At 38.2% G+C, this 144179-nt stretch overlaps 2 protein-coding genes across 3 annotated transcripts; both read right to left on the bottom strand.

Moving 5' to 3' along the window:
- Nucleotides 1-42899: 42899 nt before the first annotated feature.
- LOC122040108 (mediator of RNA polymerase II transcription subunit 21-like) lies at nt 42900-44097 on the bottom strand. 2 transcript variants are annotated; one of them, XM_042599468.1, is made up of 4 exons: nt 43897-44097; nt 43609-43794; nt 43251-43322; nt 42900-43097 (listed from the first exon to the last, which is right to left on the bottom strand). In XM_042599468.1, exons 2-4 carry the CDS (start codon nt 43771-43773, stop codon nt 42987-42989), a joined length of 348 nt encoding a protein of 115 aa, XP_042455402.1. In that variant the 5' UTR covers nt 43774-43794; nt 43897-44097; the 3' UTR covers nt 42900-42986. The 2 variants fall into 2 exon arrangements, with proteins under 2 accessions (XP_042455402.1, XP_042455401.1); XM_042599467.1 differs by having other exon boundaries at nt 43609-43826; nt 44001-44097.
- A 1567-nt stretch (nt 44098-45664) lies between these two features.
- LOC122042506 (probable DNA gyrase subunit A, chloroplastic/mitochondrial) lies at nt 45665-98870 on the bottom strand. The gene is made up of 27 exons (XM_042602655.1): nt 98304-98870; nt 97708-97777; nt 97472-97537; nt 96823-96924; nt 87733-87777; nt 87548-87646; nt 87349-87435; nt 85237-85307; nt 85042-85150; nt 84898-84960; nt 81519-81584; nt 81332-81420; nt 79889-79937; nt 66601-66687; nt 66433-66526; nt 63546-63616; nt 63374-63463; nt 61787-61912; nt 61526-61683; nt 60482-60563; nt 60210-60374; nt 60036-60137; nt 55756-55889; nt 55208-55328; nt 48817-48871; nt 48620-48728; nt 45665-45982 (listed from the first exon to the last, which is right to left on the bottom strand). Exons 1-27 carry the CDS (start codon nt 98720-98722, stop codon nt 45889-45891), a joined length of 2823 nt encoding a protein of 940 aa, XP_042458589.1. The 5' UTR covers nt 98723-98870; the 3' UTR covers nt 45665-45888.
- Between the last annotated feature and the right edge of the window lie 45309 nt (nt 98871-144179).

The following is a 144179-nucleotide window of genomic DNA, read 5'->3' as shown; positions in this document are numbered from 1 at the left end:
GTCATATGACCGGGGATCAGGTTCATGTTTACCCGGGATCAAGTCCGCAGACTCTCCCAAAAACATGAATCTTTCAGGCTACCTCACAACCCTCCCACTACGATGAGGCACTATCTGTGGTTGTGTATCATGTGTGACACGTGTTGCAGTCTCTTGTGGTACTTCATCTTGTACTATTGGTACTGATGTAGACGTGTCCTCTCTAAGTTCTTCTAAAACAACTTTGCTACTGGGCTTGTGATCCATTATATAGTCTTCTTATAAAAACTGGGCATTGGTGCTAACAATGACCTTCTGGTCTTTAGGACTATAAAATAAACCACCTTTCGTTCCTTTGGGATATCCTACAAACACGCGAAATTCTATACGGGATTCTAACTTATCAGTATCTGGTTTCAGCACATGTGCTGGAATACCCCAAATCCGAATATGTCTTAGACTGGGTTTTCGCCCATTCAACAATTCTATGGGAGTAGAAGAAACTGATTTAGAAGGTACTAAGTTCAGAACGTATACTGCTGTTTCCAGAGCATATCCCCAAAACGAATTTGGTAATTCTGAATAATTCATCATCGATCTAACCATTTCCATAAGAGTCCTATTCCTTCGTTCTGCTACACCATTCTGTTGAGGTGTTCCAGGTGCAGACAATTGGGATTGAATCCCAGCCTCTGATAAGTAATTCCTAAACTCTCCTAAGAGGTATTCGCCACCACGATCTGACCGTAGTGTCTTGATACTTTTACCTAGTCGTTTCTCCACATCAGCCTTGTATTCTTTGAACTTATCAAAGCACTCAGACTTGCGGCGCATTAGGTAAATGTATCCATATCTTGAATAATCGTCTATGAAAGAGACAAAATATTCAAAACCTCCTCTTTCCTGGACAGACATAGGACCACACAAATCAGAGTGAACCAACTCTAACACTTCTTTGGCTCTATACCCCTTGGCCTTGAACGGCCTCTTGGTCATTTTACCTTCCAAGCAGGATTCACAAGTTGGAAAATTTTCCAACTCTAATGAACCCAAAAGTCCATCGGCTATAAGCCTCTGAATCCTACTTAAGTTAATATGACCAAGCCTTAGATGCCAAAGATATGCTTGGTTCATTTCCGAAGGTTCTTTTCTCTTATTAGAATTAGAAGATGAGTTATAAATTTCCATGTTTTGCTTTGTGGAAGAAATTGGATTTAAAGTATATAAATTGTCAACTAATGCACCAGAACAGATAATCACTTTATTTCTTTTAATAACTACATCGTTACTAAAAGAAACTGAATATCCATCTAAAAACAGTTTAGAAACTGAAATTAAATTCTTTTTAAAACTGGGTACATAAAGACAATTTCTTAAAACCAAATTCCTATTTCTACTAAAAGATAAGTAGACGTCTCCCACTGCAACAGCTGTCACCTTAGTAGCATTGCCCATGTAGACGGTAATTTCTCCTTCAGATAGTCGTCGGGTTTCCTGGAACCCCTGCAAGGAATTGCAGACATGATCAGTGGCTCCCGTATCTACACACCAGGTGCTGGTAGATAACACCGCTAAACATGTTTTAACAACTAGAGTATGAGATATACCTTTGTTTTGGTTCCTACGAGGACAGTCCGCCTTCCAATGTCCTGCCTGCTGATGAAGCACTTCGGCTTCTTCATTCCAGCTTTAAATCCCGTACTCTGAGATTTATTCACTTTCTTTGCTGAACCAGCTTGTTTCTTCTTCTTCTTTCCTTTCGGTTTAGAAGTAGAACCATTTTCAGCATAGTGAATTTGAGCATTGTGACGAAATAATCCTTCTGCTGCTTGAAGTTCTGTCAGTAGTATATTATAGTTCAGGCGGAACCGCTCAAAACTTCTAGGTAGCGTTTGGAGGATCATATCGATCTGGGTTTCCCCATCAATTTCTCCTCCAAGGATTTGTATCTCGTTCAGATAAGCCATTATCTTTAGGATATGATCCCTTACAGGAGTACCCTCTTGCATGGTGGCTGTCATTATCTTTCTCATGGCTTCTTGCCTAGAAGCCCTATCTTGATGACCAAAGAGTTCCTTGAGATTGTTCATAATATCATAGGCTGTTGGTAAATCTTGATGCTGATGTTGCAATACATTTGACATTGAAGCCAAAATGTAACACCGCGCCATCTCATCTGCTTTTACCCATTTCCTATGATATTCAATCTCCTCTTGGGTAGATTCACCAGTAGGTGCATCAGGGCACTGCTCAGTCAGTACAAATTTATAGCTTTCAGCAGTAAGAACAATGTCCAGGTTTCTTTTCCAATCTATGTAGTTTGGTCCAGTAAGTCTATTCTGTTGAAGTATGATGGACAGTGGGTTGAAAGACATCCTAAGAATCACAAATAACTTTTGGTCAGAACTCTAAATTTAGAATAATATTGATTCCTCAAACAATACTATTTTAAATTAACCAACACCTCATAACACCGTGAATTTTGTATGCCACGTTAGTGTGGACGTATACAAATTCAACATTTGTAAAAGGAGGGTTTTAACCCATTAATTTTATTATCTTGTCAACCTAACTTTTTGACAAATAAAATTAATAGTTGGTATCATTTGGTCACACAAATAATAGCAGTGACTCCGTTAGGGAGGATACTATTAGATGTGTCTAAGTGTATACCATTACTTGACACTAAGTCCATTAATAAGATTATGCCCCTTCCGTTGGGGAAGATCACACGCCTTTAATATTCGTCATCCAAAAAGGAAGTGAGGGAGATGATCATCATGATGGAAGGCCACTCCAAGAAACGCAAGCTTGTTTGCATCACTTACAAACCAGTAATGGAGACCATGGGATTTATTTAAAAATCTCTCTCCCACTTAGTTATTTATAAATGAGGAATTTTAACTATGCTAGCCTACTTAAACTTGTAAACTAACATACACACACAGCACAATATAAAAGCAATAAATAGAAAATTTAATTTTCAACTATTATGGCTTTTATCTCTAATTATCCTCCGTGTGTTGTCATCCCAAGCTGCTGCCATATTTGGCCACCGCCACCGGGTCTAGCTGTCGCATCCATCTTGCTCCTAGTTCCGCTGCGCCTCTGGTCCTTAGAAGGTTCCACGCTTTGCAAGATTCGATCCGCGACATAAATAGAATTTTACATTTTGATCCTATATTCCATAAAAGGAATGTACATGTATCTAGATCAAAAATAAAATCCTAATAAAACTAAATACAGCTCCTGCTGTATTTTAATACAATCATGCACACACATATAAATTGCCCTTGACATGTCCAAGGGTCCAATCACACATAATTAACTAAAAGCCATAATAGTTGGATCCTGCATCCACAAAGTTAGCACATCCTACTATTATCCTGCCTAAATTATGTATGACATGTGCATAATTAAACTAAATACCAAATACACAGAGGCAAAACCCTAGCTCTGATACCAATTGTTGGTTGCTACTCGGAAAACCTAGAGGTTCCACTGTACAAAAATTTTGTACAAAGGTCTGAACCTTTTTCCTAGCTACCATGTGTTCTTTTAAATTAAATTTTGGATCGCCTGCGGAACTTAACACGTTTGATCCAAAACTTAATCTATTTGTTCTTTTAGGTTTTAACTTGGATCTCCTGCGGAACTTAACACGTTCGACCCAAGTCTCCTTAAGTTATTAATTCCATTAAATACTAATTTCCATAAAAGGTTCCCAGTACTGACGTGGCGAGGCACATGGCCTTCTTGGATATGGGAGCAACCACCACCGACTAGACAAAACCTTTAATAGAAAGCTAATATTTAATTTCCTAAAATAACTTTAGGTTAACCAAAGAGAACAATCAAATCACAAGGAAAAGAAAGAAAACAAAAGAACACAACATCGAAAAACATATTCGAAATACTAGATCATAAGCCTCTTGTATTTGGTATTATTTCCATAAATAACTAGCATGATGCGGAAATAAAAATTACTAATTATACCTTGTAGAAAAACCTCTTGATCTTCTACCGTATTCCTCTTCTAACCTCGGACGTTGTGTGGGCAACGATCTACCAAGATGAGAAACCACCAACCACCTTCTTCTCCTCCAAGCAAGGTTCGGCCACAAAGGAAGAACTTTACCAAAGAAGAAAATCAAAATACTAACCAAGCTCCAAGAGATGCTAACTTTCTCTCCTTCTTCTTCTTCTTCTCCAAGCAGTATCCGGCCACCACAAGAACTCCAAGAGAGATGAAGTATTTGGCCACCACAAGAGGAAGAGAGGGAGAGGGTAATGGCCGGCCATAACACCAAGGAAAAAGGGAGAGAAAACAATAGAGGTTGTCTCCCATGAAGGCACCATCACCCCTTCTTTTATATTCCTTGGCCTAGGCAAATTAGGAAATTTAATTACAATAAATTTTCCTTAATTTCCTTGACTTGATTTAATTGAGAGAAATAAAATAAAATTTCCCAAATCAATTTCAAGTGGCCGGCCACATCATTGGAAAACAAAAGAGGACAAGTTTTAATCAACAATTAAAACTTCCTAATTTGTTTCCGGAAATTTTAAAAAATAAAATTTCTATTTAAAATCTCTTCATGGTTAATAAAAGGAAATATCTATAATTTTAATTTTATTAACATGTGAATAATTTTAAAGATAAAATAAAACACCTCTACAATCGACAAATAAGGAAAGAGATCTAATCTCTTTCTTTAATCTTTGTAAATCTTTTACAAGAGAGATATTTTAATTCTAATTCCCTTTAAATTATATCTTCCACATTATAATAAAAATTAAAATTAAATTTCTTTTTAATTTATTTTGGCCGGCCCTACTAGCTTGGGTTCAAGCTAGGGCCGACCACCCAATTTTATACCTAGGCCGGCCCTAGCTTGTTCCCAAGCTAGCTTGGCCGGCCCCTATTGGGTGGGTATAGAAGGTGGGTATAGGTGGGTATAGAACTCTATAAATAAGAGGCTACGATAGGGACCGAGAGGAGGAATTGGTTTTGGTCTCCTGATAAAATTAAACATCCCGTGTTCGCCCCGAACACACAACTTAATTTTATCAATGATAATTCATTCCACTAGAGAACTATCATTGAACTACCGCACCAATCCCAAATTACATTTTTGGGCTCCTTCTTATTATGAGTGTGTTAGTCTCCCTGTGTTTAAGATATCGAATGTCCACTAATTAAGTGAGTTACTGACAACTCATTTAATTAATATCTAAGTCCAAGAGTAGTACCACTCAACCTTATTGTCATGTCGGACTAAGTTCACCTGCAGGGTTTAATATGACAATCTTTATGAGCTCCTCTTGAGGACATTATCAACCTAGTATCTCTAGGACACAGTTTCCTTCTATAATCAACAACACACACTATAAGTAATACCATTTCCCAACTTATCGGGTTTATTGATTCAACGAACTAAATCTCACCCATTGATAAATTAAAGAAATAAATATCAAATATATGTGCTTGTTATTATATTAGGATTAAGAGCACACACTTCCATAATAACTGAGGTCTTTGTTCCTTTATAAAGTCAGTATAAAAGAAACGACCTCAAATGGTCCTACTCAATACACTCTGAGTGTACTAGTGTAATTATATAGTCAAGATAAACTAATACCTAATTACAATACGACCTTCTAATGGTTTGTTCCTTTTCCATTTTGGTCGTGAGCTACTGTTTATAATTTATAAGGTACTGATAACATCATCTTCTGTATGTGACACCACATACTATGTTATCTACAATATAAATTAAATGAACAACTACAAACAAATGTAGACAATTAGACCAAATGTGATTCTTTATTCATAATAAATGTTTACAAAGCTTAGGCTTTCAGTATACATTCCAACATGTCACAAGGGAAGAAATCCCTAGAGTTGACCTAGAAAATGTGACCAAGGCTTCTAAGAAGCCTAACAAGATCACTAGAAAGGTATCTAGAGAAGTTATCCCTAGTGAATACCTAGAGCATCCAAGGAGCACCAATAGGTTTTGGGTTCCTAGGAGCATTTTCTCTACCCTTTAGATGGGTTAGGGAGTGTCAACTCAAATTAAAGGGGTAGTTAACCCAATCATGATAAAGTTGGCACTCTAAAAGCATTTTCAAGGTTATTGTTAACCTTTGAAAATGATAAGGATTAAAGGCTTACTCGTGGAAAGAGTAAGATGTGCCAAAATTTGAGTATTTGGATATAATTTTAATTGTCACAAGAAATAAGTCATAAGAATTACCAAGTTGGGGTTGTGGTATGTTATTAGGAAAGTAAAGACAATTTAAGCTTTAACTTGAATTGGTTGCTCTTGTGGAAGAATGAAATATGCCGAAATTTGAGGAATGTGCTTAATTTTTAATTGGCATAAATACATCAAGAGATTAGAGAAATGTGAAAATTGGATTTTGACATTTTCTTGGAAAATAGTGGATAATCTAGGGTTAAATTTTAATTTAGCTAAGGATTAAGGATACTTAGAGAGTTATTCTAGGTAGTTTACTTATGCTAATTTGCCATGCTTTGCTTGCCCATCATATGTCATGACATCATGTTTATTTTTTCATTCATGTTTTATTATGAAAAACACAAAAATACCATGCCATGTCATACATACATCATATAGTTATAGGAAATTTTCTTTTGAAAATTATTTCTTTTTGATGTAAGCCATAACATATCATGCATTATTTTAATTCCTTACAATTTAAGGACAAATGGAATTTATTAACAAATAACATCCTTGGTGGATGTTCATAACCTTAAAATACCTAGGTAGATATGCATGATCCCTAGATTAGGGCAAAACCAAAAGTTTACATCTCACTAAGAACTATAAGGTGAATTGTATGTGTTTTAGTGCACATTAGATACAAGTGAGATGTTAGAATTATGAACAAAATTCAAGATGTTGATTTAGTGCATTCTTGTGAGTTTTAAGTTCATCAAAACACATAGTTATGTGTTTTCCAATCATTGGGAAAGCTAATGTACAAGTCATGTGCATTGAGCCCAAAGAACATGATTGGAAATTGGTTTTGAAAATGATTTCAAACATGTTTTGGAAAACCTTGGTGAAGACTATCTTTTGATAGTACTCATCATTGAAAAGTTAGAGACAAACTAGAAGAAAACACTAAAGTTTTTACAAGTTTTCTAGTTTGTGTCAATCTTGGAAAATATGAAGTATTTTCTTAGAAAACTATTTTTCCTTGAGAGTATATGCCCTAAGGAATGTCTACATGAATTTTTATAAATTTTTTGAATTTTATAGAATTTTCTAGGGATTTCTGAAATTCACTGAAATTGAATTTCAATTTTTCAGTGCTTCAATCGATCACCTGATCTATTGAAGTGCCTCAATCGATTGGGCGATCGATTGAGAGGAGTTTTCTCGCGAGCAGAAGCTCACTGGATCGATCAGCCGATTGATCCACGTAGTCTGAATCGATCAGTGGATCGATTCAGAAGGATTCAATCGATTATGACCCAACTCCAATCGATTGGGGATGCTGATTTTGGTTGGGAAAGCCTGATTTCGGCATCTTGAACCACCTTTAGTCTAGGTAACCATTCCTAGCCCCTCAAAACACATTTGTATACATTTAGGGGGAGTTTTCATGATGAAAACAAGGATGGATTGGTTAAGGAAGACTAAGTAGAAGTTTAGGTTGAGGTTTGATTTCAATATTGAATTTTTGGACCTCAAAACTTCTAAATTTGGATTTCCTAAAGGTTTAGGGATTCCAAGTCATTGTTGGTGCAATGACAAAAGTTACGTGCATGTCTTTAAGGGGAGTTACTCTTTAAGGACATGAAAATCTATTTTTCATACACCTTGGAAGGTGGTTAACCTTCCTTAGCGTAAATGTTCAAGGTTGAGCATTTTGAATATAATGAGGAGTGGATATCTTACAAGATATGCAATGAAAATCCAGATGGATCAAGTTTGATCAGACATCTGGTGTTGGGAAGCCCAAGTAGGTCAAAGGGATTGGCCGGACACTTGGCACGAGGAGAAAAGTCCAAGTGGGTCAAAGGGATTGACCGGACACTTGGTGAGGGAGTTCTAGCAGGTCAAGGGTGACCGGATGCTAGGCATGATGTACCAATAGGTCATGGTTGACCGGATGTTGGTTTAGGAGCTTTGGACTTATTTTTGGGCAAAAACAAGGGCTGGATCGATCAGCCGATCGATTGGCTCATGCCCAATAGATCGGCCGATCGATTGGGAGAGTCCCCGCGACAAGACTCCTCCCAATCGATCGGTGGATCGATTGGGGAGAAGTGTCGCACGAACATAAAGCCTCCCAATCGATTAGTCGATCGATTGGGAGCCTCCGATCGATCAGCCGATCGATTGGGAGGTGTAATTTGCACGATAAGCCCTGGATTGATCAGCCGATCGATCCAAGCAATTCCCGAGAGCACAGAGGCGCTCTGGATCGATCGACCGATCGATCCAAAGTCTCCCCGATTGATTAGGAGCAATCCAATCGATCGGGATTTGACCGTTGGCGCAGGATATAGCTGTTGGCAAGCGTCTCTCTCGGCAGAACTTCCACAACTTCGATTCTCTTCTACACAGCAGTTCTCCACAGCCTTCTTCTCCACTCTCACGCCAATTCTTGAAGGATCTTGGAGGCACGTCCAAGTCAAGAGGCAAGTTACAGTAAGAAGAAAAAGCTAGGGTTAGGGTTTTCATTACATATCTTGTAAGATATTTCTTATATTTATCTTCCCTTGCTTTCTTCTTGTATTGAGAGTGTTGTAAGGCTTCTCCACCTTCGGTAGTTACCGAAAAAGAGCATTTTCATAGTGGAGGGTGCGTGAGTGTGTGAATCCTTGGAGTAGTCACCTCTTCTTGAGGTGGATACCAAGTAAATCCCTAGTGTTAGCGTTGTGTTTGTTTCTTTGTATTTTCCGCTGCACATCATCACAAGAAATAACCAACGACGAGCATGAGATCGCGCCGAGCTATTCACTCTCCCCCTCTAGCTACATATTTGGTCCCAACAATATATTCCTAAAAAAATTCTTGATTAATCCAGTATAAAGGAATCTATTTTAGGTTCTAAAATCATATTTAGACTAATTTTTTACTTAGGACTTTCAGAGAGAAAATTAAATATTTAATTTATTTAGAATGTTTTATCTAGAACGTGATTATTGTTCCAATAACTAAGAAGGTTTAGTGTCTCACCACAGCCTAAAAGTTAATTATTAAAATAAGTATTTAATTAACTATCTGTTAAACAATTAGTTGCTATAAAAATACTTTTAAAAAAATTATGTCAGAAATTATTTAGAAATTAATTTTTTCATGAAAAATAATTTTATTTGTAAGAAAATTTTTAAATATTAAATTTTATTGAATGTTGAATTTTTAATTCCTTTTATGATAATGTCAATTTTATATGAAATTATCTGACTTATAGATGTTAATTTTTTATTGATAAATCTAAACTTAAACTTTAATATTTTTTTCCCTTTGACTTTGTATTTATTTTTTTTAGAAGTTTTAATGTACCCTATTTTTTATTATCAAAAGGAAAAGTAGTAAATATTAAATTTAGGAGAAGGGTAGTACAATTTTTGTAGTATAACTTTTAAGTTTTTGTACTTACAAAAATTTAAATTTTTTTTTGTACTTACAAAATTTGAAATGTTATTTTATAACTGTTAATTTTGTGATTTACCCTAACTTAACTTGGGGTTTGCTCATATCAAAAAGGGAGAGATTGTAACTACCCCAAGGTAGTTTTGATGTGATCAACCATGTCAGGTTAGGTCCTATTGTTATTTAACCCCTGTATTTAAGTGTGTAGGAACTTATGAGCACAGAAAGTCGAGTGAAAGACACAACTAGCGAGAAGGACGGCACGGGAGAGAGCCGACGAGCTCGATGCGTCCGAGGTATGAGGTGCTGTGGAAGAGTATGCGGGCGGGCGAGAAGGAGGCGCGCGGCGTTTCCGAGAGACGAGAAGCCGGAGCGGAAGATCCAGACCAATGCGAGCGGGACCAGAGCGAAAGACCCGGACCAAAATGTCAACTAGAAGTTGACTTTTTGGTTCGAGCGCCCGGACTCCGAGTGCCTGGAACTCTTCTGGGCGCCCAGAACCAAAAATTATCCAGAAAGAGGCGTGGAGAGTCCCGTTACGATGGGAATAAAATTTTATCCCCTTCCAGGTGCCTGGATCCCTTCTAGGTGTCCCGATCAAGGCTATAAATACAGCCCTCGTCCAGGATCTTAGACAGAACACTTGTAAACTATTTCTTTTGTCTAGCTTTGCATTTTGAGTGTTTTAACTTTTGTAAGAGGCTTCTCCGCCTGAAGGAGACATTAGTGAGCTTTCATCTTCATTGGATTAACAACCTCCCCGGTTGTAACCAAGTAAACCCTTTGTGCCTCTTCCTTTCTTCATTTAGTTTCTTGTTTTCTTACGCAAGTGTTTGATTTAATAAAGCTATAAACGATCGAGGAAGGTTTTTTTTTGTTTTTATTGTGTAGGTTATTCACCCTCTCTAGCCGGTCGACAAAGGGCCCAACAATAATAACCCAATGAACTATAGTTGATGTATTGACAAACTGATTAACTGCATAGACGAGTCATGGTGAGATAAACCAAGCTCCTAACAATAATTCGGTATAAACTACGATCCGACAATGGTGAACTATCATATGGAGAATAAAGTACATCAGTCTCAATCGGAGTATCAACGACTCTATTATTAGTGAGACGTGCATGCTCAAGCAGATCAGATATATAATTTAACTGGGATAAAAGATAATATTTTGGGGAATATGCAACTTCAATGCCAAGAAAGTAGCATAATATACCCAAATCTTTCATAGCAAAACAATGAGCAAACTCATACTTCAAGGAAGCAATTCCATCATAATCATCCCCGGTAATAATCATGTCATCAACATATAATGATAAAAAAAAATACGACCTGCACTCATACATTTGACAAACAATGTGTTAGTCTCAGTGCAACATGCAAGAGGAGTGTGAATTACCTACAAGTTAAACTAAATACTTCTTTTGCTTTCTATTTAGCAAAGACAAACATACATTAATTAATCAAAAATAATAATATAAAAAGTAAGAGAAGACTCCGAGTTTATTTGGCTTGCAACTAGAAAGGTTACTAATCTAAGGCAGTTAAAGCTCCAGTAGAAAGTTCTCCTTTATTAAAGGTCGAAAAGCCTCTTACAGCGTTGAGTATAAAAGTTTGAAACAAGAAAGATTACATAGTGTGTTCTTGCAAATGAAGAAGACCACGGCCTTATTTATAGCCTCTTGGTCGAAACTAGTCGTTTGCTGACAAGGCATCTATGGGCACCTGGACCCTCTCCGGGCGCCCCAGTAAGGAAAACTTTATCTCCACACAAATGGCTTCGCAATGGCTTGGAGATCAAATTTTTCCATATCCAAGCACTCGGACCGTTGCTAACATGGGCCCAAAGGTGATCCACAGCAACAACACTGTAACGAGGCACCTATTAGGTGCCTTGGTGGTCCGGGCACCTAGACCATCTAGTCCGAGCGCCCGGGCGGTCCAGGCACCAAAGTTGGTCTGGGCACTCGGATCAATCAGCTACCTGCTGACCATCTGGTGCCTTCTCTTGTCGCTTGCTTCTTCTTTGTCGCTTGGGTGATCCTCCACCCTTCCAGAGTTAAGCTCACTCGAACCCAACTCCGACCTTTTTCTCGAACAGTCTTCTGCTCCCGCTTCTCATCCCTCGGAAGCGACACACACATCCTTCTTGCTCCACCGGCATACTCTTCCGTAGTTTCTTGTCCCTCGGATACACTGAGCCCATCGACTCAATTTTCGTGTCATCCTTCTTGTCCCTCACGTCTTCCACTCGACTTCTTGAAGAACTCCTTGCACACTCAAACGCAAATGCATCAAATACGTAGAGTCTAACTTAACTTAGTTGATCACATCAAAACCAACATGGGGTACTTACACAATGCTAAATCATGATTATTAGGATGAAAATCCAACGAAGTTATCACTGTAGAGAACTTCTCAAACTAAGCATGAGATACTTGTTTGAGACCCTAAAGCGCTTTATGAAGCATACAAACTTCACTAGATTGGTGTGAAACGCCACGAGGAGATGACATATAAACTTTTTCATGAAAATTACCATTTAGAAATGTATTATTGACATTCATCTGAGATATTCTCCATCGACAAATAGAAGTAACAATAATCAAAGTACGAATAGTTGTTATTTTTATAACAGGGGCAAATATTTCCTTATAATCCATGTCATACTCCTGAAAATAATCCTTAGGAACAAGATGAGCTTTGTATCGTTTGATAGATTCATTAGATTTAGTTTCAATCTTATATATTCAACGAGAACCAATGGTGTGTTTTTCTAATGGCAACGATACCAATCTCATGTATAAGTCTAATACAGAGTAGTTAGTTCCTCAGCCATAGCATTCTACTAAAGTGAGTTACGAACATCTTCTTTATAGAATGCATGCTCAGGAAAATAATAAACAGATGCAAAAAATGAAACAAAAACAAATAAGAATAACAAAAGTAAGTAAAATTTAGTAGTTTAGTAGACTTATGAACACGAGTGAACTAACAATGGTGGAGAGAAGAATCATCCGCAATTTCAGAAGATAATTAGTTAATGACAGATGGAGGAGTACGTGGAGCGGGTATATCGAGAACCAAAGTACCATATTCGATTGAACTAATAGTAAGAGATGGGTGAAACTTCCTTAGTGTCGATTTTGAAAGGATCAATACAAAACATATCTGACTTTGTCATATTATGCAAACTAGATGGAATAGAAAAAAATAAAATATGTTCAAGAAACACAACATGACGAGAGACATAATTTTTTACTAACAAGATCAAAACAACGATATCTTTTTTACCAACACCATAGCCAAAAAGATACATAGAGCAGACCAACGGGCTAACTTATTACGCTCGACATGTGGACGAAGGACGAAGCAAGTATAACCAAAAACATGTAAAAAAGAATAGGCATGAGCATGCCCATACAATTTTTTAAAATGTGACAAATCTAAATTGTATAAGGTTGAAATTCTAATAATCACATGAGCAGTAGTAAGGATTGTTTCTCCCCAAAAGACACTAAGAACACTGACAGTAATAAAAATGAATGGGTTGTTTCAACAAGATGTCGATGTTTTTGTTCAGCCACACCATTCTGTTCAGGAATATCTGTACACGAAATTTGATGAATAGTACCATTAAAAGTAAGTAAATATGAAAAATCATTCGAAGTGTATTAACTCCCTAGGACTGTAAACGAACTGAGCTGAGCCGAACAGTAAGAGGCTCGAGCTCGGGCTCGATTCGTTATCCCTAAGCTCGAGCTCGGCTTGAGTTTGATTCGAGCTTTAGTTCTTAAGCTTGAGCTCAACTCATAATAAAATTAAATAGCTTGAGTTCGGCTTGAGTTCAGCTTGAGCTCGACTAAAAAAAAGCTTGTTTAAAAATTTAAAGAGCTTAGTTTAAGCTCATTTAAAATACTTAGCTATAATAATTAATAATATACTATTATATTTATGTGATATTTGATTATATATATAAAATAAGATAAACGAGTCTTTATGTTCACGAGCCTCTTAATGAACACGTTCGCAAGCCTCTAAACAAACTTGTTCACAAGCTTACGAACTAAATACGGTTAAGCTCGAGCTCGGCTCGATAATGTTTTCAAGCTCAATCTGTGCTTGTTAACTTAATTGAACGAACTTGAACGAACTTTTTTTCAAGATGAGATCCAAATAATTCATGAGCGGCTTGGCTCGTTTACACCCCTAACTCCCTCCTCCCAAATCACAACAAAAGCACTTTATTACACCAGAATGTTGAGTTTTCACAAGAGCTCTAAAGTTATTGGAAATGATAAGATAATCAGACATGTATTTTATAAGATAGACCTAAAAGTAATGAGTGACATCATCAATAAATGAAATATAATACCTATAGGACAGTAAAGTGCTAGAGAGGGTGAATAGCATGAGTCACTTGTTCACATTTTTGAAAATCACGAGAATGAACAGCGGAAAAAGGAAAGAAAAAAATCAAACACTAACACAAGTTTGTTTTACTTGGTTCAGAACCTTCGATGACTCCTACTTCAAGGCTCGCACTCATTAAGTATTTTCGTTGGGCAATCACTATGAGCTAGAATATGTTTACAAAGTTTAAGTGCAAGAATAATTAACTAATGATACTGACAATAGGAAGAATAATTACTTGAGCATGTTGATTGTTGGAGTAGCCTTTCAGTGTCGTAGAAGTCTTATCGAAGCCACGCGTGAGTACGAAAGTCGGAGTGAATGATGCGTTGAAGCTTCTGGTCAGAGTCCTTTTTATAGGCCTTTTCCAAACACTCGGACCACCACCGTGCGCCTCCAATGAGGCTTGAGACTTCGTTGACTTATCTGTTAGGGTCGAAATGTAGCTAGAGGGGGTGAATAGCTCATCGCGATCATCGTGCTCGTCGTTGCTCACTTCTTGGGATGATGTGCTGTAACGACCCAATTTTCCCTATTTCGAGTTTTAAAAGTCCATAAAAATATTTAAAAATACTTTTAAAATATTCTAGAGATTTTTAGGAATTTTTAGAGTATTTTTACGTAATTTTTGGAGGTCGTTTAGTATATTTACAAAAGAAAAGAAATTTTGACAAAAATCGTTGAAGGTAAGGCTCGAACCCGTGACCTCCGGCCGAACCCGACCTAACTAGACGCGGCCAACCAACTGAGCTGCGTTCGTTTTGTTAACCAAGTACGAAGCGAGATGTATATAAGTTGTAGTTAATAACAGAAATGCCCTAAGTATTATAAGATGGGTTATTTCCTTCTCCCGAACCCTAACCTCTCGATCCCTCTCCTCCTCTCTCGCGAATGGCGGCGGCGACTTCACAGCTCGGGAGGAAAATAGAGATGAGGGTAGGGCATCATCTCCGGTGGCCGGTGAGGGTGTTCTCCGAGGGATTCTTCACGCTGTGGTGATCCTCTTGTCGAGGAGAGATTGTGGGCACGAGGAAGAGCCGAAATCCAAGCTATCCGAACCCTAGAAGTCTCCTTCCTCTCTCGGTTGTAAGTCCAAGCAATCAAGGGTAAGTACTACTCACCTGTGGTAGGAGTTGCTCCGATCTTTCGGTTTTTGTTTCCTTGTTTTTTCTGAGTTTCTTGAATCCGAAACATGCTATAAAGATTTTGGCTTTGGGTGTTCTGCCGTGGGTTTCCTTTGTGTTATTTTCGGTTGTAACATGCCTAAAGGTTTCTGTGATTCTGTGAAGGTATGGTTTTGAATAAGTTACGTGGGTTTTGTTTGTAACATTTCAGCAAGAAGAATTATGCTAGGAAAGGGGCACGATCAACCTTGTTACTTGGTTTCAGTAGTAGATTCTATGTTATTTGTAAAGCTTATACATTGCTATGTGTTTATTGAGTTCTTTAGATTTGGATTTCTTAAGTTTCAATTCAGCAAGTTGGATTCTTGCTTTTGGGTGGCTGCTGTGAGTTGATAAAAGGGAGAAGAAGGGATTTGAATGGTTTTAAGTCTGTTCTAGTTTAAAGCATGTGGTGTTAGCTTTAGATACTTGCTGTTTTAGATTTCTTTTGAATTTAGTTCATTCCTGTGGACTGAACAGTAGCAATTCTTCAGCTTTCTTCTGGCTGCCGTGAGTTTTATAGGAAGTTGAGAAGAGGTTTTAGGTAAATGGAGTAGTTTCCATTAGAAATTAGTTGGGCAGGTGTAATTTCCCCTTGCTGCCATGAAACTTAATTTAAACTGTGTAGTATTGAACAGCTTATTTGTAGCTTAGTTTTACCTTGTTATATTAAGCACAAACAACATACATTTAGAGCACCTTGTAGTTCAGTTTTCCTGGCCAAAACAAGGTACGAACAGCTATATATAAAGTGTGTTTTGTAGCATGATTAATAAGATCAAATTAGTCTTCCCTTGCCCTATTTCACAGCATGTTTAGTAAGCTCAAAGTTGCATTCTTTTGCCTATTTTACAGCATGTTTAGAAAGTCCAAGTTAACTTTCTTTTGCTCTATTTTACGACATGTTTAGAAAGTCCAAGTTAGCTTTCTTTTGCTCTATTTTACAGCATGATTAGTAAGTTCAGATTTGCTTTCCTTTGCTTTATTTTATATCATGCTTAGAGAGTTCAGGTTTGCTTTCCTTTGTGTTATTTTCATGTAACATGCTTGGTTAGTTGTAATCCTATACTTGTTAGATATATCTATAGGATTCTAATAGGCTCTAATAAAGGATTATAAGAAGCATGAGTAAAGAAAAAGACTAAAGTCTAGTTAAAAAGAGATAACAAGTAAATTAAAGTAAGAGGCTAGTACCCGACTTCCGAGGTTGTCGTTAAACAAATCCAGGTGACCAATTCCGAGGTCTTGGCCCTGGTAAGACCGAGGTCTTTATCCTCATAGGGCTAGAGGCTCGCTACCCCAGTCACTATTAGAGAGCGCGCAAAACAAAGATGGTACTAAGCCTGGGCCCAAAGAAGAAAAGAAAAGAAGAACAAGAAGAAGGAAGTGAAAGAGAAATTAAAAGATTAATTTCTGGTATAAGAAAAGTAAGAAGAAAAAGAAGAAGAAAGTAAAAGAGAAATTAAAAGATTAATTTCTAGTATAAGGATATAAGAAGATGAAACAAGTTTTATGCTTAGAGTCAATAAAAGTTTAGTTCTTTAATTCTAAGCTTACAGTAGTTGTTTCATTACTTTCCTGTCAGTTAGTGAGCATGTTTAGTATTCAGTTTTATTTCTGTATACCATGAGTACATGCAGTTTTGCTTTTAGCATTTCAGTTTTAGTATTGTTGCATTCTTTTTATGCACTTCGATGTTTTTGTGAGATAGATTAGTACTTACTAAGCGTTTTCGCTTATAGATCTTTTGTTTTTTTCCTCCTACCGCAGATAAAGGAAAAGCTAAGATATGAAAGGAAAGCGACAGGATGGTGGTGGTGATGAAGGTGTGTGATGTCTGGACTGTGGAGAGATCCAGAAGTAGCTGGCAAAATTGTCTAGACTTTCTTTTAGTCCTCTGTTAATGTTGTATTACATTTGGGATTGTAGTTGAGTTTATTTCCGCATGTCTAACTGGTCTCTTTTATTATTTGTGGAGTGCTGTAGTCATTGCTATTGCTAGAGTAGTTTCTTTGTTTTTATTGTGATTTTTATTACTGGGTCGATGTGGAAAATATGTTCCAGCCGTCTGTGGCTGCGTATACTATGTTTGTATTATAGATTTGGTCACCGGTACAGGGGAGACTCTGCCGAAAATTTTTCGGTAGGAATTCCTCTGAACCGTGATAAATCTAAGTATTGCTAATAATAGCGTCAGTGACACTAGATAGAGAGTTGTAGTTAGGTAACATTCGCCCTTAGAGAGTAGAAGTAAGAAGGGTGGGTTGTTACATGTGCAGCGGAAATACAAGAAACACAAACAACAACGCTAACTCTAGGGATTTACTTGATATCCACCTCAAGAAGAGATGACTAGTCGAAGGATCCACACACTCACACACCCTCCACTATAAAAACACTCCTTCTCAGTAACTACCGAAGGCGGAGAAGCCTTACAATCTCACAATACAACAATGAGAAAGAAAGAAGCAAAATGCAAATGAATCTTACAAGATTACAATGAAAATCCTAGCTTCTTCTTCTTCTTGTTGCAACTCGCCTCTTGACTTGGATGAGCCTCCGAGAACCTTCAAGAACTGGCGGTGAGGAAGAAAAGATCGTTGTGTAGAGCTGCTGTGATCGCCCATAGAGAAGAGATGAAGAAGTGCCGAAGGAATCGCATGCCAACGGCTAAAACTTGTGCCAATGGTCGAATCTCAATCAATTGGATTGCTCCCAATCGATTGGGGAGGCTTTGGATCGATCGATCTATCCAGAGCGCATCTGTGCTCTCGAAAAACACTTGAATCGATTGCCAAATCGATTCAACGTGTCTCGCGTGATTTTCCAGCCTCCCAATTGATTGCCCGATCGATTGGAGGTTTCAATCGATCAACGGATCGATTCAGAAGCTCACTGTTCACTCAAAAACTCTCCCAATCAATTGACCAATCGATTGGGGAAGTTTCAATCGATTACCCAATCGATTCAGCCCATTTCTGCATAAATTTACGTCAACCAATCGATTGACCAATCGATTGAACCCCCCCCCCCCCAATCGATTGGAAAGTAGAAAACTGGATAGATCTTTAAATTAGCTTTGTTTCGCATCCAAGATCACCTCATTCCGATATTCGAGTCAAAAGTTATGGCCTTCGGAAGTTTACTACGTCCGAACTTCCTAGTTCCATGCCAACTCCCTATTGGACTTACGACCGCTAAGAATTCGGTCAACTTTTGACCCATCTGGACTTTCTCTTTACGCCAAGTGTCCGGTCAACCTTAACCCACTTATACTTACCATCTCATGCCAAGTGTCCGGTCCTCCATGACCCACTTGGACTTCCAAATACCAAGTGTCCGGTCAACCTTGACCCACCTAGATTTCCACATGCCTGGCTTCACTCACTAGGTCTTTCCATCTACTTAGCTTCACTCACTAGTGTTGATACAGTCTGACCTGGCTGTTGTTTTGATGTTGACACTGATTTAAGTTTGTATCAGATATTAATTAAACTCAGAATGACTACTGATCGAGGTTGATCAGTTGGGAGGGAAAGTCCTGGTGAGTGAAGCAAGGCAAGGGAAATCCAGATGGGTCAAGGTTGACCAGACATCTGGTGAAAAGTCCAAGCAGGGAGCTTGGCACGGGAAAAGTCCAAGTATGGTGACTTGGCACGGAATGGTCAGAGAGGGCTCGGTAGCTCGTTCTCTGGATCGGACGAAGTCGGAGAGAGCTCGGTAGCTCGTTCTCCGGACTAGGTCAGAGAGGGCTCGGTAGCTCGTTCTCTGGACCGGACGAAGTCAGAGAGGGCTCGGTAGCTCATTCTCAGGACCAATCCTAGTATCACATAGGCGTTGGATCAGTCAACAGACCGATCCAGTGAGATTTTGATTGCCTGATCGGTGCACAGACCGGTCTGATGAAACTAGGTTTGCTGATCGGTCTGGTGACCGATCAGGAAACACTCAGTAGCAAACTGAGTGTAATCTGATCGGTCTGTAGACCGATTAGGAAACACTCGAGCCTCGAGTGTAATCTGATCGATCAGACCGATCGGAGATGATGTCGCGAGAAGGAAAGCGGGGATCGGTGCGTGGACCGATCCATATGCACTCGATCGGTCTGTAGGACAAGAACGCTATCTGATCGGTCTTGGGACCGATCGGTGACGATCTTAGGAGTGCGAGGAACCGCACTCATTAAGTCCTGATCGGTCTGCAGACCATCAGGATGGTCTTCACGACCGATCGGACATCAATTCAAAGGTGTGGATCGGTCCGCCGACCGATCCACCACACCGCCCGCACACACCGCCGTTCTTGGTTTCGATTCGCTTGAACTAATCAACTTCTGCTGTGAGCTTTATGTGGTGCAGGTTGCAGGTTCCATTCCAGTGCTTAATTTCAAATTAAGCCTCATCAAAGGAATAAGACAGAGCTTACTTTCTTCTGTGTATCACTGCGATGAGGGAAGATTGAGCATCAACGGATACTGATGCTAACAGACTGCAATCTCTGTTCGCGATCAGCTTGACTCCTGTGGGTTGGTTGGAGCTCAGAAGACACCAGTAAGACCAAGGATGGTATTGGTGTGAGTTCAGAGAACTAGCTGAGGAGGAAGAGTGATTGGCGATGCTTGTGTTTACAGCAGAGATTCGACGCAGAGTTTCTGCAGCAAAAGAGCATAGGCATAAGAAGAGAGACGAGGAAGCAAGGAATAGAGCTCTCGGTTGACTGTGTGAAACAAGCTGTGCTGTGCTTTGTGCTTGAAGAGAGGCTGTATTCTTGTGTTCCTGCTTCGCTGATTGTGGCTGTGAGCTTCCTTTGATCATTTCACTTGAGCCACTACTGTAAGTCTTGTGCTTAATTTCTTACTGCTGTTAAAGACTTTGTGGAGAGGTTACTCCACCGAGAAGGAGAATCCTTTAACCGGATAGCTTCCGGGGTGTGATCTACCGGAAGATCAAGGGATCGTCCACCTTACGAACACGCCGAGGAGTAGGGGCAAGTTATCCCCGAACCTCGTAAATCTCTGAGTTAGTGTGCTGTGTTCTCTCTTTGTTTTAGTTTTCTAATTCCGCTGTGCTAACAAAGTTCTTAAAGAAATTTGTGTTTAGTATTTTTCAAAGAGGCTATTCACCCCCCCTCTAGCCATCTAAGATCCCAACAAGTGGTATCAGAGCAAGGGGCTCTTTGATTCGGATTAACACCCAAAAGAGCAAACAAGGATGGCTATGAAGGAAGGCTTTAGCACAAATCGGCCACCCTACTTCGAAGGAGCAGATTTTCAATATTGGAAGGGCCGCATGGAGTATTACCTCAAGACCGACATTGCCATGTGGTTCTCAGTCAAGGAAGGTTTCACATCACCAAAGGATGAAGAAGGTAAGGAACTCGATTCGTCAAGGTGGTCTACCGAACAACTCCGCAAAGCACAAGCCGATGCCAAGGCTATGGTCACCTTGCAATGTGGAATCGCCAAGGACCAACTCGTCAAGGTAGGTCTGTTCTCGAGTGCAAGAGACCTATGGAACAAACTCATCGAGCTCCAAGAGGGAACTCGAGATTCTCGGATTGCCAAGAGGGACCTATTCTTGAATCAGCTCCAAAATCTAACCATGAAGGACAATGAAACGGTAAGTGAACTTCATGGGAGATTCAAGGAGATCATCAACGGTCTACACTCTGTGGACGAACGAGTGGAGAATCGCGATCTAGTAAGGTACGCTCTTAAATCTTTTCCTAGGAATGCTTTGTGGTCATCTATGGTAGATGCCTACAAGGTATCCAAGGATCTTTCCATTGTTAAACTAGATGAATTTTTCTGTGAGATGGAACTTCATGAGCTTGCTAACAAAGGTCAAAAAGAGAAGGGTATTGCTTTATTTGCAGGACCAAAGAGCAAGGATGGAAGAAGGAAGAAGGAAAAGAAGAAGGAAAGGGAGATTTCCTCATCCACCTCTTCCTCCGAATCCGATGATGAAAGTGGATCATCCTCAAGTGAGATGGCGAACTTCGTAAGAAGGATTATGAGAAGAAGCCGAAGATACAAAGGAAAAGGTAAAACTAATGATCAAAATTTTGATAAATCTAATGTTATATGTTATGAGTGTAGCAAGAAAGGACACATTCGGAGCGAGTGTCCGAAATTAAAGAGGAAGGAGGAACGAGCCAAAAAGAAGGAGGAAAGAGTCAAGAAGAAGAAGGCTCTCAAGGCCACTTGGGATGAGTCCTCATCAAGCTCATCGGAGGAAGAAGAGAAGATGGAAAAGAGCACACGACAATTAGCACTCATGGCAAGGGAGGTTTCGGACTCCGGAAGTGAGGGAGATTCGAGCGACGCTTCAACCGCGGCTTCATCATCGTCGGATGATGAAGAGGTGGTTCTCTTCTCATATAGAAAAGTGTTATAAGACTATCACTCACTTATCTACATTGCTTAAAAAGTCAAAAACAGAAAATAAATTGTTAAAAGAAGAAGTAAAAACCTTAAGGACCCTTAGGGAAGATGAGGTCGATGACCTACATCTAGAAGTCCTTGAGGATGAGAACAAGGCTTTAAAGGGTGAGGTTGAGAAACTCAAGAAAATGCTTGAGAAGTTCTCAACTAGCTCTAAGACTCTAGACATGATTCTAAATGCCCAAAGGGCAGTCTACAACAAGGCCGGGCTAGGGTATCAACCCAAGGAGTCGAGTTTTATTTCTCTAATGTCTAGAACTCAAAATAGTAGATCACATGTTTCTAGGGCTCATGGAACTAGGAAAGGTATGACCAAGGCATGGATTCCTAGGTCTTTCGTTGTAGAAGCATTAGGTCCCAAGATTTGGGTACCTAAAACCTCTATCTTCCGTGTCTTGTAGGCATTGGTCGAGGGGGAGCATCTATCAACTTGGTTTGTTGATAGTGGATGCTCCAAGCACATGACCGGGGACAAATCACTGTTTACAACCATTCAAAACAAAAGTAGAGGTAATGTGTCTTTTGGTAATAATGGTAGCCTTAAGGTTGTAGGAGTTGGAGACATTCATATATCCGAATGTCTCCATATCAAGAATGTCCTTCTAGTCAAGGGGATGACTTTTAATCTCCTAAGTGTCAGTCAATTGTGTGATACGGGTTACATAATTGAATTTCATTCAAGTCAATGTTTGGTTAAACACATTGACACACTTGGCACGGTACTAGTAGGCACAAGGGTTGATAATATTTATCAAGTATCGTTTAAAAGTGCTACTAATGCTTTGATTAAGTGTTTCATGTCGAAAGAAGAAGAGTCTTGGCTATGGCATAGAAGGTTGGCACATGTAAATATGAAGAACATCCGGAAGTTGGCCAACCAAGGATTAGTGCGAGACTTACCCAGCATCAAGTACCACAAGACCAAACTATGTGATGCATGTCAAAAGGGTAAGCAAACAAAAGTTGTTCATAAAGGTAAAAGCACTGTAAGTACATCTACTGCTTTAGATTTATTGCACATGGACCTATTTGATTGCAGTAGTGTAATATCATTGAATGGAAGTAGATATTGCTTGGTAATCGTTGATGATTTTACTAGATTCACATGGACTTTCTTCTTGAAACATAAGGACCAAACCATAGATATTTTTATTTCTTTTTGTAGAAGAACTGAAAATGAAAAATCAACAACGATTAAAACCATTAGAAGTGATCATGGTGGGGAATTTCAAAATCATAGGTTTCTAGAATTCTGTCAAGAAAAGGGATATAGGCATGAGTTCTCTACTCCAAGGACCCCACAGCAAAATGGGGTTGTGGAGAGAAAGAACCGAGTCTTACAAGAGGCTGCACGAAGCATGCTCAATGAGTACTCACTACCGAGTTACTTGTGGGCTGAAGCTGTAAATACAGCTTGCTATGTGCAAAACCGAGTCCTGATACATAGGTTTTTAGGAAAAACTCCTCATGAACTTTGGTTTGGGAAACCACCTACAATTAAACATCTTAGGGTGTTTGGTCGTAAGGTGTTTATTTTGAACACCAAGGACCATCTTGAAAAATTTTCGGCCAAGGCTGATGAAGGGATACTGGTCGGGTACTCGCTCACCAGCAAAGCCTATCGAGTCTACAACAATAGGACTAAATTGATTGAAGAGTCCTCTGATGTAGCTTTTGAAGAAATCCCTAACTTAAATGATCAATCAAGGGCTATAGGAGAAATTCAATTTGAACTTAGAAATCTAAGTTTGAATGATCAAAATGAAGAACGAGTCGAAGTTGACTCTGATATTGATGAGCAAAGGCAACAAAGAAATCAATCTGATCCTTTGCCTGATACTGAGTCTCTGCCTGTGCATAGTGAGACCATTCATGAGGCACCGCCAACACCAAGGCAGTCTAGGTTAGCCTCTAGTCATCCCCAAGACCAGATTGTGGGAGACATCCAACAAGGGGTTAGGACTAGATCATTCTTTAGGAATGAGTCCAATGAGGTTGCCTTAATCTCAGAAATTGAACCAAGACTAGTTGATGAAGCATTGCACGATCATGATTGGATCATAGCTATGCAAGACGAATTAGGTCAATTTGAAAGGAGCCAAGTATGGGATTTAGTTCCTAGACCTAAGAAGACCACCATTATTGGAACCAAATGGGTCTTCAAAAATAAATTAAATCAAAAGGGTGAAGTTGTAAGAAACAAGGCAAGACTTGTAGCCAAAGGCTATAGCCAAGTCGAAGGTCTTGATTATGATGAGACATATGCTCCTGTGGCCCGATTAGAGTCCATTCGCCTGATGCTAGCTTTTGCTGCACATAGAGGTTTCAAGCTCTATCAAATGGACGTTAAATCGGCTTTCTTGAACGGTCTCATCAAAGAAGAGGTCTATGTTGAGCAACCACCGGGGTTTGTGAGTACCGAAGCTCCAAACCACGTATACAAGCTCAAGAAAGCTCTTTATGGGCTTAAACAAGCACCTCGAGCTTGGTACGAAAGACTGTCAACTTATTTACTAGAGAAGGGATTTGTAAGAGGTCAAATAGACCCAACACTATTTCTACGTAGAGATGGTGAAAACATTTTTGTAGCCCAAGTATATGTCGATGACATAATTTGTGGCTCAAATAACAAGGGCTATTTGAATGAATTCATTTCTCACATGGAAAGTGAGTTTGAGATGAGTCTAGTAGGAGAGTTGACATTCTTCCTCGGACTTGAAATCAAACAAACTCGTGATGGAATTTATGTCCATCAGACAAAATACACTCAAGAGATGCTTAGAAAATTCAATATGAGTGACTCTAAGGAAGTGTCCACTCCAATGGCAACAAACACTCGCCTTGACAATGATGAGAGTGGAAAACCAATTGATCTAACGCAATATAGAAGCATGATTGGTAGTCTTCTATATCTCACAGCTAGTCGACCGGACATACTCTTTGCTGTGGGCATGTGCGCTAGGTATCAAGTTTGTGCCAAGGAATCTCACTTAATTGCAGTTAAGAGAATTCTGAGATACCTTAAAGGCACAATTAGAGTAGGTCTTTGGTACCCACGTACTGAGTCTTTTGACTTGATAGGTTATACCGACTCCGATTATGGTGGGTGCATATTGGATCGGAAAAGTACTAGTGGGGGCTGCCAATTTTTAGGTTCATCTTTAGTTAGTTGGTCAAGTCGGAAGCAACATTGTGTTGCTCTCTCCACGACCGAGGCCGAATATATTTCCATGGGAGAGAGTGTATCACAGTTGTTGTGGATGATACACACCCTAGAGGATTATGGACTTTCTTATAAGGGTGTACAAGTGCTATGTGACAACATTAGCACGATCAACCTAACTAAAAATCCAGTCCATCATTCGAAGACCAAACACATTGAAGTGCGTCATCACTTCATAAGAGATCACGTAGCTAGGGGAGACATTGCACTCACATATGTTGAGTCAAAGTCAAACCTAGCTGATATTTTCACCAAACCCCTTCCGGAGAATGAATTTAGTCATTTAAGGAGGGAGTTGGGAATGTGTTTGGCTCCTTAGGTCCTTAGGACTTCATCATGATCAATAAGGACAATTAAAATGACAAGAGAAATTGGGAATGATTTTGGGCAACTTGGGAACCTCTCACACAAACTATAAGGTTGAACAAAACGTTTTTGCTTGCTAGAAATGGGGTGAGATGCTAGGATCAACCAAATTGTTCAAAATGTATCATGCATCCCTTGAATAATGAGGTTGACGAGATATAAATTGAGTATGGGGAAGACCATTACATAATTTATGTGTATTTGGTTCCTAGATCTTACTCATATATTCCAACCAAGGAATCTTGGTTGGACATTTGTCTAATAAAAAAAAAACATCTAACATGGTTGATGTGGTTGATTGATACCTTTGCTTGGTACATTTCGTGACCTTGATTGAAAATAGGACAAGTTGGTGAAGAAATATCAGCAATTTAGACATATTTTGATAAACTTGAAACTATTCATAGAAAGGACGAATTTTGAACCAGGTTATAGATAGTCTAAGTTAGTTTTGGTACCTTGGTTCACTATAGATTATAGTTTCAGCAAATAAATAACACAAACTTCTCAGGTCTTGAAAGTTCTCTGGTTTTGAGACTTTCAGATTCAAGAAGAAGTTTAAGTATCTGAAATTTTCGAGCCCTGGATGATTCCAAACCAGGAGAACAAATCCTTAGAAAATATTCATTGGTATCACTGAATATAGTCTGTGGGCTCTCCAAATCCTAGGTTCTGACCTTAGAAGTTGTTGAACAAAGTTTCAGAGTCTTTGATATGAATTACAGAGATTGAAATCACTGGATCTCAGTAACTGATCGGTCCAGGGACCGATCAGGATGTTCTCTGATCGATCTCTACGACCGATCAGGAGAGTTTCAACCTCTCCATTCGACATCTGATCGGTCTGCAGACCGATCAGAGGTTCTGGCACGCTTCAACCTCTCTGTTCGACCTCTGATCGGTCCGGGGACCAATCAGGCGATACTGGATCGGTCTATCGACAGATCCAGAACGAATCCATAACTCTCTGTTCACTAACTGATCGGTCCAAGGACCGATCAGCTCTCCATGGTTCGCAGGAAGGCCCCCTGATCGGTCCGAGCACCGATCAGAGGGTTTCCTGATCGGTCCGGGGGACCGATCAGACCCCTTTGTGCATTAAAATCGATCCTGATCGGACAGCCGTCCGATCAGATCACACTGTGCACTATCCCCTCATTAAATCCTCCCGACCTCCTCTCTTCCCGATCTTCTTCCTTCTCAAACCCTAGTCGACCGACTCATAACCTAGCCGACGCCCCTCTCTTCCTCCCGTCTTCTCGACCCATCGTCTTCTAAAAGCCGAAGGTCACAATGGCACCGAGGTAATCTCTCAATCTCTACTGTTTATTGTCTTTGGCAGGTCATGTTATCATGTTCTTACTATCACTGTGGTTTGTGCTCGGTGGTTTGCCCATGGCCGGTGCTCTTTCCTTGTTCCCATTGTCCTAATTGTTAGAAAGAAACCCACTGGTGGTGAGGGAACCTCTAAGGAACCGACCAAGAAATCCAAATCCAAAGCTCCTGCTCCCTCTCGACCCCAACCAGCTAGTTCCAGTAGATTTTCTAACCAACAGTTTGAACAAGCGTTTAAACAGAGGACATTCAAGCTACTCCCTTGTCGATCTGTTGATAAGAAGTTCATGCAGGAATTTTATCCCTCTATTTTAGAAACCATTGCCTATTACAAGCTCGATTCTTTGGTTTTTCTAGAAAGGGACATCAACTTTGACCTAGTATCTGAATTCTACAACAATCTTCATCAGCCCGGTGATGGTATCTATAGAACTAGAGTCGCTAAGAGATCTATCGATTTCTCCATTGCAGAATTCTTTGAGTATCTAGATTGCCGAAGGAGTTCAGGAAATCCTTTTTCTATTTATCCTGATTTACCAGTCCCATTACTTCCCCCACTTGATGTATCATCTGACACCATCCATGAGTATTTCTTTGGACATCCTAGACCGGATGGGCTAGATGAGTTAGATTCTGAGTTCCCTACTTTTGCAGCTTTGAAACTTTCTGCCTCCGATTATATTCTTTTTAAGATTGTCACAAACTGTCTCCTACCAATCACATCCAAACCCCTGGCTAAGATCCGATCATTTCATTGTCTGATGCTCTATGGATTGCGTCGGCGTCTCGATTTTGATATCATGTCGAGCATTTACACTTCGATCATCTCATATAGTTAGCCTAGCAGCTTCACTGTTTATATGCCTTATGGGCATATAATTACAGATTGGCTCACGTCCCTTCAGGTAGATGTGTCCAAGGGTAGGATAGTGAAGATGGTAAGACAGGATTGCCGACTTGGGAAACGGACATTTTCCAAGTCTGGTATCATAGGCCAGAATGGGGCAGTACGGTGGAAGGATGGGAGAGCACTTGGTGAGCTACCACGGGCGCTTCCACGACAGGCTGCTGTTGCTGAGTACGGAGAGGTGGATCCGGATCTGCGCTGACAGATTGCAGAGCTGGAGAGCCGCTTTGATCAGCACGATGAGATGATATCTGCTGAGCTGGATAGCCTGCGTATTCGGATAGACCAGCGCTTCGATGATCTGCGCAGTCAGCAGGTGGTGACACAGCAGTTGCTACTCGGATGGATGGCGCGCTACCCGCCTCCGCAGTCTTACCCAGGCTATCCATCCTCCAGCGTGCCGCCTCAGGATTTCACCCCTCCTGCCGATGATGGTGATGTTCCTCAGTGTGAGGATATTGATTGATACAGTTTGTTTGTTGACTGTCTGTATTTTGGATGCTATTTGTTAGTTTTTATGTCTGACCTGGATGTTTGCACTTCTGATGCTACTCATGTATTTATGCTACTTAGTTTTATATTTGCTTGCTCTTTATTATGCTTCATTTTCTATCGGCTATTAATATGCTGTTCACTTGCATGTCTTGTTTGTCCTTTATTTCTTTATTACTATCTTATAATACACTTAGAGGGAATTCTAAGTGCTTTAAGAAACAGACAGTAAGGCTTAAGGGGGAGTTCTTTAAGTTATCTTACCTTTTTCGCACATTTTCAGTGTTTGACAAAGGGGGAGAAGATAACTAAGTTTAGATGAATGCAAATTTGATTTTAGAAGACCCTCACACAGTGTTGTATCCGTCTTAGGGGGAGGATCTTGATTCCCCTAAAATTATGAAAATTTGAACAATTCTGATCTAAACTTAAATCGTGTTGTCAAACAACAAAAAGGGGGAGATTGATGATACAGTCTGACCTGGCTGTTGTTTTGATGTTGACACTGATTTAAGTTTGTATCAGATATTAATTAAACTCAGAATGACTACTGATCGAGGTTGATCAGTTGGGAGGGAAAGTCCTGGTGAGTGAAGCCAGGCAAGGGAAATCCAGATGGGTCAAGGTTGACCAGACATCTGGTGAAAAGTCCAAGCAGGGAGCTTGGCACGGGAAAAGTCCAAGTATGGTGACTTGGCACGGAATGGTCAGAGAGGGCTCGGTAGCTCATTCTCTGGACCGGACGAAGTCGGAGAGGGCTCGGTAGCTCGTTCTCCGGACTAGGTCAGAGAGGGCTCGGTAGCTCGTTCTCTGGACCGGACGAAGTCAAAGAGGGCTCGGTAGCTCATTCTCGGGACCAATCCTAGTATCACATAGGCGTTGGATCGATCAACAGACCGATCCAGTGAGATTTTGATTGCCTGATCGGTACACAGACCGATCTGATGAAACTAGGTTTGCTGATCGGTGCGAGACCGATCGAAACACTCGATGCACATGTAATCTGATCGGCCAGACCGATCAGAAATACTCGAGCCTCGGTGTAATCTGATCGATGCGTAGACCGATCGGGAGATGATGTCGCGAGAAGGAAAGGCGGGGATCGGTGTGTGGACCGATCCATATGCACTCGATCGGTCTGTAGGACCGCTATCTGATCGGTCTTGGGACCGATCAGTGACGATCTTAGGAGTGCGAGGAACCGCACTCATTAAGCCTGATCGGTCCGCGGACCGATCAGGCATATCTGATCGGTCTTCACGACCGATCAGACATCAATCAGGTGTGGATCGGTCCGACCGATCCACCACCTGCACACACCGCCGGGTTCTGCTGGTTTCGATTCGTTTGAACTAATCAACTTCTGCTGTGAGCTTTATGTGGTGCAGGTTCCATTCCAGTGCTTAATTTCAAATTAAGCCTCATCAAAGGAATAAGACAGAGCTTACTTTCTTCTGTGTATCACTGCGATGAGGGAAGATTGAGCATCAACGGATACTGATGCTAACAGACTGCAATCTCTGTTCGTGATCAGCTTGACTCCTGTGGGTTGGTTGGAGCTCAGAAGACACCAGCAAGACCAAGGATGGTATTGGTGTGAGTTCAGAGAACTAGCTGAGGAGGAAGAGTGATTGGCGATGCTTGTGTTTACAGCAGAGATTCGACGTAGAGTTTCTGCAGCAAAAGAGTATAGGCATAAGAAGAGAGACGAGGAAGCAAGGAATAGAGCTCTCGGTTGATTGTGTGAAACAAGCTGTGCTGTGCTTTGTGCTTGAAGAGAGGCTGTATTCTTGTGTTCCTGCTTGTGCTTATTCTTCGCTGATTGTGGCTGTGAGCTTCCTTTGATCATTTCACTTGAGCCACTACTGTAAGTCTTGTGCTTAATTTCTTACTGCTGTTAAAGACTTTGTGGAGAGGTTACTCCACCGAGAAGGAGAATCCTTTAACCGGATAGCTTCCGGGGTGTGATCTACCGGAAGATCAAGGGATCGTCCACCTTATGGACACGCCGAGGAGTAGGGGCAAGTTATCCCCGAACCTCGTAAATCTCTGAGTTAGTGTGCTGTGTTCTCTCTTTGTTTTAGTTTTCTAATTCCGCTGTGCTAACAAAGTTCTTAAAGAAATTTGTGTTTAGTATTTTTCAAAGAGGCTATTCACCCCCCCTCTAGCCATCTAAGATCCCAACAACTAGGACTTCCCATCTGCCTGGCTTCACTCACCAGGACTTTCACCTAGCTTCAAGCACTAGGATTTTCACCTGGTTTCACTCACCAAGATTTTTCCACTGCCCGGCTTCACTCACCAGGACTTCCACCTAGCTTCACTCACTAGGATTTTCCAACTGCCTAGCTTCACTCACTAGGTCTTTCACCTGGCTTCACTCACCAGAATTTTTCTTCCTGCCTAACTTCACTCACTAGGACTTCCCAGTCAAGTATCCGGTCAATCTTGACCTACTTGACTCTTCTTCAAACTCGGACTAGTCAAACCCTAACCAGAGGGGAATTGCTCCAGCAATCTCCCCAATCAAATGATTATACCTGTAATTTCCACGTATTATCTGTATTGTCAAACATCGAAATCCAAACATAAAGACTCAAGCTTGAGCCAACTCAAGCTTAGTCAACCAGGTCATCCTTGACCTAGGGATATTGCACCAACAATCTCTCCCTTTTTGATGTTTGACAATACCTTTAAGTTAGGCTAATCTCATAGCCTCAACTTCCTTCATGCCAATGTATGAATGAGGGTTTCATTCATTCTCCCCCTTTTCCTAGAAGGCAAACTCCCTCTATAGGTAATGTAGGCCTAACTTAAACCACACATTCTCCCTCTATTGGCACACATCAAAAACTCTCCCCCTGAAGAATCGCTCACCATTGTTCACAACTTCACTTGTTGTGTTCAACACGATAATGAAAGTCTCATATCCTTCATTATCTTTTAATGCTCATCCTTGAGCACGAACACCCAAACAATGAAGATATCCACTCCTCATTATATTCAAAATGCTCAACCTTGAACATTTACGCTAAGGAAGGTTAACCACCTTCCAAGGTGTATGAAAAATAGATTTTCATGTCCTTAAAGAGTAACTCCCCCTAAAGACATGCACGCAACTTCTGTCATTGCACCAACAATAACTTGGAATCTCTAAACATATAGGAAACCCAAATTTAGAAGTTTTGAGTTTCAAAAATTCAATATTGAAACCAAACCTCAACCCAAACCTCTACTTAGTCTTCCTTAACCAATCCATCCTTGTTTTCATCATGAAAACTCCCCCTAAATGTATACAAATGTGTTTTGAGGGGTAAGGAGGGGTTATATAGACTAAAAAAAATGTTGAACTCTAGCTTACCCAGCCAAAATCAGCATTTCAATCGATTAGTGTTGGGTCCCAATCGATTGAACCCAGCTGAATCGATCCACTGATCGATTCAGACTGCGTGGATTGATCGGTGGATCGATCCAGCGAGATTCTGCTCACGAGAAATGCCTTCTCAATCGATCGCCCGATCGATTGAGGCACTCCAATCGATCGGGTGATCGATTGAAGCTATGAAAATGCTGAAATTCACTTTCGGCCAATTTCAGAAACTCTCCAAAAATTTAAAAAAAATCAAAAAAGCATGAAAATTTATGTAGACATTCCTTAGGGCATATACTATCAAGAAAAAATAGTTTTCTATGAAAATACTTTCTATTTTCCAAGATTGACATAAACTTAAAAACTTGTAAAAACTTTAGTGTTTTCTTCTAGTTTGTGTCTAACTTTTCAATGATGATTACTATAAAAAAAAATAGTCTTCATTAAGGCTTTCTAAAATAATTTTAAAATCTTTTTCAAAACCAATATCCAACCATGTTCTTTGGACTCAATGCACATGACTTGTACATTAGCTTTCCCAATGATTGGAAAACACATAACTAGTGTTGTTTTGATGAACTTAAAAACGCAAAAGAATGCACTTAATCAACACCTTGAGTTTTGTTCATCACCCTAACATCTCACTTGTATATAATGTGTACGAAACCATATACAAGTCACCTTATAATTCTTTAGTGAGATGTAAACTTTAGTTTTGCCCTAATCTAGGGATCATGCATATTTATCTAGGCATTTTGAGGTTAGGAACATCCACCAAGGATGTTACTTGTTAATGAATACCATTAGTCCTTAATTTTTTTTTAAAAAAAGCATGATGTGATATGGCATACATCAAAATAAATAATTAAAAAAAATCCTTTAACTACATGATGTATGCATGACATGACATGATATTTTTGTGTTTCTCATAATAAGGCATGAATGCAAAATATGATGTCATGGCATATGATGGGCAAACAAAGTATGGTAAATTAACATAAATAAAATATACCTAGATTATCTATCTAAGTATCCTAAAATCATAACTAACTTAACATAAATCCTAGATTGCCCAAATAATGTCAAAATCCCAATTTTGACATTTCTTTCTCAAGAAAATGCCAAAGCCCAACTGGACATTTGTTTAATCTCTTGATTTATTTATGCCAATTAAAATCAAGCACATCCCTCAAATTTTGGCATATTTATCCTTCCAAACGGAGTAATCACTTTAAATTTTAGGCCCGGATTTACTTTTAATTCCTTAAGAACATACCAAAATTCCAACTTGGTAGTTCTTTACACTTGATTTCTTGTGTCAATCAAAACTATATCAAATTTCTCAAATTATGACACATTTTACTCCTTCCAAGAGTAAATGAAACTCCACTTCATTTTCAAAGGTTAATAATAACCTTGAAAATTGCTCTCCGAGTGTCAACTTCATCATGATTGGGTTAACTACCCTTTCAATTAGAGTTGACACTCTCTAACCCATCTAAGGTGTAGAGAAAATGCTCCTAGGAACTCAAAACCTATTGGTACTCCTTGGATGCTCTAGGTACTCACTAGGGATAACCTCCCTAGATACCTTCCTAATGACCTTGGTAGGCTTCTTAGAAGCCTTGGTCACTTTTTCTAGGTCAACTCTAGGGATTGCTTCCCTTGTGACCTTCTTAGTGACTTTCTTAGACTTCTTAGAAGTCTTAGTCACATTTGTGGTTTCAAAAATACTTCTAGGGATAACTTCCCTTGTATCCTTGACTTGACCCTTAGACCTAGGGTTTGTTCCATAGCTATATGGAACCCTATGGTAAGAAATTACATCCTTCTTGGTTTTAGATTTATATCCTAACCCCTTACAACCATTGGATGACTTTTGTACTCCTAGACCTAGGTTATGATTTTTGGACCCTTGTGTTTCATTTGTGATTTTCCTAAGGATCCTTTCCATTTTATCAAGTCTTGACCTCAAGACTTGATTTTCCTTCCATAATTCCTCAACCTTAGATTTTTCACTAAAATTTTGATTTTTCCTTTTCTTAGGCATATGCTTAAAACCCTTAGAATTATTTCCTAGTTGGTTATTTACCTTCCTAACCTTAGGTTGAGTGGTTTTAGCATGAAAATCTATATGTTTTTCCTTAATGCTATCATGCTTCCTATTTTTGTGGTAAATAGCATTAAAATGATAAAAATTAGAACTAGCATGCTTTTTACCATAATTTAAAGAGGTAGACTCAATAAATGATACCTTGTGTTTTACCTTTGAAGCTCCCCCTTGATCCATGCTTCCTCCTTTAGCTTTGACCGCTTTCTTCCCCTTAGGACATTGACTCCAGTAATGTCCTTTTTTATGGCACGAGAAGCACACAATATGCTCCTTGCTATTGTTGGTGCAACATCCCTCAGGTCAAGGTTGACCTGGGTGACCAAGCTGAGTCTTGGTTTGAGTTTAGATGTTTGACAATAAGAAATTGATTGAAGAAGAGTCAAGTAGGTCAAGGTTGACCGGATACTTGACAGGGAAGTCCTGGTGAGTGAAACCAGGTAAAACCCTAGTGAGTGAAGCTAGGTGAAAGTCCTGGTGAGTGAAACCAGGTGAAAACCCTAGTGAGTGAAGCTAGGTGAAAGTCCTGGTGAGTGAAGCCAGGCAGAAGGAAAACCCTAGGGAGTGAAGCTAGGTGAAAGTCCTGGTGAGTGAAGCCAGGCAGAAGGAAAACCCTAGTGAGTGAAGCTAGGTGAAAGTCCTGGTGAGTGAAACCAGGTGAAAACCCTAGTGAGTGAAGCTAGGTGAAAGTCCTGGTGAGTGAAACCAGGTGAAAATCCTAGTGAGTGAAGCTAGGTGAAAGTCCTGGTGAGTGAAGCCAGGCAGAAGGAAAACCCTAGTGAGTGAAGCTAGGTGAAAGTCCTGGTGAGTGAAACCAGGTGAAAACCCTAGTGAGTGAAGCTAGGTGAAAGTCCTGGTGAGTGAAACCAGGTGAAAACCCTAGTGAGTGAAGCTAGGTGAAAGCCCTGATGAGTGAAGCCAGGCAGAAGGAAAACCCTAGTGAGTGAAGCTAGGTGAAAGTCCTGGTGAGTGAAGCCAGGTGAAAGCCCTAGTGAGTGAAGCTAGGCAGATGGAAAACCCTAGTGAGTGAAGCTAGGTGAAAGTCCTGGTGAGTGAAGCCAGGCAAGGGAAAATCCAGATGGATCAAGGATGATCGGACATCTGGTGTTGGGAAGTCCAAGTAGGTCAATGGATTGACTGGATACTTGGTATGAATAGAAAAGTCTAAGTGGGTCAAAGGGATTGACCAGACACTTGGTGGGAAGTCCTAGCAGGTCAAAGGAGTGACCAGATGCTAGGCATGATGTACCAACAGGTCAAGGTTGACCGGATGTTGGTTTGAGAGGCTTGGAACTTGGTTTTGGGCAAAAACCAAGTGTTGGATCGATCAGTGGATCGATCCAGGAGCTGGATCGATCAGTGGATCGATCCAGGCTTCTCCTAAGCGAACAGAGAGCCTCTGGATCGATCCGTGGATCGATCCAGATGTTCCAATCGATCAGTGGATCGATTGGGACGCCAGCGATAAGCGCTGGATCGATCCGTGGATCGATCCAGGTGCTTTTCCAGAGCACAGAGGCGCTCTGGATCGATCCGTGGATCGATCCAAAGCCTCCCCGATCGATTGGGAACATTCGAATCGATCGGGATCCGACCGTTGGCGTCGATAAAGGCCGCAGGCGTTCATTTCCTTCGGCATCTCTTCTCCGATTCACTCCAGATTTCTCGCCAGCTCCTCCACAGCACTCACAAAGCTCAGATCGCCAGTTCTTGAAGGATCTTGGAAGGTTTCCAAGTCAAGAGGCGGATCAAAGTCAAAGAAGAGAAGCTAGGGTTAGGGTTTGTACTCATTGTAAGCTTGTAAGCTTGTATTTCTTGTATCCTTTCCTTCTCTTCTTGTATTGAGTCTTGTAGGGCTTCTCCGCCCTTGGTAGTTACCATAAAGGAGAGTTTTATTTAGTGGAGGGTGTGTGTGTTGGTGTGGATCCTTGGATTAGTCACCTCTTGTGAGGTGGATACCAAGTAAACCAACCGTGTTAGCGTTGTGTGATTGTTTCTGTATTTTCCGCTGCACATCTTTGAAGAAACAAGCAACGCCAAGCACCGAGCGAACGCGACGAGCTATTCACCCCCCCCCCCCTCTAGCTACTTTTGGTCCTAACAGCTATTATTTGTAGCGGGGGTGGCCTCCTTAGGCTTCTCCTTGCCCTTTAGTGTCACTTGGCCCTTCTTCTTTATCAAGTTAGGGCACTTGCTTTTGTAGTGTCCGTGTTCCCTACACTCAAAACATATGATATGATTTTTATTTTTAATTGAAATACTTATACCTTCACATGTAGGGATGGCACTTGCTCCTCCTTTTGATGTTTCTTGATTTTTGGAAGATGCATTGTCTTCTTCTCCATTTGACCCGGATGTAGAAGTTTCTCCTTCTTCTTGATCCGATGTCAATAAGGGTCGCTCCCCCTCAATCCTAGAGGTGGAGACTTCTTCATCTTCATCTTGTACACGGAACAAGGAGTATGCTCCCTCTTTGTCCTTTTCATTGCATTCCTTTGAAGATGAAGCTTCTTGGACTTCTTCTTCAGAAATTGAGCATCTCTCAACTTCGGAGTCCTCTTGATTTTGATCCAATGAGTCACCCTCTTTGGATTCTTCTTGATCTGGTACAGTGGAGGGGATCTCATGAATCGTTGCTAATTTGCTCCAAAGCTCCTTGGCATCCTTGAATTCTCCAACTTGCTCCAAAATGTGGCTAGGCAATAGATTGACCAAAAGCTTGGTCACTTTATCATTGGCCTCGCTCCTTTGAATTTGTTCTTGACTCCACTTGCTCCTCTTGAGAGTTTTGCCCTTTGAACTTGTTGGAGCTTCGAAGTCTTCCATGAGAGCAAACCATTTCTCTATCTCCACCATCAAGAAATTTTCGATCCTTGATCTCCAAAGATCGAAGCTCATCATTGTGAATGGTGGAGGCACCCTTGTATCGAATCCAAGTCCATCTTGGAATTCCATCTTGAAGTTAAGTCTTTTGATGAAGTCTTTGATTTGTAGAATTTTGCTCCAACTTCTTCACCCTCTAGCCTTGTTGCCCCCTCCGGTGATGATTCCGGTGAAGAGCGACCTCGCTCTGATACCACTTGTTAGGGTCGAAATGTAGCTAAAGGGGGGGTGAATAGCTCGTCGCGATCATCGTGATCGTCGTTGCTTGCTTCTTGGGATGATGTGCAGCGGAAATACAAGAAACACAAACAGCAACGCTAGCTCTAGGTATTTACTTGGTATCCACCTCAAGAAGAGGTGACTAGTCCAAGGATCCACACACTCACGCACCCTCCACTATAAAAACACTCCTTCTCGGTAACTACCGAAGGTGGAGAAGCCTTACAACCTCACAATACAACAATGAGAAAGAAAGAAGCAAAATACAACTGAATCTTAAAAGATTACAATGAAAACCCTAGCTTCTTCTTCTTCTTGTTGCAACTCACCTCTTGACTTAGATGTGTTGGGACCGAAATGTAGCTAGAGGGGGGTGAATAGCTCGGCGCGATCTCGTGCTCGTCGTTGCTTGCCTCTTGCGATGATGTGCAGCGGAAATACAAGAAAACAAACACACAACGATAACTCTAGGGATTTACTTGGTATCCACCTCAAGAAGAGGTGACTAGTCCAAGGATCCACACACTCACGCACCCTCCACTATAAAAACACTCCTTTATGGTAACTACCAAAGGTGGAGAAGCCCTACAACACTCTCAGTACAATAAGAAAGAAAGGGTAGCAAGATACAAGCAACAGCTTATAAGATGTGCAATCAAAACCCTAACCCTAACTTCTTATTGTAGCTTTTGATCCGCCTCTTGACTTGGAAGAAACTCCAAGAATCTTCAAGAACTGGCGTGGAGAGCTCTGTGGAGTCGCTGGTGAAGATCTGAGATGAATCGTGAAGTTTTGCGAAAGCTCTTACGAAGGAATCGAGCGCCTGCAGCCTTTATCGACGCCAATGATCGGATCCCGATCAATTGGAATGCTCCTAATCGATCGGGGAGGCTTTGGATCGATCGTTGAATCGATCCAAAGCACCTCTGTGCTCTAGAAATTCGCCTGGATCAATCAGCTGATCGATCCAGGGCTTATCGCGACAAAACGCGCCGCCCCGATCGATCCACTGATCGATCGGGGTCTCTGGATCGATCATCTGATCGATCCAGAGGCATTCTGTGCTCGCGACATTTCTTCCCAATCGATCGGCTGATCGATTGGGAGGAGCTCTGTCGGAGGGACTCACCCGATCGATCGGCTGATCGATTGGGAAGCATCCAATCGATCAGCTGATCGATCCAAATGCTGGTTTTTGCCCAAAACCAAGTCCCAAAGCCCCTAAACCAACATCCAGTCAATCCTTGACCTGTTGAAACATCATGCCTAGCATCCGGTCACCCTTGACCTGCTAGGACTTGTTAGAGTGTATACTGAAAGCCTAAGCTTTTGTAAACATTTATTTTGAATAAAGAATCACATTTGGTCAAATTTTCTACATTTAGTTGTTCAATTAATTTATATTGTAGATAACATAGTATGTGGTGCCACATACAAAAGAGGATATTATTAGTACCTTATAAATTATAAACAGTAGCTCACGACCAAAACGGAAAGGAACAAACCATTGGAAGGTCGTAGTGTAATTAGGAATTAGTTTATCTTAACTATATAATTACACTAATACACTTAGAGTATATTGAGTAGGATCATTTGAGGTTGTTTCTTTTATACTGACTTTATAAAGGAACAAATACCTCAGTTATTATGGAAGTGTGTGCTCTTAATCCTAATATAATAACAAGCACATATATTTAATATTTATTTCTTTAATTTATCAATGGGTGAGATTTAGTTCGATGAATCAATAAGCCTGATAAGTTGGGAAATGATATCACTTATAGTGTGTGTTGTTGATTATAGAAGGAAACTGTGTCCTAGTAATCTAGGTTGATAATGTCCCCAAGATGAGCTCATAAAGATTGTCATGTTAAACCCTGCAGGTGGACTTAGTCCGACATAACGATAAGGTTGAGTGGTACTATTCTTGAATTAAGATATTAATTAAATGAGTTGCCAGTAACTCACTTAATTAGTGGACATTCAACATCTTAAACACAGAGAGACTAACACACTCATAATAAGAAGGAGCCCAAAAATATAATTTGGGATTGGTGCGGTAGTTCAATAATAGTTCACTAGTGGAATGAATTATTATTGATAAAATTAAGTTGTGTATTCGGGGCGAACACGGGATGCTTAATTTATCGGGAGACCAAAACCAATTCCTCCTCTCGGTCCCTATCGTAGCCTCTTATTTATAGAGTACTATACCCACCTATACCCACCTTCATACCCATGATAAGGGGGTCGGCCAAGCTAGCTTATGGTTCAAGCTAGGGCCGGCCAAGCCTTGGTTCATGGGTGGTCGGCCCTAGCTTGAACCCAAGCTTAGGTGGTCGGCCCCCATTAAATTTAAAAGATTTTAAATTTTAAAATTTTCTTATGTGGAAGATATAATTTACTGAAGAGAATTAAAATTAAAATATCTCTTCTACAAAAGATTAAGAAAAGAGATTAGATCTCTTTCCTTATTTGTAGATAGGAAAGATATTTTATTTTTTCTCTTTGAAAATTATTCACATGTTGAAAAATTAAAATTATAGAAATTTCTTTTTATCAACCGTGAAGGGATTTTAAAGGGAAATTTTATTTTTTAAAATTTCCGAAGACAAATAAAGAATTTTTAATTGTTGATTGAAAATTGTCTTGTTTGATCTCCATGAGGTGGCCGACCATTACAAGTTTAATTGAGAAATTTTATTTTATTTTTCTCAATTAATTCATGTCAAGGAAAGTTAAGGAAAGTTTATTATAATTAAATTTCCTTATTTACCAAAGCTAAGGAATATAAAAGAGAGGGTTGGGGTGTCTTCATGAGACACAACCTCTATTATTCTCTCCCTCTTTTCCTTGGTGTTATGGCCGGCCATCCTCTCTTCCTCTTTGTGGTGGCCGAAACCTTCTCTTGCTTGGAGCTCTTGTGGTGGCCGGATACTACTTGGAGAAGAAGAAGAAGAAGGAGAGAAAGCTTTCAGCCCTTGGAGTTTTGTTGGTGTTTTTTCTTCATCCTTGGTAAAGCTTTTGATTTGGCCGAACCTAGCAAGGAGGAGAAGAAGGTGCTTTGGTGGTCCTCATCTTAGAATATCGTTGCCCACACAACGTCCGTGGTTAGAAGAGGAATACGGTAGAAGATCAAGAGGTCTTTCTAGAAGGTATAACTAGTATTTTTCCTTTCCGCATCATACTAGTTATTTTTGGAAATAATACCAAATACAAGAGGCATACGATTTTAGTGTTTCGAATTTATTTTCGATGTAATGTTCTTTTGTTTTTCTTTTCCTTGTGATTTGATTGTTCTTTTCGGTTGACCTAAAGTTATTTTAGGAAATTAAATATTAGATTTCCTTAAAAGGTTTTGTCTAGTCGGTGGTGGTTGCTCCCATATCCAAGAAGGTCATGTGCCTCGTCACGTCAGTACTGGGAACTAATTATGGAAATTAATATTTAATGGAATTAATAACCTAGGTGATTTGGATCGAACGTGTTAAGTTCCACAGGAGATCCAAGTCAAAACCTAAAAGAACAAATAGATTAAATTTGGATCAAACGTGTTAAGTTCCGCAGGCGATCCAAGTTTAATTTAAAAGAACACATGGTAGCTAGGAAAAAGGTTCAGACCTTTGTACAAAATTTTTGTACAGTGGAACCATTAGGTTTTCCGAGTAGCAACCAACAGGACTCCCTCACCAAGTGTCCGGTCAATCCCTTTGACCCACTTGGACTTTTCTTCATCTTGCCAAGTATCTGGTCACTTCCTTGACTTATTTGGACTTTTCTTCATCTTGCCAAGTATCCGGTCACTCCCTTGACCTACTTGGACTTTTCTTCATCTTGCCAAGTATTCGGTCACTCCCTTGACCTACTTGGACTTTCGCCAGATGTCTGGTCAACCTTGACCTATCTGGATTTCCCCCGTACCTGGCTTCACTCACCAGGACTTCCATTCTGCCTAGCTTCACTCACTAGGATTTTCTCCTGCCTAGCTTCACTCACTAGGTCTTTCACCCGGCTTCACTCACCAGGATTTTCTCCTGCCTAGCTTCACTCACTAGGTCTTTCACCCGGCTTCACTCACCAGGATTTTCTCCTGCCTAGCTTCAGTCACTAGGTCTTTCACCTGGCTTCACTCACCAGGATTTCATTACTGCCTAACATCCCAGTTAGGACTTCCCAGTCAAGTATCCGGTCAACCTTGACCTACTTGACTCTTCTTCAACCAACCTGATCAGACCCTGATCAGAGGGGAATTGCATCAGACAATCTCCCCAAATGCACAACTGCATTATCAAACATCGAAACTCAAACCAAGACTCAAGCTTGGTCAACCAGGTCAGCCTTGACCTAAGGGATATTGCACCAACAAGATGAGTCTCCAAGAACCTTCAAGAACTGGAGGTGAGGAAGAAAAGATCGCTGTGTAGAGTTGTTATGATCGCCTGTAGAGAAGAGATGAAGAAGTGCCGAAGGAATCGCATGCCAACGGCTAAAACCTGCGCCAATGGTCAAATCCCAATCGATTGGATTGCTCCCAATCGATTGGGGAGGCTTTGGATCGATCGGTCGATCGATCCAGAGCACCTCTGTGCTCTCGGAAAACACTTGAATCGATTGCCCAATCGATTCAACGTGTCTCACGCGATTTCCAGAGCTATCGCGTGATTTTCCAGCCTCCCAATCGATTGTCCGATCGATTGGAGGTTTCAATCGATCAACAGATCGATTTAGAAGCTCACTGTTCGCTCAAAAACTCTCCCAATCGATTGACTAATCGATTGAAGATTGGGGAAGTTTCAATCGATTACCCAATCGATTCAGCCCATTTCTGCACGAATTCACGTCAACCAATCGATTGACCAATCGATTGAACCCCCCCCCCCCCAATCGATTGGCCAATCGATTGGAAAGTAGAAAACTGGATATATCTTGAAATTAGCTTCGTTTCGCATCCAAGATCACCTCATTCCGATATCCGAGTCAAAAGTTATGGCCTTCGGAAGTTTACTACGTCCGAACTTCCTATTTCCATGCCAACTCCCTATTGGACTTACGACCGCTAAGAATTCGGTCAACTTTTAACCCATCCGGACTTTCTCTTTGCGCCAAGTGTCCGGTCAACCTTAACCCACTTAGACTTACCATCTCATGCCAAGTGTTCGGTCCTCCATGACCCACTTGGACTTCCAAATACCAGGTGTCCGGTCAACCTTGACCCACCTAGATTTCCACATGCCTGGCTTCACTCATCAGGTCTTTCCATCTGCCTAGTTTCACTCACTAGGACTTCCCATCTGCCTGGCTTCACTCACCAGGACTTTCACCTAGCTTCAACCACTACGATTTTCACCTAACTTCACTCACCAGGATTTTTCCACTGCCCGGCTTCACTCACCATGACTTTCACCTAGCTTCACTCACTAGGATTTTCCAACTGCCTAGCTTCACTCACTAGGTCTTTCACCTAGCTTCATTCACCAGAATTTTTCTTTCTGCCTAGCTTCACTCACTAGGACTTCCCAGTCAAGTATCCGGTCAATCTTGACCTACTTGACTGTTCTTCAAACTCGGACTGGTCAAACCCTAACCAGAGGGGAATTGCTCCAGCAATCTCCCCAATCGGATGATTACACCTGTAATCTCCACGTATTATCTGTATTGTCAAATATCGAAACACAAACATAAAGACTCAAGCTTAGTCAACCAGGTCATCCTTGACCTAGGGATATTGCACCAACATTATCCACCTCCAGGTGCCTAGATCACCTTCGAGTGTCTGGATCGCTAACGTGATTGCACCTTGGCGAAACTTCATCTTTGAAAATTTATCCATCTCTGGGCACCCAAATCGGTTCAACCACCCAAACCGATCCAAGCGTTTGGACTCTGACATGTGCCAACTAATCCTAGTGTGCCACCACAGCTGGTCACTTGCCTGGGTTCGGGCTAATCCAGGAGCCTAAACCTAGTCTGGGTAACCGAAACTCCAAGCGCCAGAACACTTCCTGGGCGCTTGGAGCTCCTTTTTCCATCTAACTTTGAACTTTAATTCATACACCATAGGGTTTGCACAACAAGCAATAACATGGAAAGAAGAGTAGTAATATATGTTACAGTCTCCGGACTGCCAGTCCTGACTTTTAGTTTTACTGAAACCTTAGGTCGGACCGACGTCTATTGTTCCCTTAACTAGGAATGTCCCTCACTATATCTCTCCTCCAATTGCTTACATTAATTCTCAAGAGGATTAGAAGAAGAAGGGTGATAGCGCTGATAGTCTGATACCATGTAAAATAAGATGATCGGTGAAAAGTGACTCGTACCAATTTCTCAAACTTGAACGAAATTTGGTCCATATACCACAATGATGGAAAAAATTTATTGCATGTCTGTAGATCAAATAAACTATCATATCAACAATAATACAACATTAAAGTAGTCAGATTACAAACAAACAAGTAAATGGAGAATATCCACTCCAGTATGGTAGAAAAATAACATGCCTGCAGCCTCTAGTTGTTTTTCAAGCTCCAAACCTACTGCTTTATTCTCTTCCTGAAAATCAAGTGACAAACAAACATGTCAGAACTTTCAGCTCATTAAAAGTACTAACATAAAGTTGTGCCATTTTGCCATTTGAAGTTCCAGTTTTTCCTGTTCTATAGATCAATGAGAACTGAGAAGATTAGGACAAATGATTCATCTTACCTGGAGTTCTGCAATTCTTTTGAGCTGAGCTTCTTCCCCTGACAAGGGCAAGGCAGTAACAAGAACATCAAACTGTTAAAAAAACAGAGTCCTTGTATCAATGTAGAGAAACAAAATTGTGGATAAGGCTGCAGATCGGTACAAGAAAATACAAATTCAAACACAAGAATTATAATAAAAAGAATACAGCGAATTTCATCTGCTGACTTTCATCCACTCCTTTCCATCTATCCCATTCTCCACCCAAGTAAACAAGACATCTCTAACGCAATCACTACATTTTCCCTTGAAGGCATTTAAAATACCCAATTTCAGTCGAACTCTCTGCGACTCAGTAAGATCAGAAAAAAAAAGTTACCTTCTTTGCAGCTTCCACTAGAGCGGCACTCATTGTCTTTGGATACTCAGCGCCAATTGTCTCTTCTGAGGCATTAGCTGTTGGCTCAGGATAGTTAGGTGACAATCGTACAGCCGGAGCATCTCTCTGCAAAGTCCCAAAGGTGTTCATGGCCAGCAAGGCCATGGCGTTCACTTGCTCTTGTAGCTGAGAAACAATATCCATGATGCGCACACAATCTATCCCAGAAATAGAACACCCCCAGATGATAAGAAACACACAAGCGACAAAAAGGAGTTAGGAAAAGACCGATTCATGTTGATGATTAAGTCCGCACAAAACCCTCGCCGGCAGCCTCGAAGGATGGAATCATGTTAAGGACAACTAGAGAGAATGAAAGAAGAAGGAAATACCTGCGTCAAGAAACGGGAGGAGGAGGAGGAGGAGGGGGAAGGAAGATCGGTCGGGCCGGGAGAGAGCGTTTTTAAGGGTTTTAGGGAGACCGTGTTTTTCTTATATATCTTACGGCTCAAAAATATTTTTTAAAAAATACGGTATTAGATACAATTAATTAGAGCTAAACCAATTGATTGAAATAAATAAACTCATTTATAAAGATAATTATTTTTTATTTATAATACAATAAGGTATAGATTATCATCACTTTCTTAAATTGTTGTCTAGAACTTTTAATTTTGTTTTTTAAAAAACAAAATGTTGGAAAAAATAAAAAGATTGAGAAAGTATTTCATAATTTTTACTCACAATCGCTCATATATGTAAAGATGTACAGATGATTAACATATTATATATATATATATATATATATATATATATAGATATATATATATATTACTTTCAACTAAAAGTGTCAATTTGAATGGATTAGATAGGATTAAATTTTTTTAACTCAATCCAAAATTGATTCGGATCTGAATTCAATCCGAAATTCCTAAATTCGAACCTGACCTAAAAAACCTAATTCATAACGATTTTTTTAAAACTATTTTTCTTATAATTCTTCAATTTTATCACAATACTTCATCATTATCATAATATTAATATACATAAAAATATCTTAATTTTCAAAATAAAATTCGATTTAACTCCAAAAAATTAAATAAACCATATATTTGGGCCAACCCGAATCCGACCCAATTCAAAAATTTTCAACCCCAAAATCCTTCAACCTGAACCTGAAAATACCCAACCCGGACATGATTTTTTTCAAATCAACTCAAGTTGGGTCATTAGATCAGATTCATTTTTAACACCCCTACTTTTAACCGGTCCCGGTTGACATTTTTTTATAATTGATATCATACTATTTGACTAATCCTAAAAATAACCCATCCAACCCTATGAAATTTTTATATCAACCATCAAAATAAATTGAAAAGCGTAAATAAATCTTGACGAACAACTCAACATCATAAAATTTTCAAACTCCCCGTAAATCCATCCCACCTCTTACCATCAGACCATATCCCTATTAAAATTGATATGGTGTTTTACATGTCAAACATTATAGAATCATCATTTGTGCTATCGTTCTCAACATAAGAGTTTCATGCCAAAGTGTATCTTTGACTAAAGGCGAAAAAGCACAAGATGAATAACACGGCATTAAAAAATGAAGAAAATGGACAGTACACATGTGAAAGTGATATGATCACAAAGATTAAATTATATTGTCACACGACTTTCTTCAGTTGATGGATTTCTCATCCGTTGCAACGCTATTTCATCATCTCCTCATAATGATGAATAGAGAACTATTTCAAAAATTAATACTAGACACGCCTCTTCAATATACAATTTTCTTATACAGATACATGACCCTTAATATTACAAAGTATAGTATTATCTAACAAAATCCAGATTAATAATTTAACGGAAACAATAACATTGTAAATTAGTCAAGTACAATAAAAAGTTAACCATAGTGCAATCGTGAGTAAACTCACCGATGCTTTACAGCATACATATTAAAGATCAGTTCCAGATAATATTTCCAATTGCTTGCAAGAGGCGATTATAACCATCAAGCAGGCATACGGACAGTACGCTAAAACTATTAGCATAAATAATATTTTGATGCAAATCATTAATTCTCAAGGTGCATAGCAACTCTTCCATGAGTGGAATACATTACATACATCACAATCTTTTTGGAGAATATGTAGGTAAATCAAGATGAATACATTCAGCTGGTCACAAATCTCCAACTACAAAAATGGCTATTCGTGCCAGCAGAACACAATTTTGCTGCAGAGTCAAGCTGGTATGAAATTATTTACTTCAATCGTCATCGCCAACATTATCTGCAGATCCAGAGATCAAGGATGCAGACTGGATCTTTCCAGCATATTCCAATCTCATTAGGATAACTCCCCTAAGCACATTTATAATTTGGATTTAGTGGTATTGTTTAGATAACAGAAAGAAGAACAAACAACATCATGAAAACCAAATGAATATGGAAAATTTTATGAGACCAGAGCAATCACACTTTAGCACAGAGCACAACGGATTAAACTATTTAGCACAGAACATTCTCAAGCTGGCTAAGCTATTAAAGTTACACTTGATTACCTATTTTCTTGTAATAGCAAAGCATTAGAGTTAGGTTTGATTTCCTAGTTCATCTGAATATGTGATAGCAGGATCTATTTGAATGCACAAGTAGAAGACTAGTTAAATTTAACCATGAGAAACAGTCGACCCATCACAATTCTATGAATATCAGATGTCAGCTGAGTTGATCAATCAGGGTTTGGCTCATTATTGACAGTGCATCATTCACCTCATTACTTAGAGCAGCTATAACACTTCAAATCAGGTCATTCCTGATAAGGAGTTGACTAATTTAACTTATGTTTAATTTCTTTCAGGAAAAAAATAAAGAATTACCAAAATGAGAATAGAAGATATCTTCAGAAATGATGGGAATTGAACAAAAATAATTGTTTGGCATAAATAATAGATGTTAGGTATATTATTCGCATGTATTAGAAACTTATTGCATGCAATATGTCAATCATCAATTGGCATTTGCATTTGCATCCGCACAAATCATACACCGCTCCATACAACTATATCTCACATAAAACTATTCTTATTATGCACAATAATTGTCTAGAACTACATAAGAAACAACCAACTTGTCGCACTTGAATCATAAATAGCAATTTTTCAGTGTTGTCATAACAAAAACCAGATAGGAAGACCAAACCGCGCACGTGTGTGTTTTACATGAGATGGAATGTAGTACCCACTAATCAATACACTCAAATCACACTCAAGGTTGACATGAATAAAAAAACAGGAGAAAGGCAATTAGTTTCAATATAGCATAACCTCCATCGTGATGACATCATCTCTGTTGGTGCTGGAAGTACTAACTAATCAAACTTGTGTTTTGATATTGACAAAGGTTCAAAGTTAGTTGCGTTGTGATCTAACAAGTCTAACTAAGTGTGCAGGAAAGTCCCAAATGATCTTAGGAAAGGTAAAAGTCTTAGTTGAGACTAGATAAAAAAGTCCTAGTGGACACTAAGCAGGTGGATAGTCCTAGCTACAGCTAAGCAATGAAGTCCTAGTCCATGAGACTGGGCAAAGTCTTAACAAGTCAAGGACGTCGGGTAAAAATCCTAGGGTCGAGGACACTAGGTGAAAATCCTGGAGGTCGCGGACACCAGGTGGGAAATCCTAGAGTCGAGGACGCTAGGTGAAAGTCCTAAAGTCTCGGATGCTAAGCAAAAGCCCAAACAGTCTGGAGGACCGGTTTGGCAAAAGGTAAAGCTCTTATGAGAGGAGGAGGGCGCGTTCCCCGTTGAGGGAGCAGTAGGTGTCGAACTAAGGTTTCTGGGAAATCTAAAAGTCATAACTGGACAATCCAGAGACTGTCAAATTAATAAATACTATATTTGTATTATATGTTTTGCAGGGTATCTTTATGTATTTAGACTAACATATTTTGCAGGAGCTGAAAAACAAAAATTAGACTTAGGTGAACAATGCTCGAGGTGCCTCAAAGCTGCTTGGAGGCACCTCCGACCTGGTGGAAGGCGCCCTGGATGAGCCGGAGGCGCCCTGGATGAGGTAAACCTTGGGAATAAGGTTTTCACCACGGGGAGGTGCCCTAGAGAGCATGGAAGGCACCCTGGAGTAGGTACCTTGGAGTGCCTTGAAGACGCCTACGGAAGGATAAAATTCGTAGATTGCGGTGTTTATCACGACCGAGACATAGGGGATAAAATCTACAACTGGAGGCGCCTCAGACGGTGTTAGAGGCACCCTCAAAGTCTTATAAAAGACCTATTCGAGCAGCCCTTTCTACACAACTCATTTTTTACGATCTCTCTCTTACGCGCTACTTCAAAGACGACTCTGTGACACAACTCCGACTACCGAAAGCATGACTCTCTAAATCCTTAAGTCGTCGGTATAATTTTTTTAGCACTTTAAATTATAATCTTATTGTACTCATCTTTGTACTTGTAATTTACGAATTGATAGTGAATTATCCAATGAAAGCGATCATCGATCGCTGGCATTGGAGTAGGAGTCATCACAAGCTCCGAACCAAGTAAAAGAAAAGTGTTAACATTTGTTTTCGTTTACTACTATCTTTATTCCGCTGCGTTATTCTGATCGAGTTTTTACGAAAAATGTAAAAAGCCACGAGCACTATTCAAACCCTCCCTCCCTCTAGCGCTTTCAATCCAACAATCTCTGCTTCACTTCATCCAAAATATTTTTTAGCCACAAGATCACACCAATAGATATTAGTCAAATTAATCAGATGATACTGAAATGAAAAAAAATGCAAAGGCTGATTGGGTTTATTTTGATATGATATCTCAAATTGATTAATGGCAAATGCAGAAATTTGGATAACTAACAGGCTCAAACACCTCCATATGTTTGACACAGGCAACCAAACATTTGTATTTAAAAGGGAAGTCCTTATCAGTGTGTTGATAGAAATGATTTAGCAGGACTTAGAACAACTCATATTACCAATTACCTGCTAGCACGTGACTGTATGGATATATCTCGAACTTTGATTCTGTTTACTGTCCCACTTTGGCTAACTAGAACCAGTTGTCCATCACTTTCTCCATCTTCATTGGAAGCTTTAGTTGACATAACAAAAACCAGCTCACATGTCAGCTTCAAAATTAAAAATACCTTGTACTAGTCCAGCTAAAGTTAATAAATAACCTGACAATGAAAACCCAACCACATAGACTGCAGCAAGACGACAATCTGGTGGAAGCTGCAAAAATACAATACAAGTAAATTTCTGTAAGAATGTCAATCATGTACTTTTCTTGTGCACATAAACACTACATTGAAGTTTAAGTTATAAGAGCTTAGTAAACTTGAGAAATTACTATTGACCGGAGCAGTGACAGTTTGAAAATTTGAGATATATTTAGAATTTTTTTAAAAATTTTAGACTTAAGTCTTGTCTATTTCATTATCCTATTTTATGTTTTTCATCACTTCTGCTTTAACATTGTCCAGCATCTATAGAGCCATTTTAAAGTCTTCTGCCATTTTACTTACTATCTTCAACAGTGAATTTCAAACTGAGGGCTCTCCATGAGTGATTAGAGGTGAGCATTCGGTTAAAACCAAACAAACCTAATTTTTTTTCGACCAACTGAATCGACAAATTTTTACTATTAAAACCAAGCAAACCAAACTAATAAAAAAATCAATTAATTTAGTCAGTAATCGAATTATTCTGAACTTGACATACTACAATCCTATTAAAATTTTCTTCCCAGTCACAATAATCCCAATCATGCCAAACATAGTCCCCAAATAATCTTGTTGCAAAATAAAACTTGAAAATACTGTGTGTGGTCCCAACCATGTCAACCATACACCCCCAAATTAGGGCTCTAAGTAAACCAAACGTTCATGAACAAACTTGGTGTTGGGCTTGGTAAGAATTTGTTTATGTTCATTCAATATACACAAGATTAATTAAACAAACAAGTTTGAATAGTTCGTTAAACTAAACATACAAGCTTGAACACGTGTTCAGCTCGTTCGTAAACAATGTTCATGATCAATGTTCATAAACTATATTCATTAATAAAACTCTTTTCAATATACTAAATAAACAATAAAATAAAATAAATTTAAACTATCAAACTCAATAACCAATTAAACAACTAAAAGTTTCAAACAACAAAACAAGTTTGAATTGAGAGTTTGATAACATCTAAATGAACCAAGCTCGAACCAAGTTCAAGTCAAGCTCGAACCAATCTCAAGCCAAGCTTGAATTGAGAGCTCGATAGTCCCCAGGGCGTAGCACAGTTGTGGGTGCATGGTCTTGTGGATGAGAGGTACAGGTTCGATCCTTGTTGTGTCACGGCCTGGGGTTAACGTCTCTGCCATGCACTTTCAACTGTGTACTTGTATTTACCTCCCTCCATATCCTTGAGACCGGCTCTAGGGGGATCGTTGATGTGGCAGTTCCACATTTTTTTTGAATTGAGAGTTCGATAATATCTAAACAAACCAAGCTCAAGCTAAACTTTAAACAAGCTTAAGCTCATAAAAAATTAACCAAGCCAAGATTGAACAATCATTTCAAAAGTTTGGTTCATTTTAAGCTCGACTTGGCTCGGCTCGATTACCTTATCAAACAAGCTTGAACATCCCAAAGCTCGGCTCGATTTGTTTACAGCCTTATCCTATATAATCCTGTTGCAAAATAAACCTTGAAAATAGATGTTTGTATGATTTGGACTAAGACAGCTTCCCATTGTGTGGTTGGTTATGATTTAAGATAATATAAAAGGCTTAGGAACCACCAGGCAAATGGAGTTGTACAAGATTTGCACACAAATGCCTATAAAAGAGATGATGCGGTTTAAAACTAACAAAATTTAAATTTCAAAAGTTTTAATTTTTATAATTGTAGGATTTTAACAAACTCCTCACAAACTAGGTAGTTTAATTTTAGTATTAGGGCAATGAATTAATTTAGGAAGTCGGTTTGGTTATCTATTTACCAAGTAATTAAAGGAATGATTATTTCTTATCTAGTTTTTAAGAGAAGGCATTGGAAGAATGGAGAATGGATAATTTTTTCCCTTATATAGGAAGTCTGTTTGGTTATCTATTTACCAAGTAATTAAAGGATTGATTATTTCTTATCTAGTTTTTAAGAGAAGGCATTGGAAGAATGGAGAATGGATAATTTTTTCCCTTATATACAAAAAAATAATCGCTAATGTCAATCCTAAGCCCGGATAAAAAGGGTGAGGGTTACGTATTAGGTTGTCAGACAACATGAACTTTCAGGTAAATGTTCAATGAATAGATCCATTAAACTATTGTGTTAATGCTAGGATGTTCCCCGAAGGAACGCATTGCAGGTTGTGTCTATAACGTTTTAGTAAGGACTGATACCATGAGAACTTGGGTGTAATGTTAAATATGCAAGAATTCTCCCACCATAGGTTGAGAAAGAACAAATACTATAGGAAAACTAATTATCTAAGATTTGGTATGGGGTAGTAGATACGATCATTTGGAGAAAATTCATATTTTATGTGTAGAAGATATAAAATGGGTAGGAGAGAAGATAAAGATGATAGAAAATTCAGATTTTAAGTTATAGTACATAGGGAATAAAATAAGAAATAGAGTATGTATTGTTGTCAATAGTTCGCCAAAGGATGAAGTAGTAAAATAATTAGAAAGGAGGATAAGACTATAACTCTCAATATAGTAATGACAAGAGAAACTATTAATGTAATTAGCATATATGCACCTCAAGTAGGATTAGATGAATACATCAATCTAGATTTTAGGACGAGCTAGATGAGGTATTGCAAAACATTCTGTCAATTGAAATTATTTTAATAGAAGGAGATCTAAATGGACATGTAGAAGTGAAAAATAAGGAATATGATAGAGTGCATAAGGGTTATGGGTTTGAAACAAGAAATGAAGAAGGAAAAACTATATTATATTTTACAATAATACTAGCTAATACATTTTTTTAAGAAAAAAACTCTCAGTCACATTCAAAAGAAGAAATAATAAATGATAAATTGACTATCTTATGATTAGGGGGAAGGTTAAAAAGATTTGTAAAGATTGCAAGTCTCCATTAAATACAAGTGAAATGATTGAAATAGAGGAGAGCATCAGGTGTTCTTTGTGATCATAAAGTACCTCAAAGACTTGAAAAAAAGTTTTACAAAATAACGATTACACTTGTTATGTTATATGGAGCTAAATGTTGGCTATGACCCGAGCACATAAGCACAAGATGAGAGTTGTAGAGATGAGAATGTTAAGGTGGATATACGGGCATATAAGGATAGACAAGATCAGAAATAAAAATATTAGATAGTCAGAGTTGTAATTATTGAGAGAAAACTATAGGTGACATGTTTAAGATAGTATAATTATACTTAACGATCCATAAATGCTCCAATCAAGTGATGTGAATCTATAACAAATATATACATCAAAAGAGGAAGATCAAAAAAGACTTAATTAGTAATAATAAAATAAAATTTAGTTAAATATAAATGATGACATAGTAGAGCATAGAAGGATCCATGCAGCCGACCTCACCTAGTGAGATATGGCTTAGTTGTTATTATATATACAAGACATCAAACACTCATGTAAGGAATCTTCAATGCTTCCTCTTCATGAGTATTATTCTCCATGTGCGAATGTGTACTTCACATTGTGCCAGTAGATAATCATATTTGAATTCCTAATTAGATTTATTTGTGATTTCCTTTTAGACATTACTAATCCTCTTCTTCACATTCGTCTTTCCTTTCACCCATTGTAGTAGACAATTCTTGTAAATCCTTCAATTGTAAAACACCTTCCTCACTTCTCATTCTTGCATCTACCTTGTTGTCACCACTTGCCCCCCACCCCCAGCTAATGAGGCATCATAGATGCAGAGCTAGAGATCCACATTATCCCTTCCAACTTTTCCACCGTTGCCTCTTCTAGAATCTGACACTAGAAATTCCTCCTCCACGGGTTTGTTTCAGATCCACAACTACCACTCAGCTCCATTCTTTGTTATTTGTCTCCTCTCCTCATACCCACACTTTCCAATTTGCCTCCTTCACCAAGCCAATGGTCGAGCAACTTTGTGTTTCCTTCATTTGGATCATCCACATTCTGTCCTAGCACTTGGATCGTACCCTTGCACGGTAATTCCAACACAACAACCATGACACTCACCTTCATTGACCTACCCAACTGTCCTCCGTAGCCATTAGTTAGCTCACCCCACACCATCACCACATGCCCCCACTTGCAAGATCCTCTTCTCACCATTAATATCAAGAAGGCCAGCCCTAAGCTTCCTCTTCAGAGAGATTCTCTTCCCATCGCTAATGTCAGGAAGACAAGCCCTAAGCTCCTCTTCAGCCCACCTGCACCTGTTGCCTAACTTTGTGTATTTGACACACACCGCTTCATTGTTGCTGATTTGGCCGACTTGTTCAGCCAAATCTATTCTACAGCAAACTTTGCAGTCTAATTTAAATTAACTAATGTAGACCTCATCCGTTAAATGGTGGCACCGCACCTTATAGGAATTTGGTACAAGAGTCTGGACTTGGTTAAGTTCTGACCTTATATAAGAATTAGGATCTAATAGAAGATTGATTGAATCTAGTGCCTCATTGATTGCAAATGTCAGAAGAGAAAGTCACACCCAAATTCAATCACTCCAATTGACCAAGATAGGCAATGACAACTTCAACAGCAGACTAGGCTGCATCACTTTGACAACAAATTTTCATTTTTTTTTTTTGGAAAATTACTTTATTTAATTTTTTGGTATAATTAAATTTCTGCCATTTGATTTCTTTTTCTCATAAAACTTCAGCATACCATCATATTCTAGCAGCCACAAAATTTTATCATTATGCCCTTGTTTCACGTATTGCTTAATTTTATAAGCACGTTGCTGGTCAATATGCTTACATATTAAGGAAACACCGCTACTATTGTTGAATATATGGTCGATGCTAATCGTAACATAGAACCAATTTCTTTTATATGGAGAGCGTGCTTTAGATTCACAAGAATAGATTGAACCCTCTAAATAGCTTTAATAAATATTTTCCTTAAAATAGATATAAGGGATTCATGGAAATAAACATGCAACCTCCTCAGCAATCACATAATTTTATATTTAGAAAAGAATCACCATTTTCGGAAAATAATAGTCAATATAGGTCTAGGCATGTCAAAGAAGTTGCCCTTCTCTTTGACAACTGATTAGACTCGAATGCATATTTCTTAATTGAGTAACAAATGAGGACGAGTATTTGGCACCATATGATAAGACTGCTTTAGGAGCACAATTTGCCAAAATCAAACTTATAGGACCTATTAATAAATTTTGGCATAATATTCAGGCCAAATTTGACGAGCTTAGAATATAACTCATCACAAACTGACTCAAAATGAAAAGAAGGCCCACTGAAAATTACATTCCAGCATACTATAAGGAAGAATAGTAAATTGAGAAAATCCCAAACAATCAGTCGTAAATGGAAGAATATTAATCCTAATTTTAGATCTTACACCGACATTGTAATATCAAATCTTATACCGACATTGTAAAATATCGCTCCATGGTTTACAGATTCATGAGCAAACTTAGGCTCATTTTGAGTCAATGTCCCCGTGATTTAATTGTCTGTATTTTGTCGTGGGACCGGTGATACTGGCGATACTGGCCACTTAGAGTGAGTGATATCACCTTTGCTCCAATAAGTAGACTTAGGCTGCCCCAGGGTGTAGCTAAATTGGTACCCAAATGGTAGACTTGCATCAATGGGCAAGGGTTCAAGTCACAGCTGACAAATAACCCTCCCACTTAGGGGGCGCTCAATACCTAATTTACCTCCCTTCATCTCACTGTGGGGCTGGCGATGAGGGGTGCTTAGCGTGAGCATTATCACATTTTTTGCATTAATGAGCAGACTTAGGCTAAGTTGTTACTCAAGTAATAGTCTTGCATCAATGAGCAAGGGTTCGAGACACAACTGAGGCAAATAGCCCTCTCACTTGGGGGATTGCTCAGTACCTGATTTACCTCCCTTCATCTCTTTGTGGGGCCGAAGATGAGAGGCGTTTCGCATGAGCGTTATTATGTTTTGCATCAAGAGGAGACTTTGGCTAAAAATTTAGAAAGAAGGCAATTTCTTTTTGTCTACTTCAATAAGAAATCCTATCATAAAGTTGTATAGAAATGAATACTAAAGACAACTCCCAGAAACTCTACTCTTAAAACGACAAACTTTTAATTGAATCATGCGACTTAAATCCAATGGAAATGTATGATAATTATGATAAGACCACTAAACTAGTTATCCAACAAAGTGACTCTCTTCTAATAACAAAGAACATTGACTTTAACCACAGGACTAGAAATTAGAAATGCGCCTTGATGACTCAATTGCTTCAAAGAAGATCCAAGCAAGACAACCCCGACTATATTGTATAACTAAATATTTAACTTCATCTCACATTATTCACACCAGCCATTCATTAAAGATTAAGAGCACAAAATATAAGAAAAATGTACCTTGTAACCTAACAAGCCCACTCTGTTGAAGTTTGATAGCCTGAATGCGCTTAAAGGTACACGCTTCCCATGACCACTTTCAGATACAAAAAGCAGCCATGGAGGTCCAAGATCTTTACCTCTGCAAGAAGTTTGTGGAGGGATTAGAATTGTTGTTATTTTAACATGTGATAGGATGGTGGTAAATAGTTGATATCATTGTGGCAAGATATAGTATCACTGAAGTATCTGAGTACAGTAGCAGCAACCTAAAGGCAAAAAAGGATTAGCAATACAATTACCATAAAGAGTAAACATGAACTCATAGGAACTTGTTAATGCTTCTTTATCAGGTATGCATAGTTGGAAACTTGGTATCTGTGATTTTGGTGAGTATTGCAGATGTAGCATGGTAATTGCTTGCGAGCTTAAGCAAACAAGTTGCAAAAATGCAACATAGGATGAAACATGTTCTTATATGCCTGTCAATGCCTAATAATCTGAATAGTAAGACATAAGAATGTAGGTGAATTTATTCTCACTAAACTCTACATGAAGAACAAAACAACCTGCTGTAAATATTCTCTGACAATTTCTGCAAGTCTTTCTGTATAGACGCAGGTATGACATCCATTGAAGCCATTTTGTCTCCTTTTAATTTCATTGAAATCACACCTCTTGTCTTCCTCCCAAGTGCTCGAAGCTGAAGAGTAGAAAATATATGTATGACAAGTATTAGATGGTCAATTTATAAGGAATTAATAGAAAAGTAGACCCAAGAAAACTTTGCAAATGGAATAGACATGAGGAAATCTAGGATTAAGCCTTAGTAGTAGGATGGCAGTAAATCATTCTAATTTCTAGCTCGTTCTACCATAATTAAACTTGAAAAGTTGTGCAAGTGAAAATATTATTTTCAAGGATCATGGCCCGTAACTTTTCCTCAGGCCTAGAAAATTTTATTAAGCTGCCATAGGAATTTTACAAGAAATTGCTAACAAACAAACTAGGAAATTACAAGCATCTAAACTAGGAAATTACAAGCATGCTAGCTAGGAAATTATAAACATACAAACTCACTTACAAGTACAGACCGAGAAGAAATAGCTATGGAGGATGCTTCAAGTGTGGGCAATCATCGATGCTGAAGCACGCAGGCTTCAGGGGTTTTTATAGGAAGGAATGAACACGTGGGCTTTAGGAAAGGAAAAGCAATCCAACAAAGCTGAGTCATTAGATAAGAAGGAATCTTTTTTATGGAGAAGTGAGAAAAGGCACTTCTTTAGTGTCAGAAGATAAGGAGCATCTTCTTTAGTGTTGGCCATGTTAGATAATAAAGTAGTAGTGAGAGTTAGTACTTGCAAAAGTAAGTTTTAAATTTCCATCATATTAATTAGGTTGGCTTCTTACCACATGGAGGGGGGTAAAGTTGATGGTCATGTAGAAGGTGTTGGGCTGTATTTGTTTTTGTGCAACCATTCTTCATTTTTCTTGTGATAATATTGACGAAGGGTAGAGTGCTTAGTAGAGTATTTGATTGGGAAGAAAACAACTCCCTTTTGGCCAATATATTTTTTCAGTGTAGGTTTCTTTGGCTAATGTGAATTCGAATGGATCTTGATATTTGTTCCATAACCTAAAACTGCCTTGAACTGAGACTCTTCAATGTCTAAGCTGAGAACTGTCAAATGTACAGAGTACAAAATTTTCTTGTTCCTCTAGAGCATATTAGATGACAAGTCCCAATTTATAAGGAAATGTTGGTACTGAATCAAGGTCATGGATCCATAGTTGCTATAGAAGTCCGAAGTCCCTCAAAGTAAAGGGTGTAATGAGCCTTCCTCTGTAATAATTTTGTTTGAATTCTTCAAAATGAACATTGGCCTTTCGGAAAGAATAAGAAAGTTGGCACCTGCATACGAGTGTGTATCTGGAGAACATTGAGGAAAGGCTTTATCGCATTTTAGTTTATAGTATATTCTTCTGCATAGATAATATGAATACTAAGAGTAGGATTATTATGAACCCATTTTAAGGGCTTCGCATAATTCTAAGATGTCTGAAAAGTAGTAGATTATTCTGCCCATAAAACATTCTTTCTGAAGTTTTTCCAGCCTTAGCTCCCATGATCTCAAGTGATTGATAATCCAATGGCCTTTGTGGGACCTTTGTGGCTGGTGTAAGAAATAATTCATCAAAGTTTTCTGCCATTGGATTATAATTCCTGTTGGGAGAGTTGGTGAGTAGTTACCACAGGAGTGGTTGTCATGCAGTAAGTTCTTTCTGGCTGGATTTTTTCATCAGTTGTTAGTGATGTACTGATGAAGAAGTAAGGACCAAGTTTTGCCCTGGCAACTTCAAAGTCTTCATCTAAAAAGTCTTTAAGAAGGTTTCCACATTCTAGAATGGCTATTTTGACGGCTTCCTGTAGGGGAGAGTTTCTTTCTGGCTGGATTTTTTCATCAGTTATTAGTGAAGTACTGATGAAGAAGTTAGGACCAAGTTTTGCCCTGGCAACTTCAAAGGCTTCATCTAAAAAGTTAAAACCTCTATAAGAAGGTTTTCACATTCTAGAATGGCTGTTTTGACGACTTCCTAATCTAGAATGCCTCAAGACCTGAGAAAACAAAGTAACACGAAAATTCCTTTCCTGCAGTGGTTTAGTTAGAGAGTACATTAATAATTGAAATTTTATGGTTAGTAATTCCCGGAGCTGTAGGAATGTTCCAAACATTGTCTATCAGGCATATCTGATCAAAGATTAAATTGGAAAGTATCTTCTTTTTTAGTAAATTGCTGAAGTTCCTGATTGTCAAACCTCATAATTTTGTAACCATAAGTTCTTACTTTCTTTTGTCTATCCATTGTTGGTGGGTATGTAGTACCTATATACAAAGCATAGATAATTAGTGCAAAAGTCTAGAAAGTGTATCAGCTAGAGAATTATTGGCGTCTTTTATATGCTCCCAATTTATTTTTAATCCTCTATTGATGATTGTATTAGCAAACTTAATCCATCTTTTAGATCCTAATCCTTTTCTAGTTCCATTAGTTTGCTGACTGCATCCAACAATTGCTTCACAATCTGTTCTTATAGTAATTTCGGCCTTACTACAAATAAATAGTATAAAAGAGTAAATAACTGCCAATATTTCATAATCCAAGGAAGTGAGATGTCATTTTTCTTTGTATTTTCCCGATGCATGTGGCGGCTGTTAAAATTAGGTCTGCTTGCCTAGGACTCGATCTTGGTACCAATCCATAACCATCAAAGTCGAATCGTGAGCCTATTAATGATGTAAATTCAATGAAACAATAACTGGTACCATAAAGAAGCGGTCATAAACTGGAATCTACATAGGGATTCAGATGTTTTTGGATCATATTTAGAACTTTTTCTAAATAATGCTTCCCATCCTAATTCAATCATCTGTCTATGACTAAATAATCAGAATCAAGGGGTAAAGTAAGGAGTGGAAGTTGTTTTACCATAGTTTTGATCTGTTTTACTAGATCAATATCCTGTTGGTTGAAGTATCTTTGTTTGGTAGCCGAAGTTTTATTATTCAGCAGACACTTATTTTTCCAATGTTCTTAAGGTATGGTCTTGCATAATTCAAAAGTGCGAGAAAAGATCTAAGAGTCTTTATATTTCCATTTTATTTGGGAAGTCAAGTATTTTGGTGGAGATATGAGCTTGGAGGGAAATTTTTCCTTGTCCAATTTCAGTTCCAAGAAAGTTTATATAGTTAGCAGCTAGTTTCACCTTCCTTATGGAAACTATCAAACCATGTTTATAAAATAAGTTAAATATCATATGAAGATGTGCAAAGTGTTCTTCCTTGGTTTTGGAGAAGACTAGTACATCATCTATATAGATACAAGTGAAAGAGGAGACTCCTCTAAATATATCATTTATCTTTCTTTGAAAAATTTGAAGAGCTACCTTAAGCCCAAATGACATTACTAGTCATTCAAAGTGTCCTTTGAGACAAGAGAATACAATTCATTCTATAGAGTCTGGATGCATCCTAACTTGTCAAAATTCAGATTTCATATCAAATTTGGAATACCATTTTGAATTCTGAATTTTGTTAAGAAGTTGGTGTTTGTCTTGTATTTTATAATCATCTTTATGATAATTGTCATTGAGACGTTTATAATTACATATTATTCTAGATTGTCCTCTTTTCTGTTCAACTCCTTTATTTACAATAAAAGGAGGACTTCTATGTATAGATTTAGACATTTGTATTGCACCAAGAGTTATTAATGGGGCAATATGCATTCCTCTCTTTCCCGATTGGTATATTAGAGAGAGAGAGAGAGAGAGAGAGAGAGGGGGGGGGGGGGTTGAGATGTTGCGGACCTTATTATTCCGCACACCTCATGTACACCTTTTTTTTTTTTTTTGCTTAATACTATAACCCAACCCCTAAACCCTAAAGCAAAACCCTACATGGCATAGCTGCAAGCTAAAAAAAATTAAAAAATAAACAAAAAATGAAAAATTGCACAGGTTCGCAACTTAACATCTTTATATATATATATATATATATATAGGAAATCTTCTTAAGTTAGTGGTTATTCCTAGAATTGAAGTCAAGCTTCATTATTTGTCTAATAATTTAAAAGAAAAACATTTATGGCTCCAAAATGTAATATTCATATTTTCTACTGTTCTGTAAAAAATTAATCAAACCAGAATCATTTTATTATTGTTTATTGAATTCAGCAAAGTAATGCCCTTTGCTTCACTAAAACGTGTTCAGTGATGAACTGGCACCATCATGCACCTTACTAAAATAGTAAATGCAGCTTAAACATATGCCACTAGGTTTACACTGACCTTGCTACAAAAATTCACAATGACCATTCCTTTCTGGGAAGCTAAAGCAACAAGGTCAGCGTCTGCACAGAGACGAACCCATTTCAGCTCATCACCAGCGACCTGTAGCATATCAAAGCTATCATTCCATTTCATAACCAAGAAGAAAATGTCAGCACAGTTAACAGGACAAACCAACTGAATTGCAATGATTCCAGAAGGTCTGATTGCTGAAAAGGCCTTTAAAGAAACTTTCTTGATGTACCCATTCAGTGTTAACATTACTAGGTATTGATCATCAATAAATTCACTGACAGGAACAATTGAGGTTATTCTCTCCCCTTCAGACAAGGATAGCAGCTAGAAAAACCAAAGGAAAAGTAATATTAGAAAGAGATACAACAACTAATTTGCTAAAAATATCATATTAACCAAAAAAATATAAAACTATAAAGGACTTAATAAACCTGGACCAATGGAGTGCCAGTTGCAGTCCTAGAACATTCTGGTATTTTATAAGCTCGAGCAGAGTAAACTATGCCCTTGTCACTGCATCACACATTTGACTCATCAGAAACATGCAATGCATTTGTGATAGAAATACTAGTCTACCCATGACGTTGTGAACTAAGATTCCTAACACTTTAAATTTGATATTCAAGAGTAACACAAAAAAAATGTAATGATTCTTTGATATATTTACACATCATTGAAATATAGATAATCATGAACAACCATTATTAAAGGTTTGTTTACTTGCACAGTCCAGCATCCAATGCACTGCACAAATTTGCATTAGAGAGGATTCCCTTCAAGTTAAACCATAGATTGACCAACCAGACCACCACAGCCATGTTATCAGAATAAAGTATATCAATCCTGTCAGAGTTTAGAGTGGAAGGTGCAATAGAATTGAGACTCCTTTCATGTTGAACTTTAGATATTTTAACCAGGTTACCACATTTATGTTAATGTTTTATATTAATCAAATAATAGTAGATATGAAATTATTTTTTGTAACAATATCAATATATATAAATTGATCTCTTCCCTATTACTTTAACATGGTACCAGATAACAGGTTAGGAATTCAAACTTGACTTGAGTCAAATATATATACACACCTAGTCCTCGAAAAATCATCTTACTAAATACTGTGTCCTAGCATATTATCCACTAAGGTGGAACATCACCATATTTCTTTTTTATTAAGTTAGTGAGAAATTGACAAGAGTTAACTTTCTCACAAAGAAAAAGCACATACTCATCGCCTACAGATCTAATTTCCAATTTATGAAGGAAAAGCATCTAGCCTACTCTTCTTCAATCATCAAGACTCAGAACAACAATAGACACCTGAAAGAAAAGGAAACAATATTAACTGGTACATAGCTAAATGGGGACCCCAAAATGTGTAGCCATGGTAGTTAAAGAGACATATATTAACATGATGGGTTAGGTAAAAAGCATACTCTAATGAACATAGTCCACAAACTCCATCCTTTGCTTACCTGAAATAAAGAATGTGGTCATGTGTATGACAAACGATGAAGTCAGACATCAAGTCATTAACCCGCATCTTTCCAACAGATTTTCCAATGGTTCCTCTATGTTGCAGGGTAAAGGTGTTTGGCTTCATGCGCTTGAGATATCCTTTCTCACTAAGTGTCTTCACATAAAGAAAAGTTAGTCATTTTTAACCCAGAAAAAGTCAATTTTATAAAAAACAATGCAAATCTACATAGCAATAATCAACAACTCCATGCTCATACTAGAAGCATCTCCACATTCGGAATAACATCTATTTCCTCAAGTTGGCTACTCCCTGAATATTCTATAAATGAACGTCTTGGGCTTCCAAATTTATGCTTCAACTCAATTGCTTCTTTCTCTATAAGCTGAAATACAAAAACAAAAACACAATAATATGAACATTGGCCAAATATACAACCCTATAATGGGATCGACGACACTCAAGCCTGTTTTTTAGAAAAATATATTAACTTGGATCAAGCTATCTCAAAATATTTTCATTCAAGTTTGTATATTAAGAAACTTACTATGCTCGAGCTTTTGCCAAAGCATTTGCATACTTGTTTGTGTCAATCTTGTTCAAAAATAAAAAGCATAATATTGCAGACTGTCACAATTAGTTTTCAGCTTGAATTCAGAGGAGTGTGAAAAATCATGTAACATGTTTTTGGACATTTAAACTTTTCACAAAGCTGCCACCAACCTCAGTACAAAAGATCAACTTTTAAAATCTTAAATTGGCCTAATGTCAACTTCTATACTTAAGAAAAAACAAGAGCAACTTGTTGCATTAAACTCTCCATGAGCAGATATGCTGCACACTTATGTACATTAGAACCCCTCTTACAGCAGTATGGTGCTCATAGGAGTAAGGCATCAAGAATGATGAATCTAGAAAATTTGGCACACACCTTCAAAAACTTAAGTGATATGTTTGCATTGCCACAATATAATTCAAGGCTCTAGATCTCAACACTGTCAACAATCTTCTAGGATGCAATGGCTCTAGTCAAGAAGCCCGACAGTGAGACAAGACAGGCAATGGTGCACAAATAACTTCATAGGAGGAAAAACAAAGCAATGAATATAAATATTGTTAACCTGAGTGTTCACATCTTAAGCTTAATCAATTCCAAACTGAAGATACTCAAGGTTGATACAAGATCATAGAAGGCAAGTTTCCAAAACAACCAGCAATGTTCCGTGACTCAATTACTCTTGCCAAGAAGCTTTATTGTAATAGACAATGGTACTGAAATAAGTCCATAGGAAGGAAAAAAAACTCAAAAAGTAGTTAACCTAAGTCCACATCTTATAATTAATCAGGTCTGCATCACCCTATAAAAGATAGCTCGAGATTGGATTATACATGATGAAAATTTTATATCATGAATCAGGAATGTATTGGGGAGGGAACTTTTCCAAAGATATTGAATAACAGGCATTAATTGTATGGCTTGTAGAAAAGCTTTCAATATATTATTCAATGCAAATTTAATTTTGTTGTTGTAAAACATATGTCTAACATATTTCTAAATGCTTCATTTTTTTTCTTGAATTCAAATTACCCTCGTGTTATACACACAAAAAACTTCGTAGTTCATTCCAACAAACATTTTTATCGCTATTTTAATCATTTAAATATCAAAATTTAATGATTGAAAAATCTAAACAAAGCTAACAGCAACAAATTGCCACTATTCTTATAAAAAGATACAAGAGTTTTAATCTCTATGCAGTTAGTGGTAGAGAATTAGAATCCTTAACTAAGTAGTAAATGCCATTTAAAATTGTATGCATGAGAAATGTTGAAAAAGAACAATCACCTGGAAGATGAGCTTCTTACTAGACAAGAGTTCATTTAAATTAGAAATCTGATCTGATAATGATTCTGCTTCATCCACAAACTTCTTTCTCTACAAAATAGGGCAAAACATCATCAGAAATAAGAATGACTGGAATATATTACCAACTATCAATAGCAAATACAGTATAAACCTCAAGAAGGGTAAGTTTCCTCAAAGTAATGTCCAACAAAGCTTCAGCTTGCTTTTCAGATAAATGGTACCCTACAATGACAGTCAGTCTCAGTATATAAACTGAAGTGAATACATATATATATATATATATATATATAAAGATAGTATGACTTGATAGGAATGACTAAAAAGAATTCCTTAGCATTACACTATGTAAACCTTGATGGAGATGTCGAACTGATATTTAAGTTTAAAATAAAAAGAGAAAAAGATAGAAACAAAGTTCAGTAAGCTTTTTTATTAAAAAACTGTTATTATAGAATAGTTATTGATGAAAATTATAAAGTATTTGAAGTTAAAGTAGAACTGACAAAACTTAGGTCGCAACATTTAGCACAAACGCACTCACTTATGGAGATTCCTAAGGAAAAGAGACCCAATATGTTTACCTACTTGACAACATTTGCATTCAAGGCACTGAAGAATAGAAAGACTATAGACTATTTGCTTCAGATATTGAAGGGTAGGATACCCAAGATGACAATGCAATTAGAGAGAAGCAATGATATATGCACAAAGGAATGATGGAGCCACCAAGGATTTCTCAAAATGATCATGCATGCCTTAGATAAGTGAACTAATCCGAAAATTATTCTAAAATTAGCGATGATAGTCTAGAAATGGCCTATGTGAGTGGACATCTCCATATCTATCCTATATAACTGGAATAGATTGTCAAGTCATAAATCTGAGAAATGGCGCCCATATTATAGATCTCGAGCCTCTATCCCAGCCTCATTGAAGAAGAAACAGCAAAGAAAGTAAGACATGTCAATGGATTGTCATAAGAAAGCAAGTTGTTGAACATCATTTCACTCACACACTTAGCATGCTCAGGAATCTCAGGAGCTAGGGTGCTAAGGTGCTTCAGCTGGTCTTAGCCCATTAACCATTCACAGATAAGAGTGCCCCAAAAAGGCTCAGGAGGCATAATTTTTACCATCCAATTTTTCTCTAGTAATCATCAAAGATCTAGAAATGGTAGGAGAGATTGGAAGGGAAGGCGTTGTGGAAGTGGTAGAGGAATCTGACATTTCAAAAAGCCAAAGGTGCGGATTGTTCACTAAATTAGATCACTCAGTAAATGCGCCAGTAAAATGGGAGATAACAGATGTTGGATAATAGGCTGCCCAAACTGAAAATGAGCCTGAGGTCTGCCAGCCCAATAGGTCTGATAGAGAAGGAAAACCAACTGCTGGACTGCACTTGGATGAAATTCTGCTGGTCCGAGAAAGATTACTGGCCAAAACAACCAGATCTGCTGGAATCCAGCAGATGATGGCAATGACACAATCCAGAGGTCGGACTGCTTCACCAGTGGCACAATCTAGTGAAACCAGGGAAGACATCACTCAGTGAATGCTAGATTGAGAAACAAAACAGATTTCCTGTTCTTGATCCTAAAAACTTCAACACGAATTGCATCGTAATGAAAGGAGATGGCCACATGTTGCATTGGCAAGGATGACCAGTGGATGAAAGGAGATGACAGAAACCCTCAACTGGTTGTACGATTATTGTGACATCAACAGAACGAAAAGCATGCAGATGATGCCTCTTGACAGGCAGTGCTCGATCGATTGAATGATGCCTGAATGGTGTGACTGGGGTAAACAACGTGCAGATGAGACAAATGGCTCACAGGAGACCGCAAGATGTCCAGTGACTGACCGTGGCACACAGCATATTAAGTTGCAGTGGAATATTAGGTAGGCTTCCTCTACTATACATAGGTATTATTAAGAAATATAGAACATTAAACAGATTCCTACACATTACATATTTACACATAAGCCGATTCATCCAACCATAACATAAATGAACCGGTACTTGTTGCAGAGGTGAATCAGATTGATTCATGTTATGGTTGGAGGGATAATGCCCTATTCCTATGCAATGATAATGAAGATTACATCACTGCCAATACCTTTTTCAACAAAGTAAGTTCAAGTTTCTTTCCCTGACTAAAAATTTAGGTAGAACATTCATCATCTTGCAAATATTGTGGGTGAAAACACAGTGATATCATTGTGCAAGTATTGATGAATTTTAGGTATTACGGGTTGATGATTCAATGAATTTTGTGGTATAACAGTCGGTGTTGATGCATTTGAGCTTATGCTATGTTGGTGAGGAGTTGCATTAATGCAATTTGTATAAATTGTTACTGTAATAGTATGGAATTACTTTGATACATGGTGTGAATGTCATGATAGCATCATGCGATAATGTATCATTGGTTAGATGTATCATTTTTTATGAGGCTGCATTGTTATGGCGTTATGACAATCTGATTAAATTAGATGCATAATGTTAATTTTTTTTATAGCACCTCTGATGGTTTATGATTTTATATCCATCCGTTTCATAATATTCCAACACTTTCTTCCACACTGACGTTCATATATTGTCCACAATTTCATTAATAGTGGTGGTCTTGGCTCACTAGTTTATTTGATGTTTACAGTAGTTACCATAAAATGTTGTCTTTTTTATCGCATTCTGCTTTAACACTGGTTACCATTAAGATTATGCATGTTTAGGCAATAGTAATCAACAAGTAAATATCACCCACCCCTAACAAAGGTAACATAAAATACTTGGATTTCAACCAAAAAAAAAAAGGCGACCAAACTCTCAATCAACAATCAAGAGTAAGAAATGGGACCAAGGGAACCTAACCCACAAACAAAATTGAATGCATGTTCTCCTTCTAATAGTAAATATATAGCACAGATTCTTCATCTATTCCAAGAGCAATTGCATGATGATTAAATTAATAGTGTTTGTTCACTAATCACACATTAGCATAGTCAGAGAGACAGAGTAGACAAATAAAGACATACCTTTCACTAAAGAAGTAATAGCCAGAGCGTTACTAGAAGTTTTCCTGATTATGTTTATAATATCATCCAAGTTATCAAGACCAATAATGATGCCCTGAGAATAAAATTAATGGATAAAAAGCCTCAATTTTTTGAAACTTTAAGCATTTGAAATAGTAGAATATATACCTCAATAATATGCTTTCGTTCTAGAGCTTGACTAAGCTTAAATGCTGCACGCCTTTCAATGACAGAACTCCTAAAATCAAGAAACGCCTGGAATAAAAAAAAAATTATTTACTTTTGCTATATTTCAAGTGACCTAGCTAAAAATCTATTATCGGGAAATATCAGTTTATGTTGAAATAGCAGTTTATGTTGGGATATCATCAGTTGAAATGAATATTTCACCCATTCAATATCTGACAAACCCCTACCAAATTCTATAAGAGGAACTTTGGTAGGATGATTTCTGTAAATATGAATGGCATAATAAAGAACCTACGTTTTCATAAATTCACCAAACATGCACAAACATATTACAACATCAAACAATGAATGAGCATAATAGGTCTTGTAATCTTTTTCCAACTGTATAAAAGGCGAACAAGATTCTGACAACATAATGCCTCTTTCACAAAAAAATTTATCAAGAAGAATGTAGATGGAACCTTATATTTTATTGATTAAAATTTCACTTCAAAAAATAAAATATACAGATATATATCACTTGTCAAGTTTTAAATTTTGCTACATTATTTTTGTATATTTTGGTTCCTTTTAGAATCCAATTACTTAGGATGGAAGATATAAGGGAGAGGGAGGGAAGTACTAGAAAGATGTGCATAAATGATGAAACTATATATGTAACTTTGTGTTTTTCCCTTGTATCTATGCATTCAAGTAATCAGGCCCTTAGGAAACATTACTTGGATGCGAAGTCAGGAGGAGGAAGAGAAAGGAACACAAAATTGCATGTAAAGCTCAATTCATATAAATCTTTTGTGTCATTTTTCTCTCCTCTCCTATATCTTCATCCAAGAAAACACACCTTTGGGCCAATAACGAGTCAACATTCTTTTCAAACTTTTCTTCCATCAAAGAAAAGCACAAGGTTTTGTTTCTTGAGAAAATCCTTATTTTCCAATTAGTTTCCTAACTTTGTTTTAAGAGCAGCAAGAATAGCAGTCTTTGTCCCACCTATTTGGCGTTGATTAGATATATCTCATGTGTCCATTGAGCTCTATACAACATTTATATCATTAGTAACAATCAAACTGATTAAACTATGTTTTGTCACATGAATTATAATATTTTTTTGGCCTCACTTTACCCTATACAACTTCCACCCTAATGAATTCAACGTGTCTACATATAAAATTCAATGTACACCTTTGAAGATTTCCGACCATCACTTCTTTCATTTTAACAACTACTAGAGCTCATCCAATTGCTCTTGGGTAATAATATTAATATTTAATTTTCTTAATAACCCTGCACATGAACATAGCATTCTCATCTTCCTATATTAAATTTTGCGTATGTTTTACATGACTAACATTCTAACTAATCTATAATATAGAAGATAACATTTTACAAAAAATATCCTTTTAGCCTTAAAGGGTTCATACAATACTTCAGATGATTTTTTATTTCAACAATTCATTCATTACTATTATTGATTATATCATCAATATCTCATTGTTTAATTATAGATCCAACATATCTAAAAGAGTTAGTATTTATATTCATCCATCTCAACTATTCCCTCAGTTCTAATAATCAAACTTACATATATATATTTGGCTGTAGTTCTATGTAATACAAAATCTTTAGAGGTTCAAGTTTACACTCACATCAATTAAAAAATTATCATCAACAAAGAACTTCCACCAATGAGATTTTTCTCAGCTATTATCAAAGAGCTTATCATATAAGCCAACAATTATAAGAAAATAATATCACACACCATGTCACTTTAATCATTGTAATGATGTTATCATGCATATTGTTTATCGCATCAAAATAATTATTAGATATTCCTTTCTAAAATCCACCATAATAAATGTATAAGAATTGTATCATAAACATTTTTCAAGTTTAATATAGTAGGAAAATGGTTAGAGTTGGGAAAATGATTAGAGTTCCCCCAAGTAGTCATCTCCTTCCATATTTAAAATTTCAAGCTATGTCGAAACTGCAATTTATGAAACTTCGATTTATGATCAGAACGATAAAAAGTTTCAGTATTATATCATATCATGTTATACCGATACTATTTTGGTACTTTTAAAATAAAAAATATATTAATTAAACAATATTTTTATTAATATTTAATTGCTATAGATACTCTCTATGGAGCTAAATTGGATATTATCTCATAAAAAATTTGATACTTGATGTGCGGCAGATGAGGAAGCAGCGGGGCCAAAAATTTTTTTCAAGGGATGCTCTTTCTCTACTGCACCCGCTCTCAAGGTTAAAAATTTCAACATTTGCCGAAATTTCGATCCTAGACCGAAATGATACTGTTTCAGTATCGTATCATGCCATGCTGATATAATTTTGATATTTTTTAAATATAAAATATATTAATTAAAAAATTAAATATTTAACATAAATATTTTAAAAGTAAACAAAATAAATAATATAAAAAATAATCTTTAAAAAAGGAAAAGATATGAAAATAAATAAATAAATAATTTATTATAATTTTAAAATTAAAATAAATGAAATATAAAATTAATTAAATAATTTAATTAGGATTTAATAAAATCTCTTTAGATTATCTCCATCATAGCTAGAAGTTGATTAAAATAATTAACCTAAGTTTAATTTTAAAAAATCCGAAATCCGACACCACTCACAAGCTAGCACGACTTTAGCGTTGTCGCGAGGTTGCATCCGCCTCAGCCATGGCCACGGGGATCGCGTGACTCCTCCAGCGCGACTGCGATGGTTGTGCGACCCCTCTGCATCAGCTACAGGTCGCACGACACCTCTACGACAGCAATTGAAGGGTCATCCGACCCCTCCGCTGCTGTTGTGAGGTCGAGCAACCGACCCCTTCGCTGCGACCACGAGGTCGCGCAACACGTCGCAATTGTCATGGGTCTGGTGCCGAAGTCGTGTCGATGCAAGTTGTTAGGCGAAATGAGATGTTTCGCCCATAGTTGTCAAAAGCGCAAGGCGCAAAAAAACGCTCAAGGGTCTTAGGGCTTAAAGCGCAAGGCGAAGCGCGGGCTTTACAGAAAAAAGCTTGATAAACAAAAGCACTATTATATGTTGGAACCCCAAGGTGTTTTGATGTGATCAAACAAGCTAAGTTAGGTCCTGCGTTTGTTTAACCCTTGTGTCTAAGTGTGCAGGAGCTTAGGAACATAGGAAGTCGAGCGGAAGACGTGGCTAGCGAGAAAGACGGCACGGGAGAGAGCCGACGGGCTCGGTGCGTCCGAGGGACGAGGTGTCCGCGGAAGAGTACACCGGTGGATGAGAAGAGCGTGCGCGACGCTCGAGGGACGAGAAACCGGGAAGGAAGGCTGCTCGAGGAGAAGGCCGGAACATGGGTTCGGGTGAGCCCTATTCCGGAAGGCCGAGATCACTCAAACTAGCGGAGACGGAGCGAACAGACCCAGACCAAGACGAGCCGAACTGAGACGAGCTGAACCGGAGCAGAGAGCCTGGACCAGATCCGGGCAGGTCCGGGCGCCCGGAACCATTCATATTTTGACCAGATCGAAGCTGATCGCGAGCTGACCGTTGGGGGATAAAATTTATCCCCCCGGGGGCGCCCGGAACCCCTTCCAGGCGCCCGGACCAGTACTATAAATAAAGTACTGATCCGTACATTCAAAAGCAACGAACTTGTAATCAATTCCTTCTGTGCTTTCAATTCTGTTCTTTTCATTTGTGCTGTCAACGTTGTAAAGAGGCTACTCCGCCCAGAGGAGAATCAGATAGTGCACTTACATTCCTTGGATTAGCAATCCCCTGATTGCAAACCAAGTAAAACTCTGGTGTCTGCTTTTCTTTACCTAGTCTCTTTTTATTTATTTATTACAAGTGTTCATTATATAGTTGAAATCCGAGAAAGGTTCGAGTTTTATTTTGTAGGGCAATTCACCCCTCCCCTCTTGCCGGCCTGCAAAGGGACCTACAAGTGGTATCAGAGCGAGGTGCTTCAGGAGGACTAACCGCCGATCGAAGCAACAAAGATGGCCGGACCAAGCATTGTTCCACCAAAATTCGAGGGGAACTTCGCAGACTGGAAGCGTCGTATGAAGGTATTCCTAAAAACAGATTTTGAAATTCGGTTTATTATGAAATATGGTTTTGTAGCTCCAATAGATAAAGATGTAAAAGAAAAAGAAGAGAGTGATTGGACAAAGAAGGAGCAGAATGAGTCGGTAGCAAACAGCCGTGCGGAACATCACCTGCTGAGCGTGTTACCGCCTCAAGAGGTCAACCGCATCGGAAATTATTTATCTGCTAAAGAACTTTGGGAGAAGTTCTTGGAACTCCACGAAGGTAGGCGAAGCTCGCTAGAAGGATATCCTCCGCAACAAATGATGAACATCCGTCGGAGAAAGGTGAGAAAGTAACCGGTCTACGCAAAGGTAAAAGAACTAGTTCTGGACTCGAAAACCTTGGTGAAACGGTAACAAACCGGACACTATACGCCACGCGATTTCCAAGAACTCCGGAGTGGACATCAATCGTCGATGCTTACTACATCTCAAAAGACCTGGAGGTAAGTACTTTAGAAGAGTTGTTTTCTACCCTTGAATTACACTAAACTAGATAGGCAGAGATATAAAAGGACACAACCCAGACTATGTCGCTGAACGCAACCAACAAGGATGAACCCGAGTCGACTCAAGACGATCAAAAAGCGTACATGGTAAGAAACTTTAAAAAGTTTTTAGATCTAATAAATTTAAAATGCAGAATAAAAGAATCAAAAGGTAGAAGAAAGGTACGGTGCTATCAGTGTCGAAGGAGGGACAAAGGAAGACTGCCCAGAACTCAAGAAGGTCAAAATGAAGACACCCAAGAAATACAACCTAAAAAGCAACTTGGGATGACACTTCTTCATCTGAATCAGAAGCTCAAGAATATGCGGGGATTGCACTGATGGCAAGCCACGAAGGACAAAGTACATCAGAACCCAGCATCGATGAAGGGGGAGCGACCTCAGATGGAAGTAGCGAAGCAGGGGGAGATTCAGGCTTCAAGTCTGATATGGTAAGTGAGGTATGCCTCTTACCCCCTGATGAACTTTACTTTGGTATCAAAGCTATGACTAAATGCATGTATAAATTAGAAAATAAAAATGCCAAATTAGAAAATGAAATTTTAGAAACAAAGAGAATTTTGGGAAAATCATGTCTTATAGAGGATTTTGAAAAATTGAAAATTGAAAATGAAAAACTAAAATAAGAAATAGAAAGATTGAAAAAATCTAATGGTTCAAATATTTCTACTTTTAGAAATTATGGAGGTTTAAATTGGTATTATAGATTTCATCAAAATCAAATTAGAAATATATCAAAAATCTATATGCCTAGGAAATACTTGATTAATCCTGTAGGTAGGAACCTCTATTGGGTTCCAAAAACCTATTTAATTTAAAATTAAAAATTAGACTTAGCATTTTCAGCAAGGAAATTAAACAACTAATTTCTTTATGAGGCTTTGTCTAAGGAAGTGGTTGTTGCTCCAATAACCAAAAAGGCCTAGTGCCTCGCCACGACCTGAAAGCCAAGTATAGAAATAAAAAGTTTAATTGACTAACTGAAAAAGCATTAATTTAAATTACTTGATGCTTTAAAAGAGTTATTCAATTTGTGTTAGAAAATATTTTATTTTCTTAAATTTTTTATTATCTTAGAAATTTTTATGAAAATTGACTTAGAAATTTTTTTTTAAGTTATCTTAGAATTTTTTTTATGATAATATTGCCTTATAATTTTTTAAAATTGACTTAGAATTGTTTCTTATGAATATTAACTTAGAATTTTTTTTAATTAATTAGAAAAAAAAATTTTGGGGATGCTGAGATAAGTTTCAAACTTAAAATTTTTTTGGGGGATGCTGTGATCAAAGGGGGAGAAGTATGTTAAGTCTAGGGGGAGGTACTATAATTTTTCAATTGAAAAATATTTGGACTTATTGGAATATAAATCGTTTTTATTGCATACGGTTACCCTAACTTAACTTGGGTTGCTCACATCAAAAAGGGGGAGATTGTTGGAACCCCAAGGTGTTTTGATGTGATCAAACAAGCTAAGTTAGGTCCTGCGTTTGTTTAACCCTTGTGTCTAAGTGTGCAGGAGCTTAGGAACACAGGAAGTCGAGCGAAAGACGTGGCTAGCGAGAAAGACGGCACGGGAGAGAGCCGACGGGCTCGGTGCGTCCGAGGAACGAGGTGTCCGCGGAAGAGTACACCGGTGGACGAGAAGAGCGTGCGCGACGCTCGAGGGACGAGAAACCGGGAAGGAAGGCTGGAAGGCTGGAACGTGGGTTCGGGTGAGCCCTATTCCTAAGGCCGAGATCACCCAAACTAAGCGGAGCCGGAGCGACAGACCTGCACCAAGACGAGGCGAATCGAGCTGAGCCGGGCGAGACCTGGACCGAGTCAACTTTGTTGACTTGCAGTCCGGCGCCGGATCATTCGCGCCGGAACCATTCCGGGCGCCCGGGGGTTCATATTTTGACCAGATCGAAGTTGATCGCGAGCTAACCGTTGGGGGATAAAATTTATCCCCCCGGGGGCGCCCGGAACCCCTTCCAGGCGCCCGGACCAGTACTATAAATAAAGTACTGATCCATACATTCAAAAGCAACGAACTTGTAATCAATTCCTTCTGTGCTTTCAATTATGTTCTTTTCATTTGTGCTGTCAACGTTGTAAAGAGGCTACTCCGCCCAGAGGAGAATCAAATAGTGCACTTACATTCCTTGGATTAGCAATCCCCTGATTGCAAACCAAGTAAAACTCTGGTGTCTGCTTTTCTTTACCTAGTCTCTTTTTATTTATTTATTACAAGTGTTCATTATATAGTTGAAATCCGAGAAAGGTTCGAGTTTTATTTTGTTGGGCAATTCACCCCTCCCCTCTTGCCGGCCTGCAAAGGGACCTACATTATATCTATTAAAAATCTTTCAAAATATCTTTGAAAATCCAAATAACCATAAACAAAATATTCTTTGATGAAGTTGTAGATTATTGAAAATCAAAAGTCTTTGAAAATATGATAGAGGGCATATCAAATATCAAAATAATCATCTTCTTCATCTTCATTGTCCAAATCTACGCCATCAACTCCATCGCTTGATTTGTATCCATCGGTATCTTCTTCTTCAGTTTCATCATCAAGATTAATTTCTTCTTCATTTACAAGACTAGTTTTAGCTGAAGATTGCTTTCTTTTTGCTAATACAGATGATAATGCCCCTTTTGAAGAAGACGCATTTCGAGAACGAAAGTCATATGCACTTTCATCAACCCCAGATGCTCGTGTTACATCACTCTAACGCAAATTTTCACCTTCATAGATAAAATCATTATCATTGTCTCTCTGATAAAGAAATAGGATCAATCTTATCTCGCATATCATATCTTCTCCTCAAAACTCTATTGTACTTGATATATACCAAATCATTCAATCGTTGTTGAGACAACCTATTTCTTTTCTTAGAATGTATCTAAAAAAATTAAAAAGTAAAAGGTTAAGTTCATAATATAAATTTTAATATGTATTAAAAAAAACTCCAACTTACATGTTCAAAAACACTCCAATTACATTCACAGCCTAAAGAAGAGCATGTGAGATTTAAAATCTTCATTACAAATGTTTTTAATTCAGGCGTTGATGCACCATAAGAAGACCACCAATCAGCTTTAAATACAAAACATATAAATTATGAGATTAACTTTATTACCATTCAATATTGATATTGCACAATATATTATTTATAAATTTACCTAGTGATTTTGAAGTTCTTTGTCGGATAGCCATTGGCAAACCAAAAAGTCCTGCTTTCTTGTATTTTTCCAATTGATTCGTGATCTTATCTTGTAAATCCTCACCTCACCAATCTAGATATGCACTTGTACAAACTCTCCATCACTTCTGCATCATTTTCTATGTCAGGGTTTGAGTAAAAACACTCTAGATTCAAGAAATATCCGGCTGCGTGCAAAGGTCGATGGAGTTAAACATTTCATCTTTTGTCAATGAATTCAAAAATGCTACGATATTTCTCTTCATTATTGTTAAATGACGCAGCGATAGCTTCTTTGGCCCTGTCCATTGACTCATAAATATAACGCATAGGAGACCTTTTTTCACCTTCTACTAGCCGTAATACTTTCACCAATGAGCCACCAACTTTTAATGCAAAAACTATATTTTTCCAAAAAGAAGGCATCAATATCACTTCTGCTGCACGTTTTCCTACAGCCTCTTCAGAAAATCGACGATTTGTCTACTTTTCGAATGTAAACATCCTTTTCAGATTTGTTTATTGTACATGAAACCGCTTTAAAGTCAAAAAAGCGATTGTGAAACGTGTCTTTGCGGTTCTTACCATGTCTTTTTGTCCCGTAAACTCTCTCATCATGCTCAATACTTATGGTCTATTGTAAATATAATCATTCACCATCAACGCTCGTACATGCAACTTTCTGAGATGAGGAATTTTGAATGTATCCTCGAGCAACAAATCTAAACAATAAGCTGCACAGGGAGTCCAGTACAAGTGTGGAAATCGGTTTTCCAAAAGACGACATGAAAAAATAAATAAATTGGTAAAAAAAAATTAAAATATAATTCAATTATTAATTGAAAGTAACAAAAATTTAAAATATTACCTGCACTGACATTGCAGCTTGCATTATCTGTTACAATCTTAACCACATTTTTTTTCCAATGTGATACACATATTTAGAAAGTAACTCAAACATCTTGTCTGCTGTGTGAGAATAGCCTGAAGCATCAACTGATTTGACAAATACACTTCCTTTGGGACCATTCGCCAAAAAATTTATAAGAGTCCTACCCTTTTTATCCGTCTATCCATCTACCATGATTGTGCACCCAAACTTAGCATGATCTTCTTCATGGGATTTGAGAAGTGAGTTTGTATTTGCCAAACTCCTTCAAATACTTAACCCTCACTTCATAATATGATGGAGGTTTCATCCCTGATCCAAATTGTTCAATGGCTTCAATACAAGGCTCAAAAGAATTATATTTAACAACATTGAGGGGAATTCGAGCATCATACATCCATCTTGCAAATTTCTCAACTGCAATATCTCTTAACTTCTTTTTATTTTCATCAAATTGTCCCTTGTTTTTTTGCACGTCTTTGTTTGACAATTTCATCAACATCTTTCATAAAATAAAGATTAATAGATCCAGTTTGTTTACACTTTTTACCTTGAACAGTATGATGGTTGTTTAAATCGGATATTAGTCGTTTCCCTTTCACTTTAGTTTGATGATCATCTTCTTCATGTTCTTCCAAATCTTCCAAATTATCAACATCATCAAAATGAGGAATTTCATCCATTTGATTCTTTGAATTACTCTTTTTTTTTGCATGAACTGTCTAATTTCTTCTTTAACATGCTCGGGATATTTCAGACAAGCTTTCACATTTCTATTGCCCCCAACTAAATGTAGTTTGTGTCGATAAATTCCGTTATTTGTTATTTTACCACAAAAAATACAACTGACAACATTTGGATTTTTAGGATCCGAATATGTTGCATAATTCCAAGCAATATCTTTTCAAGTGGATGGAATTGTTATATTTGACATGATTAACTTTAGAATCAAGAATCAAAACCGCTACAATCAGTAATAAACAATCAATAAGTAAAAAAATTATAAAACAGTAAAAAATAAATTATCAAAATATAAATCTGATTTATATGAATTAATTAAATTAATTAGAATTTTTAAATTTTAAATATATATTTTTATATATTTAAATCTGATTTATATGTATTAATAAAATTTATTAGATTTTTTTATTTTAAATATATTTTTTATAAATTTAAATAGGATTTATATGTAAGTATGTATTAATAAAATTTATTAGATTTTTTTTATTTTAAATATATTTTCTATATATTTAAAATTTAAATAATTAAAACTGAGTTCCGAGTTCCCGGAACGCTCGCATCTTAAACCTCTTGCACTTACGAGTTCCCGAAAGCAAAGGGTTGCACCTCGCTTCGCACTTAAGCGAGCGAAGATCGCTTTTAACAACTATGGTTTCGGAAACGACCGTCTCGATACGACACTTTAAACCATGTCCACTCTAGCTCTCCTCTCTCCTTGGCTCCTTGCCCTCACAGCCTCCACCTCCACTGATCTCGTTCTCCGTGCTCTGCCTACACACCTCACCACTGACCCGATCACACCTCTTCCTCACGATGCTGACACCAATGACAGCCCTTGCACCCGCTCTCCTCTCTTGTTGTCCTCGTCGCCTCTGCCGACCGCCGATCCAACCCCGATCTCCTCCTCCTCCGAGCCTCACGCTTCGAGCTCTTATTACACGTCGCCTCCTCTCCTTTCTGACCGTTGGCTAGGCCGCCTTCTCCCTTTGTGTAGTTGACCATCGACACCGCTCTGCAGTCCACACGAGCCGGCAACATATCTGGTCTCCTCCACCTCCACGGCCGATCTGACCTTCGAGCCCTCACTGTCGCACGCCATCTATTGTGCTCCGCCTTCGCAATCGATGTTGCCTCCTCTCCTTCCTGACCGCCGGCTAGGCTGCCTTCTCCCTTTGCACAGCCGACCATCGACGTCGCTCCGCAGTCCACACGAGCAGGCAACATATCTGGTCTCCTCCACCTCCACAGTCGATCCAACCTTCGAGCCCTCACTGTCACACGCCATCTATTGTGCTCCGCCTTCACAATCGATCCGACCTTCGAGCCCTAGATACCGCGCGCCCTGTGCTTCGCCTCCACAATCAATCCGGCCTCCGAGCCCTTGCTGCCAACGCCCATGTTGTGCTCCACCTCCGCAATTGATCCCTTGCTGTCACGTGAGACTAAAGACCTCGCCGTTGTCCACTTTAAGGCAAATTTCAACTCTAATATACGAGGTCCAACTCCCCCACTTCTACAGTACGCCCAATTCAGATCTAGCTCTCCACTCCGCCCAATTCAGATCTAGCTCTCCACTCCGCCCAATTCAGATCTAGCTCTCCACTCCGCCCAATTCAGATCTAGCTCTCCACTCCGCCCAATTCAGATCTAGCTCTCCACTCGACCCTACCGATCGAGCATCCGGTTCATCTCCAATCAGCCCTCAACACTCATAGGAAAACACATTGCTCAAATGTGGTATCATACAATAACATGGTTGACGTAGCATGATCCCATAAGATCTCCCATAGTTACAAATACATGTGATGTGACCCACTGATATGGCGATGGGGTACCCTCCTTACCGGGATATGACATCCTGTCATAAGCACACCATCCCCTCTGACAGTCGCGGATGTGACATCTCATTCCTTCATGTTATAAAAGGAGTCTGCTCCCGCAAGCCAAGGTACGCGTATAACTTTACATACGACTATATACACACATCTACTACTATTCATCTTCCTCATCTCCCCCGCGACTAACTTGAGCGAATTATATCTTTTTCTCTTTGTTTACCTCTCATGAAGGGATGAATTAATCATAGACAAAAGGAGGAAAATAAATTATTTTTTTCTGATAGAGGGGAAAAAATTAATAAAGGAAGGGAAAAGAAATTAAAAGACGAAAAAGAAATATCTACAAAAAATAAAAAATAAAAACATGAAAACAATTGTAAAATGACCTTGTGACCAGTTGTGAGATCACTGTAAGGTCGCGGGAGCCTTCGCCATCCGCTACAAGGTCACAGGAGCCTTCGCGACCGGCCACAAGATTATAGCAGCCTCCATAACCCACTGCAAGGTCGTAACGACCTCCACGATTCGCCACAAGATCATGGCGGCTCTACAACCTACTGCGAGGCCTTCGCAATCTCACAATTCCGAGCTCAGTGGCGTGTCAATTGGCATGATAAATTTCACTCATGCCAACCAACACAACTCAAGATCTTATACCTTAGTCGAAATATATTAAATTACTAAAACTTGATACCACTCATCACAGATAATGCCCCCTTTCTTTGCTTCATCTTCTTCCTCCTTCAATCTACAATTTGTCACGAGGACCAAGCATCAAAGCGTCAACACGATATTGGAACAATATCTTTTCGATCAAAGATTGAAATTACTTTACGACTTGAGATTTTAAACTTTAGTGTCGAGTGACATCGAGTTTCGGTGATTTAACGAAAAGATACATTTACCGTCTCACCCGACAAGGCAAGAAATTTCAAACCATGTTGTAAATGTTGTTCAAAGATTGCTATCCATACATCCAAAATTGGGAGATGTTACAATTCCCGAGATGGGAAGAAAGAATGAGCAAAGAAACTGTGAGCAACACCATGGAAGAAGACAGCCAAGTCTTAGACACTAAAACCATGATACAATGCAAAGAATATTAGGGTTTTTCCCTACCTTCATAGAGAATGTCATTATTGTTCCAATTACAGTTGCACCCCTTAGGTTGATATTTTTACAATAAAGCACTATTCTATTTGAAAATTGGTCCTTGCAAAAGTCAACAAAAAGAATATTCAAATCCTTGTTTTTTTTCTATATTTTTTCATTAGTTATCTTATTGAATAGAGCAAGTAGGCAAATGCATCACTCCATAATATAAAATGTCAAATCGAACCCTACAATCCAAAGTGCACAAATAAGGCACCTCATTTCTATAAAAAGACTTCGGTTAGCAATGATAAAATAGGATAAATTCATTTAAATATAAATGATGATATAATAGAGGATCTAACACGATGGCGTAGAAGGATCTGTATAACTGACTGCACATAGTGGAAGAAAGGCTTAGCTGTTGTATTTTTCTCTCAATAAGCTTCTCAATACGATTTATCCACTTAATTCCTTTATAATTAAAATAAATAATCTATATCACCTACTTACCTTTATTCTTATAATTCAACATATGCTTGATCTATCAAACATTAACTCTTATTGTCCTCTCAAAAATTGCCCCTTCCCAATACATTATGGAATGGCTTAACCTACTCTTCTTCTTGTCCTCTCAATAACTCTCCTTTATGACAGATCACCAATTCAACTCAATTCCTATAAATTGATACTAAGGAACTCCCAGTTTAAGGCATGCCACTCCATGCTAACCTAAAGGGGAAGTCTCTTATTACATGATCCTAGAAGGGAATGTTATTAAATCCAATTTGAATATACCACTCCATCCAACTAATCTAAACACGTCAATTGTTAGAAACTACAAAGTAGTGATGGTAATGTTTTAGAATTGTTAAAAAAAGTTAAAAATAAAATTGTCATTTAGGGATACCTGAAGTAATTCCTTCAAACCCATCAGTTTTGGCTGACCGTCAAGAATACTGCAAGACCAAAAGCATAAAGAAAAGTAAGCAAATTGAACATTAGCACAAAAACCTCATAAAATGGAATTGGAAAGGTGCAAACTGCAATAACCAAGTGAAAAAAGTTTACCAAACATAGAAATTGGATTATATAAATTTGCCATCAATAGATAAAACAGGAAACGACTCAAATTTTAGAAATTGCATCAAAAAGTAGATATGGCCGAGAGATAGCAATTGAATTAGCTACCACTGTCTAAGACCCTAATTATGGATAACTACCACAATCAATAACCATGAGCTCCTAGGCAGCAATAGAACCAAGCAATAGGCAGCAATAGAACCAAGCACCTGATTGAATTTCAATTTGATGTTCACAATGTTCAAATTAAACAAATCTAATCCAACCATTGGACTAGTATGCAAATAAAATATAAGGAAAAACAGCATAGAGCCTATTTGATAGTTTTGCAGGTGCTATTCAACAAGGAGTATGACGCTTGACATAAGGAGACAGATAAAGGTGATATAGAGATAATACAAAATCCAGAGAATTAGTAATATTATCATAACACTATGTCTATCATACATATGTTGTAAAATTCAAACAGAGCTGAAAATAGAAGCAATTTATAAAAAGATTCTTTAATTAACTGAATCAATTACGAATGTACCGCATGGAATTAAGTTTCAAAAAACAAAGAAATTCCAACGTTTACAGATTTCAAATAATAATTACTAAGCAGATTAACAGCTGGCATCATTATGAGAAAATTCTAAAATATTTGTTTAGTCCCAATACTAATAAAAATTGCACAAACAAGGCCAACACACAAATTTTCATTAGTAATTTGTATGCAACAAAAAAAATGAGAATTAGAGAAGAATAATTATCTTTACAAATTTGCAAATTTTTGTCCATCAAATGAGTTTCTCTTACACAGTCAAAGACCAACTTCAATATTTCGATTAGCAGTTTGTAGATTATTTTATTTCACTACTAGGATGAAACATAATGATCATGTCAGTTGAAACTATTGGCAAAACATCAGGCAAATAAAACTTCAACGGTCATAGGACAAGAATCACAATTCTCACTAAAAAGGAGCACTAGGGCAAAGAACTTAAATTTAACATATTATAAGCTCTGAACAACACTACTGTAGAGACCAAAAAACACAATATAACTTAAGATTTTTCAACCAACAAAATAAATACCAAATATTAGTTGTTTAATGTCAGGGTGCGGTGCTAATATGAATATATACAGTTTACCTAGTAAAGAGGTTGTATAATTTGTTATATTGGTCTTTGAGGAACATTACCAGGACCTTGGAATATCAAGATTGGAAGGATGGCGAAAAACTCCAAGATACAACAAACTGAAGCCCAAACAAAGACATAGTACTCACCCTACCATGTTGCAGCTAAAACTAGACTGAAGAGCAGTATGCCGATAAAGGTTGTTGAGAACAATTGATGGATCTGATCCCCTTTTCAGCTGAAGAAAAATAATATCAGTATGCTGTAATTTAATAGATAGGAATTATAATGCAAAAGAAGGATAAGTCAGGAAGAATTGCTATAAACTGAACTAACCTCAATTACAACACGCATTCCAAAGCGGTCGCTTTCATCACGAATATCGCTTATACCATCTAAAATCTGTTATAAAAATCACATAATTAAATGAAAAAGATGAACTGCGCCTCAACTTCCCAAAAAAGTGGTAAGGAGACTAGATATTTGCAAAATATATTTATCAATAAAAATTATGTAAAACAGCACATAGATGGGGGATAGACACTTGGACAACAATTGTATGGTTAACTAATCTAATGAAATACCTTATGAAAAATATCCTTTATTAGTGTGTTACAGTGGCTTACCCATATTCCTAATCATCCGAGGATTGAAACAAATGAAACCACCAAGATCAAATTTTCATGTAAAACGATGTACAAAAGATTGACTAAGGAAAGGTTTATTCTGGTACATTCAGTAAATTAATGAAATTATTAATTATTTAAGTTTTACTTTAGCATAAATATACTTTTTAATTAACTATTTTATTGTAACTAATAAGGTTTTTAATGCAAATTTGTTCTTGTAATTATATTTGTTTATTAATTTAGTCACTTCATCCAATATTGCAAATTAACTATTTATATTTGTTCTCAAATACAACATGGAATAAAATGACATCAATTTTGAAAACAGCCACCAAATAAAGAATCTTAATTGTGGAATGAGAAAGTACAAATGAAAGTGACGGCCCATAAATTACTATACAACACTAGTAAGAATGAAGAAAACTTTAAAAAATATGCAATAGCCGCTTGCATCCACAATTTAATACAAAAAAGGAAAAAGACATCTATAGAATAACTAAAGTGAGAGAGGAAATAAGAAATCTTTACCCAAATCAAATGCATTAAAGATGAATCCAATAAAGCACTATGAAGCATAAAGAAACAAAGGAGCAATCGAAGAGGCATTTTATCAACTTTTTAATAAAAGTTTACGTGGTGACCAACATAACTTAGATAATTTAAATAGATTGAAAAGTATAGAAATTTAAATTTTTATAAAGAATTCAAACTTTAGAAGTAGAATAGTCATTTAATGAGGTATGAAAATGTTTAGTAAAATAGGATATTGAATGGCTTAAAACGTCATTCATCCTCATTGAAAACGAATAAAACATTTAATGGAATGTACTTATTATAGTCCCCTACATAAAACAAAAGAGATGTACAAAATTATGTGAACTATAAAGGCATTAGTTAAGAAGTCATACCATGAAATTTTGGAAAAGTGTAATTGAAAAAAAAAAATTAAAGAAATCAAGGTGACTGAAAATCAATTTTAAAAAAAAATAATAAACCCAATTGGCCTCATTGACTATCCCTGGCGTGACCGGCCCGGCCCCACGGAAGTTTCCCACCATTCGCCAGGTAAATCGGGAAGTGCATGCGGCGGCCAGCACAGAATCCTTTGGTTACACTCTCCATTTGGAGGGCAAATTCCTACTAATACAACATAGCTAGGGATCGAACCATAGGTGTCTAGGTGACAACCTGGATATCCTACCGCGGCACCATAGCCCCGGAGACAATCAATTTAGATTCATATATGAAAGGTTGATGATAGAAGCTATACATCCTCTCAAACAACCAATCACAAAGTATCATGAAAAAAAGCAAGAGTTACACATGGTATTACATAAAAAAAATTATAACAAAGTTCTAAGAGAAATTATATGGAGAGTTTTAGAAAAGAAATATGTTAATGTAGCATATATTGAAACAATTAAGGATATATATCATAATGTAACAACAAGAGTAAAGACTCCAAGCGGATTAACTGGAGTGTTTCTTATAAAAATAGGATTACATCAAGGATCAACTCTAAGTCCATACCTTTTTACTTGTCATGAATGAACTCACTAGATATATCCAAAACAAGTAACCATGGTGCATGTTATTTGTGAATGACATTGTTTAAGTTGATGAGAGATGTGAAGGAGTAAATATTAAACTCGAACATTGCGGGAAGCACTAAAATAAAAGGTTTTAGGCTTAGTAGAGTAAAAACTGAATATAAACATATGAAATTTGAGTTTGGTTCAATTTATGCATGGCAAAAAGGAGCATTGGAATGGTATATTTGACATAACAAGAAAATTGCTAGGATAAGAGATGATGAATTCTTTGTAATTGAGAGCTTTAAATATCTAGGATCATTTTTACAAAAGGAAAGAAGATTGATAGAGATGTTTTACATAGAATAAAGGTAGATAGTTGCAATGGAGGATAACATCGGGTCTTTGTGATACCTCTAAAGCTCAAAGAGAAGTTATACAAAACGATAATTAAACGTATTATATTATATAAAGTTGAATGTTAGATTATGAAGTGAGAATGAGATTCATAGAGATAAATATGTTAAGGTAAATAAGCGGTCATATAAGGATGTACAAGATATGAAATGAGAACATTGAGAAAGTTAGGTAGGGCTTATTGAGAGAAAACTCCAAGATACATGTTTAAGATAATGTGGTCATATATTTAGGCAACAAATAAGGGCACAATTAGGCGATATGAGACTATAACAAATACACAGATTAATCGAGGGAGAGAAGATCAAAGAACACTTGGTTAGTAATGATAAAAGAGGATAAAATTCATTTAAACAGAAATGAGGATATAATTGAAGATAGAACCCAATGGCATACGAGGATCTATATAATCGGATCCACTTAATAGGATAAAGGTTTGGTTGTTATCATTTTATACTCAAAATTAAAAATGCCTTGAACCAATTAAGTTTTAATTTTTATCTTTAATCATTTCTAAACTTTATACTTCTTACATTCCATGATGATTTATAATTATAATATATTCAATTGTTATAGTACAATGCAAGATTGAGCGATGAAAGACTAGAACCTTCTTTGGTTCTCTATAAACTGGACATTTTTTCACTTTAGATTCTATAGCATTGGAATAATTTTAGGTTTAAAGGCCTAAGAAACCTTCGTCATTAAGGTATTAATTAATAATGCTTTTAATTAATTCAAAGTGCTCTTTAATATTTCAGCAAAAATTTGTTTTCATTGTAATTTTTTAAATTTTGAGTTGCATAAGTTACTACAAATTTGTAAGCATTAACGTATAATTTTAAGCATTTGTGTAATTATGTCTACAATGAAATTTGTTTATGAGTATCTGATAAAAAGTTTAAGTGTTAAATATCACTATAATGTTTATATTTTGTTTGATAAATCAGAAATAAGACTCCTAAATGCAACAAAACAATTCAAAATTCCATCATTTAAATTAGAGATGCGGATTTTAGAGACATGAAGCAACTCCATAAAAATAATATAAAGGTATATCAAACAACCGTACAGAGTTTTACTTGACCTCACTATTAGGGAAATAGCACAAATAAACAGACACAAACATAGAGTTACCTTCTGTTCCACAAGTTCAGCAATTTTCTCAACTAGGGCAGATTTATTTGTCTGATAAGGGATCTAGAAGAAAGAAAAGGACAAATATAAGCTAAAATACCCAGTATGTCAAGTACAGAGATTAATAAATAAATATATCATCACCTCCTTAATTATTATGGCACTGCGTTTGGATTTCTCATCAAGCATTTCCACATCTGTCTTCCCTCTTACTATTATGCGGCCTCGTCCAGACTTATATGTTTCCAATATCCTTTAGAGGAAGAAACAGAATCATATAGTATAAATGAATCTTGTGTCAAAAGGTAAAATAGGATGAAACACTCAACACAACTTTACCCAGAATTCCCTAAAATCAGCCCTCCAGTAGGAAAGTCAGGTCCAGGCATGTATTCCAGTAATTCTTGGAGCTATTGCACAAAACAAAGAAGTTAGTTCCTTCAGAGAACACAAGAAATTGAATGGCAAAGTAAAACATCTATGCATGCACAACAAAAGCAACGTGGGTTGACCAAACATACTGTTTGAATAGAAATTTATAAATTAAACACAATTATGCCATCTTCAAAGAGCATTACTCCAACAAGGACAAATTTGTATAATTCCAAAAAAAGGTATTAACTACTTAAAAGGGAACAAGTTATTCATTCGTTCAAGACAATATCTTCCAAAACTTTGGATATGTTAATGCTGAAGCAAGAAATTCTTCAGCATAATTATGTCCCATAATATTTGTTTATACAACAAAATAAAGGCTGACAGGAGGATTAATTGTATGTAACATATTATTGTACATTTCTGAATAATGGCAAAGCAAAATCTTAGAATGCCATTCCCATTTTAATTCATCCTTTCTCTCTTTATATTCTCTTTGTCTAAGGGTTAATTTGAGGTTGAAAATATAGCCAGTTGTGTGCTAATTGGTGTTCATAAGTGCTCACTGGAAGCATATAATATGTTATCATTTCATTATGTTATGTCTTATTCTACAATAGCAGATAACATAACAAGCTAAACATAGATAATACATATATTCCAACTAAAGGGGTGAGTGTTAGAGCCATTATATTAAGTGTTATTGGTCTAGTAGGTTTAGTCCCACATTAGTTTAGCATTGATCATGAGTTTATATATCTATGTAATGGTTCTCATTTTAATACCATACAATGTTTTCTACACAAGCTTTGACATCTCGTTCCATGCTGAGATCAATCTTTGGCCAAAACTAGATGCATTGGTGTCGCGTCAGGCGTGCCAACACACGGTGCTAGAGGCACTTACCAGGAGGAAGGAATTGGGAATGAGAAGAGAATTGCCAATATTAATCTCTAGCCATTGTCTAATCGCCTCATGCTGCTTGCAAAAGCCTCATGCTAAAGCTCTAACATAGTCATCACAATCATCATTGCCAAGGCTTGGCATAAAAACTCTAATGCCATTATCACCAATGTAGACTTTCCAAAAGCCTCACCCAAAGGCTTTGACATCGTGCAATGTTCATCATAGTCATTACATAGAGAAAAAAAAACCTTGCACAAAGGCCTTGACATTGTTGCAATTGGCGTTGTCATTGTCCACATGGAGGTTCCATTATCTTGGCCAGTTTAGCATGACTAACAACCAGTAGAACGACAAGATATCTCACCTCTCCCGAATGACACACAATAAATTTTTAAATCATGTTACTAATTTCTAAAATTATATCAAAGCTAGCTAAATAGTATGATATTATCTAGTATGTAAAAAATAGAAAATTTATTTATATATATTCTTTTTCTTACAAGTTTTATAAACAATTTCATTTAGATAGTTTCTTTAACTTTTTAAATTATAATTTTTAATAATATAATTTTTTGTAATCTATGTTTGTTGATTCTAACAATCAAATAAGGCTAATATTAAGATTTTTAGCTCAAGTAATCTCCTTAATAATACATATTGACTCTATGAACTAAAGAACCAATCAAAATGGTTCAATAAAAACAAAAAGGTGGATTTAAATTAAGTGCAATTTGACAAGATAACCATGTTTAGACATGGATGACCTATCAAAAAATAAATTATTTAGTTTCCGACCAAATACTTCAAGGCTGCAAAAAAAATTGGAAGTATCTCCCATGTCAAACATATAAGAAACCACACTTCACAGAAATGCCTGCCTATCAACAAAACAAGAAAATGAGCGTTACTGCATCCAATAGGAACTTTAACCTTACAAAAATCTGCATAATTTAACAGGTTTACAGCTAAGCATATTCGACAACCAACACATCATTAGGAGAGAGAATATAGATGGATCTCTGTAGTACCTACGTGGGCAATTGTCCTGATTGTCGCACTATTAGGCAGACCCATTAGAACAGAACAAAGAAAAAGGCATGCAGAATTAAATGGTTTAGATACCAACTCCCACAATAATGCACAAAAGTCGAGGAAATAAATCATGCTTACGGTAGCTTCAGGATTATGGATCAGAACAGAAAGTGCATCTACAAGTTCCCCAAGGTTGTGTGGTGGTATATTTGTAGCCATTCCAACCTGGTTATTCCAAAATGCAAATTAATGGGTCACATTGTGCGACTATCATGCAGTAAGAGAATGTTTTAACAATAAATTAGTATAATCATAACATGAGAAAGACAGTTTGTACCGCAATTCCAGAAGATCCATTTAACAGCAGATTTGGCAGACGAGCAGGCAAAAGAGAAGGTTCTTTTTGTGAGTTGTCAAAATTGGGAACAAAATCAACCTGTGAAACAAACAGGGAACAAATAAAAGCACAGAACAGAAGAAATCAAATGTTCTCAAAATATAAAGAGCACTATTAAAACATACAGTATTAAAGTCCAAATCTGTTAAGAGCATAGCCTCAGTAAGAGCCTGTAAAATGGGTAGAAATTAGACAGAAACATCATAATCATATATGGACATAATCTGGTGAGGATAGATTAGTCACTGGCAGATACCAATATTACTTAGCAAACCTCGAAGAAATATAGAAAATAATATTAAAAGCAAAACTGAAAAAGGATACTTGTTAAAAGCAATACTAGAGAAATCAACTGGGCAGTAGATCTAATCAGCCAATCCTGCTTATCTTCCAATAGCATTGGTACATCCTCCATCGAGGATGAATTCTTTCATTGGTACAGGACTAACGTCTCAGAAGATTCCAAATTGACAATGTGTTACACAATTAAATTCAATTTTTCTTCAAGTATCACTTAAATTGATGAGTTCTCCATTCGAAGATATGGTTACCAACAATAATGTGGGATCTTGAATTTTGTGATTATATAAACTGGTGGTTGTGCTAGTACTAGAATTGATCCCCAAATGCATGTAAGGCCCAACTTGTTGTTGACTTGATGTTGTTGCATTTACTACAATTAATACTTTGGAAAACTAAACAAAGTGATAGTGCATGAATGCAATAGCCCAATGATATCATTCATCATTTGTATATTCCACCTTACCTAGCATTCATGGAAATGGATAGCATGCAAAGGTTTTGCACCTAAAACTAGGTATTCTAGCTATGTCCCTTGTCACAGTCATGATATCACAGACATAATGAATCTGCATCTCCACCTTTATCAACAACAATATATTCCTTTATCAAACTCAAAAAGCATTAGACGTTACATAAAGATATTTTTTGGCATATTGTGTGCAGCAAAATCAGTCTCTTCTTTTCACATAGGCAACCTTTCACCTCCAACCTAGTCTATGTGGGCATCTCCAACATGTATGTAACTCATTACCATGGAACACATAGGGAATAACTGATATGACCGAACTTGCATAAGGGGCCAAGTCATGTGTTGACACATCTAGTGATATATCTATTTGTTGCATAAGATCATCATGATAACCATATGAACATACTGTAGTAACCAAACAATTGGAACTCATAAACATGCTTCTAGGGGGAAAAAAACTAAATGAAATGATTAATTGCTTAATCTGGTCTAGCACAAGCTTCAATCTTTTGAAAATCTTTTTCCAATTTCTTATAAAAAAAAGTCTAGCATATTTTTAATTTAACACGTTGCATTGGCATTTTAAGTCATTTTAATTTTTTAATTTTAAGTCTTATATATATAAGGTTAGATTTTTTTTTTCTCCCAAATACCGAGTCCTCACCTTTGCCTAGGTAGAATATAGTCATATTTTTTAAAAAATTCATAACAAATTAGTTTTAAAATTATTGGCTATATATATATATATATAAAGCAATTTCTAAAATTTGCATAAGTTTAAAAAATTAGATTTAAAATATTAAAAATTTTAATTTGAATTTTCTAATCCATGTTAAAAATTGATTGTAAATTTAAGATAATCTAACAATTTTCAAAGATACAATTTTAAAATTTTCAATCAACTTTTAAAAGATTTTAAAAAAATTAAACATATTCAAAAATAATATGAAAATAATTTTATAGTTTTAGCTTTAGCTTTAGCTTTAGCTTTAGTTATGAAAAAAAATTAGAATTATTTAGTTTTTATAATCAATTATTTTAAGAATTACTTTCGTAAATTTCAATAAATTAAAAAATTAAATATTCAAACATGACCATCTATAACTATAAAAAAATATTAATAAAATAAGTTCTTAATTAATATATCAGATACAAAAATCTTGCCGACACAACACAATGCGGTCCAGAAACCATCTTGTTCCTGTCCGAGATTAAAACTCGGACAGGGCTCAAAATTATAAATTTTGGTATGTGTGTAGATTTATTAGAAATGAAATTTTAAAAAGTGGAAAAAAAGGTTATATTTAGCAATTATCCCAAAATAAAATCAGACTGTGATTTATTCACTCAAAAGAAATTCATATCTGAGTAGATAAGTTCTGGGTCAAATTATTCATTTAGCAAAGAATATTATTTTGTCAAGTAAGAAAGAAGTCAAAAGCACCATATTACAATGTATTATATATATTTGTAAAAATAAGGAAAACTTAAAAAAAATATACAATAGCAAAAAAGAAAAAGAAAATAGTGAATACAAGAAGGCGAAAGAAGGGGATATATCAAAGAATGAAAGAAAGATAAGAAATTGGATATATCAAAAATTGGATATAAAAGAAGGGGAAAAAGGCATTTATGGAATAGCTAAAGGGAAAGAAAGAAAGATAAGAAATCTTTATAAGTATCCCAGATTAGTTTGGATATGATCAACCAGTTAAGTTAGGTCCTATTATATTTGATCATTTTGTCTAAGTGTGAATACAAGAAGGCGAGCGGAAGACACAGCTAGTGAGAAAGATAATATGGGACGGGAGTCGACGAGTTCGGTGCATCCGAAGGATGAGATATTGCGAAAGAGTACACCGGTGGATGAAAAGGACGTGCGTGACAGCTCGAGGGACGAGAAACCAAGGAGGAAGTCTGCTCAAGAAGAAGGTTGGAGTTGGATTCGAGTGAGCTCAACTTCCGTTAACTGGAGCATCACCCACACAGAGAGAATCAGCTTGGAGGTTGATCTGCTTCACGGAAGACACCTCCAAGCCTCTTGGAGGCACCCTCGTGCTTCAAAGAGAAGGCGCCTCTAAGAGGCTTGGAGGCGCCCTCGCGCCTTCTTGTGGAAGGCGCCTCCAACATTAGAGGCGCCCTAGATCGAGCAAACAGTAGTCGTTAGGCTACTGTTGTGAAGAGGATAAAACTTTATCCTCTTGTAGGCGCCCTGGACATCTTTGGAGGAGCCTCCGAGCAACGGCTACATTTTTCTAGGAGCTATAAAACGACCCCTGAAGATAGGAATTCAATAGCACTTGAACAACAACTCTTATATTCATCTTCCTAGTCTTTTCTGAGCTTCCAAGTGTGTAAGAGGCTTCTCCGCCTTCAACGAAAGAGAATTTTAGTATTCTTTCACCTGCCTTGAAATTAACAATCATCTACGTTATAACCAAGTAATTCCTGTGCCTCTTTTTATTTTATGTGTTGATTATTTTATTTTATGCAATTTATTTAGATTAATTAAATTGTGCATCCTTGCTAAGCAAAAGCAAGAGATATCTTTTTTAACTCTGATTTCAGGCAATTCACCCCCTTCTTACTGGCCAACCACGATCCATTAATTGATATCAGAGTTCAACCGCCTCAGAAGGACTAACCGCCGACTGAAGCAACAAAACGATAGTCGAACCAAGCATCTACCCTGCCTAAGTTCGAGAGGGAGTTCGCACTCTAGAAACGCCGAGTGGAGGTATTTTTCAAAACTGATTTCAAAATTCTTTTAATAATGAAGTATGGTTTTGTAGCACTTAAAGACAAGCAAGGAGCTAAAAAATAAGAATACATGTGGACCAAACAGAAACAAGCTGATTTCGTAGTGAACGAATGAGCATAATTCCACCTCCTAAGCGTGCTACCGCCGCAAGAAGTCAACAAGGCCGACGCTTACGACTCGACAAAATAACTCTGGAAGAAGTTCCTAGAGTTGTATGAAGGAACCTCGGAAACAAAACTCACAAGACGGGATCTGCTCAGGAACTAATTCATCAACCTTCGATTAAAAAAAGGAGAGTCTGTTGCTCAATTGCACGCCAAACTGAAGGAGCTCATCACGGGACTCACAAATCTCAAAGAAATGGTAACAAACTGAGATTCAAAAAGATATGCATTAAATGCTTGTCCAAGAACACTGGAATGGTCCTCAATAATTGGCCCCTATTATATTTCTAAGGATCTAGAAGTAAGGTCATTAGAAAGTTTATTTCTACTTTAGAACTTCACGAATCTCGATGTGCAGAACAAATGAAGGAGCAAAATCAGAACATTGCCCTAAGGGCAAAAATGGGTGAACCAGATTTCTAGGAATGTAAATGAACCAAGTCGTTCATAAGCTACTCGAAGCTCGATTCGATAAAACCTTGTTTGAGCTCGTTTAATAAAGCTCATTAAGATAAACAAACCAAGCTCAAATTTAACAATACTCGGCTCGTTAACTCATGAACTTGTTCGTTAGTAAGCTTATGAATCAACTTTTAAATGAAAAATAATAGTTTTGATATTGAATTTATAGATTTTATACTCTACTTATGAAAAATATAGATAGATATATTAAATTTATTTATTAGAATAAAATTATAAATTTTAGTAAGAATATTATAATTTTTTCTAAATATATAATTTAGTTTTTAATGAATATTTAAATTTATAATTTATATTTATTAAGCTCGTTTAGGCTCGATAAAAGCTCGAATAAGCTCGTGAACCATGAATATATTCGTTAAATAAAGTTCGAGCTCAGCTTGATTATAAACAAGTCAAACTCAAACATTCAAGAGTTCGACTCGGCTCGATTACACCCCTACGGATTTTGAAGCCTCTATCGACGAAGATGAGGTAAGAAACTTTAGTAGATATCTCAAATCTAACAAATTCAACAAGTTGCATGCTATGAAACACGTGCGGAGCAAAAAGAAGGTATGATGCTACAATTGCCAAGAAGAATGGCACATCAAGGGCGACTGCCTTAAAGTAAAGGAGAAAAAAAAACAAAGAGTCAAGACGAACAACGCACAAGGACTTAAAAGCTACGTGGAATGAATCGTCGACCTCCGAGTCTGAGATCGAGGCCTATGTCGGACCGGCACTAATGGCGAACCATCAGAAGGACGAAAAAAGTACCTCAAAAATGAGAATTGATGATGGTGAAGTCTTCGGAAGAAAGTAACGACAAAGGGGAGCATCGGATAACAAAGTCAACACGGTAAGTAAGATACGTTTCCGATCTCCTGAAGAGTGATTTGAGTTTATTAAAATGTTTGCTAGAAATATGGTTAAATTAGAAAAAGAAAATTCAAAGTTAAAATTAACCTTAGCAAATGCAAGTAGACTAAGAGATTTTAATAATTTGAAAATTAAAAATGAAAAATTGAAAGCACAAATAGAAAAATTAAAAAATAATTATGCATGTGCAAATTCGAATATTCTTCGAAATTCAAAATTTAAGAATTATGAATGACCGAATTGGTATATTAAGAACCATAGGAGTCAAATTAGAAAAATCTCTAAAAATTATATTCCACCAAAATTCGTGATAGATCTAGTAGGAAGGAACATGTTTAAACTAAATCTTCATTTTTTTTTAATGATAAAATCTCTTAACTTAGCAAAACATTTGTATCTAATTCTTCTATTAGAGTTTTCTATTCAAAACTTGAATAATGATATAACAGCAGACTATCTGTTAGATTAATTTTTTTTTGGAATTTTCATATTAATAATTAATTTTCTATGAATTAGTTAACAAAAAATTAATTTTTGATATTGAAAATTTTCAAAAATCGAATTTCAAAAAAAAATAAGTTTTGGTTTTACATACTTATAAAAATTATCAAAATTTTTCTAGATCAAAATCAAATTTTAATATTTATTGTTCTAAAAATAAGGTTATGTAGTAAAATGATTTATTTCTATTAAAATAAAAAATATTTTTTCATGAAAATTTTTTTATTGATCTACTGCTTCTGTTTGACTTTGACAAAAAAAATTAGGATTTTTCTAAATATAAAAATAATTTTTAAATTATTTTTGTCAAAACAGATAATTAATTAGTAAAATCAGAATATTTGTGAAAATTATGTTTGAAAATTCTATTAATTCTGTTAATTGCAAAACAGAGAATTTTTTACTATTAATTCTGTCAACCCCTAGAAATTTTTCAAAATTTTTATAACTTTTTTTTCCTATTTTTTTTTTATATGATCAAAGGGAGAGATATGGAGGTTAAGAAAGGAGGAGATTTTTTGTTTTGTGCTTTATTGTAAAATTCTTGTTATAATTGCAATTTCATTTACTTAGTACCAATTATTTCATTTTTGTTTAACCTTAACTTAGATTGATGCACATTAAAAAGGAGAGATTGTACGTACCCGATTTAATTTTGATGTGGTCAACTAGGTTAAGTTAGATCATGTTGTTGTTAATCATTATGTCTAAGTGTGTAGGAGCTAGGAACACAAGAAGTCGAGCAGAAAATGCAGCTAGCGATAAGGATAGCACGAGAAAGGAATCGGCAGGCTCGATGCATCCAAGGGACGAAATATTGCGGAAGAGTACACCGATTGACGAGAAGACACGCATGGCAGTTCGAGGGACGAGCAGCCAAGGAGGAAGCTTGCTCGAGGAGAAGGTCGGAGTTGGGTTCGAGTGAGCTCAATTCCGGTTAACCGAAGCATCACCCACGCGAAGAGAATCAGCTTGGAGACTGATCTACTTCACAGAAGGCGCCTCCAAGAGGCTTGGAGGCACCCTCGCGCCTTCTTGTGGAAGGCAAGGCGCCTCCAACAATGTTGGAGGCACCCTAGACCGAGCAAAATAGTAGTCGGCGAAGAGGATAAAACTCTATCCTCTTGGAGGAGCCCTGGACCTCTTTGGAGGCGCCTCCGAGCAACGGCAACATTTTTCGAAGGACTATAAAAAGACCCCTGAAACTAGGAATTCAATAGAACTTAAACAACAACTCTTGTAATCATTTTCCTAGTCTTTTCTGAGTTTTCAAAATGTGTAAGAGGCTTTTCCACCTTCAACAAAGAAGAATTTTAGTATACTTTCATCTACTTTGAATTAACAACCACCTAGGTGGAACCAAGTAATTCCTGTACCTCTTTTTATTTTATGAGTTGATTATTTTATTTTATACAATTTATTTTGATTAATTAAATTGTGCATCCTTTCTAAGCAAAAGAAAAAAATATCTTTTTTAACTCTGATTTCAGGCTTTCATCCCCCCCTCTTGTCGGCCGACCACGATCCATCAATCTTATCCAAATAAAATGTATTAAAGAATGTAATAGGATAGTAATAAACGATGGTGAAGGTTTAAGTGACCAACTTAACTTAGATAATTTAAATAGATCAAATGAATATAGAAATTTAAATTTTTATCATAGAATTCAAATTTCAGAAGTAAAACAAGCTTTAAATGGGATGCACAATGAAAAAGTCGTTTGACTAGATAATATTTTGATAAAGGTATAGAAGTGCATAGGGAAACAAAGTATTGAATAACTTATAAAATTATTTAACATAATATTGAAAATGAAAAAAAAATACCTGATCATGGGGGTTAAGTACTCTAGTTCTCTTATATAAGAACAATGGAGACGTACAAAATTATGCAAATTATAAATATATTAAATTAATGAGTTATACCAGGAAACTTTGGGAAAGAGTAATAGAAAGAAGATTAAGGAAGGAGATTATCAAAAATCAATTTGGATTCATAGCTAGAAGGTTGACAATAGAAGTTATCCATCTTCTCAAACAACTTATTGAAAAGTATTGAGAGCAAAAACAAGATCTTCACGTGTATTCATTGACTTAGAAAAAACTTATAATAGAGTCTAAAGAAAAATTATATGAAGAATTCTAGAAAAGAGGTGTTAGCATAACATATATTAAACTAATTAAGAATATGTATGAGGAAGTACCGACCGGTGTGATGACTGAGGAGTAACTAAAGTATTTCTAATAAAAATAGGGTTACATTAAAGATCAACTTTAAGTCCTTATCTTTTTACACTAATTATGGACTAACTCACTAGGCACATTCACGATACAGTATTATAGTGCATGTTATTTGCGGATGATATTATTTTGGTAAATGAGACATGTGAGGAAATAAATGCTAAACTAAAATATTGACGAGAAACGCTAGAAGTGAAAGATTTTAGGCTTAGTAGAATAAAAAAAAATTAAGTTTAACAATATTAGATGTAATGGAACAATTGTTAAGATAGGAGATGACGAGCTGCTTGGACTGAGAGCTTTAAATATTTAGGATCATTTTTGCAAAACAATAGAAGGATTAAAAGAGATGTCTTACATAAAATACAAATAGGATGGTTGAAATATAGAAAAGTGTCGGGTGTTTTATATAATCATAAAGTACCTCTAAAACTTAAATGAAAGTTTTACAAAACAATAGTTAAACTTACTATGTTATATGGAGCTGAATGTTGGGTTATGAAGTTGCAGAGATTAGGATGTTGCGGTGGATGTGTAAACATACGAGGATGGACATAATAAGAAATAAGAAATGAGAGGAATAAAGAGAAAGTCATAGTTACATCTATTGAAGAAAAACTCCGAAAAATACATTTAAGATAGTACAGGCATATACTTAGACGATTAATAAATGTTCTAGTTAGGTGACGTAAAACTATAACAAATACGCACATCAAACGAGGAAGACCAAAAAAGACTTGGTTGGCAACAATAAAATAAGATAAAATTTATTTAAGTATTGATAATGATATAGTTGGGGATAGAGCCCAATGGCATAAAAAAATCTATATAGTCAGCCCCACCTAGTGGGATAAGGTTTGGTTGTTGTTGTAGTATTGCAGCAAATTGTTTCTGCTTTGGAGATTAATCAAGATAATTAGAATTGGAACTAATAGCAACTTTGAGAAACAAGCATATAAATAAATAAGTAAATAAAATAATGATGTCCAAAATAAACATCAATATATATAGAGGCAAATTGTTTCTGCTATTGGTGAATGGTCAGGATAAGTAGATCTGCAACTAATAGCATCTCTTACAAATAAATATGTTTGAAGTTTGACAGCTAATCCTCAGTCAGTTTTTCCTAGTGATGAAGAAAAAAGATATCTACCAGCATGCACATTTTTCTGAGAAAATGATGTACTTCAGCATGAGAACTAACCCTGCGAGCTACAAGCAAGTTATCCATTAACTAAAGTGTGCAGACGGATGTCAAAAGTATATGTTCTACTTCTGCACAAGTTTGCACCACGGAATACAGCCAGAATATAGATTAGATAGCCAATTAAAATATTAAATATTGTGCGCCAAAAGTTTTATGCATGTCAAAGTGGACAAAATTGTTAGCAGTTTCATTTGATGTGAATGATAACAAAATAAACTCCAAACCTACTTGCAATCTGCACTCTGTGTATCTCATTGCAGCAGCAGGATCAGCATCTATTGATCCAAAGTTACCATGTCCATTAATGAGAGGGCATCGTAGAGAGAAATCCTAGAAAGATGTAAAAGCATAGTAGGTAGCGATTAAGTATAAGAGAAAACAATGTAGATAAGCTTTCAAATTGTAGCAACAACAAAATGACATGTTATATACTAACATAAGGTTAAAGACAAGATAATGAATATATAAATTATAAATCAATATTTATCCGTGTGCATCTTGTAATGGCCATCAATAATTCATTGTGGAAAAACACAACAACAAAAATAATAATCCAAGCAATAAATGAAATTTTAGGAAAAACTAACAAATTTATGTTACTTGGTAGGTGAGAGTTTCTGAAAATGGAGAACAATAGGAAGTTTAGAAGTCTCTTGATGGTGGTGGTGGTCAATTCTTAGCACTAGTATTCTCATGTGGTAGCCAACATAGTCAATAGACTCCAGCACACACATTGCATCAGAATGGAAAACAGATAAATTGAGTGAAGGAAAAAAAAACCTGCAATTAATGTCCATAGACATGGAACTGCCCTTGATCATAGATTTTTCAACAGTAAAACACTGCAGGAAAGAAGTGAGAAGGATTGAGAGAATACCTGAGCCATTCGAACTAAAGAATCATAAACGGCTGTATCTCCATGGGGATGGAACTTACCTAAAACCTGTAAGAAATCATGTGAATGATTTGTTAAGCCCGCAAGGGTTACAGTAGCAAGGAGGCAAATACTACATATACTTGCAAAGTCAAAAATCACATGAGAAGTTAGGACCTAGCATTAATTGCAGAAGAACCTAAATAGAAAGATAAAAAAGAAAAACATGATGTTGTCACCTCTCCAACAACCCTAGCGCATTTCTTAAAAGGCTTACGAGAAGAAAGACCTAATTCATGCATTGCGTACCTGCAAACAAAATGAAAATTATAGCAGGATAACATTGCACCAGATATAATAGAGAAAACTAGAAAACAATCAACCAAAAAAAAGATGTTGTAAAATAATCAACCAAGAAACTTTAAACAGGCAAAATGCTACAAACAAAACTGGTAGCAATGCTTACTATCAGAAAATGGCAGTCAAACCAAATGATTTTGCAAAAGAGATAAATCAGTTACTATAGATGATAAGCCTGAATGCCTATGTGTATACATAATGCTCAAAGTTGGTGCAAGGACGGATTTGCAATACCAAAATGCAAGACATTTGCTTCGTTTTTTACTTGACTCGAGATAACCAAGCATCGCATAATAAAAGGGTTATTGGCAGAATAGCTCAAACAGATAGATTGGCAGACAATGTGTTCGATCGGTATTGAGACACGAGGGAGGATAGAAAACACCAACATAATTTGTAAAGAAGCCAAAAAAAAATCACGCAAGAATAAATCTGCGCCAGTAATCACAAGCACAAGTTCAGTATTTACACTCACAGTATCCTCCTGTGCACCGGCTTCAAACCGTCCCGTACATCAGGCAAAGCGCGACCGACCAGCACCGACATGGCATATGCCATATACGACTCCTTGGCCTCCGTGTGGAGCTCTGTGGGGACAATCCTTGCCTCCCTGGTGCCACTGCGCTCCTTCACCAACACCCCGCCATTGGGTCCGCTGCCGTCGTCCCCCCTCCCCTGCTTCGCCGCACTGGAGGGCTCCTCCTCTCGATCCCTCCGCTTCGCCCTCACCGGCCGAACGGCCCGGCGCGACGCAGTGGAGAGAGGGCGAAGTTCGACGAAGACGCGGCGGGAAGATGGGAGCAAGGCGGAGATGGCCGGGAGGAATAGGAACGGCCGGCCGCGAGCAAGAAGGACGGAGGAAGAGCCGAGGCGGAGCATGGTGGAGAATGCCATAGCAACAGACGGGAGAAGTGAAAGCCCTAGTTAGTCGAATCGGAGCAGCGCTTTCATTCGGATTAGAGCGGGAGGAGCCGAAAACGATGAAACGCAAGAGCTTTGCGTCGTTAGGGTTTTGGGGGTTTTCGGATCCCCAAACCTGGTGGAATAAACGGTGGGGATCAAATTGAATTTGACCGTTGGGAATCATGAAAGCATTATTTATTGGCAAAAAATCAAAATGCCCCTTTATCTTTATGTGCAAAAGTGTAAATACGTCCTTTTAAATTCGGTTTATTAAAATAATCCAGGGGTATTAAAACTAGACTTTTAATGATTCTTTTAAAATTTAAAAGTCTAAGGTATTGAAATTAAATTTTTATAATCTCTTTACAAATTTAATGGTATTCAAAATAAATTTTCAAAGAGTTATCAAAAATCATATGGTATTTAAACTTGACTTCTAAATATTCCATAAAAGTTTAGAGATATCCAAAATTGCAATAGATTTCCAAGAATTCTTAGAAAAATCTTTAATATAAATTTCAATATCTTAGGTACTACCATAAAAAGTAAAAAATTATCTTCCATTTATTCTAGAGATTTTGACAAATTTTAATCGCACTAAACTCTCTCAAGACGTCTCTAGGGTTGTCTCCTCTCACGACCACGAAATTCTCCTTCAAAGGTATAATTGTTACTGTTTTGATTGTTCACCTACAATTTTTCCCTTATTTCATAACGATTGGTACTATTTCAATTGTTCGCATATATATCTACAATTTTTCTTATCATGATTGGTACCGTAAACTTATATATCTGTCTACAGTCTCTAACACTATCTCCAACAATTGGTATAGACTTTTTTCAACTCTATGGGTCAACATAAGTAGATATTGAATTATTATATGAATAATGGAGCAAAATTTTTTGTTTGATTTCATTTTTTAGTGGGTGTTCGATTTCATTTTTTATTTTACGGAGCACAATTTGTATATGGAAAATTAATCGTATAAATTGTTATACCTCTAACGATTACTATTATATGAATAGTGGAGCAGAATTTTTTGTTTGATTTCATTTTTTAGTGGGTGTTTAATTTCATTTTTTTTTTTTATGGAACACCATTTGTGCATGGAAAATTAATCGTAGAAACTTCGTGTAAAATATTCTTCTTTTGTGGTTCATAGGTGGTTGTTTTGCATCATTCTAACTCAAAAACGACTTTGAAATGTTGCTGGTTTTGGATTTATGTAATTTGGGAAAAATTGAACAGCTACTCTATGTTCTACAATTTCTAATATTCATTTTAACAAAGAACAATGGATCAAAGAAGATATCAATTATCTGTCAATTTTTATTTATGCTACGAAGGTAGAAGTTAACACATGATCATGCATTTTTATACATGATGGCTTGTTTTCATAAATATGTGCAAATATGTAACCGAGAATGGTATGAACTTTGAGGTATTAGGGAGAGCATATAAATAACATAGTATTTTATTTTCATTGAAAGAGTCAATGAAAACCTCATACAATTTAATAGTGAAATTAATAAATTAAGAAACATTTGATTGTTGAAGTTTTCTTTTTCTGTTTAATTGGTGTCATAAGGCAAACTTTTATTATAAAACAACAAAGAATATTGTGTACTATCAATGGGAGATTTACAAGCAAAATATAATATATGGACTATTGAGGAGAGCAATGAATTATTAAAATTTATAGTTGATGTTGCAATGCGAGGATGGCGTGATAGGAATAACATCGAGTGAATGCTAACTCATGGAGAGAGAGTATAGTCAATCAAATGTGGAGTGATATTGATCATGTTGTCAATAATAATTAGGTTTTTTCCATACAAGACTAATGAAAAAATCTTAAATTTTCTCAATATTTTAGTAATTGTTTATCTAATTTTGGTATGTATTATTAAAAAATATTGATTAATTAATTATATACATTGAATTGACTTAAAGAATTGAAATTTGATTTTAATAAATTGAATAGTGATTCATTCATCATTTTTCTAATATTAAAGTTAAGTTAAGAAAATTTACTCATATAAATAAATAATAAAAAGTTGAAGATGTTATCGTTCAGTTATTAGTTCAAAGAAATCAATAAAAAAGTGACATAATTATACAAGTTACAAAATCCACTAAAATCCATGGAACTCTATGAAAATTATTACAAATGTCTATAAAAATCTTACAAAAAAAGTTAACAAGAGTCTATAAAATTTTATTTTTAAGTCTGTGAAATTCTATTAAAGTAATAGAAATCTATAAACTCTACAAAAATCTATTATTTTAAAAATCATTAAAAGTCATTAGAAATCTAGAATAAATACACACCCTAAATAAAGAACCTCTTTTTATTTATTATCAAAAGTTATCACATTCCATCTCCACATATTTTATTTTTTAAAATCATTTTTATTTTTATATTATTGTAGCAATTTAGGCTCATAACTGCTACGTTATTATAGTATGCTACTTACGTGGTTATGATTTTACACCTATTATAACTATATAGTTATAACAACTATAATTTTCTAATTATTAAATAATAGATCTTCGACCTATATTAATAGGAGTTTAGTGCCCCATCTACCTTTTAGTACTGATCCAAAATAAATTATTAATACTATAGCAGTTATGATTCATAATTATTATAACAAGTTAATTAGTGATAAAATATTTATATTAGAAGATCTATACATTGTAATTACTACCTATTAGATTGCGTTTGGTAGCATGTAATCTGCTTTGTAATATAATCCAGATTACATTATATGCGAACGAGATATCCAGCAACAAGAAGAAGGAAAAGGATTGAATAGAGGAACTCCCGAGCATTTGTTAATCTTAGATGTGTCCATATCAATGGAACGGGTGACTCATTATTTCGATGAATCGTTTCTTCGGACAGAAGGAGATTCTGGAAACACTTACTCGAAATATCACTTATCAGACTCGAAATCTTACTTTTCAGAGTCAGAGTCCATTGTGGAAGAATCTTCTGAGGAATTGGCCATGATATATCTGATACATGCATAATATCTCTCAAAACGGATACAAATTGCCGATTATTTTGTTTGGTATCACTCTAACTTTGTAATGTAAAGTAATATAGATTACAAAAGATAATAACCTTTTGTAATCCAGGATTACAAGCCAAATAGCATGTAATCCGATTACATTACAACCCTAAAAATTTTTTATACCAAATATAACCCTAATTCCTTGACATATTCGTGACACTCCTCTCCATCCCGTCGCACATCCCTCCTCGCAACTCATCCCAGTGATTTCACTAGCAACGGCGTCGACACCACCTCTCCCTCGCCTCACCCACTCATCCCGATGCCTCCATCAACATCGGTGTCGACACCACCTCCATCCAGCGACGACACCAGCATTGGTGCCGACACCACCTCCATCCAGCGACGACACCAGCATTGGCACTGACACCACCTCCATCCAGCCCCTCCATCAGCATCAGCATCGACAACAACATCGACGCCGACAATAGCATCAGCGTCGACACTAGCATCAGCGCTGGCACCACCCTCGTCTCTACTTCCCATTAAAGTCTTGCCAAGGCTTTGATCCACCATTTTCTCCATCAGCATCGACACTGACACCACCTCCCTCGCCTCCGTTCCCCATAAAGCCTAGCCAAGGCTTTGATCCACCGCCTCCATCAGCATCAGAATATCTACATCTGTAAGTTCATAGTCATCACTATTCTGCTTAAAGACTGTAAACCTCATTTATTTCATATACTATACTATGAAGAGAACATTTTCTAACATCTTCTTGACTATTGTTTGAACTCATATCATCCCACATCCTGCCATCTGTATATGATCTATACTTAACATTGTAAGGTATAAATAGAATGTCGTATATGATCTATAAACAATTCATGGTTTGAGGTCACCAATGTCAATCACAAAAAAGGAGCAACAAAAGTTGCAATGGTCATTCTGTGTATACCATCAATAATTTAAATGCATGTATTTTTTTTTAGTGTAGTTATAAGTAATGTTACTTTCAAACCTTGTTATATGTTTTCATCAAAATCAGCATCTTGTTTTCATCAAAATCAACACCTTTTCATTTATTGGTTTTATTTATTTTGCAGCCATGACTCGTCTTAGTTTAAAGACCAGGAACATAATGAGAAAAAGGAAATTAGTTATTGTGTTAATGCATTGGTTGGAGATCTTGAATATAGTGAATTGGTTTTTTCAAATGTGTTGTATTTTAGTGAAATGATGTAATAGATCGTATTGCTTGAAAAGGCAATATGTGAATGACATTTTTGCTAGGAGAGGGATGATATATAATTTAGCATATAAGAGTGGCACTACTTGCATATCATAGCTAAGATTGAATAGGAGTAGTTTTACAAAATTGTGTTGTATGCTTGAAAGTGAAGGGAGCCTGAAAAGAACAAGATATATGGAGGTAGATGAGCAAGTAGCAATGTCATTACATTTGCTAGCTCATCATGTCAAGAATAGAACTATACAATTTTGATTTAAAAGGTCTGGTGAAACAATAAGTAGGAATTTTTTTCGATTTTTTAATGCTGTTATTCGTCTACAAAATGTGTTTTTCAAAAATCCAGAACCAATTACAGCAGACTCAATAGATTGGAGATGGAAATGGTTTAAGGTAATTATTATATTTGTTTTTAAAGTTATGATTTATGATTTTTTTTTCTTCTTATTTTCTTTTTGTTGTTTCTTCTAGAATTGTTTGGGAGCTTTAGATGAGATACACATTAAAGTTAGAGTACTAGCAAAGGATAAACCTAGATATCAAACAGGAAAGGGTAAAATTGTTACTAATGTGCTTGCTGCTTGTTCCCAATATATGCAATTTACATATGTGTTGTCTGGATGGGAAGGTTCAACAGCAGATAGTAGAGTGTTACGAGATGCAATCACAAGGAAAAATGGATTAAAAGTCCCACATGGTTTGCTAATTAATTTTGCAAAATATCCTAAATACTTTACTGTGTTTTGAGTTTGTGATCTATTTTAATACATTTATTCAATTTATAGGATATTATTACCTTGTCGATGCCGGTTACACAAACTGTGAAGGCTTTTTAGCACCATATAGAGGCTAAAGATATCATTTAAATGAGTGAAAAGAAGGTCGAGTACCTAGAAGCCCTCAAGAGTTTTTCAATATGAAGCATTCGGCTGCTAGAAATGTGATAGAGAGATGCTTTGGGTTACTTAAAATACGTTGGGCAATACTTAGAAGTCCAGCTTATTATCCGCGATCCAAACTCAAAATCGAATTATTATGGCATGTTGCCTTCTTCACAATTTTATAAGGAGAGAAATGGTTGGAGATCTTGCAGAAAAAAGGTTGGAGAGAAGGCTGGATGTCAACCAGATGAAGTTGATGACATTGGTGAAAACATGATGTTAACCATTGAGACTTCAAGTGAATTTAGCAATTGGAGTGATAATTTGGCCAATGACATGTTTAATGAATGGAAAAGATCTAGATGAGATAATTTGTGTGATTCTTATGAAGTATTAGATTTTTGTGACATGTCTTACGATTTCTAATTTTGTGTTTAGCTTATTTTGAGTATGTTGAATTACAATGTTTAGCTTACAATGTTTCAAGCTTACAATGTTTCTTTGTAATTTGGTCAATACTTTCTATTTTCCATTCAGTAGTAGAAACCCAATGTCTATTTTCCATCGAGTATGTTGAATTATAATGTTTAGCTTACAATGTTTCAAGCTTACAATGTTTAGCTGGTTGCTATTTCTCTTTATTTGTGTTATTAATTTTTTGTGCTATAGGTGAACATGGCTTCTAATCCTTCAAGAGAATCTTACAACCCAAAAAGATCCGTGAAAAATAAACATCAATGGTCTACTATACAAGATGCTGCACTTATTGAAGCATTGATGCAATTAAATAATGTTGGAGATCTTAGAAATAAGAATGAGAAAGGTTTTAGGCCAGGACATGGACTAAAGCTACAACAAATGCTCGAGGTTAGCTTGCCTGGATACGGAATTAAGGCAAAACTACACATTGAATCAAGGTTAAAAACTTTCCAGAAACTCCACAATGTTGTCCATGACATGTTGTATGGAGTTGGTAGCAACGGTTTTGATTGGGACTCAGAAAAAAAATTTGTTACGACTAACAATTCTGTGTGGGATGAATATATTAAGGTAATTTATTTTATTATTAAAATGGTTTATTTTTCTTTTTCTTTTGTTTAGTTAGTAATATAAATTTTATTTTATAGACTCATGGAGATACAGAACAATTTAGATACAAGTCATTGGCTTACTATGAGGAACTTTCTATCATCTTTGGTGGAGACCGAACATCTGAGAAAGATGCTCAAGTTCCTGTCGATATTGTGGAAGAATTAGACAAAGTTGCAGTTGAAAATGATGAAAGTATAAGTGTTGATGGAGATTATGCTTCATATGCCCAAGATTTCATATTTGGATCAAACGAAGAGAATTCTAAGCCAAAAAGGAGAAAGACCGAGAGCACTAAAGATTTGTCTCGAGTTATCAGAGAGGCGACAACTATTCTTGGGGAAGAACTTAACAATGCAAGTAATCGATTAAGTAAAACATTGGAATATGATGAAAGCATTTAAAAAAGAATGAAAGTCAATGAGGTTTTAACAAAGTTACCTTGGGCTTAGCATGTTGGAGCGACACAAAGCGACAAGGAAAATTGATTGTGATCGTGAAACTACATATATTTTCTTCACCATACCAGACGATGAGAAAGAAGTTTTTGTAAAAGCATTATTGAGTGGAGATATTTGGGGCGTAGACCTGTAGGTTTTATTGTCATTTATTTTGACAAGTTAAACTTGTAATTTCCTAGACATGCTAAACTTGGTGGTTAAACTTTGTTTTTTATGCAAACTTGGTGGTTAATTTTGTTCGGTTTAGTAAAATTTGATTTGATTTAATTTAGTTTGGTTTTATTCATGTGATTTTCTTTATGCTTGGATTATAATTCTCTTGAAGAGTTTTATAATGCTCATAATCGATGGGACCTGCTATCCCATTGGGGTGAATTCAAGTCATTTCAATAATGAATCTAATCTATGAAATGCTACTGTGATATATCCACATTGTACTGAGCATGTTGTAACATCTTTGAGTCTTTCAAGGTATTTTGGTACAATGATTTTTGGCATTTATCTTTCTATATGCACAATTTCCTTCTTGTTTTGGTTGTAATATTCTTAGTGAGGACACGCTTAGAGTTCTGTATATCCAGATGCAAACAAAACTAATAGGGGCTACTAGTTTCTGCTTAAAAGATGTTATTTGATCTTATAATGAGATTTTCCAGAGCCTTCCCTGCTTGGTCCAATGCTCGGGAGTGGTTCTACTCATTATGCAAGCGTGTGATGGAGCAAGACTGGTCATGGAATCGGCCCGCACTGGACTTCAAGGAGCTCTACCATTCCACGAAGAAATAAGAAGTTCATCATGGAGAGAAAAATCTATGCATTTATTCGATAGTTCAATTGTACAAGTGCTACACTACTCTATTAGTGGAATAAGTTTTAACTTATTTTTGATGATGGTAACTTTTGTAAATAGCTTTAATGTGCATGATATTGCATCTATGCCTTTGTTGTCATAGACCACAATTTGGGCAAATAACCCTGTTAAATATATAGGAAAAAAGGGATTTTCAGTGCTTCAAAAGGGATTTTAAGGATAAATAATTTTGATTGCAAGTGACACACTAGCATACATGGTGAATTTTCTGTTCCTTGTCAAGCCACAGAAAAAGTATTTCCTTCACAGCAGTCTCCTGTGCAAGAAATGGTCGCAGTACTTGTTTGGTGTCAATGTCAACTCTTCACTTATAGTGCTAAACAACATTCCAAGCATCAACAATGGTGCCTTTGAGACCGACTCGACAAACACGTGTTACACTGCTTGCAACGTATTGAGCTCCTCTAGAAATTCTCTGTCAATCAAGTAGGGGACACTTCAGATGGTTTGAATAAATCAGGATTTTAGCCGAATACTAAGAATGTTGATCAAGTGAATACACAGTTGAACGTTTGTTAGCAAATCCTCGAAGCAATGCCACGACACCATGTCGATGTATGGCTCAGATTCTCCTAGTGAAGTCAAGTACAGTAATGGTATGTTCATACGTGAGCGCAACCATGCTCAAGGGCATGACACACAATGGAGCCTCCAACAAGTAACTGATTGTCGTCTGCTGCACGCACAAATCAAATGTAAGTAAGAAAAAATAGGAAGACAAAGCCTTACCAAACAAAATAAGAGAATTTAGTTGGAAGACACATTAAATTATGTTATGAGGATATTTTTATCATTTTACAATAATATGAATTACATTCTTTGTCAAAATTAATGTACACCAAACAAAAGAATGTAATCATACATGTAATCAAAGATTACATGCATAATATACAACTGTTTCACCAAACATAGTAATGTAATCCTGATTACATTACAAGCTATATTACATTACGTCCAACCAAACGTAGCCTTAGTGTTGGAACAACTAATAATTAGTCATTACAATTTATCAAATATTTATTAGTGTTGATGTAAAAGTGTTACTATAACAATTATGAACCATAGTTTATTAGCATCGATCAAAACTGAAGTATTTTTATTATAATAAGTATAATTTGGTAGCTTTCACATAACATAAAAAATTGATTTCAAAAATTAAAATATATTTACATGAGATGGAAATGTCCTAATAAATAAATATAGGTACCCTGCCAACTTATTCCAATAAAAAACCATAGAGCGGAGATTCTCTCGTCCATAAAGAATGGATTAGCGGATGAACTATTTATAATTATAATTAAGTCGTAGTTATAATTCTTCTATGGATTTATCATCCCCTAAGTTATAGTTCGGATCAGAATAGGTGGTCGGAGGCCGTCGGCGATGGGCAAGTGGTCAGGTAGTCTGCCGTCGAGAAGGGGGGTGGCCTTTGAGTAGCATTCGGCCACCCGTCCCAATCTAAACTATAATTTAGGGACGGTAAACCTAGGAAGAGATCACAACTAATTACAGTCAGATCGTAACTATTGAATAAGTGAATGGAGAATAAATGGAAGAGGAAAGAGACTCTATTGTGAATGGGACTTTAGTCCCACATCGAAAGTTTCAAGGTAATTTTGTTGGTTTATATTGATTCATATACATTGAGGTTGTGAACAAATGCATGAGGAGAGGCTCTCTCTCACGCGTGGGTGCACAGGAGGGGGTGCAAATCCAGGGCCCGGATTTGCATTAAACCAAGTTGACTCGAGCGCGACCTGCGCACACGAATGTCGGACCGGTCGGGGCAAAAATTTACCTAAGTGGAACAACCAACATTTTGCCACGTATATTTTTTACTGCAATGAAACGGACACATTAAATTCGAGAATAAAACCTGCCGAGTAATAATGAGTGAAACGGTGGTCGTTTCACTGCTCGGCTAATAATGACCATTAAGGTCATTAACTCTAGCTACCGATCTGAGCTCCTATATAAGGAGGCTTTGATCATAGGCAGAAGACATAGAAAAGCAAAGGAACCTGTTTCAAGGAAACTGCGACTCTCGCAGGGCTCGGTCAGTTTTCCCGGTCGGCCAGTCTCCTCACCCGATCTGTCTTTTGCCAGATCAAGTGTCGCTCTGGTCTGCCGCTCTGCAGACCTGCCCTGCTGCTCTGCAGACCTGCCCTGCTGCTCTGGTCTTTCGCTCTGCAGATCAGCCCTGTCGTTCCGCTCTGCAGACCTGTTCTTCCACTCTGCAGACTTGGTTTCCCACTCTGCAAACTTGGTCTTCCACTCTGCAGACTAGCCCTGTCATTCTGTTCTGCAGACCTGGTCTTCCGCTCTGCATACCTGTTCTACCTCTCTGGTCTTCTGCTCTGCCTGCAGACCTTATCTTCCACTCTTCAGATCTGGTCTTCCGCTCTGTAGACCAACCATGTCGCTTCGCTCTACATACCTGGTCTTCCGCTCTGTAGATCTGGTCAGCCGCTCTCCAGACCTGCTCTGACGCTCTGGTCTGCCGCTCTGCAGACCTGCTCTACCGCTCTGCAGACCTACCCAGCCGCTCTTTGGCATGTAGCAGAAACTAACCCCTGCTGGCAGCCTGAGTTTATCCGCTCAGGTTATTTCGACTGTAAGTTGAATTTAATTCAGTGTAACTTAAATTCAACTAATACCCATAAATCTCCGGCATTAGATTGTTTGTGTCCAACAGTAACCATAATCTAGCCGCAATTGTAAGCAAGGACGGAGCCACATGCATGGCTACCCGGGGTCGGTGTCGGCGGCTAGCCCGGGGCAACGATGTTGACGTCGATGGCTAGCCCTGAACTACGATGTTGATGATCTCTACGTTTGTCCCACATATTGAAATCAACCCAGGGTAGTTCACCGGTGCTGGCTCCACCATTGATGGTAAGTGGTCTATTCTTTGATCCACTTTATTTTATGGACCAGGAATTGATATCTCATTCAAAGAGAAGGATAACAAATATATGTAGTTTTTTTTTTTTTTTAATCCTATACGGCCCCCAGGGCGTTACGCAGACGGTGGGCGCATGGTATTTCTGGCGTAATGGCCAGAGGTCGTTTCTCAGGAACTGACGATCTGGGGTTTACCCCGCCATGCGCCTATGGCCTGTGTACCTGCATGAACCTCCCTCCATATCCGTGGGGCCGACACTAGGGGGGCCGCTAAGGTAGCGGATCTACCTTTTTTTTTTTATCCTATACGGATGATCCGATCCGCAAGGATTATGATTGGGAATTGTTTGATTGTCTTTCTTCGAGGAAGAAGCAAAACATAATCAACTTGAATTCGGGGCAGCTATTCGAAATCTTAGGGAAAGACTTGATTTCGTATCTCATGTCTGCTTTTCGTGAAAAAAGACCAATTGAAGGAGAGAGTTTCTTCAAACAACAAGGGACTAAGGCAACTATTCAATCAAATGATATTGAGCATGTTTCCCATCTCTTCTCGAGAAACAAATGGGGTATTTTTTTTGTAAAATTGTGCTCAATTTCATATGTGGTAATTACGCCAAGATCTCTTCGTTAGTTGGGGGAAGAATGAGCACGAATCAGATTTTTTGAGAAACGTATCGAGAGAGAATTTGATTTGGTTAGACAATGCGTGGTTGGATCGGTTTTTTAGCAAGGTATGAAATGTATTGTCAAATATTCAATATGATTCCACAAGATCAAGATCTATTTTCGTTTAAGTAAGAGATTCTAACCAATTAAAAGGATCTTCTGATCAATCCATACAAAAGAATCTTCCTTCGCTCAATTTTCATTACCATTAAAAAGCAATTTATTTTTAAAATATAATTATTTAAATATAGTTAAAATAATTTTGATCGAAACTAATATACTCTAAGTTACCAAATGATTATAATTACAATTACTCAAATATTAAATAAAAATATTATAATTTTCTAAATAATCTATTTAAATATTATTCTTAATCAAACAACTACCAGAGAAATAGTCTCATCAAATTTTAAATTCCCTGAGACAACTTTAGATTCCTTCATAAAACAGTTTTAACTTGGTTTACCTCTGTCATGTTGGCCTAAAAATAAATTGATGGGAGTACTAGGATGAGTGAATCATCTTTTGTCATATAAAAATAATTTTAACTTGCCCTGTGTGATATATATATATATATATAATCGTGATATGTTGCGTGTCGCACTGTGCGTGCGCAGTATATTAGACTTTTTTTTTTTAGATTTTGATTAAAAAAATTAATATTTCTTTATATAAATCTATAATATATAAATATATTCCCTAAACATATTATAATACTCCTTAAATACTTAAATTTATTTTATTTTAATTTTTTTTTTCTTTTTACTAAACACTATAATTAATTGGGAAGTTTGAATCCTAAAGGTAATGATATCTTGCACAACGTGCACAGTACGTGACTGTGCGCGCCACGCAGGATATCAACTTTGCTTTGTTTTTTTTCTTTTTAATTATTTTTAAAAATTTTGAATTTAAAAAATAATTAAAATATTTTTTAAAGATGTTATTTCTAGGGTTCATGCTTCCCAATTGGGTTATAATTTGTAAACTATTTTTTAAAAAGGTTTTATCGGGTTTAGGTTTCCCAATTGGATTATAGTATTTAGTAAAAAGAAAAATTAAAAATAAAATAAGTTTAAGTATTTACGGAGTATTGTAATGTATTTAGGGGTATATTCATGTATTAGGGATTTATATATGGAAATATTGATTTTTTAAAATTTAAAATCTAAAAAATAATATATATCGTCTATTATTTTTTATTATTATTTGTTTTAAATTTTGAATTAAAAAATAATTAATTTTTTTTAAAGATTTTATTTTTAGGGTTCATGTTTCCCAATTGGGTTATAATTTCCAAGATATATTTTTTAAAGATTTTACTTTTAGGATTCAGACTTCCCAATTAGATTATAGTGTTTAGTAAAAAAAATTAAAAATAAAATAAATTTAAGTATTTATGGAGTATTATAATATGTTTAAGGGATATATTTATATATTAGAGATTTATATAAAGAAATATTGATTTTTTTAAATTCAAAATCTATAAAAAAAAGTCTGATATGCTGTGTGCACACAGTCGCGCAATGTGTGGCGCGCTACATATCACGATTGTATATATATATATATGCACTTATGTAAGTTATTTACATATTCCTTATAATTTTAAAAGAATATTCTGAACCTTAAAAGTATTGTCATTAGTACTTCCTTATATTTCAGATATCTAAATTTTCTTGGGCTTCCATCGGTAAATTTAATATCACAATTCTCATTTTGGATTTTTTATGAAATCAAAAGCAATTAAGATTTCAGAATTGAAGATGAAAGTAAAAAATAATAAAATTATTTATTTATTTATAGAAATCTAATAATAATAGACATTAAATCGTAATCATTAATAAAAAATATGAACAAATAATTTTAACAGTAAAACTCTTCCCCTATCCTCTAACGGACTAATGGTTACTTATCTCTTGTAACTTTTAGATCACACTAGTATAAACAAACTATTACAATAAAATTATTTACTTTTTTTTTTCTATATAGTAATACAAATCTATTGATTAATATTAACTAACAATTCTGAATGTTAATTTGTTATAGTCTAAGTGGATAGAACATTTGACAAAAAGGGCAAATTACTAAACCAAGAAAGCTCTCTACATACTCAAATCACGTCGAAATTACAAAATCACATACCAAATTCCATTTTTGCCCTTCAAAATGTGATTTAAGGAGCTCTACCATGTGATTATAGTATAGCAACCAATTCAGAATGTTTTTGTGACAATGAACAAAAACTTTAATTGAGCGATCAATTTAAAATGTTCTATATTATTTCAAATTCTCTAGGTCTAATCAACCGTTTTTTGCCAAAATTGGTTGATAGACCTCGGGAGCTCAAAATAATATAAAGCAGGGTTTTATGTATTTATCTATATCTCCTGATTATATTTATATCATCAAATATCAATTTAATACATTATATTGAAAGCAATGAATTTTCTAGCATGAATCAAATTTTTCGAATACATTCGTGTTCAAAAAAATGCTGCTCTCAATACAGTGTATGAAAAATAATGTTTGAGGGTGTGAATATAATCAGAAGAACTAAACGAATACATAAAACCTGATGCCATGTTATTCCGAGCTCTCTAGATTCATCAGCCAATTTTGGTCGAAACTGACTGATAAACCTAGAGAGATTAGAATGACATGGAACAAGGTCTTATATGCTCATTTAATTCTCCTGATTATATCTATGTAGTCAAATATCGATTCAATATACCATATAGAAAGAAATAAACTTTTCATAGATTATATTTTTTAATAAATTGCTACATAATAGCAATCGATTTGGAATGTTTCTGTGATAATGAATAGCGATACGGTGCATGATAGTGTGGTCGGACAGTGGACGTAGTCGGAAGTCAGAGCCTCGGGCAGTCAGAAGTCAAACTCACGAGACAGTCAAAAGTCAAGTTCGCGTGGCGGTTAGAAGTCAAGCCTACGTGGTGGTCAGGAGTCCGACCTACGTGGAGGTCAAGAGTCTAGCCTACGTGGCGTTCAAAGGGCAAGGTTATAGGATGGTCTTGGTCGGGCTCAGTTCAGGGCACATGAACCAACGCGTACAGATCAGAATATGCAAACCAAGGATTACAGGTTAGGACTTGCGGTACCGAGCACATGGACCAATGCGTACAGGTCGGAATATACAAACCAAGGATTACAGAGCAGGATTTGTAGACTTGCGGTTCAGGGCACATGGATTAACGCGTACAGGTCAGAATATGCAAACCAAGGATTACATGTCACAAGGATTATAGGTCAGGACTTGCAGACTTGCGGTACCGAGCACATGGACCAATACGTATAGGTCGGAATATGCAAACCAAGGATTACAGAGCAAGATTTGTAGACTTGCGGTTCAGGGCACATGGACCAACGCATACAAGTTGGAATATGTAAACCAAGGATGACAGGTCACAAGGATTACAGGTCAGGACTTGCGGACTTGCGGTACCGAGCACATGGACCAATGCGTACAAGTCGGAATATGCAAGCCAAGGATTACAAAACAAGATTTGTAGACTTGCAGTTCATGGCACATGGACCAACGCGTACAGGTCGGAATATGCAAACCAAGGATTACAGGCCAAGATCACAGGTCAGGACTTATAGCCCTGTGGCAGAGAACATAGGGACCAAGGCGTGCAGGTCGGGATATGCAGACCAGGGATTACAGGTCAGGACTCACAGGCCGGGATATACGAATTGGAACGTACAGATGAAGGATATACGAATCAGGACGTACAGGGCGGAAAACACGGACCAAGGCGTACAAGTCAGGATAAGCCCAATCAGACTAAGGCGTACAAGTTGGGACAGACGGAATCGGTCTGAGGCATACAGGGCGGAATTCAGGATAAGCGGAACTGGACTAAGGCATACAGGTCACGATACAAGGTCTAGGTTGGTAAGTACGAAGACCCAATCTAGGGATAATGGACTCAGAAGGCCACGAACTACACGACAATCAAACAAGGGAATCGTAACCACTCGTCAGAGAATAATCACAGTGTGGCAGGGAATATGCTAACGGTCTAGGGCTCATTGCCCCCCCCCCTCGATTCCTCCTTCGACCTATAAGAGGATGCCCCGTGTCAATCACCGCCAGACAAAGCCTGCCACCCGATATTTCCTGACACTCGTCAGACTCCAGAAACACCCATAGCAGTATAAAAAGGGAGGCTTTGTCCTTACGCAGGTACGCTCACTCATCTCTTACTTTTCGTCCTTTCTCTGTGCTTCTGGGGAAAAAGTACCTGACTTGAGCGTCGGAGGGTCTGACCCAGGGACTTTTTCCCTGATTCTTGGTGTCTAACGCAGAGGCGGCTTGTCTGAGTGTGCACAAGGTCCTTACTTCATCATCTCCATCATCACCCCCCGTCATCCGCTCGTGTAAGCCCTTCCGGCGGGTGCCAGATCGACCAGGCTTCGCAATGACTTTCCATCAACCTCGAGGACAGCGTGACTCGCCTCCATCTAACTCAGCTTCCGGACGGGATCAAATTTGGCGCTATCTGTGGGAATTCAACTACTTGTTCCGGAATGTGACGATGGAAGACTAGGACAGAATCAACATAACTATGACCGCGGGAGAATACGAGCTCTTCAAAGAAGCTAAGAAGCGGGCGACTTCTGAAAAGCAACAAACTACTGCCTCCCGACCATGAAAGTTACCTGAGGTTTCCAAGGAACCGGCTTACGCTTCGGACCGGGTTTCCAAGAGAAAACAACCTTTGGAATTTCCTCCTGCCTTTTATAGGGAGCCCGACCAGGGGTATTATCAACTAGAGCCCGGATACTACAACCACAAGGAGTAACCCCAAGTTTCTGTGGCTGAATGTTCATTGCCTAAAGATTCGAAGAAGGGGAAGACTACCATCCTTCGCGAAGAGTGTTGGATGGAGCCAGAAGAGAAGGTGTCATTCTCTTCCAAGATATTGGAGGAAAGGCTACCCAAAGGGTACCGACCCCCTGCTATTGAGGAGTATGATGGCAGCAAAGATCCTGAAGACCACCTCCGTAAATTCAGGAACGCAGCTCTGCTACATCAATACAGCGACACCGTTAAGTGCCGGGTATTCCTGAATACCTTATCAGGCTTTGACAAAAAATGGTTCGATGGACTGCCCCACGGGTCCATCACCTGTTTCTCAGATTTCAAGATTGTCTTCCTGCACCATTTCACGAGCAGCAGGAAGTATCAAAAAACTGACCACTATTTGTTTGCTCTCAAGCAAGGATCCGCCGAGCCGCTGAGAAGTTATATCAAGCGTTTTAATCAAGTGGTTCAGGATGTTCCCTTGGCTACATCCGAAATACTTATGAGCGTCTTCTCCCATGGGCTGACCGAGGGAGAGTTCTTTAGAGACCTCATTAGAAATCCCGTAAGGAATTTCGATGAGATGTTGGAGAATAGAGCCAGCTACATTAACGTGGAGGAAGCACATGCACGAGAAGGAAGGCAGATAAACCACCTCCATCTACTAACAAACCGAAAAGAAAAGCACCTCAACCTCCTGCTCAACCTCTCCCGCGTGCTAGGGATGCCCAACCTACTTTCCACCCTGGTTAAGATGTTCGGCCGGGCCCGCGTATAGCTGCAATCCAGGTCCCACGACATGGGCCTTGGGGATCGCGTTACTGTACTTACCATAGGTCGCACACGCATGCCACCAGCGATTATGTGCAGTTCGCTCGAGACTCCCGTCGTGCTGCTGAGCTAGGCTTGCCACCTCCAGAGCTGGCTCCTCAGGTCCAAAGGATGATGGAGGAGAGACGCAACTCGGCGGGACAAGCAGGGAGACCACGAGTAGATCAGGGAGGACCTAACATGCCGTAGCAAGGGCACACTGGGGAGCCAGGAGAAGCTCGTGAGGTCGAGAACAAGGGCAATGCGGCCATCCGAGACATTGGCATGATCTTTGGAGGACCCACCGATGGAGATTCAGGTAGGGCGCGCAAATCCTAAGAGCGCCGGTTGGATATCCATGCTGTGGGATGCAACTAAGAGCAGGCTGCTGGCCCTGTCATCAGCTTTGGGCCACAGGACCTGGAGGGATTAGAGCTACCCCATGACGACGCCCTCATCATCAAGGCTGTTATTGCCAATAGTCGCGTGGCTAGAGTCTTCATTGACACCGGCAACTCTGTCAACATATTGTTCAGGTCTGCTTTTGAAGAGATGCAGATCGACACTAGTAAGCTCTAGCCAGTGACCACTTCTCTATATGGTTTTACCGGTAACGAGGTGAAACCCATGGGTCAGATCAAGTTAGCCATATCTTTGGGGAGTGAGCCACTAGTAAGGACTAGGAGGAGCACCTTTATCGTGGTGGACTCACCCTCCTCTTATAATGTCATTCTGGGTCAACCCGCCTTACACGAATTCCAAGTTGTAGTTTCCACCACTATCAGAAAATCAAGTTCCCCGTGGGCGAGCAGGTCGGGGAAGTTAGAGGGGAGCAGCGGGTCTCTAGACAATGCTATATTGACATGGTCAAAGTGGAGGCTCGCAAGGCGCAGAGAACTCAAGATGGGGCCATCCACGCTATTCAGGAGGAGCCCATGCCTATAGCGGAAGAGCTCATTCCCTGTGAAGAGGTCCAAGTATATCTGGAGCGCCCGGAGACTCTCACTCGCATAGCTGGATATCTACCTCCTGAGCTGAAAGAAGAGTTGATCCAGTGTTTGACCCGCAACATCGATGTCTTCGCCTGGTCTGCGGAGGAGCTACCAGGGGTCAAGTCTGAAGTAGCAGAACATAAGCTACACCTCTCGCCTGATGCTCGGCCTATCAAGTAGAAGAAGAGAAATTTTTCAGCCGACCAGAATAAAATTATCAGAGCTGAAGTAGACCAAGTCAGGAAAGCAGGACACGTTCGAGAAGTACAATTTCCGTCCTAGCTTTCCAATGTGGTCTTAGTAGCAAAACCCAATAATAAGTGGAGGGTCTGCAAAGACTTCCGGGATCTCAATCGAGCCAGCCCTAAGGATTGTTATCCTTTGCCCAGAATTGATCAACTGGTAGACTCAACTGCTGACTGCGAAAGAATTTGCATGCTAGATAATTATCAGGGGTACCATCAAATCCCCCTGGCCGTGGAAGATCAAGAGAAGGTTAGTTTTATCACGACAGATGACATTTTCTGCTACACTGTCATGCTTTTCGGGCTCAGGAATGCTGGAGCTGCCTATCAAAGGATGATGGATAAGATCTTCCAAGAGCAGGCGGGGCACAATGTGGAAGTCTATGTAGATGACATACTCATCAAATCTCCCTTAGCAGTGAATTTAATAGCTGATGTGGAGGAGACCTGCGACACCCTCCGACAGCATAGGGTAAAATTAAATCCCTTGACATGTTTATTTGGGGCCAAAGGAGGGAAGTTCTTGGGGTATCTCGTCACTGAGTGGGGGATTGAAGCTAACCCTGAAAAGGTCCAAGCACTCCGAGACATGAAGGCCCCCCAAAACTTGAAGGAGGCTCAGAAGTTGATAGGCAGGATAACAACCCTATCCAGATTTATCTCCCGATCAGCAGACAAGGCGACACCCTTCTTTAAAATACTTCGGAAAGCTTCTAAATTCCAGTGGGACGAGGAGTGCACACGGGCTTTTGAAGAGTTGAAGAAGTATTTGGAGACCTTGCCTTCTTTGTTCAAGCCTGTCATCGAAGAACCGCTCTGGGTCTACCTATCTGCTACCCTTGAGGTCGTGGGGGCGGTATTAGTGAAAGAATAAGACAATGTACAACGGTCAGTGTATTTTTTCAGTCATCTATTAAAGGGAGTTGAGTCTCGATACACAGATCTAGAAAAGTTGGTCTATGGATTGGTGCTCATGGCTCGTCATCTAAGACCCTATTTTCTGGCACATCCCATCACGATCCTGACCAACAGCACTATGGGTAAAGCTCTTACCAACGTGGAAGTTACTGGCCGACTTATCAAATGGACGACCGAATTGGGAGAGTACAATATCACCTATCAACCTCACACAGCTATTAAGGCACAAGCCTTAGCTGATTTCTTGACCGAGGTACATCAAACGGATTCAGAAGAAACTTGGAAAGTATATGTGGATGGATCAGCCACACGTCAGGGGAGTGGCGTCGGAGTTCTTTTGATATCCCCTCAAGAAGACATCTTGCAGTTAGCTGTACGATTGAATTTCAGAGCTACCAATAACGAGGCGGAGTATGAGGCTTTATTGGCAGGGCTGCATGCAGCCCGACATGTGGGAGCTACTCGAGTTATCATTTATTCAGACTCCCAATTAGTAACGCAGTAAGTAATTGACAGCTTTGAGATCAACAACGACAAGCTACAAATATATCGGGAGGCTTATGAGAAAATGAAAGAAGAATTCAAGGAGATCACGGTGAGCAAGATTCCTAGAGTAGAGAATAGCCGAGCTGACGAGTTAGCCAAAATGGCTAGCTCTCTGACAACATGGGTATTGGACAGATCAATAGCACATACCTTTCTCATAACCCAGATAGATTTGTAAAATAACAGGGATGAGATTATTGATTGGAGAGCACCGATGATTAGCTATCTTCAACAAGGTACCCTGTCAACAGACCTGGAACAAGCACGAATGGTTAGGAAAAAGGTCCATACATACACCCTGATAGGGGATCAATTATATAAGTGGGTGTTTTCCAGGCCTTTACTCAAGTGTGTAAGCATGGAAGAGGCGGATCAGGTCCTGAGAGAAATGCATTTGGGGTGCTGTAGCAGTCATGTTGGAGGTCGAACGCTAGCTCGTAAGGTACTGTTGGCCGGATATTTTTGGTCCACTCTACAGAGGGATGCTCAGCAACTAGTTAACACTTGCCTGTCCTGCCAGAAACATCAAAATCTGACGCACATACCCACCTCAATGCTAAAGACATCTATAGTTTCTTACCCCTTCGATCAGTGGGGTATGGACATTATCGGGCCCTTTCCTATGGCATCCATTCAAAGGCGATTCTTACTAATGGTCGTGGACTACTTTTTCAAGTGGGTGAAAGCCGAAGCTCTGGCCAGGATTACCGAGAGAGCGGTTATTCAATTTTTATGGAGGAACATTATGTGCAGATTTGACATACCCCATAAACTGGTATCAGATAATGGAAGGTAGTTTCAAGGTCGGAAGATCGAGGCATGGTGTCAAGGGTTCGACATTATTTAGGCCTTCACCTCCGTAGCGTATCCACAAAGTAACGGGCAGACCAAGGTTATCAACCGAGAAATTGTACGAGAACTGAAGATTAAGCTAGACCATGTGGGAGGAGACTGGGCGGAAGAGCTGCAAAGTATTCTTTCGGCTTACCGTACGACACCCCGAGAAAGCACAGGTCTTACTCCGTTTCATTTGGTCTAAGGCAGTGAGGCAGTGGTACCCGTGGAGGTCGGGGTGCTTTCAACTAGGAGAATGCTATACGATGAAGAGAACGCCGAGCGACGATTGGCTGAGCTGAACCTCATTAGCGAAACTCGTGAGCGAACGGTAGCCCGGCTAGTGGCCTATCGACAGAGGATGAGGCAGAATTATGATAGAAAGGTGGTTCCTCGCTTCTTCGGAGAAGGGGACCTGGTCTGGAAGCAAGTGAAGCCCGTGGGAGACGTAGCCAAGTTAGCGCCTCAATGGGATGAGCCCTACAAAGTTATTAAAAAATTGGCATTAGGTGTGTACTACCTGCAGGACGATTGGGGTAAGAATCTAGAATGACCTTGGAGTGCTAACTACCTTCGACTTTACCGCACATAGACAATATTTTTGTAAGACCTAACCTCGATAAGTGTAGGTTTACAGAAGGTAGGATAAGCTAGGTCGGGAGTACTTACCCGACCGGCCAGTGAGAATGTTTGCCTGATCGGGATTATTACGTTCTTTGTATGTCTTTTGTAAATCATCAAACCCACTCTGGACTCATACACAAAAAGCAAGAGCTAAGATAGAACATTAAGTAGAAATTAGTCTGGTTTACACAATATACAAATACAGATTACTGGAAGGCAAAAAAGACTTCATCTGGTATTTCGTCCAAAATATGACGATGATCTAAGAAGTCGTCAGGGGGAGTAGACCTAAAGTATCCTTGTTCGTATAGTTGGCGCATGGTCCCTGCCGCACCATATGCTATGGAGGTCACAAGGCGGTCCCTAACCTGGACCCCAAACTCCCAGGAATGGAGGTAGGCTTCCCAACTCAACCTACAGTGTTCAATTTCTCCCGGCCTGTATATTTCCAGAGCTGAGGTAACTCCAGAAAGGCCAGAATGGCCTTGTGATAGTTCAACTTTCAGGGCGTGTAGTTCTACGGCTTGGGATTCCAAAGTCTGGCTCTGCTCTTATAGGAGGGCCTCTTTCGATTTCAGTTCCTGGGTCAGCTGATCCATGGACTGCTTATGGAGACCCTCAGCCTGACTTTTTTCTTCACGAAGAGCTTGGAGCTTTTGGTCGGCTGCCCGCAGAGATTGAAGATGTTGGGCGTTGGTCCTCTTCAGGACTCCTATTTCGGCCCTTTGGGCGCAGTCGACCGCTGCAGGATCGTTTAGTTGTAATTCCAACTCAGCTACCCTATCTAATAGCATCTTATTACGATGGTACTGGAGATAAAGCATTTTGTTCACCACCAGAGATTCGGCATGAGCCTGAGCCAAAAAAGTAAAGTGTTTGAGAAAAGCGGAAATGGTTTCGTTGCACGAATAGGTAAAGCTCACTTGGACAAACAACTCCGAGAACCTATCCATCCGGTCAGGTACAGATAGACCCTCCATATGCTGAACGCTTTCATCCCAACAGGTAGCCAGTTGACCTTTGAGGATAAGGCAGCTAGTGGGAGCGTCATGTTGTCTCATTAGCCCTGACTCAGAAGGCTTGGCGGAATAATACTGGTGATAGGAGGGGCCCTGCGACTGTGAAGATGAAGCAGTGGGGTCGGGAGGATTAGGAGAGGCCGGGTGAAATGTCCCCGATCGTGATTCATTAGGCAGGGGAGTAGCCGAGGGACCTGCCGTGTCGCCTAGTACTCATGAAGGAGCATTGACAGGTAAAGAGGAAGAAGCAGGTTGAGAGGAAGGTGGAGCTTGCTCCCGTAAACATGTGGAAGGAGGATCTGTGGTCGTCCCAGAACTGTTGGCGAGCACACGGGTCTCTTGGACAGGCCAGGCTGGAGGGACCGGTGCAACGGGCGGACCGGTAGCACTTAAGTCTGGGCCAATATGTCTTCGGCGAGACCTGTGAGCCAAGGGCTGGTCGTCCGAGTCAGAGTCTTTAGGTGAGGATCGCGATCGCCGAGCCATGGGAGGGGTAGCAGTTCTGGTAGGATCGACAGCAAGACGTGCCTGCCAGGCTGCCCGGGAAGCCGCTCGGAAGGAAGAACTGGCGGGGGGGGGGGGGGGGGTGGGGGGTCGGTCTGATAGAAGGTTCCAAAACTATTTGAGGAGCAGACCGGGGAGTTAATTGTGGGACTGACGGAGGAGGGGCAGTGGTAGTTGTTCCTAGCTGAGCAGGGACAGCATGTGGAAGAAGTCTCTTATCCAATATGATTCTACTTCTCCTCATTATTTCCTACTTGCTAAAGGGAAGAGGCTGAACGTCTGAGGCGCGAAGCAGGGTGTTGGCTGCATGGAGAAACCAGAGTTGTAACTATATCTACAGAATAGAGCAAAGTAATTTAAGATCGGGCAAAGCTTACCCAGGGAGCGAGGCAACTCAGAAGAAGAGATGCGGCTCAGCCTAAAGAAGGGCAGCACGCCCTCGGATAGTAGTCTCGTCAAATCCTGTCGTCAACACCTCAGCTGAGCCAGAGCGTCTGCGAAGAGTGGGTCATTACTGAAATCCCCCACATAAGGCATTACAAGAAGGGTTCGCTGCCATCGAGTATGCCACTGCACAGTAGAAGGAAACTTAAGAAAAAGATACTTATCCTTCCAAGCAGGTTCAGAAGAGGGAATAGGACAAAAGAAGGTAGTCCAGGTGCGGACCTGGAAGCGAAACAAACCCTCACTATACTGGCGAGGGGTGAAGGAATAGTGGAATAGGCGAGCAGACCAAGATATGTCACACACTTCACATAAGACCACAAAGTCGCACAGAATCCTTATAGAGTTAGGAGTTAGCTGGCCCAGAGAAATTCTGAAATAACGGCTTACGTCGGAGAACAAAGGATGAATGGGGAAACGAAGCCCCGCCACGAATTTCTCCTGGTAGAAGGTGACGTAGCCTGTTGGAGAGGAAGAGGTCTGGTGCAATATGTTGGGAATGATGATATGCATGTCATCGAAGATTTCATAGGTAAAGCGAAGATTATCCAGATCCAGGCCATCAAAAGTAGAGACCCCAGGGGGGTAAACGATGTTAGGAAAGGCCATATGGAAGACTTAAGAGGAAGCTGGGAGCAAGAGGATGAGGCAGAGAACACAAGGAAGCGGGGGATCAGAGAGAGCAGAGAGCGATAACAGAGGAAGCAGGCGAAAAAAGTTACATGGGGTAGATGAGGCGACCTATATATAGCCGATATCCATAAGGGCAGAACGGTCAAACCATCATCCAACGGCTCGTAATAAAAGCAGTTTAGAATATTCGCGCAAAAAGGAGCCGCACGATCGTCACATAAAATGAAGCGGGAAAAGAGGGGCGGGAAATAGTAAATGGCGCGAAGTACGAGGGTCATCATGAGTTACCTCGGAAAAGAACAGTATTGTATTACTAGGCGTTGGGGGTTTTCGTACACTGTGTTTCACCTTTGCTAAGTTTAAGGGGTGAACCACGTTCGGGGGCCAGCTCGGGACACTGAGCGAGCAGAGTTCCAGGGCAGGGGCACTAGTCAGAATGTCATCGAAATCAAAATAGATCCCAAGTCGGGGAGCAAACAGGTATCGGGTCGGGGAATAAGCAGACCCGAGGTTGGGGAATAAGAAATAGTTCTCAAGATAGAGATAATAGCCGAGAGATTCCTTATGTCTAAGTAATTGCAGATAACGACAGACCGGGGATTCTCTAAAAGTTTAGTGACTTCAAACAAAAGCAGATTCCAAATGTCTATACATTAAAGATGTTACATTATGGCGGGGGATCTGTTGGAGGTACATCGCTTGGGGGAGGTACAAGGAGAGCTAGGAAGTTGTCGTCGGCCAAGAAAGAAGGGAAGGCTTCGTCCGAAATTTCTTGCAGCATACGGTCTCTATCCAAGAAATCAGCTGAAGGGGCGGAGCGGAGAAGACCGTGTTCAAACAGCTGGCGCACTGTACCCACGCCCCCGTAGCAGAGCATCCGGTTAGCAAAATCACCTATCTTCTTTTGGAAGAGCGGAGACTTGACATAAGAAATTTGATAGGCTCTGAGGCGATCATTTTCGCCTAATCTGTACTCCGCCAGTTCTACCTTCACTTTATTTGCAGTGGCCAGAGCCAGTGTATTCTCCTTCTTAAAGGTAGAAGCCTCCGCCCGAACTTCGAGAAGATTTGCCTGGAGAGATTTGATGGTAACCTGATTCAGAGCCTACTACGTCTTTAGAGTTTTTTCCCGGTCAGCACTAGCAGCCAAGTTAGCTTGGGCAACCTCCAGGTCTTTCTGTATAATTTTATTGGACTCCTGAAGTGCCTTCAGATCTGCAGAAAGAGCAGCCAGCTTTGACTCCTCCTCCAGATCAGTCGCCAGCTGACGACGACGCTGCCCTTCCGAGTTCAGCTTGGAGTCGCTGGTCTTCAGGGCTACTTGTAGCTCTTTTATCTTCTCAGAAGACTCCTGAGCCAGATCCAGAGGGTCAAACGGGTCATGGGGAGTAGGTGGCAACTCCAGCTCTTGCAAACGAGCCTTCAGTGACTCGTTTTCTCGCAGCAGGTCAGCGGCAAACTGGGTCAGGCTCAGGCCGCTGGAGCAGGCCTGCCCGGTAGAAAGAAGAAGGTCAGAAATAATGTCAGAGTTAGGCCAAGAAAAGGAAAACTCACGGATATAATATGTTGGGAAACCAAATCCAGGCTTTCCCACTGAGAGCCTCCCTCGAACTGCTCATTGGCTGATCGCCAAAGGGTGGCTAGGGCACCGTGCAGTTGAATTTTGCCGCGGACAGGAATGCCACCAGCCTCTGCTGAAGCCCCTACTGAGTCCGATTCGGTCACGGAGGGCAGGCGCCAGGAAGTTGTGAAATCATGTTCACTCCTCTGGGACCGGGCCCTGGTGCAAGCAGCCGACGGGGAGGGGGCGACAAGAAGAGTAGAAGGGGTCGCAGAGCTCCCGGGCTGGTCTCCAGTAGAAGGACCAGCCTGCTCAGGAGCTAGGACCCGGACAGGAGTAGGGGCCGGGACTTCCGCCACCCGAGGAGACTCCTGAGCAGGAACTCTGGCTGTTTGCGCTTGGACTTTGGGAAGTTTGGAAGAAGTCCGCCCGAGCGGAAGAAGCGGAGAAGATTGGACTGAAGGAGTGACTCTCTTACGTTTGTGCTGGAGGCGCAGGCGTTTGTCTGGAGGAGGAGAAGAAGCTCGATCTTCCTCGATGGGCTCCAGGGCTGTAGGGCCAGCCTCAGAGGGGGCCACTGACATAAGCAGTGGAGTGGAGGACTCTGAGGGCTCCTCCGCAGTTGCGTGAGAGGAAGTGGTTGAAGGAGCGGCTAGGCCCTTCGCAACCTCCTCACCTACAGTCTTCAAAATATGGCTGGGCATTCGGGCTGAGTCCTTTGAGTAGGCCCGGAATATAGCAGCCTCTGCAAAGCAAGAAGAAAATACCTCAATTAGCGAAAACTAGCGGAAGGAAGAGCAACATCTTACCAAAAGGAGCTCCTATATCTGCAGGAACCGGGCTAAGTCCAAAAAAGTGCAAAAAGCCTTCTCGCAGAATTATAGATAGGAGAAGGCTGACTCCCTTTATTTTCTCTGAAGCTGTGTGGCAATCTGGTTGATGCCGGTGCTCTGGTAATTCAAAAAGGGTAGGAAGATTGGAGCGCTATTGGTTTGGCCAAGTCACCGACCTAGGCAGACTGACAAAGAAGAAGCGAGACTTCCAACCCTTATTGGAGGAAGGCATGTCAGAGAAGAATTTACAACCGACCCTAGACTGCACCATGAATACGTTAGACTCGGATCGTTTCAAAGAATAGAAGTGGTGGAAGAGTCGTGCGGTTAAAGGAATCTGATATACCCTACAGAGGATGATCATGCCAGAGATAACACGAATAGCATTGGAAGAAAATTGTGAAAGTAGAATACGGAAATATTGACTCAAGGAAGAAAAAATTGGATGAAGAGGAAAGCTAAGACCCCCTAAGAGTTGATCTTTAAAGAAGGTTACAAACCCTTGGGGAAGAGAAGAAGGAGGCTCATTCGGTTGGGGAGCTAGTAGTTGATAGTCATCAGTAAGACGTAGATTGGTACGAATTTGAAATAGGTCGCTGTTGTCTAAATCTGAAATATAGTATGAATACTAGAGCGCCTCATTACCTTCATCCATGAGGAGATTGTGGGGGAATGAAGGGAAGGAAAAGAAAATCTCGCAAGCAACAGGGAGACTTAGCAGGAAGAGCGAGAAAAGGTGAAAGAGTCGGAAGCAGCGGGAAAGGTGAGAAGGTGACGACGGACAACCTTTAGGGGTTATAAAACCAAAACCCTAGGAAGCATCTAAAGAGAGGAGAGAAGGAATGATGCTGTGAGGCGTCGGATCTAGGGTCACGTGCTAAAAGGCGCTGATAAGCTATAGTGGCGGTAAGGGTTCATGGGACACGTGTTGCTTCCCTAGGAAAGGCATTAAACAGGTATTAATGATGGATGTGACAAAGAAATCATGAAGGGGGATTTTTGTACGACATCATTCTGGCGAGGGAAGACTATACGTCAGAAGGAAAGGTAGCCATGCAGTTACCTCGGGAAAAGCAAGGCCCTACGTCATAATTATGAAGCCACCTCGGGAAAGAGGAGGGAAAATGAAGAGACACAGGAATCTGAATTTGGTGCTCCTTAAGATTGAAAATAAACAAATAGCTGATTTAATTAAAATTTGTCTGAGATATTTGCAGGAAATATCACAAGTAACGTGTAGCTGGCTAGACATCTACAGTATAATACCTAGGCGGGAATTTCAGGAACAATCTCCAAGCCAGTCTGTAACTATTAATCTGATTCCTGGACCAGCCCATAAGAGTTTCTTAACGGCGTCGAGGTCGGTGTCCCAGACTCTTGTCCCAGTGCGAGTTATAAGTGAGCATGCTCTCACGTCCAACAACCGTCCAGGTTGTTGGTGCAGGAAGCATCCGACGATCGAACCCGTGTTTTGATAATGACAAAGGATTCAAAGTTAAGGTTATGTTGTGATCTAACAGTTTGAATGAGCTTGCAGGAAAGTCCTAAGGAAACTTAGGCAAAATCCCTAGCTGTGGTTAGGCAGGTAGAAAACGCTAGGGGGTGGTAACCCTAGGCCATAGGAGGTGTGGAAAGTCTTGGCGGGTCGACGACTTCAGGCAAAAGTCCTAGGAGGTGGTAACCCTAGGTGAAAATCCTGGTGTCGTGAACTAGGTGGAAGACTGGACGGGTCGGGGAGCGGGCGTCCAGCAGAAAGTCCGAAAGCATCGAGCGTCGATCAAAAGTCTAGTCGATCTAGAGGATCGCACTGGCAACAGGTAACTCTCCTGAGAGGAGTAGGTGAGGATGCGTTCCCCGCAGAGGGAACAGTAGGCGTCGGGCCGACCTAGGGTTTCCGGTTGGAAATTCAAAGTCAGACCCAGGATAGTCCGGAGACTATCAATATTTTATTCACTATGACTATTATGTGTTAACTTTATTTTGTAGGGTATGTGTTTGGGACTAATACATTTTACAGGAACAAAGGAGTAGTTTTTCACCTCGGATGAACAGTACCCAAGGCGCCTCCATGGAGCTTGGAGGCGCCTCAGGTACAAGGTGAGGCTGTCTGTGAGAAGGAGCTGGAGGCGCCTTGGACCGCGGCTTGGAGGCGCCTTGGAGTGGCGTTGAAGGCGCCCTCAGGTGGATAACGAGCAACGATCAAAGCCTGATCGACAGCGGCTGAATCGGGATAAAATCTTGGGTTGGAGGCGCCTTGGAGCTTAATGGAGGCGCCTTGAACACCCTTTATAAGGATGTCTTGAGGCAGCAGCAAAAAGATAACCTTCTAAGCCATCCTTGTGCAACGAGCTGCTAACGAGACGTTCCGACGAAGCCACAACTTGACACCGACGACCCGGAGCTAAGAATCTTCAGTTTTCTATTGTCGTTGGTATAATTTAGTTATTTCTTTTTAAATATTGTACTTCATCTTGTAAACACTTTAATGAAATTATAGTTGTTACCCAACGTAAACGCTCAACGAGCGTGGGCCTTGGAGTAGGAGTTGCCACAGGCTCCGAACCAAGTAAACGACCTATATTAGCGTATTGTGTTTTCTTTTTCCGCTGCGTTATCTTGATTAGTTTTAAATCGAACGAAATAGCCACGAGCGCTATTCACCCCTCCTCTAGCGCTTCTCGATCCAACAATTGGTATCAGAACGGGGTCGCTTCGATTTAGTGCAACCACCAATCAAGCATTTTTTGTGATTATTTTCAATTTTACGGAGTTAATTAGAATTAGCTTAATAGCTACATTATAATTCTTTTTACAAATCGATTTTTGCTCGAAATTGGTGCAACACCACTTGAGCTCGTTGGCTTAAATTTTTCCCGCACTACTAATCCAAGACCTAGTCTTGGGACATCTCGTTCTATTTTTTCTTGCATATTAATTAAATGGCCCAGCAAGAGGGTTACAACACCGTTCGTCCCCCGCTCTTCACTGGAGAAGATTTCGGGTACTGGAAATGACGATTGGAGAATTTTCTAAAAATCCAGTTCGAGATGTGGATGATCGTCAAGACTGGGTTTCAACTACCAACCGACGAAGACGGCAAGCCTACACCTTGCGAGAACTGGGAATCATCTCTAATCAAGAAGGTGGAAGCCAATGCCAGAGCGACCTGCACTCTCTAGTGTGGATTGACCAAGGAGGAGCTCAACGGAGTTGGTCCATTTTCAATCGCAAAAGAGCTATGGGAGAAGCTGATCGAACTGCACGAGGGCACCTCTGACACCAAGGTAAGCAAAAGAGATCTGTTATTTAATAAATTACATAATCTAAAAATGCAGGAAGGAGAGACAACAAGTCAACTCCACGCAAGTATTCAAGACATCCTCAACTCCCTCCATGCGATCCGGCAAAGGGTTGAGAACAGGGATATAATAAGGTACGCTCTCAACGCGTTTCTAAGGAGTACATTATGGGCATCAATGGTAGATGCCTACAAGGTCTCCAAGGACTTATCTTCTTTAAGATTAGATGAATTGTTCTCTGAGTTCGAATTACATGAGCAGACTAATGCACATTCAACCGAGAAGGGCATTGCTTTGGTTGTAGGTACAAGCAGAACACGCGAACCAAGACCAAGGCGTAGAACCGAACCAGAATCGAACGAAGAATCTGACTCAGACGATGAAGATAACGAGCTAACGGCTGAACTCGTCAACCTTGTAAACAAGCTCTACAAGAAGAAGAAGGGGTTCAACAAAAGGAACCTCAAGAAACAGTCTAGACCAAGGAAGCCCAATCAAGCTCGAAGGTAAAATTTGAAGTGACGTGCTATGGCTGCAACTAGAAGGGACACATCAAAGCCAACTGTCCCAACCAAAAGGAGATAAAGAAACAAAGAAGGGAAAAGGTCCTGAAGGCGACATTCGAAGAGTCTTCCTCAGAAGATGATGACGACGAACTCGATCAGACGAGTTTCCTTGCACTGATGGCCTGGGACCAGATCAATACGTTCGAGAGCGAGAGCGAATCGAAAGCTGAATCGAAAAGAAGCCACAGATCCGTATCCATTTTTGAAGGGTCTGACTCCACTGTAAGTATTCCGCGTTTAAATAATTTAGTTAATTATTTGTTACGTAGATTAGCAAAATCCAATATCCGGATCAAGTCACTTCTGAAAGAGGTGACAACCCTTAAAGAAGTGACCAACCCCAAATCCTTGTCTGAATCCGTTCAGACGGGAACCTCGACTCAAGTCCAAAAGCTTGAGGAAGAGAATTCCAGTTTGAAAATTCAAGTCAAGGATTTGATGACCACGTTGGAATGGATTACTCTGGGTTCCAAGAATCTTGACTTGATTCTTGGAAAACAAAAAGTCGTATACAACAGATCCGGAATTAGATTCAAACCTAAAAAGAAGTATAGATCATACTTATCACTTATACACATAACAAATAGAAAAGTGGTCCAAGCATGGGTACCCAAGTCCAACTTGGTCAATCAAGTCGGACTTGGTCAATATTGTGTTCCCAAGGATTAAGTACATTACCTTGATAGACCATATCGAGGCTATGATCCAGGGGGAGCCAAAAGAAAATCATATTAATAAATAGATAAATAATTAAAAGAAAATAATTAAAATATAATTAAATTAAGAAACTTAAATTCAATCTATAAATTAATAATGTAGGGAGGCTCCAGAATAGCTGACACCTCCGAAACTAACCTACCTGGCAGGATAATAGGGTTAGATCTAAAAGGGCTAGGTTCAACTTGACCTACGGTACTGGTGAAGTTTTGGATGATAGCACGTTAGGGAAGCTTAGTCTATGCATGTCTAGGAAGATATGGCTTCGACCTGGTGCATTTGGCTAAGTGGAACTTGTAACGCCCGCCCCTCCTGCTGGTAGGGCGGGGTTACTTTCCTTAACTATTTGTGGAAACATTCATGCTTATTAAAAATTTCTTTCGAAAGTAAAACAGTAGAAATATCCCGAAGTCATGCGGAACAATAACATAATAAACTTAATTCATATCAACATAAAACAAATAACATAAGCAGGTCTCTTATTTCGTCTTAGCCGAGCCACCACCACACACATCTCCTTGCCTCTCCTGCAGCACCCCTAGTTCATCGATTCCTTGCCTTTATCTGTGGTACAAGGAAAGTAAGCTATAAGCACACAGGCTTAGTAAGATCCTTTCCTACTCACAAAAACCATATATCATAACATAAACACATAAGCATATAACCATGAAAATATGATCATCTAACTTCATATTGCGAACACATAATAGCATAACATATCTATTGGTGCGGGTAGCACTAACGGTCTAACCTAGGTTTTGATGAATGACAAATAGGTTAAGTTAGTTTTATTGTTGTCTGACACTTTGATCGAGTGTGCAGGAGAAGTCCAGACAGGTCGACGGGCTGACCGAATGTCTGGCACGAAGCCCAGCTAGGTCGACGGGCTAACCGGATAGCTGGCGAGAAGTCCAAGCGGGTCGACGGGCTGACCGGACGCTTGGCGAGAAGTCCAGCTAGGTCGATGGGCTGACCGGATAGCTGGCGAGAAGTCCAGACGGGTCGAAGGGTTGACCGGACATCTGGCAGGTAAGTAAGGTAAGTCACTGGAGGGGAGTGACTGCGAGGGTGCGTTCCCGGGAAGGGAACATTAGGCGTCGATCCGGCTTAGATCCATTTCGGAAATCTAAGTCGAGATCGTGACTAGATTCCGGTCTCGGAAAGACAGAATCTAAGTCATACTTTTTCTGTTAATTCATACTTTATAAATTGTGCTAACAATCTGTGTTGCAGGGTATATTTTGCCTCGGACTAACCTTGTTTTGCAGGAGAAGGAATCTCTGGAAAACGGTGGTCCGGGCGCCCGGAGGGGATCCGGGCGCCCGGAAGGGATCCGGGCGCCCGGAGGCAACTTTTATCCTCTGCGTCGCCTCACTACGTGGAGCATCCTGACTGGACTTGCCACGTCGCACCAGGGCGCCCGGAAGGGATCCAGGCGCCCGGAGCAGCATATAAAAGAAGCCCCAGGGGTGGAGCTTCAAACAACAACTGAGAACTCTTCGACTGCTAGTCCTGCTGCTCTACGCTCCTACGACGCTAACAAAGCTCCGACAAAGTGCTCCTTCTTCTTTGGTTAATTTCCTTGTCGGTATCACTTTGTTTTATTAGCATTTCTTGTACGCTTTTTGTAATCATATTCGAATTGCTAGTGATTGCCCAACGAAAGTGGTCAAGGACCATGGGCCTTCGAGTAGGAGTCGTCACAGGCTCCGAATGAAGTAAAATCAACTGTGTTCATTACTTTTCTGCTGCGTACTTTTACACTCGAATTTTCGAATCGATATTCACCCCCCCTCTATCGAACGATCACGGTCCTACAAGTGGTATCAGAGCAGGTACCGCTCTAATTTGGTGCAACCACCAATCAGACAGGGGGTGAAAAAATTAGTTTTTTTTTTCGGTTTTCAGTTTTACGAATTTTTTTTTTCCCGTTGCAATTAAATCTAAATTGGTGCAACACCAATTTAGATACTTCTATAATTTTTTTTCTTCCGCACTACTAATCCAAGACCAAGTCTTGGGATTTTTGTTTTTCTTTTCTTTCTTCTGTGCGTAGGACTAAAATGTCTCAGACAGAAGGATTCAGCACAGTACGACCTCCACTCTTCAACGGGGACGATTTTCCGTACTGGAAGAAGCGCATGGAGGTCTATCTCAAAACAGACTTCGACCAGTGGATGAGCGTTACGAGACCCTATAAAATTCCAGCGGACAACTCCGGGAATATACTGGATCCTGAAGACTGGACAGCAGATTTGAAGAAAAAGGCGTCAAGAAAATAAAGCGATCAACACTCTACAATTGCGGATTAACAAGAGAAGAAGTGAACCGGTCCACACAAAATGCTAAAGAGTCATGGGACAAATTGCACGAGGAACAAGCGATGCCAAGGTAACAAAACGAGACCTCTTTTGAATAAAATTCTTAATATAAAAATGCGGGAAGGTGAAGCAATCAGCTCCACGCGAGGATCAAGGACATCCTCAACGGGCTTCATGCGATAGGCCACCAAATGGAAAATAGAGACTTAATAAGGTACGCATTAAATGCTTTTCCATGTAATAGTTTGTGGGCATCAATCGTAGATGCCTACAAAATTTCTAAAAATCTTTCTAAGTTAAAATTAGACGAGCTTTTCTGTGAATTAGAATTACATGAACAAACTAATCTGGAGCCGAGAAAGGTATAGCATTATTTGCGGTTCCTCCAAAGAAAAGAAAAGCAAGCTGAATTTGAAGAAGATTCGACCAAGACTCAGAAGAAGAACACTGTAAACTTGGTAAGAAAATGTTCACCGGGAGAAAAAGGAGCTTCAGCAAAAGGACCTTCAAAAGATCGGTTCTCCTCGAACAAAGGAGCGTGACTTGCTTGCAATAAAAAAGGACACTACAAGAACGAATGCCCAAAACGCGAAGTTCGACAAACCAAAGCCAACCAAAAGAAGGCACTCAAAGCAACGTGGGATGACTCCTCGGACGAATCGGAGGAAGAAGAGCGAAACATCAGAGCCACCGCGAAGCTGAAACAGAAGACGAGTCGGAAGATGAAGACGAGTCTGAACCCGAAACAAGCCACGAGTCCGTACTCGTTTCCGAAGGCCCGAATGAGGTATATTTTAATTTAAACAATTTTTTTTAGAATTATTTCCTATTTAAATAGTAAATTAATTAAGTAGAAAATGAAAACAAATCACTTCTTGAGGAAAATCAAAACCTCAAGGAACAAATCAAAAATTCAAATCCAACTCAAGATCTAACACTTGAGGAGGAGAATTTATCATTAAAAAATGAGATTAACAATTTAAAAGAAATGTTAGAAAAATTCACAACAAGATCAAAAAATCTAGACTTAATCCTAAATAATCAAAAAACATGCTATAATAAAACCGGACTAGGATATAAGTCGAATTCAAATAAAACCTTCAAATCATTAATAACCCAATACAAATCAACCAATCTAGCTTGGGTTCCGAAAGCGTGCTTAACCACGCAAATAGGACTTAATCAATATTATATACCTAAAGAAAAAATACATTATATAAAATCGAATAAACCAAACCAAAATCCAAAATACAAACCTAAATCAAATTCAAAATTTAAACACTTTAAAAATCAACAAAATTATCACCAAGTTAACCATAACTATAAAAGGAATCGACACAAACCTAAAACCAAAATTTAAATGGCAAATAATTCAGGGGGAGGCTCCAGAATAGCTGGCACCTCTAAAACTAACTTACCCGACAGGGTAATTAGGATTAGAGACCAAGTTTAACTTGAATCATGGTACTGGTGAAGTTTTTGGATGATAGTACGTTAGGGAAACTTGGGCATCACATGTCTAGAAAGATATGGTTTCGATCTGGTGCATTTGGCCAAGTGGAACTGACCGAAGCTACCCTTAAATGAATCCTAACTAGTTAGACCAAGATTTAGTACTAAGCTCCGTGGATAGGACTATTCGGAAAACCTCGAAAGGTTGGTTACTTCTAATGACGTCCATGTGACTCACCAAGCTTAGAAGTTTATCCGAAGATTGCCTATTTGTGGAGACCAAAGCTAAATCTGAATCTAACACAAGTTAAACCAAAACTCCATAATTAAAAATCCAATTTCATCTCGCAAAATCATAGGATTCCCTGATTGATAATATAGATTAGGTGAGATGAATAAGGCTTAAATTTTAATTTCAAACTTAAAAATTAATTTCAAAATTTTAATTTTAAAACTTAAAAATTAATTTCAAAATTTTAATTTTAAACTTAAAAATTAATTTCAAAATTTTAATTTTAAACTTAAAAAATAATTTCAAAATTTTAATTTTAAACTTAAAAATTAATTTCAAAATTTTAATTTTAAACTTAAAAATTAATTTCAAATTTTTAATTTTAAACTTAAAAATTAACTTCAAAATTTTAATTTTAAACTTAAAAATTAATTTTAAAACTTTAATTTTAAACTTAACTTAAATAATGCCTGCTCAAAAATAAACTAACTTTAAATCCTACTTACTGTAGGAAACCAAGTGGATTTTGGACAGTGGTTGCTCCAAACATATGACTGGAGATCACACCAAGTTCACTCAACTCACTTACAAAAGCTTAGGAACAGTTGCCTTTGGAAACAACGGCAAACTCAAGGTAATTGGTATAGGTAATATTGAATTAAAAATAGACTTTATAATTACAAATGTTTTACTTGTTGAAAATTTTAAATATAATCTTCTGAGTATAAGTCACTTATGTGATACTAGGTATAAGGTTAAATTTCTATCCTCAGAATGTTTAATCAAACATCTAGATAATCCTACCATAAGCCTAAAAGGTTTTAGAAAAGACAACATCTATGCCATTAACCTAACCACTTCTTCCATTAAGTGTTATTTAACACAAAAAGAAGAAACATGGTTATGACATAGAAGAATGTCTCACACCAACTTTAGAAATATAAGTAAATTAAATGGACTAGTGAGAGGCTTACCAAAATTACCTAACATAGATTCAACCATATGTAATGCTTGTCAACAAGGTAAACAAACTAAATCCACTCACAAACCAATGAATCAGTCACAAACCAACTCAATATTAGAACTTCTACACTTAGATCTTTTTGACTCCCATGGAGTCAAATCCATAAATGGAAACTTATACTATTTAGTCATAATAGATGATTATTCTAGGTTTACTTGGGTAAAATTCTTAAAACATAAAGACGAAACTTTTGAAATCTTTACAAACTTTTGCAAACAAATTGAAAATGAAAAAGATCTTAAAATTAAAAGAATTAGGAGTGACAATGGGGGAGAATTTAAAAATCATAATTTTAACAAATTCTGTCTTGAAAATGGCTACCATCACGAATTTTCATGTCCTAAAACCCCCCAACAAAATGGAATTGTAGAAAGAAAAAATATAACCTTACTAGAAGCCTCTAGAACTATGTTAAATGAATATAACCTACCTAAATATTTCTGGGCAGAAGCTGTTAGCACAGCCTGCTAGGTGCAAAATAGAACAACATTAAATAAAAGACATAATAAAACCTTCTTTGAAATATTTTATAACAAACAACCTAACATAAAATATTTTAAGGTATTTGGGTGTCTAGCCTTCATCCTAAATACTATAGAACATTTAGGAAAATTTTCCTCTAAAATTGAAAATGGAATTTTTGTAGGATATTCCCTAAATAGTAGAGGCTATAGAATTTATAATAAGGTTACCTTAAAAATTGAAGAAACTACTAATGTAAAATTTGAAGAAACTAAACAAAACTTAGAACTTACACAACCACTTGAATTTGTTCCAGAAACCAACCAAACTCTAAGTCATGAAGAAGAGGAACAACATCAAGAGAGTCAACCCCCTAGAACCATAAGGGATAACCCAAATCACCCAACTGATCAAATAATTGGTGACCCAGACTTGAGAGTACAAACCAGATCATCCTTTAGAAACCTAAGTCAAATTTCTCTAATTTCAAAAATTGAACCCAAAACTGTAGATGAATCCCTACTAGACCCAAACTGGATTATAGCTATGCAAGAAGAACTAGCCCAATTTAAACGTAATGAAGTTTGGGACCTAGTACCACCACCTAAGAATAAGAAAATAATAGAAACAAAATGGGTATTCAGAAATAAATTAAGTGAAACTGGGGAAATTACTAGAAATAAGGCTAGGCTAGTTGCCAAAGGGTTTAGTCAGGTTGAAGGACTTGACTATGATGAGACCTATGCCCCAGTAGCCTGATTAGAATCCATTAGAATGTTACTAAGTTATGCAGCCCATAAGGGATTCAAACTATACTAAATGGATGTTAAGTCTGCCTTTCTTAATGGACTAATTAAAGAAGAAGTTTATGTAGGTCAGCCTCCTGGGTTTGAAAGTCTAGAACACCCTGATTACGTTTTTAAGTTAAAGAAAGCATTATATGGACTTAAACAAGCACCCAGGGCATGATATGAAAGGCTAACATCTTACTTAACATCTAAAGGATTCAACCAAGGTCAAATTGACCCAACCTTGTTTGTTAAATCATTAAATACAGACATATTTATTGCACAAATATATGTAGATGATATAATATTTGGTTCAACAAATTCAGATTTTTTAGAAGAATTTATTAATCTAATGGAAAAAGAATTTGAAATGAGCTTAGTAGGAAAATTAACTTATTTCTTAGGATTACAAATCAAACAAACAAATGAAGAAAATTATATTTATCAACACAAATACACTAAAGAATTACTTAAAAAATTCGGAATGGAAAATACAAAAGAAATAAAAACACCTATGGCAGTAAACACAATCTTAGATAATGACCCAAATGGAAAACCAGTTGATTTAAAATATTATAGGAGTGCAATAGGTAGCCTACTGTACTTAACCGCAAGCTGACCTGATATTTTATTTGCAGTTAGTATGTGTGCTAGATACCAAACTTGTGCTAAGGAATCCCATTTGACACAAGTTAAAAGAATTTTTAGATATCTTAAGGGAACAACAACGGTAGGAATTTGGTATCCTAGGACAAATAATTTTGAACTAATAGGGTATTCTGACTCAGATTATGTTGGATGTAAATTAGATCGCAAAAGCACAAGTGGTGGATGCCAATTATTAGGTTCATCACTTGTTAGCTGGTTTAGTAGAAAGCAACATTGTGTTGCTCTATCTACAACTGAGTCAGAATACATAGCTATAGGCGAATGTGTTGCACAATTATTATGGATGATGTATACTCTAAAAGATTTCAACTTAAATATCACAAATGTAAAAGTATTAATTGACAATATAAGTTCAATTAACTTAACCAAGAACCCTGTGCATCATTCAAGAACCAAACATATTGAAGTTAGGCACCACTTTATCAGGGATCATGTTACTAAAGGTGATATTGAACTCAAATACATTGAGTCCAAATCAAATTTAGCTGACATTTTCACAAAACCACTCCCTGAAAGTGAATTTAGCAACTTACGTCGAAAATTAGGGATGTGCTTAATAGACTAGGATTTTTCAAATTTGTTTTCAAAAATAATTGTTTTCAAATTATAAGTTAAACTTGTTTGTTTTCAAAACTTTCCATTTTTAGATTTTCAAAAACAGTTTTGGCCTTAGACTAGTTTTGAATCCTTAGAAAGCATGTACCCATAGGACTAGTTTTTGAGCATCTCACCAACACCTTAGGTTTACCTTGCTTGTGTTTGACAAACATAGAAAGGGGTGAGATGCATAGGCCAACTATCTGGACTTAAGATGCTTATTTCAGTGCATCGGCATAAGTCTGGACGTTAAATACAAATCAGACATTAATCAGATTAAGTTCATCAGTCAAGTCAAACACTGACTGCTTATAATCAACTTAATCTGACTAACCAAGTGAAAGCTACTATCTTCTGATAGTTAGTTAATACCTAATTGGTTAGACAGCTGTTTAATTTTAAGTGTCAAGTTCAGGGGGAGAAATTAATTAAAATTTTGTACATCTATTTTAAAACTAACTTATTTTTGAACACTAGTTTTCAAAAAGTTAAAATTAACTGAGTGTTTGAAAAATTAGAAGTTTAAAAATCCCACCAAAATTTTAAACTTGATTTTAAAGTTGAAAATCATTACAAACTTAAACTTATTCAGTTTTGTAACATATGCTTGAAAATTAAACTTTCCAAAACTTAGCTTTTATCAAATTAGCCTTAACAAATTTATTTTGGCTAAAACGTTACTTGGTTTTGAAAAATTAAAATTTTTTTGCTTTGTTTTGAAAAATCAAATTTGAAAACTAGATTAACATTAAACTTGATTAACTTTAAACGTTTACTTTTTTAAATTTAATCCCCCAAGTCAACTTGACTATCTTTTTAACTTGATTTTAAAATTGTACTTTTATCAGTATCTTTGAATTTTGAATCAAACTTAAATATTTTCCAAAATTAGCTGTTTCTTAACAGTAACTCTACACTATGCTTGCTTACCCATGCCTATTTTTGCTGAATGCCAAAGGAGGAGGGTTAGGTGGTTAAGTTAGCTAAACCAAATTGAAAACACTAAAACTAACTTTAAAAACCATGTACTTGTTGTATTTATTTTTTGTGTCTTTTTCACTAACTTAACCAGGTTGTCATTCCATCAAAAAGGGGGAGATTGTTGGTGCGGGTAGCACTAACGGTCTAACCTAGGTTTTGATGAATGACAAATAGGTTAAGTTAGTTTTGTTGTTGTCTGACACTTTGATCGAGTGTGCAGGAGAAGTCCAGACAGGTCGACGGGCTGACCGGATGTCTGGCACGAAGCCCAGCTAGGTCGACGGGCTGACCGGATAGCCGGCGAGAAGTCCAAGCGGGTCGACGGGCTGACCGGACGCTTGGCGAGAAGTCCAGCTAGGTTGATGGGCTGACCGGATAGCTAGCGAGAAGTCCAGACGGGTCGAAGGGCTGACCGGACGTCTGGCAGGTAAGTAAGGTAAGTCACTGGAGGGGAGTGACTGCGAGGACGCGTTCCCGGGAAGGGAACATTAGGCGTCGATCCGGCTTAGATCCATTTCAGAAATCTAAGTCGAGATCGTAACTAGATTCCGGTCTCGGAAAGACGGAATCTAAGTCATAGTTTTTCTGTTAATTCATACTTTATAAATTGTGCTAACGATCTGTGTTGCAGGGTATATTTTGCCTCGGACTAACCTTGTTTTGCAGGAGAAGGAATCTCTGGAAAAATGTGGTCCGGGCGCCCGGAGGCAACTTTTATCCTCTGCGTCGCCTCACTACGTGGAGCATCCTGACTGGACTTGCCACGTCGCACCAGGGCGCCCGGAAGGGATCCAGGCGCCCGGAGCAGCATATAAAAGAAGCCCCATGGGTGGAGCTTCAAACAACAACTGAGAACTCTTTGACTGCTAGTCCTGCTGCTCTACGCTCCTACGATGCTAACAAAGCTCCGACAAAGTGCTCGTTCTTCTTTGATTAATTTCCTTGTCGGTATCACTTTGTTTTATTAGCATTTCTTGTACGCTTTTTGTAATCATATTCGAATTGCTAGTGATTGCCCAACGAAAGTGGTCAAGGACCACGGGCCTTCGAGTAAGAGTCGTCATAGGCTCCGAACGAAGTAAAATCAACTGTGTTCATTTACTTTTCCGCTGTGTACTTTTACACTCGAATTTTCGAATCGATATTCACCCCCCTCTATCGAACGATCACGGTCCTACAATATCATCTCATAAAGAACATCATGCTATATCATATCATAAATCATCATGTCATAGAAAGCATAAGGGCATGACATATCATATCAAAAATCATATTATGCAAGATGTCTTTTAAAACATGTGTCATATCATATGCAAGATGTCTTAAAACATACCATATAGTACTTAAACATAATATCATCATGAGCGCCCGACTTGTATCACATACATACATAAATGCGCGCAATCCCTAGGACAGGGTAGCTAGCCCCGAACCTACTAGGGATCTAGGTCCGTACTACGACCGTCGACCTAGGGGCGTACTAAGGAGCCCATCCCTTTATTAGACCCGTTCATAGTCCGTCGGCCTAGGGGCGCTTATGGAGCCCACCCTTGGTACAAGCCATACAAAGTAAAATAGCATATCATGGTTCATGTCATAACATAGCATATCATATCTTATCATATCATGAAGAGTGCTCTTAGTCCCCAAGGGGAAGCAACTCTTAGGCCTTCATTTCTCATATCATAAAGAGTGCTCTTAATCCCAACAAAAAGGGAAGCAACTCTTAGGCCTTTGCTTATCATATCATAAAGCATGCATACTTGGGCACATAGCACATCATAAGAGACATTATCATGCATGGATCATAAGCATACATAACTGAGCATATCATTTGTCATATCATAAAACATGCATACTTGAGCACATAACACATCATAGGAGACATTATCATGCATGGTTCATAGATATACATAATTGCACACATCACCTATCACAGAAAAACATAATCATGCATGGAATCATTAAATAACATCTCTTAATTCATAACATAGCATGTGAGGCACATCTAGGCTCCTAAACCCATTATGGCCGAAAGTTCAAGAGTAGGAACTTAAACTCTAAACAACATACAAGCATAAGAATCTCATGTTAACTTCATATCATATCATAAGGAAAGTCATAAGCATGTTAACCCAATTTTTAAAGCTTTCCTAGGTCATGATCCTTATCATGGCCGAAAGTTTATGAAGAAGGAAAACAAGCTCCAAACAACATACAAGCATGAATATCAAGCTAACTTCATATCATATCATAAGGGGATCCATGAGCATGCTAGATTAGATTTTAAGTTTACTTGAACCCTAATTTTGTTCATGGCCGAAACTTCAAAGAAGAAAATCAAGCTCTAATCAACATGCAAACATAAATATCTAAATAAACTCATATCATATCATAAGAGGATTTGTGAGCATGCTAGGTTAATTTTTTTTTAGCTTCCTTGAACCCTAAAATGGGTCATGGCTGAAAGTCTCATGAAGAGGGAAATCAAACTTTAAACAACATACAAACATAAGTATCTAGCTAAATTCATATCATATCATAAGGAGATTCATGAGCATGCTAGATAAATTTTAAGCTTCCTTGAACCCTAGAAATGGTCATGGCCGAAAGTTTCATGAAGAGGGAAAAAAAGTTTTAAACAACATACAAGCATGAATATCAAGCTAAGTTCATATCCTATCATAAGGAGATTCATGAGCATGCTAGATTAAATTTTAAGCTTCCTTGAACCCTAAATTTGTTCATGGCCGAAACTTCATGAAGGGGAAAATAAATTCCAAACAACATACAAGCATGAATATCTAGCTAGGTTCATATCATATCATAAGGGAATCCATGAGCATGCTAGATTTAATTTTAAGCTTCTTTGATCACTATATTTGTTCATGGCCGAAAGTTTCATGAAGAGGAAAATAATTCCAAACAACATACAAGCATGAATATCTAGCTAGGTTCATATCATATCATAAGGGAATCCATGAGCATGCTAGATTTACTTTTAAGCTTCTTTGAACCCTATATTTGTTCATGGCCGAAAGTTTCATGAAGAGGAAAATAATTCCAAACAACATACAAGCATGAATATCTAGCTAGGTTCATATCATATCATAAGGGAATCCATGAGCATGCTAGATTAAATTTTGAGTTTCTTTGAACCCTAAATTTGTTCATGGCCGAAACTTCATGAAGGGGAAAATAAATTCCAAGCAACATACAAGCATGAATATCTAGCTAAGTTCATATCATATCATAAGGAGATTCATGAGCATGCTAGATTAAATTTTGAGCTTCCTTGAACCCTAAATTTGTTCATGGCCGAAACTTCATGAAGGGGAAAATAAATTCCAAGCAACATACAAGCATGAATATCTAGCTAAGTTCATATCATATCATAAGGAGATTCATGAGCATGCTAGATTAAATTTTGAGCTTCCTTGAACCCTAAATTTGTTCATGGCCGAAACTTCATGAAGGGGAAAATAAATTCCAAGCAACATACAAGCATGAATATCTAGCTAAGTTTATATCATATCATAAGGAGATTCATGAGCATGCTAGATTAAATTTTGAGCTTCCTTGAACCCTAAATTTGTTCATGGCCGAAAGTTCAAAGAAGGAATCCTAGGTTTCATTTTTTTTCTTTCTTAAGCATTCTAACTTTATGGAAAAATCCGTAAGCAACTTGTACCACAGGTGAGAGAATACTTACTTCCTTTCGCTTGTTGTTCCTAAAGAAAATGGTACCCTTGTGAGGAGGAAGAAGGAACTTCTCTTCCTAGTTCTCCCTTTTTGTTTTCTCTTCCTTGTAAGGAGTAAACCTTGAGACTCCCTCTTAGAAATTGGTTTTCTTAGAGAGAAAACCTTAGCTTGGATTTTAGAATTGAGGGAAAAGAGAGCTCTATGTCTCGGTGGAGAAGGAAAGAGGAGGAAGAAGGAGGAGGAAGAAGAAGGAGGAAGAATCAACAAATTTTCTTTCCCTTTTCTTTACTCTTTCCTATTTATTCCTCATGTAAATGAAACATGTCCTCATTCATCCCCTTAACTCCTCTATCTCTTCACTCTCTTAATTCCCACGAAATTAGAGGAAGAGAAGGAAGGAAGGCAATTTGGCTTTTGCTTGCTTCCTTTCTTAACCAAGAGGAAGAGGAGGTAAGCTACTTGATTTTCTCTTGTTCCTTTACTTAACTATCTTCTCACCTTTAACTACAATTTCCATTCTTTTCTATTCATCTATTATTCATTACTCTAGTGGTTACCATACACTAATTAACTCTATCATTTGTGGGAGGTTCAAGGTTCAAACCTTAACCTCACTTTCTTTTATTTCATTTTGGTTTCTATTTCCATTTCTCTTTTTCTTTTATTCTAAAAGAAAAATGCTCATAGGTATAGTTTATCATTTCGTGGGTGTTACAGTACCCCATACCTCATAGAAAATTCGTCCTTGAACTTAAAATAGCGACATCAGGTGGTACAGGTCTTCCTGCTGAGTGCATCAGCCACTTTGTTCGCTTTTCCGGGATGATAAAAGATCTCGCAGTCATAGTCCTTAATTAATTCGAGCCTTCTGCGTTGTCTCATATTCAGATCTTTCTGGGTGAAGAAATATTTCAGACTCTGGTGGTCGGTATAAATCCTACACTGGACTTCATATAAATAATGTCTCCATGTTTTGAGAGCAAAGACCACGACTGCTAGTTCTAGGTCATGAGTGGGGTAGTTCTTTTCATGCTCTTTGAGTTGTCTAGAGCCGTATGCAATGACCTTGCCGTCTTGCATGAGTACAGCTCCAAGTCCTAATTTGGAAGCGTCGTTGTACATATCGAAGCCTTTGTTACTTTCCGGAAGAGTAAGGATTGGCGCACTGGTCAGTTTTCTTTTTAATTCCATGAAACTCTTCTCGCATTCATCCGTCCATTCATACTTTTTGTTCTTCTTGGTGAGAACTGTCATAGGGGCTGCAATTTTAGAGAAGTCCTCCACAAACTTCCGGTAGTAGCCTGCTAGCCCGAGAAAACTTTTGATTTCACTGACATTCTTTGGCATGTTCCAGTTACTTACAGCTTCGATCTATTTGGATCTACCATTACTCCGTCCTTGGAGATGACATGACCCAAGAATGATATTCGATCGAGCCAAAACTCGCACTTGGAGAACTTTGCATATAGTTGTTTCTCTCGAAGAATCTGTAGTACGGTGTTCAGGTGTTCAGCATGCTCTTCCGGGGTTCTTGAATAGATGAGAATATCGTCAATGAAGACGATCACGAATTTGTCGAGATATGCCGTAAACACCCGATTCATCAGATCCATAAATACAGCAGGAGCATTTGTCACTCCGAAGGGCATAACTATGAACTCATAGTGTCCGTATCTTTTTCGAAATGCCGTCTTCAGTATATCATCCTGTTTCACTTTCACTTGATGATAGCCAGACCTTAGGTCAATCTTAGAGAAGATGGTCGCTCCCCTTAATTGGTCGAACATGTCGTCGATTCGTGGAAGAGGGTACCGATTCTTGATTGTCACATTGTTCAGCACTCGGTAGTCTATACACATCCGCATAGAGCCATCCTTCTTTTTCACAAACAGTATTGGAGCTCCCCATGGAGAGTGACTCGGGCGAATAAGTCCCTTGTCAAGTAACTCTAGTAACTGCCCCTGAAGTTCCTTCAACTCAGCTGGCGCCATACGATAAGGTGCTTTAGAGATCGGTTTAGTACCAGGAATAAGTTCGATCTCAAATTCTATGTCTCTATCGGGGGCTAACCCTGGTAGTTCATCGGGAAACACTTCCGGATAGTTGCCCACCACTCTGACACTTTCTAGTTTCTGGTCCTCAGCATGACTTGTATCGATCACTTGTGCTAGAAACCCGGTACATCCCTTGTTTAACATCTTTTGTACTGTTATAGCGGATAAGAATTTCCCAGTTTCTTTCCTTGATTCTCCAACAAATTCAAACATTGGCACCGCTTCAGGTCGGAAGACCACTTTTCTTTGACGACACTCGATTGAAGCGCCGTACTTGCTCAAGAAATCCATGCCTAATATACTGTCATAATCTTGCATGTCAAGCACTATCAGATCATAGTAGAGTTCTCTGTCTGTGATTCTGATGGGTGCGGCTCGCAGCATATGAGTAGATGACATTACTTCTCCCAAAGGTAGGGTTGTTAAGAATTTGTCATTTAAGGCTTGTGGTGGTATCTCTAACTTCTCCATGAAGGGTGTAGAGACGAACGAGTGCGTCACCCCAGTATCAAATAACACATTAGCATATTGACTGAAAATATGTAGCTGACCTGTGACAACGGTAGAGGCACTTGCCACATCATCTTTGGTAAGAGAGAAAACCCTGGCGTTCGTCGTAGCTGGCGGGGCTTCCAATCTCCCTTG

The sequence above is a fragment of the Zingiber officinale genome, chromosome 2A (assembly GCF_018446385.1).
Source record: "Zingiber officinale cultivar Zhangliang chromosome 2A, Zo_v1.1, whole genome shotgun sequence".
Taxonomy (NCBI): Eukaryota; Viridiplantae; Streptophyta; class Magnoliopsida; order Zingiberales; family Zingiberaceae; genus Zingiber; species Zingiber officinale.
The sequence above is the reverse complement of the archived record's forward strand: the minus strand, read 5'-3'. Positions and strand labels throughout refer to the sequence as shown.

Coding starts and splice junctions, on each gene's coding strand:
- LOC122040108 (XM_042599467.1), bottom strand. CDS start 43,812: ATGGATATTGTTTCTCAGCTACAAGAGCAAGTGAACGCCATGGCCTTG. Junction 43,323..43,608: donor TAGTGGAAGCTGCAAAGAAG/GTAACTTTTTTT, acceptor TTTTTTTAACAG/TTTGATGTTCTTGTTACTGC. Junction 43,098..43,250: donor AAAGAATTGCAGAACTCCAG/GTAAGATGAATC, acceptor CTTGATTTTCAG/GAAGAGAATAAAGCAGTAGG.
- LOC122042506 (XM_042602655.1), bottom strand. CDS start 98,722: ATGGCATTCTCCACCATGCTCCGCCTCGGCTCTTCCTCCGTCCTTCTT. Junction 87,436..87,547: donor ATGGATCTTCTGGAATTGCG/GTACAAACTGTC, acceptor TGGAATAACCAG/GTTGGAATGGCTACAAATAT. Junction 63,464..63,545: donor GGAAACTTACCCTTCTTGAG/GTTTATACTGTA, acceptor CCTATTTTGTAG/AGAAAGAAGTTTGTGGATGA.